Source organism: Gossypium hirsutum, chromosome A10 (assembly GCF_007990345.1).
Source record: "Gossypium hirsutum isolate 1008001.06 chromosome A10, Gossypium_hirsutum_v2.1, whole genome shotgun sequence".
Taxonomy (NCBI): Eukaryota; Viridiplantae; Streptophyta; class Magnoliopsida; order Malvales; family Malvaceae; genus Gossypium; species Gossypium hirsutum.
The window spans coordinates 58,543,448-58,687,626 of record NC_053433.1 but is presented as its reverse complement, the minus strand read 5'-3'; the positions used below and the strand labels follow the sequence as shown (position 1 = coordinate 58,687,626).

The window sequence follows — 144,179 nt, the reverse complement described above, 5'->3', positions numbered from 1 at the left end:
ATTTCATCAAACACAATTCACCTATACATGCCATTATAACCATGACCAAAACATCAAAAATCTACTGATATAGTCACTGGACAGTGTGATAGGTCTTCGACGAGCTTCCAAACTGATCAAGCTTTATATAATCTATAAAACATAGTAAAGAAAAATGACGTAAGCACATACTGCTTAGTAAGTTTGTAAATCATGAACATAGCTTGCCATTTTAATGTATAACATTAAGATTAAGCACGATATAATCTAACCTTAAGCTTGGCACAAGCTTAAGCATCATCAAAAACACAAGTTAGTGATTTAACACATAACGTAGCAATCTCATCACATGGTAAGGTATAGTACATGAACATAGTATTACTTAAATCATACTTTTCATAATCATTAATGTTCATACTTTGATCATCAACAATTTATACCTTTTCATGAGTTCTTAACTTAGCTTTCGGTACACTTATTGTTCTTTCCCTTTTCATGCCCTTTAAACCACTTAGAATAATATCAGATATGCGGAAAGCTCACACAAGGTGTGCTAAACATATGGTCGAAACCATTCCTTTCCTTTTCCATTACATAGATGCTCACTCGAGCCATAAATGGGTCTTCTCACACAAGCTGACGACCAAAATGTAGCTACATGATGCCACTCACACAAGTTGACGAGTATCTACAACAAATGCCAAAACTCAGCCATCAGTAGGACATTCAGGACCAGCACCCGTAATATGGTAACCCTAATGGCATGTCATTTGTATTGTATATATTCCTAAGCTTCAAACAGGGCTCGATAGTCATCATAACGTCATTGGATTTCAGTTGTGACATGATATGATGAATAACATAATAGCATTTAAATCAAATACATTAAAATGCTAATTTAAACATACAAACTTACCTCTATCTGTAACTCCCCAATTTTTGGGTTTTCTGTGTTTCTGTGACTTTTAAAATTTGTATGTGTTCTGGTTGGTGGGCCTTTGAAAGGCCCAAACTTAAGTTAAATCTGTGGTAGTCTTCGGAATTTTAATTTTATGAACAGGTGATGCAATTGGCGTTTGGGCATTTAAGAGTAAAGGGGTAAAAGATGACACAAAAAGCAGTGTGGTGTAGTGGCAAGGTGGCGCCATTTAGGGGACAAGGAAGTGACGTCATAGAGGAAGCAAGAGGTCCAAGGTTCAAGTCTTGGCTCTTGCAATATATTTTGGTTTTTCTTTTCAATAAATTTGGAAGCAAGTAGTTGCACTGTAAAGTTTAATGTGTTGGATTTATGACACAAATGAGTTGATGGCCTAGTGGTGGTGGCGTGAGTTGGCATGTGAGAGGACTTTGGTTCGAATCCCTTGGCACGCAAAGGTTGATTATTTTGCTATGTTGGGACGGCAAGAGTTGGTGTTGGTTTTAAACTCTGGTGATGGAGAGATCCCACATCGGGAAGCTAACATAAGAGTAGATGGAGAGCTGGCTTTAAATAGAGCAAACCATGAGGAAAGTAGGCATACCCTTCTTGGCTGATCCCTTTCTCTTTGTGACGTGCTCGTTTGGGTTGGGCGTCAGCTAAAAGTGTTTGGAGTGCGGATTAACTGTAGTGTGACAGCCCTAAATTGACCCTAGTCGGAAAGTGGTTTCGGGACCACGAAACCAAGTCATAAAAATAATTAACAGTCATGTTTGATGCTTATTATATATGAATATGCATGTGTGAAAAATTCATGCTTAAATTATGTATATATTGTGCGAAATTTATTAAATAGGACTTGTGTGAAAAAATTTAGAAATGTGCTAGGCAAATGTTAAAGTGGCCTATTAATGCTTGTACTTGCATGTCAAATTAGCCAAATTCTAGATGGTGGCCGGCCATGTTATGGACTAAAACATAATATAATTATTTTATGTTAATATTTTATGTTAAAAATAAAAATATGGATAATAAAATAATAGTGGTTAGGGGAGGAGAAACAAAAGATAGCTTATGTTACTCCTCCATTGCCGTAACTAGAAGACGAAGAAGAAGAAAAATTCGGCCAAGGTGGTTCTCTAGATTAAGGTAAGTTCAATGTTACTTTTGGAAGTTTATACATCCTTTGGATGATTAGTCTAAATTCTATCTATCTCATGGTTGGATTTGGGGTTGTTGGAGAGTTAGGATTCGGCTAAGAGGTTTCAAAATTTTAGTTGATGCCTTGATACTATTAGCATGTTAGTTATATGGATGTGTTAAGTTGCTTGTTATGTTAGCATAAAAGTTGGAATTTTTAAGTTATTTTGTTTGGAGGTGCCGAATTTAGATTTAAGAAGAGGATGGGTAATCAGTTATGCTTGGTAGAATGGTGGATGAAAGTTGCCGAATATGGTCTTTGGTTTGGGCATAAGACATAACAGTATGCATAGGTTTCGGCTTTGGTAGTACCTATGTAATTATAATTAGTTCATTTTGATGGTTTGGCATGAGGTGATAAGTAAAAGTTTAAAGGTAGCCTAAGTTAATTGATACTCGCTAATGATTTCGAATTGAAGCTTTGTTAAGTTGTGGAATGAGTGGCCGAGAGAACTATAGACTATTGCCGTATGTATGTTTGGTTAATAGAGTCTCCAAATTGATTATATGTGTGTATGCTATTAGAAATTCAAAGAAATTTCGGCAAAATGTGGTTAAGGGTTAAGTCGTGAGAACTTGGGGGTATTCATATTTGGACCTTAAGATTTTGTACACTATGGCTATGTGAGTTAGGTGTTAAATAACTCAATTACGTGTATGTATGACCAGGTATAATCGGCCACATGAGTAAAATGAGTACTTGATGTTATATTATAATTATTAAGCTACAAAACGTTGTACATGTTCGGCCAAGGTAAATTATTTGAGTAAAGTATATCTTGATGGTACATTTCGGCTAGTATAAAATGTATCAAAGCTATATGTATAATGGTCTAATGTGACTTACCAAATATACAAATTTGAAAATGAAATGATGAGAGACTTAAGTGGGCAATTAATTCAAGTGAATTGGTTCTAAAATGTACATGGATGCCGTATGACTATGTTTGATTTGGGAAGTAAATTGTTTGATTTAGCTCAAGAGCTTAGAGGATCAAAGTCGGATAGGGGAAAGGAAAAAGTGATTGAATAGCCGTTGAAATCGTTCGACAACATCCAAGGTAAGTTCTTAAGTAATTGAGTTTGATTCCTTTGTAAATTTTAAGTTTTAAAATGGGATGAATATGAATTATGTATATACGTTAAGGCCAATGACTTTTCTAAATGACGGCATATATGATATTATGTTTTAAATATGTGAATGAGAACTTTACAGAGTAAATTGTATAAATCTGCCAGGGACAGCAGCAGTAGCGTGTTTTGGAAAAATTACCATAAATTGTGGGAGTTGAGTTAAAGGCTGAATAAATTATGTAATTAAATCTTGATACGTCTAGTTTCGTATACAAGAAATCGTGTAAGTAAAGGGGTTGCCGATAATGAGATTTTCAAAGTTGTGTGAGACAGAGTCAGAATGGCTCCGAAATCCCCTGTTCAGTATTCGGAAAATCATTATAAATCGTTCAAAAATGATTATAAGATAAAATTTTATGCTTAGACTCCTTAATGAGTCTAGTTTCAAAAAAAATAAACGAAAACATATTTTGAATTCTGTACAATGAGAAATTAAATTCTTAGTGAAGAGTAGTCAGAGTAGTCAAGCAGTAAAATAGGGGAAACTTTTAGAAAAATCTGGTATTGATTGGCCAAACCAAAAATTCTGAAAATATTTTGGATAGAGGATATACGAGTCTATTTTCATGGAAAATTAACGGCACATAATTTGGAATTTCGTAACCCCAGTTACAAAAAATTTAACGACTGTTGCTCAGGAAAACAGCTTGTAGAGAATTTGTGGTTATGTTGTAAACATGGATAAAACTTGTTTTAGTTGCTCATAAGCTATTGATTAAACCCATACGTGAATTCTAAATTGTGATATTATAAAATTATATATGAGTGTTAGATGGATCTTTGATATTAAAATTTGTGAAATTGTAAGTTTATAAGTATTCGAATATGAAATGATAGTATGGCTTGAAATTGAATTATTCATTGGAAAATGATAGATGTAGATTCAGCCAAGACAAAGTGAAAGTATATGTGGTATGTGAAGTATATTTGGATAATTGTGATGTGAATACATGAAAATTTATATTTTGATTTAGGATTTAATGTGATGAATGTGAACATGTACATATGTGATAAGGCCGAATGGCCAATGTGATGAATGTGAACATGCATATATGTGATAAGGCCAAATGGCCAATGTGATGAATGTGAACATGCAAATGTGTGATAAGGCCGAATGGCCAATGTGATGAATGTGAACATGCACATATGTGATAAGGCTGAATGGCCAATGTGATAAATGTGAACATGCATATATGTGATAAGGCAGAATGGCCAATGTGATGAACGTGGAAGTGTATATATGTGGGAAAGCTGAATGGTTAATGCGAAATGTGTATGAGATGGATATGTGGTAAAGCCAAATGGCTAATGTGAGATATGTATGAGATGTGTATATATATATTGTGGCCAAATGACAAACGGCGGAAGGTGTGTTTTATTAGATATTTGATGAGGTAAATGAATTACAAATATGATAGTCGATGTGAATGTTGTAACATGTGAATAAATATGTATGAAACTCTATGATGTAAACCCGGGATTAAAGACCAGATGACCATATGTGGTGACTATGTCTGGGTTAAGACCCGCTGACTTCGTGTAGAGATTTCATCTGAGCTAAAGGTCTCGCCGATAATCCGAGTAGAGTTTAAAGCTATAAGACTTCGCAATAAGAATTGCTTATAAATATATTCAATGCGAAAGGTTAAACAGGTATGTACTCCAAGTTTATATGTGAGCTTGATTTAAACTAAATCATAAGGCAGTTATGTAATACATACGTGAGCAATCTATGAGACTATTCTTATGATTATGTGACATCGGATCAGTGTGAGAGGTTATGTGAAATTATACAATATATCTATGTCACATGAGCTCACTTTTATGTGAAAGTTTATCTGCCTATTGTATATGATGAGATGTGCATATTCGGTAAAGGGATAGTATGCCCGAAGGAAGAGTGAAATAAAAATATGAACAACTATGTTATAATTTGATTATTATCTGTTGACACTGCTTAAAACTTACTAAGCATTGTAATGCTTACTCCGTTTACTTTGTTTCCTCTATTTTATAGATCTCATTTGGAAGCTACAGGCTCGGGGATCGTCAGCAACTAGTCACACTATCACTATCCACTCTTTGTTACAGTTATGTTTTGAATTATTTTATGGCAAGTATAGAATAGACTAGTGGCGGAAGAATATTTTGGTTAATGTATATAAGCCATGCGAAAATGGCATCTTTTGAATGTTTACTTAGAGAAGTTTAAATTTTATCCCTGGCTGTGCTTAGTACTTATTTAAATGAATGATCTTTATTTCAAGAAAAAGTTCAAAATTTTACGGTTCTGACATGAGTTACAAGTCCGGTAATGCCCCTTACCTATTCTGGCGACGGTTACGGGATAGGGGTGTTACATGTAGTCTCCTAACAAGTGTGTATTTCTCATTACTCTAGTAGTAGGACGACTATTTCAGGCCGCAATGGGCTGAAATGGGCCATGTGGTCCCAATGGGTCCGTAGGCCCAAGGGGATAAGTTGTAGAATTACTAAAATACCCCTGTAGGGTAGGACTACTGATTTACCCCTAGAGAGTAAAATGACTATTTTGCCCCTCGTGCGTAAAAGACTAACTTGTGTGATGATTGGGTTAGTTGATGTGGATTTATGTTAGTTATCATTAATTCGTAAGTCTAATGTGTAATCGATTGTAGGATTATTGCGTGGGAGATATTGTCATCAATCATCATCAAGCAAGTGTGTAAACGACACCCTCCCTTAGGCTGAATTGGTAAAAGCTGAAATACTGAAATGTTGGTATTTTGTGAACTCGCGAGCGTGCGAGTGCTCGTGAGATAGTTGTTAATGAATATGGTGCATTTGGATGATTAGAGTGCAGAGTGTGCATTTTCGTGCACAACAGTATTTTTGGGCTTAATGGGCCTAAAGCGGGCCAATGGGCCAATGGCCCCACTTTGGTAAAAAGACGAGGTAAGTACTTCTGATTACTTGGAAAATGTTAGAATGAGCATGAAACCTTAGCAATAGGTAATAATTACTGAAATACCCTTATGCATGCAAAATTACGATTTTACCCTTAGGGTTATTTTTTCTGAAAAGCATGATGTTCTGTTTCTGTATATGTATGCCATGACATATTATTTCTATTGCATGGGACACGGGTTTATATTGATGGAGGAAGCGTTCTGGCAGCCTCGCTGCAATCTAGTGGCCTCGCCACATATATCTTTTCTGGTGACTTCGTCACAATATCTGGCAGCCTCGCTGTAATCTGGTGGCTTCGCCTCATATATATATACCTATTCTGGTGGCCTAGCCACAATATCTGTATCTAGTGACTTCGTCACAATATCTGGCAACCTCGCTGCAATTTCTGTGGTGTGTAGCGGTTGGGTGGGTCGAGTAGTCTCCCCACATGGTGCAAGGCTGGTACGGGGGTGTTGTGGATGGCTCTGGGTTGGGATTTCTGCATTCATGATATATTTGTTCTGTGTCTGCTATGGGCCTATAGGTTTCATTCTGATTTCTGTACTGGGCCAAGGCCCAGATAAGTCTCACTCTGAGGTTTGATCTGTTTTGGGCTATAGTTAGGTTATGTTACACACTGAGTTTACCAAACTCACCCTTTATTTTCATCTCTGCAGGAAATCCCCAACCATAGTGGGCTTGGAGCTGTGAGGGATTCACAGTGGCCACATCATCTGCAAAGTTGGTTTTTCTAAGTTTATTTATTTTTATTATTTTTATATTCTGATTTAATTTTGGGTTTTAAGTTGTAATAAGGCCGCTATTTAAATTTTTTTTCGCTATGGTTTTATATTCTGATTATATTTATACTATGACGAAACTGCTACTGCTAGGCTAAACGGGTTTTCAAAATTAATGAACGTTTTCAAGACTCAACAAGCACAACAAATGGATAGCCTAAGGATTGATAAACCGGCTTTTCATTCAACCGTTGTTTTTACAAAGACCATCCCAATCACTTAAACCAGCGAATGCATACTAAGTCGTAAGTCCATGTGACACGTCAGATCGGGCCATAACGTCTGGGTCGGGTTTAGGGTGTTTCATTTAGTGGTATCAGAGCCAAGTTGCAACAACTCGGCTGTGGAACGGGTCTAAAAATGGGAGTTTATAAAGAAACACTGAATAAAGGTTTTCGAAAATCATTTTTTTTGGAACTTGATTATAAATTGTTTTCGAGAATGTTTCCAATATTTTCTCTTTACAAATAGATGATTTTAAAGATTAAAATCGATTTTCTAAAATTAGGTTTTTTAGAAGGTGGCACACCGAATCTCCGGCCCAAGTCTGTAAGTTTTCTGAGCCTTTGTGATTGTTTCTGAAATATCTGTTATATGCTTGTACAAAACCTTATCATGGTACTTTAGTTAGGGTAACACTGGAACTATAGAAACTCTGATAAGTAGACTGAGACTGTAGCTAGGCTACCGTAAAAGGAAACAAACTCAAACTTTTAATTATTGTTATTCATAAGACATCTATAATAAACACTGAAATATTAAACTGTTTCATAAAATTCTTAATCAGATAATACGAAATGAGTACACGAGCAGCTCGTGGAAGAGGCCGTGGACATGGCCGAGGTAATGCTCAGGCTAAATCTTCATCTTCAGGACATGTGCCGGCAGTAGATGCACCGGTACCACCGGCAACGGAGGTAGAGTCTCATGATCGAGGTGCCCGGGGTGATGTTCTATCTCAGGCAATGCTCCGAGTTTTGGAAAGGGTTGCTGGGGCAAGTACGGGAAACGAAATTCGGGGGTCTATTTCTAAACGGCTCTGGGCCAATGGAGTAGAGAATGTGGCTGAGTATTGGTTAGAAGCCACATAGTGGATTATGGATAATCTGGACTGCTCTGTGGAGTAAAAGCTGAAGGGAGCCATATCGTTACTCAGGGATGAGGCTTATCAGTGGTGGCTCACGGTGAGAGATGGAACTCCTACTGACAATGGGACTTGGGAGCTGTTTAAGGCAGCTTTCAAAGGAAAGTATGCTGGGGCTAGTTACGTGGACACTCGCCGGAAAGAATTTCTGAACCTGGTCCAAGGGAGTAAGTCAGTGGCTGAGTATGAGTCTGAGTTTCTGAGACTGAGTCGGTATGCTTCTGGGATCGTCGCTACAGAGTATGAGCATAGCGTACGCTTCGAGGATGGTCTGAGAGATGAACTTAGGGTGCTGATTGCTCCACAGAGGGAGCGTAACTTCATTGCTTTAGTGGAGAAAGCTAAGATAGCTGAGGAAGTGAAGCATACAGAAAGACAGAATCGTTAGAAAAATCAAAACCATTTTAGGAGAGATTCAGGACTTTCAGGTGGTATGAACAGGAATGTTAAGAGAGCAAGGTTAATGGAGCCAGTTCGAGCAGTACCGATGAATGCTGTTAGATCGCAAGGTTGTAGGAATTGTGGGAAGATGCATATGGGCGAGTGTCAAAAATGTTCTGGTGCTTGTTTTCGATGCGGATCTATAGAGCATAGGGTTAAGGATTGTCCCCAAGAACCAGATCAGGTTCAAGTTTTAGAGTAGAGGGTCGCTCAACCAGTGAGGGGTGGACCACAGTTTCTGAGAGGATGTGGGCAAGGCAGAGGTGGTAATGGAAATGGTCGAGGAAGAGGAGCGCCTGGTAGGGGTGCTAGATTTGCTGAGGCTCGTTAATCGGCGTTGGTGTATGCTGCTCGTCGTCGAGAGGAGGGTGATGCACCTGACGTTATAATTGGTACGTTTCTGATTTCCAGTATGCCATACACTGCGTTGATAGATGTCGATCTACCCATTCATATGTTGCATGTGCTATATCTGGGTCACTGGGTGTGCGCTCTGAGGAGACCGTGAGTGGGGTATCTGTACTAAGTCCTTTGGGTCACTCGGTTAGGGTAGATAAACTGTATAGAGATGTGCCTGTGGAAACTCAAGGAAAAGTTTTCTCTAGAGATCTGATGGAGCTACCTTTCGGAGAATTCGATCTCATTTTGGGAATGGATTGGCTTGTTAAGCATAGGGCTACTCTAGATTGTGCTACTAAGCGAATAATGTTAAAGACCACAAAAGATGAGGAGGTTTTGGTGATAAACGAGCGTAGGGATTATCTTTTTAATGTGGTGTCGACATTGAAAGCCGGGAAGTGGATTTTAAAGGGATGTGAGGCTTATCTGGCATTTGTAAGCCAATCGAAAATTGAGGATCTGACAGTGGATAAAGTTAGAACTGTCAAGGATTTTCAAGATGTTTTTTTAGAAGAGCTTTGGGGTTTGCCCCCGAATCGAGAGGTTGAGTTTGGAATCGATTTGTTTCTTGGAACTGCACCGGTGTCCATTGTACCTTGTAGGTTGGCACCGAAGGAGTTGGTGGAGCTGAAAGCCCAAATTCAAGAGTTATTGGATAGAGTTGCTTAAGGATTATGACTGTGGGATTGAGTATCACCCAGGAAAAGCTAATGTGGTGACTGATGCCCTAAGTCGTAGAACTGTATCTGATATGAGAGCCATGTTTGCTCGTTTGAGTCTGTATGATGACGGTAGTTTGTTAGCAGAACTGCAAGTTAGGCCGACTTGGGTGGATGAGATTAAGGAAAAACAGTCGAGGGATGAGTCCTTGGTTTCTCGATTCCGGCAGGTTAAGAATGGGGATACTTCTGAGTTCAAACTGAACAGTGAAGGAGTTCTGTGTTACCGAGGTAGATTTTGTATTCCGAAGGACTCTGACTTGAGGTAAGCAATTCTGAAAGAAGCTCATGGAGGTCTGTGTGCTATGCATCTTGGAGGGAGTAAAATGTATCGCGACTTAAATTAGTTGTATTGGTGGCCTGGATTGAAGCGAGAGGTAACGAAAGTTGTGGGAAAATGTCTGACTTGTCAGCAAGTGAAAGCTGAACATCAATTACCTTCCGGACTTTTGCAGCCAGTGAAAGTACCACTTTGGAAGTGGGAGAGGGTAACCATGGATTTTGTGAGTGGGTTACCCTTGACACCGTCGAAGAAGGACTCAATTTGGGTAATTGTGGATAGGTTGACTAAATCTGCTCATTTCATACCTGTCCACACTAATTATTCACTTCAGAAGTTAGCCAAATTGTATGTGGCGGAAATAGTGCGACTTCACGGAGTGCCAGTGTCGATTATTTCTGATCAAGATCGTAGATTCACATCTCGATTTTGGAAAAAGTTGCTTGAGGCATTGGGTACGCGGTTGAACTTTAGTACAGCCTTTCATCCTCAAACTGATGGTCAGTCGAAAAGGGTTATTCAGATTCTAGAAGACATGTTAAGGGGAGGCGTTATCGACTTTCGAGGCAATTGGGAGGATTACTTACCATTGGCAGAGTTTTCATACAACAACAGTTATCAGGAAAGTATTTGAATGGCCCTTATGAGGCACTGTATGGGCGAAGATGTCGTACACCTAGTTGTTGGACCAAGTTGGGTGAACGACAGGTTTTTGGACCTGAGTTGGTGGCATATACTGAGGAGAAGGTCAATTTGATTAGAGACCGGTTGAAGGAAGCATCTGATAAACAAAAGTCATATGCAGATTTGAAGCGTAAGGAAATTGAGTACTCTATGGGTGATATGGTCTTCTTGAAGGTTTCACCTTGGAAGAAAATATTAAGGTTTGGGAGGAAAGGCAAGTTAAGTCCGCGGTTCATTGGGCCTTATCGGATTCTTAAGCGAGTGGGTCCAGTAGCTTATTAGTTGGAGCTACCTCCAGAGTTGAATAGGATTCATGATGTTTTTACGTCTCCATGTTAAGGCGGTATCGTTCTGACCCTACTCATGTTGTGTCGGTTGCAGAGATCGAGGTCCAAACAGACTTGACTTTTGAGGAAGAGCCTGTGCAGATTTTGGATCGAGATGTTAATATTTTGAGGAGGAAATCAGTTCCGCTAGTAAAGGTGCTGTGGCATAATCATGGCAGAGAGGAAGCTACTTGGGACCCAGAAGTGGCGATGCGTCAACAATATCCTCATCTGTTTGATTTAGGTAAAATTTCGAGGACGAAATTTCCTTAAGGAGGGTAGAGTTGTAACGCCCCAATTTTTGGGTTTTCTGCGTTTTTGTGATTTTTAAAATTTGTATGTGTTCTGGTTGGTTAAAATATATATTTTAGTAGGTTAGTGGGCCTTTGGAAAGCCCAAACTTAAGTTAAATCCGTGGTAGTCTTCAGAATTTTAATTTTATGAACAGGTGATGCAATTGGCATTTGGGCTTTTAAGAGAAAAGGGGTAAAAGATGACACAAAAAGCAGTGTGGTGTAGTGGCAAGGTGGCGCCACTTAGGGGACAAGGAAGTGACGTCATAGAGGAAGCAAGGGGTCTAAGGTTCAAGTCTTGGCTCTTGCAATATATTTTGGTTTTTCTTTTCAATAAATCTAGAAGCAAGTAGGTGCGCTTTAAAGTTTAATGTGCTGGATTTATGACACAAATGAGTTGATGGCCTAGTGGTGGTGGCGTGAGTTGGCATGTGAGAGGACTTTGGTTCGAATCCCTTGGCACGCAAAGGTTGATTATTTTGCTATGTTGGGACGGCAAGAGTTGGTGTTGGTTTTAAATTCTGGTGATGGAGGGATCCCACATCGAGAAGCTAACATAAGAGTAAATGGAGAGCTGGCTTTAAATAGAGCAAACCATGAGGAGAGTAGGCATACCCTTCTTGGCTGATCCCTTTCGCTTTGTGACATGCTCGTTTGGGTTGGGCGTCAGCTAAGAGTGTTTGGAGCGCGGATTAACTGTAGTCTCCTAACAGGTGTGTATTTCTCATTACTCTAGCAGTAGGACGGCTATTTTGGGTCGCGATTGGCTAAAATGGGCCATGTGGTCCCAATGGGTCCGTAGGCCCAAGTGGATAAGTTGTAGAATTACTAAAATACCCATGTAGGGTAGGACTACCGATTTACCCCTGGAGGGTAAAATGACTATTTTGCCCCTCGTGCGTAAAAGACTAACTTGTGTGATGATTGGGTTAGTTGATGTGGATTTATGTTAGTTATCATTAATTCGTAAGTCTAATTTGTTAGTGATCGATTGTAGGATTATCACGTGGGAGATATCGTTATCAATCATCATCAAGCAGGTGGGTAAACGACACCCTCCCTTAGACTGAATCGGTAAAAGCTGAAATACCGAAACGTTGGTATTTTGTGAACTCGCGAGCGTGTGAGCGCTCGTGAGACAGTTGTTAATGAATATGGTGCATTTGGATGATTAGAGTGCAGAGTGTGCATTTTCGTGCACAACAGTATTTTTGGGCTTAATGGGCCGAAAGTGGGCCAATGGGCCAACGGCCCCACTTTGGTAAAAAGATGAGGTAAGTACTTCTGATTACTTGGTAAATGTTAGAATGAGCATGAAACCTTAGTAATAGGTAATAATTACTGAAATACCCTTATGCATGCAAAATTATGATTTTACCCCTAGGGTTATTTTTTCTGAAAAGCATGATGTTCTATTTTTGTATACGTATGCCATGACATATTATTTCTGTTGCATGGGACATGGGTTTATATTGATGGAGGAAGCATTCTAGCAGCCTCGCTGCAATCTGGTGGCCTCGCCACATATATCTATTCTGGTGACTTCGTCACAATATCTGGCAGCCTCGCTGCAATCTGGCGGCTTCGCCACATATATATATACCTGTTCTGGTGGCCTAGCCACAATATCTGTAGCTGGTGACTTCCTCACAATATCTGGCAGCCTCGCAGCAATTTCTGTGGTGTATAGCAGTTGGGTGGGTCGAGTAGTCTCCCCACATGGCGTAAGGCTGGTACGGGGGTGTTATGGATGGCTCTGGGTTAGGATTTCTGCATTCATGATATATTTGTTCTGTGTCTGCTATGGGCCTATGGGTTTCATTCTGATTTTTGTACTGGGACAAGGCCCAGATAAGTCTGACTCTGAGGTTTGATCTATTTTGGGCTATGGTTAGGTTATGTTACACACTGAGTTTACCAAACTCACCCTTTATTTTCATCTATGCAGGAAATCCCCAACCATAGTGGGCTTGGAGCTGTGAGGGATTCAGAGTGGCCACATCATCTGCAAAGTTGGGTTTTCTAAGTTAGTTTATTTTTATTATTTTTATATTTTGATTTAATTTTGGGTTTTAAGTTGTTATAAGGCCGCTATTTAAATTTCTTTTTTCCGCTATGGTTTTATATTCTGATTATATTTATACTATGACGAAACTGCTACTGTTAGGCTACGCGGGTTTTCAAAATTAATGAACGTTTTCAAGACTCAACAAGCACAACAAATGGATAGCCTAAGGATTGATAAACCGGCTTTTCATTCAACCGTTGTTTTTACAAAGACCACCCCAATCACTTAAACCAGCGAATGCATACTAAGTTGTAAGTCCATGTGACACGTCAGATCGGGCCATAACGTCTGGGCCGGGTTTGGGGTGTTTCATTTTCGCAAAAATGACGAAATAGAATCAACTAATCTGATACTTTATCTTTCCCTTGATCTAGATCCGTACGAGGCTTAACTTCATCTAAACAAGAACATTCAATCCATTTGATATTTATTCTATTCAATTCAGTCCAAAATACATAATTTTGTAAAATTACACTTTTACACCTAATATTTTAACTTCTTTACAATTTAGTCTTTTAGCCCGTAAATTGAAATTAATGCAATTTAATCCACATATTATGCTAGCTGAATTCACTATAAACCGATGGCAACTCATACAACTCATTATTTCACAATTTTACCATGTATTTTTACACATTTTACAAATATGTCCTTAATTAAAATTTTCAAGAAAAATCATTTTAGAAAAGTTTTTTATTTATCAACAAAGATTCATTTTCTTCCATCAAACATCATTAATCACATACACATATTCATGGAAAAACCCTAACCTTTTAATAATTTTGCAAATTAGTCTCTGGGTTTACTAGATGAAGCTACAACCTCAAAAACATAGAAACCATTAAAAAAACAAGATGAAAAATACTCACCATGCACCAACTTTAGCTTAGCCGAACCTAACAATCTTCCATGGAGTTTTCTAAGCTTCAATTTCGGTCGTTGAAGGCATTTTACAAGATGATATTTTATTATTATTACTTAACTTTTTATCATTTTACTTAAATGACCTTATGAATTAACCTATAAAACACTTAATAATATGTTCATAAAAGTCCACTCATAGTAACAATGGTCGAATTACCACATAAATCCCTTAATCATTTAATTACAATGCCATTTGGTACCTTTAACTTATAGAACTCTAGTTTTGCACATTTTACGATTTAGTCCTTTTTACTAAATTAAACATGCAAACGATAAAATTTCTTAACGAAATTTTTATACGACACTACTAACATACCATAGAAATTAAAATAAATATTTTCACGTCAGATTTCTGGTCCCAAAACCATGTTCCAAATTCACTAAAAGCGGGTTGTTACATGTCCCCTGTAGGTTTTAATGCATGCAAGTCAGGCTGTTACACGGCCTAGCAACGACCTGACTCACAGGCGTGTGTGGCTATTTTGAGAGTTACACGGCTTGGAACACAGGCGTGTGGTTTGGCCGTGTGACCCAACTCAGAGAGTTAGACAGGTGAAGACACGGGCTGGGACACGGCCGTGTGTCCCTATTTTGACTGTTACAGGGCCTGAGACACGGGCGTGTGTCTCAGCCGAGTGAGGCATATGGCCTGGCAAAATGGCCATATGATCCCTGCAGTCAAAATTTTCTAACTTTTTCTTAAACTTTCCAAATGTTTCCAATTTAGTCCCAAATTGTTTCAAATGTATTTCTAAGGCCTCAAGGGCTTGATTTAGGGATGATATGCATGTGAATGAATGGTTTATGTCATGTTTATATTGAAGTATGAAATGTATATTGTAATGTTCCACTTGTATGATAATGCTCTGTAACCCTAATCCGGTGACGGATACGGGTTAAGGGTGTTACACTTCCTCCCCTTTGCCATTTCCCTTTCATTCTCCTTTCTCCTTTCTCCCTCTATTCGACCATCGTTCCACATGCCCCCGTCACAGCCACATTCTCACCGACCGCACTTCCATTGACCACCATCATCGTTGCCCTTAGCACCGTTTTGGCCCTCCCTATTTATTATTTATATATTATTTATTTCTCTAATTATGATTTTTGGTTCATTATTATTTTTTATTAGTACTATTTTTATTACTGTTACTGTTACTATTCTTATTCATACTAGTATTAGTATTATTAGCTGTACTACTGTTATTATTATTACTATTTATCTTATATTCTTATTATGTTTATTATTAGTGTAAAGCTCTTAGTATTAACTCTTTTAGTTCATTTAATTTTTTTTATGCTTTATTAGTGTTAGTTTTAGTTCCAATTTAGACTAGATTTTAGTTCTATTAGTTAAGTGCTTCAGTGTTCGTCCTAAGATGATTTATTTTGATTCGTTCACTGATTAATTTACCTATTCGATTAGCTTAGCTTATTTGTAATTCTAATTATTCTGGTTTGATATTTGATCTTTATCTTTTATTTTAGGTACATAATGACAAACATGAGAGGTGATAAACCGTAATTTATACATATTTTTATCCCATGCTTAGCACATTTATGGATGGTTTCTCCTTAGAATTAGTGAATTCGATGCTCCTAATCCTTTAATTTCATGTTTTATACTTAGGTGAGCATGGGAGAGTAAAAAGAGCGAGAAACGAACCGAAAACGAAAAAAATGGACCCACGTGAAAAATCAACACAGCCTGGACTTTCTTACACAGGCGTGTCCCTGCCAAGCCCAAGCATAACCCTATTCAGAAAAGTCCAATTTTGGGGGCTCTTAGGCATTCGAAAGCCTATTTAAACACTTGAGGAGGCACTTAGAAGGGGGGTGCAGAGTAGGAAGCAAGGAATTGCTCGAGGAAAGCTGATTGATCCATCTCAGAAGCCAGATTCATCATCAATACTGAAGATCTCCCTTCAAGTTCCTTCGGGATTTTTTGATTTTCTTATGTTTTGTTATCTTTATGCTTTTGAGATGTTTTCTTCCAAAAGTATGAACTAAACCCCCTAAATACCTTAGAGGAATGAAACCTAAGACGGATCTTGTTACTACTATCTGAATTGTATGATAAATATTTGACTTATTCTTAATTATGTGTTCTTAATTCTTGTTTTGATATTCCAGGATATTGATTCAAGTTAAACTCTTATTTAGAGGAGGAATAGACCTTGTCTAAGAGTAAATTTGACATAATTAAGTGGAGTTGATTGCAGGCCTAGAGATAAGGTGAGAAGATTTTGCCACATTAGGGTGGAACCTAATAAGGCAATCCATAGATCGAGTTAATGCAATTCTAGGGTGTTAATTAGAAAGAGATTTCAATTATTCAACCTAGGGTTAGACATTATTAGTCTCGAGAGAGATAATAATATAACTTAGGCATTTTTACTGTTCAAGTCAAATGAATAAATCGTTCAATTCAGAGTCGAATAACAAGTGAAATCTAGGTGGATTTTTCCTTAGGTATTGTCTTAATCAATCAAATTTTCCCAAAAGTATTTTCCAAAATTTTCTTTCTGTGCATTCTTAGTTAATAATTAGTTTAGGTAACTAAACCTCTTAATTTTTAGGCTAGATAATAATAAGAAAGTAAATACTAGTACTCGTAGTTCCTTTGGGTTCGACAATCTGGTCTTGTTGAACTATACTACTATTCGATAGGTAGACTTGCCTTAATCGTGATAATAAGTTAGTCTCAAGAACGATCCTTCCATAAATCTTTAATACCTGTCACGAATATCACGTATCAAGTTTTTGGCACCGTTGCCGGGGAACTAGGATATTAGGAACACTCAATTTTTATTTCTTTAGCCTTTTTACTTTTATTGTAATTTAAACTTTTATTTTCTTTTCTAATTCTTCATTTATTTTCTTCTAACAGGTTTTTCTAGTTATGACCAAAAGAAACCCGTCAGGACCATTACTGTTTGATAGTGAGCTCAATCGCACAGTTCGCATAAATTGAAGAGAAATAAGGCAAAGCTTACGATACACAGAGGAAGAGCAAGAGGACGATACTTCAATCACAACCGAGGAGATGGCTGAAAACTAAGAATATCCGCTACCTCCTGCGATTGCTGTTAATCCGAATCTTGCTCCGCGCACTATGTATGATTATGCTAAACCTTCTTTAACAGGAACTGAATCGAGCATAGATAGACTTGATGTAGCTGCAAATATTTTTGAACTGAAACCTAACACAATTCAAATGATACAGCAATTTGTTCAGTTTGATGGTTTGCAAGACGAAGATCCCAATGCTCACTTGGCAAATTTCTTAGAATTTTGTGACACTTTTAAAATAAATGGCATTTCTGATGACGCCATTCACCTTTGGTTATTCCATTTTTCATTGAGAAACAAAGCTAAAAAGTGGTTGAATTCGTTACCACGGGGGTCAATCACTACTTGGGAACAAATGACCGAAAAGTTTTTATTAAAATATTTTTCGCCGGCTAAAACGGCTAAATTACGTAATGATATCTCGTCTTTTGTGTAGATGGATTTAGAAACACTCTACGATGCATGGGAGAGATACAATGACCTCTTGAGAAGATGCCCTAACCATGGGTTACCACTCTGGTTACAGGTTCAAACCTTTCATAATGGCCAGAATCCTTCGACTCGGCAGATGGTTGACGCAACTGCTGGCAGAACCATCTATAATAAGACATCTAAATATGCCTATGAATTTATAGATGAGATGCCACTGAATAACTATCAGTGGCAAGTCATGAGGACAAAGCCAATGAAAACAGCCAGCATTTATAACGTCGATTCAGTCACCATGCTCTCTAATCAGGTAGAACTCTTAAATAAGAAAATTGATGGTTTCCTTAGTTCTTCACAAGTTCACTCAGTAATGCAGTGCGAAGCGAGTGGAGGTGGATCAAGCAGTTCAGAATACCCACCTTATGGCCACAACATAGAGAACCAGTAGTTAAATTACATGGGTAACAATCCTCGATCTCAACACAATCCTTATAGCAATACTGACAATGCAGGTTGGAGGAACAACCCAAATTTTTCATGGGGAGGCCAAGGGAATCAGAGACCACCACCTCCAGGCTCCCAACAACCACCCTACCAGCAAGAGGAAAAGTCAAACCTTGAGGAGATGCTAAAAAAATTCATCTCAGTGTCAGAAACTCGTTTTCAGAATACCGAGACAGCACTCAAAAATCAACAAGCATCAATCCAGGGGCTCAAAACTCAGATTAGACAGCTTGCCAAGCTGATTTCTGAACGACCACAAGGTAGTCTGCCAAGCAACACTGAATCTAACCAAAGGGAGCAACTCAACGCGCCTACCATTCAAGATGAGGAAGGGTTAGTTGAAAAACCAAGGCCAGAAATGGTCGTAAGCGAAGGTAAGAATGAGGTAGGTCAAGATGACCCAAAGCCGATGAGTACAAAATATAAACCTCATGTGCCATACCCTAATGCGATAAGGAAAGACCGATCAAACGAACAATTTGGTAAATTCCTTAAACTTTTAAAGAAACTACATATTAACTTACTGTTTATTGAAGCCCTTTCGCAGATGCCAAACACAGTCAAGTTTTTAAAGGACCTTTTGAAAAATAAACGAAAGTTGGATGAGGCGTCGCATGTGGAGTTGAATGTAATTTGCACAGTAATATTACAGAATAAGCTACCCAACAAATTGAAGGATCAAGGGAGTTTTACGATTCCTTGTTTACTTGGTAGTTTAGATGTTCATCATGCATTGGCTGACTTAGGGGCAAACATTAATGTTATGCCTTATAAAATGTTTTTACAACTAGGTCTTGGGAAACCCAAACAAACTAGGATGAGCATTCAATTGGCTGATAAAACCATTATATTTCATAAGGGTATCATTGAAGATGTTCTTATTAAGATCGATAAATTTATATACCCAGTAGACTTTGTTGTTCTAGACATGGAAGAGGATAGTAACGCACCTTTAATTTTAGGACGACCATTTTTAGCGACTGCTAGAACTATTATTGATGTTGGTACAGGTGAACTCACACTTCGTGTGGAAGATGAAACAATCACTCTTCAAGCTTGTAATTCGAGTAACACATCAAAAATTAAAGGTGGTTGTATAAATCATTCTACTAGTACTGATCACGTGGTGAAACCTTCTGTGTAGGAAATAGTTACGAAGAACGTATATGAGCTACGTTCAAACAACAACAACGGACCTATCTATGAAGAATAGAGGCTACAAATCGAGGAACTAGATGAATGGTGGACACAGAAACTAAGAACACCCGATAAGCCGAAACCAAGCCAGGATGAGTTCAATACCTCACCAAATCAACTAAATGTTAGAGACAAAGTACTACTAGATGTAGCAAATCCTCGCATTACCACTTCTGAACCTAATGAAGAAATTCCTCTTACGGTACTCAGTATTTTCCCATATGGTATAGTCGAGGTAAATCATCTTAAATTCAACACATTTAAGGTAAACAATACTCGTCTTAAACCTTATGTTGATAAAGTTTATAGCAAGGACGAGGAGTGTAAACTCCTCGCTTTACCTTGACCATGCAAAAGTGAGGTAAGTCGAGCTTAGACTATAAATAAGCGCTTCTTGGGAGGCAACCCAAGCATTAATAGTGTTAATTTCTTTAAAATTTTAGTTTTTAACATCTAACATACTAACCGAATGATGGAATGCAGACTTTCTAAAGACCACACGGCCATGAACACGAGCGTGATTAGGCTGTGCGAAAACAAGGTAAGATTTTTTCCCCAACACGGGATACGATAAGTTGCCACGGCCGTGCAACATGGCCGTGGGCGAAACTGCCAAAACAACACAGTCGTACGACACGCCCGTGGTTAAAGATCGTGGTTGAAACTGAGAATGTAACATGGGCATGAAACATGCCCGTGCCATCCACCCGTGGTCGACACTGTCACAATAACACGGGCGTGTGCTTGCATACACAGGAGTGGGAGAAGCGATCGAAGATTGACATAGCCGTGCAACATGGCCGTGTACACCAATGCTCCCAATTCGAAACCCACGAAATGCACGGGCTGAAATGAAGGCACATGGGCGTGCCATACGGCCGTGTGCCCCAATTTCTCTATAAACACCTATTATCTATTTTAGTTTTATCTTTATTTTTTATATTACTTTTTATTTCCTATTAATACTATTTTATCTTAAGTTTGTACAACCTTTTTTTTCGACTATTTCACTACGAGTAAACATGCTTCATTATATTCCTAAAAAGTTCCTGATTTTATCACAGTTATAAAGAGCTCCAAAGCTCACTATTACTCAGGAACTTGAAACTCCACTAGGAAAGGTTCTCCACGACATCCATGCCCTGCTCGACCACGACCATAGCCAACTTAAGATATAATATTCTTTTGGCGCAGCATTTGTGGAACCCAACCTCTACCACCACCGGAGTATCCTCCTCCACCCTCATCACTGCTTTCGCTGTTTATTCTCCATGACTCCAATTCAAGGAGTCCATGCATCATTCAGGAAGTTTCACTTCTCTTCCTATCTTATGATTATATATCTATCTTTGTCAATATATCTCTCTTTGTACATTGAGGGCAATGTACATCTTAAGTGTGGAGGGGCTCTTTCATATCATCATTAGAAATCCCTGAATTTTGTCTTATTCTCACGTGAATCACTCATATCACTATTAGAATGAATTTTGATTAATTTATGATTTTTATTGATATGTCTTGAATTAAAACATAGGTATTTATGCATTGATTGTTTAAACTTTAGGACATTAGGGAATCAAGCATGATAATTTGATTTTTGAATAATTAAAAACTTTTAGGTTCTTTCCCTAAGCTTAGGTATTATCTTGAGTTGAAATTGACAAGTTTGAACATCAAAAAGCCATAATTTTTGTGAGATCTTGAGCCTTTAGAGCATATTTTATTCCTTTTATGCTCACTTTCATTATGAGTGCGTCAGTTTTGATTTGTTATTCTAGAACTTACTTGATTATGCATGTCAAGACCACACCATTTGATTTAATATGTCAAGATGATAAAGGCACTTAGGTTTAACCGACTCACTCCAAAAAAGCCTACCTTCATAATTAACCCTTAGTGAACCCCTTTGAGCCTAACAAGCCATTAATTGATTCACCCTCAATATTAACCCATAACCCATTATTGTTGAAATCCCCTAACTTGATCCCTATTTTTGTCGAGATTTGGTTTGAACTAATTGCTTAGTATGTTTTGCTCTTCTATGTATTTGACTTGTTCTTAAAAAATAAAATAAAAAAATGAATGTACTTCAATACATATTAGTTGTAATGCGTCGTTTTTGAGCTTGAATGTTAATTCCATATTCTGAAAAGAAGCTCACTTGTATTCAATTGATGATTAGTTATTTTTCTAGCTAAGTGATTTTTCAATTCAATCTTGATTCTAACCTTTTCTTTCAGCTTATGACCACACCCTCTAACCAAAGCCATGTTACAACCCTCTAAAAGACCTTTTTGATTGATGTATCAGCTCAATATATAGTGGTGGAGATTTGATTTTCAAGCAAGCCTATGGTAATAACTTTTCATATTGACTAATGAGTGCTTTTATTGATGTCCTCAAACACCTTGAGTGATTTGAGTGAATCTTTAGTGAGGATGTTAAACTCTGTGATATTTTGATCAAAGGTAATCACTTAGATGAGGGGAGACACCTATGTTTTCGTGATAAAATGCTCAACTTGGAATGTTTGAAACTCTTATGTACTTTTAGTTGAATTTTCAATGTATGAGTACTTATGAATTATTTTGAGATATTATTGATAGAAAGTATAAATTGAGAAGAATTTATTTTGATTATGATTTGAGGATTTTTGCTTGAGGACAAGCAAATGCTTAACTGTGGGGGTATTTGATAAATTGTAATTTATACATATTTTTATCCCATGCTTAGCACATTTATGGATGGTTTCTTCTTAGAATTGGTGAATTCGATGCTCCTAATCCTTTAATTTCATGTTTTATACTTAGGTGAGCATAGGAGGGTAAAAAGAGCGAGAAACGGGCCGAAAAAGAAAAAAATGGACCCACGTGGGAAATCAACACGGCCTGGACTTTCTCACACGGGCAGGATTGAAGCATGACTTAGACGGGTATACTACATGCCCGTGCCTGTTCAACAGCCTTGGCCACAGGCTGGAGTAGTCGTACACCGACGTGTCACAGGGCGCGTCCTTGTCGAGTCCATGTAACACCCTGAATTTGGGCCTAGAAGTTTTGGGCCTTGAGCATGGGAGCGGTTGAAGGCAGCTTATAATATTTTGTTGTGCGTGTAAATTTCGTTAATGAAGGCTTGTTTTAGTGGTTAAGTGTGCTAAAAAGTGTTGGAAAAGTCCTGGGTTCAAATCTGGACTCTAGCAAAAATTTTGGTTTAAGGTGAATCAAACCCTGGGTGTAGTAGGTAGGCCTTAAGAATATTGTTGGGGAAATTGTGCCACAGAAAGCCTTGTGGTCTAGTGGCAAAGCAGCGCCACATAAGAGGCAGGAATGTGGCGTCATAGAGTTGGCAAGGAGGTCCAGGGTTTGAAACTCATGGCAATCAAAGAGCATTTATTTTGCTATGTTGGGACGACAATAGTTGGTGTTGGTTTTAAACTCTGGCAATGGAGGGATCCCACATCGGGAAGCTAACATAAGAGTGGATGCGAAGCTGGCTTTAAATAGAGAGAACCATGAGGAGAGTAAAGTACCTTTATTGGCTGATCCCTTTCGCTTTATGGCGTGCTCGTTTGGGTTGGGCGTCGGCTAAGAGTACTCAGAGCGCGGATTAACTCCAGTCTCCTATCAGGTGTGTATTTCTCACTACTCTAGCTGTAGGATGGCTACTTCAGGTCACGATGGGTCGAAAGGGGCCATGTGGGCCCAATGGGCCTACAGGCCCAATTGGATAAGTTGTTTGATTGTGTAGTAAATATTGGACTAGGCTAGGTGAATCTCATATCTATGGCTAGATTTGGGCTAAAAGGGCCACACGAGCGTGTGGGCCCATTTGGGCCGAGAATGGGCTTTAGGCCCATTCGTATTGTTGTCCCTGTTTAGAATACTTTAGTTTACCAATTTACCAAAATACCCTCGATTAGCAAAATTACCAAAATACCCTCGATTAGAAAAAGTACCAAAATACCTTCGATTAGCAAAATTACCAAAATACCTCTGGTTTGTAAAATTATCAAAATACCCCTAATTTTTAAAATTTTCGAAATACCCCTATAAGGTAGAATTACCGAAATACCCCTGTAGGGTAGAATTACTAAAATACCCTTGTAAGGTAGAATTACTGAAATACCCCTATAGGGTAGAATTACTGAAATACCCTTGTAAGGTAGAATTACCGAAATACCCCTATAGGGTAGAATTACCAAAATACCCTTGTAAGGTAGAATTATCGAAATACCCCTGTAGGGTAGAATTACTGAAATACCCCTGTAGGGTAGAATTACCGAAATACCCTTGTAGGGTAGAAATACTGAAATACCCCTGTAGGGTAGAATTACCGAGATACCCTCATGGGGTAAAATTACCATTTTACCCCCGTGCGTAAATGACTAACTTGTGTGATGATTGGGTTAGTTGATGTGGATTTATGTTAGTTATCTTTAATTCGTAAGTCTAATGTGTTAGTGATCGATTGTAGGATTATCGCGTGGGAGATATCGTCATCAATCGTCATCAACCAGGTGTGTAAATGACACCCTCCCTCAGACTGAATCGGTAAAAGCCGAAATATCGAAAGGTTGGTATTTTGTGAACTCACGAGCGTGCGAGTGCTTGTGAGACAGTTGTTAATGAATATGGTGCATTTGGATGATTAGAGTGCAGAGTGTGCATTTTCATGCACAACAGTGTTTTTGGGCTTAATGGGCCGAAAACGGGCTAATGGGCCAACGGGCCCACTTTGGTAAAAAGACAAGGTAAGTACTTATGATTACTTGGTAAATGTTAGAATGAGCATGAAACCTTAGCAATAGGTAATAATTACTGAAATACCCTTATGAATGCAAAATTACGATTTTACCTCTAGGGTTATATTTTTCTGAAAAGCATGATGTTTTGTTTCTGTATACGTATGCCATGACATATTATTTCTGTTGCATGGGACATGGGTTTATATTGATGGAGGAAGCGTTGTGGCAGCCTCACTGCAATCTGGTAGCCTCGCCACATATATCTGTTCTGGTGACTTCGTCACAATATCTGGCAGCCTCGCTGCAATCTGGTGGCTTTGCCACATATATATATCTGTTCTGGTGGCCTAGCCACAATATCTGTATCTGGTGACTTCGTCACAATATCTGGCAGCCTCGCTGCAATTTCTGTGGTGTGTAGCAATTGGGTGGGTCGAGTAGTCTCCCCACATGGTGTAAGGCTGGTACGAGGGTGTTATGGATGGCTCTGGGTTGGGATTTCTGCAGTTATGATATATTTGTTCTGTATCTGCTATGGTCCTATGGGTTTCATTCTGATTTCTGTACTGGGCCAAGGCCCAGATAAGTCTGATTCTGAGGTTTGATCTGTTTTGGGCTATGGTTGGGTTATGTTACACACTGAGTTTTCGTAAACTAACCCCATTTATTAACCTTTCAGGTAATTTCCAGCCTTAGACGGATCGGAGCTGCGAGGGGCTTGGAGGAAGCCACACACACTATTTATGTTACAGTTTTGATTATTACTTTTAAATGTTTTTATGTGGGTTGTAGTAAAGCTGTTGTAATTTTCTAGATTTCAAATTTGGAATTTTATTTGTTGTTCTTATAAATTGCTAGTATTAGAACACGGTTTTCCAAAGCAACTACTGTTGTTCAAAACATCACGTATCCGTAATTGTTTTTAAATTAAGCTTCCGCAACTACCAAGATTTTTACAAAGTTGTGAAGAATGTTATCAGCTGAGGTTTTCTAACAAGGTTTAAAAAGGGTATAAGTTTTTAATTATTAAGAAGGGTTTTTAATGAAAACATGGTTTTCAAAAAGCACTTCAATGTGACACGCCAGATTCGAGCCAAACTTCTAGGCTGAGTTTGGGGTGTTACAGCCCAAGTATAACCCTATTCGGAAAAAGCCAATTTTGGGGGCTCTTAGGCATTCGAAAGCTTATTTAAACACCTGAGGAGGCACTTAGAAGGGGGACGCAGAGTAGGAAACAAGGAATTACTCAAGGAAAGCCGATTGATCCATCTCAGAAGCCAGATTCATCATCAAGGTTGAAGATCTCCCTTCAAGTTCCTTCTGGAGTTTTGGGTTTTCTTATGTTTTCTTATCTTTATGCTTTTGAGATGTTTTCTTCCATAAGTATGAACTAAACCCCCTAAATACCTAAGAGGAATGAAACCTAAGACAGATCTTGTTATTATTATCTGAATTGTATGATAAATATTTGACTTGTTCTTAATTATGTGTTCGTAATTCTTGTTTTGATATTCTAGGATATTGATTCAAGTTAAGCTCTTATTCAGAGGAGGAATAAACCCTATCTAAGAGTGAGTTTGTCATAATTAAGAGGAGTTGATTGCACTCCTAGAGATAAGGTGATAAGATTTTGCCGGATTAGGGTGAAACCTAATAAGGGAATCCATAGAACAAGTTAATGTAATTTTAGGGTGTTAATTAGAAAGAGATTTCAATTATTCAACCTAGAGTTAGACGTTATTAGTCTCGAGAGAGATAATAATATAACTTAGGCATTTCTACAGATTAATTCAAATGAATAAATCGTCCGATTCAGAGTCAAATAACAATAGGTGGATTTTCCCTTAGGTATTATCTTAATCAATCGAATTTTCACAAAAGTATTTTCCCAAATTTTCTTTCTGTTCATTATTAGTTAATAATTAGTTTAGGTAACCAAACCTTATAATTTTTAGGCTAGATAATAATAAGGAAGTAAATACTAGTACTCGTAGTTCATTTAGGTTCGACAATCCGATCTTGTTGAACTATACTACTATTCGATAGGTACACTTGCCATAATCGTGATAATAAGTGAGTCTCAAGAATGATCCTTTCATAAATCTTGAAAACCTGTCACGAATATCACGTATCAAGAGGCAAACCTATGGTCGATGTACCTGCTTCAAAAAAGCGGAACACATAGGGTGCGACCTTGTCTTCAAGCCCCACTCTAGTCGCAAGGCACCCGTGTCTCCAGTTATTCTCAGGTCCACATGAGGAACAATATCAACTCCTAAATGAGTGACCCTTGGGTTTGGGTTGTTGCATCGACTGAGAGGCACAACAAGCACATAGTTGACAGAGTTCAGACCCTAATCAACACAATTTCATGGGATTGGGTTTTCTCCCTTGAGGGGCCTACTTATTTAGAACTCACACAGGAGTTTTGTTTGACATTCTTCCTATAGCATGCTATGTCATGGTGGGATGGGCCGCATACTGTATCTTTCAGACTTGGGGGTATGACGCATAATTTGAGCATCTCGGGCTTTAGACCTTGGACTTTATTCCGAGGAGTTCATGAGTACCCTTGATTTGTCCACATTATCCCAACACATCCATTTTTCTACTCCACTTTGTTGGTAAAAGATCAGCATGATAGTGCCACAGTACAAACCCAGTCAGTCAAAGGCGACTTGTCTACCTTCGGCACATCGCTACATTCATACCATTTTGGCGCACACACTAATTGGTCAAAGGAAGAGTATAGGGGTGATTGGAACATATGATGCTTACTTCCTTTGGAGTATGGTGAGGTGACACCCCATCGATGTTGCGTATTTTGTGGCCCTCTTTATCACCACCTGTCCGACCAAAGTAGGAAAGGTCCTATCTATTTGGGCTCTTACGTAACTCGACTAGCAAGACATTTTGGACTGCTTGATACTTCAAACCAGACATCCTCATTCACACTGTCTGGAGAGATGGTCCCACAAAGATTATCCATTGTGATTCATATGAGGATAATTGAACACTTACATGGAGCAAGCCCTTGATACACACGATCTCATTCGGATCCTCAGGATAAGCATGAGGACCTAGCTTGCTCCCCTCCTTCTTTGAGTCAGGATAAGCCTTTCCTCTTCCGAGTCATCCTATTGTTGCGTATTTAGCTCCACTCAACAATATTTTTGAGCGATTTGACTTCTTTAGCAGTGACACTTTGATTAGATTGACCTTTTCGAGCGACGACAGTTAGAGTGGATCGATCACATTGAGGTGTATCGGTAGCAGATATGCCATCATTTACATATCTCTCCTCCCGGTCATGTGGCTCGTGATCCCCACACCTCACATTATGCCAATCACTGGCTTAATTTAGTTTATTGTTTGTTTTTTTTACCGTATTTTTTATTTTTATTGTTAGTTGTTTTTATTTTATTTGTGAGACTTCTTTGTTTTATTATATTTTTATTTTGCACTTTAGTTTTATTATTTTTTTATTATTTTTTTCTAGTTTGTTATCTCTTTATCTTATTTTTTTTTATTTTCATATTAGTTTGCCCAGGAAAATGTACTTCATTTAGAATTGCCTAGAATTCTAATTTTCCTTATTCTGAAAAAATTAATCCAAATTCAGGGTAGTTTCAATTCTCTCCCACCCTTATGATATTTTCTGTTTATATCTATTTGTACATTGAGGACAATGTACATCTTAAGTGTGGAGAGCTTTTTTATACGCTTATACTATAAAATGCCTAAATTGTTTGTTTTTAAGTAATTTTCTCACAGCTTCCATTGAAGTAATTTATGCTAATTTGGACCTTTTATTGATTCTGTTTTGGGATTTATTTGTGGATGTTTTTGTATTGTTTCATATATACTTTAAGACACGAAAGAGTCAAGCATGATAAGTTTTTTTTTTAGAAATTATTATTTTAGGTTGTCTCCCTGAGTTGAAGTATTATCTTGAAATTTTAAAATTTCAAGTTTAACATCAAAACCATAACTTTTTTGTAAGCTTTTGAGCCTATAGAGCATATATATTTTTGTGCTCATTTTATTTTTGGTTGTGAGTATGTCGACTTGATTTGTTATTCTAAAACTTGCTTCAGTTATACATGTCAAGACCACATTATTGATTTGATATACTAAGATGATAAAGGCACTTAGGATTTAACCCATTAACCTTTAATCAACTTACCTGTTGTATTATCCCTTAGTAAACCCCACTAGTCGTAACACATTTTTTTCTTTCTCTATAACTCGTCAATGTTAACCCTTAACTAATATATTTGTTGTAAAATTATTCCTTTTTATTGACTCCTTTTTCGTCGAGATTTGATTTGGTTAGTTGCCTGACTATGTTTCATCATTTGTATTGTTGAATTTCTTTTGCAAAAAAAAAAGACAGTGATAAAAATATATAAAAAATAAAATTGAAAAAAAAATTAATTGAGCTTGAATCATTCGTTTCATATTATATTGAAAAGCTCGTTTTCATTTTTTATTTCTTGTTGATGTAAATTCCTTTTATTCAACAACTGAGTTTTTCTAGTTTGGTAACTTATCAACTCGAGTCTCGATTATAACCAACTTTTCTGACATTTTCCATACCCTTAACCTAAGCCCCATTACAACTTTGTAAAGCACTCTTGATTGGTGTGTCATCTTATTCTATAGTGGTGGAGATTTGATTTTCAAGGAAGCCTATGGTAATGACATTTTTTGTTTGATTATTAAGTGCACATTACTTGAACCTTAAAAACTTTGAGTGCTTTGAGTAAATCTCTAGTAAGGATGTTATTTCTTAGTGAGTTTGAATTTCAGGTAATAATTGAGATATGAGAGATGCCTAATATATTTTTTAGGTTTAAAATTCTCTGCTTGGATTACTTTTGGTTTTTAGTGTCGTTTAGTACAAATTTCAAATTGAGAAATTATCCTAAGACATGATCGGTGGAAATAACAAATTGAGAAAAGTTAACTAGAATATGGGTTGAGGATTTTTCTTGAGGACAAGCAAATGCTTAAGTGTGGGGATATTTGATAGGTGTTAAAAGTAACATGTTTTAGCCTCATTCTTAATGCGTTTTTTGGTTATTATTCCATGTAAATGGTGAATTTTATGCTCCTAATCCTTTAATATCATGTTTTTATACTTAGGAGTGCATTTGGGAACAAAAGGAGCAAAAAATGTGTGAAAACTAGAAAATTGGAGTGAGGTATAGGGGCCACATGGGATAACCTATAACACCCCTAACCTATATTCGTCGCCGGAGAGGGGTTACGAGGTATTACCAAACGAAACACAACTTTCAAACATTCATGGATACAACTAGGATTTAATCGTTCTAACTTACCATATTTGAACATATTCTAAACCAAACCAAATATTTTGAAGTTACACATAAATTAATTAACATTCAAATGACCGGATATAAACATATGAATTAAAACATCTCATAATTCATTACATAAGACTGAACACACATGGCACCTTATTACAAATTTATCTAAACCAACTTACTTATAATAATAGAATCTAAGTTACTATTCATATGGTCATTTTTCTAAACTTTAGTCAAACATATATAACATGCTAACCACGTATGTCTTATTTAATGTCAACTTCCAATACACTCAAACACTATACTAGCATGAAACATATCTATGAACCAATCCGAATAATCAAACATATTATTTTACTAATCACAACATCACATCATTTATCTATGTATAGGTACAATACATAATAGCTATTCATCCAATAATTTTTAGCAAACCAACACCAAGTTTTAACATGCTATTATCACTTATCAAGTAAATTAACAAAAGTCATATTCAATACTAATTTAATATTTACATATTGGGCTAAATATATTTATATAAATCCCTACAGCCAAAGCAATCTCATTTTATCATCAAATAAATAACACTTCAATTATTTAACATCCATCGAAAGTTAATTCGCCTAGTTTGCCAAATCTAAACATAGTCATTTTAGAAACTATTCATTATGCTTAACATTTCATTTATAAACAATGAACAAAGGTAATAATCTTATATCTTTATCTATTTTATTCCACAACTGAATATCCACACTTCAACTCATATTCATTTACATATACATCCATCAACTAAATCATTACTCTAGCCTATTCATATAGCCAAGCACACCATGCACATATACCATGAATGTACCAACCCAAACCCAGCCTAGACATTATGGCCGAATTTGGTGTGTCACAACGAAGTATTTTTCAAAAATTGATCTTTTCGGTAAAAATCCGTTACTGAATCTAAATCCTTTTATTATTTAACAAAAGTTCTCATCAAAACATTTACCAATTTGTTTGCCTTTGGTATATTACTTCAATTTGAACAGTGGAAGCATTTTGAAAACTTTGTTGTGAAAGCTCGTGTTCGTCTAAAAAATCGTGACTATTTTGAAAACTTGTGTCTTCCTAGACTGGCAGTTTAATATGAGAAATCAACATCCCAATTAAAACTTAAAACCCACAACCGGCCTTATTAAATAAATTAAAACCCAAAATGAAATCTAATAGAAAATAAAAGAAACAGAAGTAGTAGTGTGGCCATCTCCGAGTCCCTAGCAGCACCGATCCACCTAAGGATTACCTGAATAGTTAAAACAAATGGGTGAGTTTACGAAAAACTCAGTGTGTAATCCCAATAATAAACAAACAGTGAATAACATAGTCTGGGCCCAAGACTTATTCAATATCAGTACAGTCTAGGCGTAAGCCCTATTCAGTATCAGTATAGTCTGGGCCCTAGCCCTATACAGTAGCAGTGTAGGCCTAAGCCCAATGCAGTTACAATACAGTATAGTGTAATGCAATTATGCATCCCACCCAAATCCATCCAGCACACCACCCGTACCAACCAACACACCATGTGAGGATATAAATCGACCCACTCAGCCATCACACCAATATCGCAGCAAAGCTACTAGTAATAATAATGCAGCATAACTGCCAGAAACAGTAAATGTGGCAAAGCCACTAGTATCTGTAATTGTGGCATAGCCACCAGTAACAGTGATTGTGACATAGTCACCAGTACAGTACTTCCTCCATATCAAGATCCCAACCCTATGTAGTATGTCATGTCATAAATATTACGTGTATACAAAGTCATACTCAGTACAATCATATACATAAAACATAAGCACATCAGTCATACGGAACATAAGGGCATAATCTTCATTTTACAATACAGGGTATTATGATCATTTTACCCTATAGGAGTACTACGGTCATTTTACCCTATACGGGTATTACAGTTATTTTACAAACTGGGGTCTTAACGACCCAATAGAAGGTCCACCGTCACCTCGAGCGACTTAAGTAACCTAAACAGACCTAACAGTGTAAATGGGCCTAAGGACCTTACTCGGCCCAAGTGGGCCCATACACTCGTGTGGCCCATTTAGCCCAAATTTAGATACGGCTATGTGCACACCATAGTCTGGTTCAATAATAGTCACTTACCATAGATTTTATCTATGTGGGCCCATGAGCCCATTGGGCCCAAAATGCCCATTTCGACCCAACGAGGCCCAAAACAACCTAAGTCATGTACGCGACATGACAAGTCCAACTGCTTCCTGCTTTATAGCGAAATTTACCCAATCGAGCCCACGGGCCCATTGGGCCCATACTGCCCATTTAACCTAGAACTATTCACGGCGGTACGAACGACGTAGCCTAGTCCAAAACTTACCACATAACATACATTTTATCCGTGTGAGCCCACAAACCTATTGGGCCCACACGGCCTAGTTCCATCCAATGTGGCCCAGAACGGCCTATGCCATGCACATGACATGACAAGCCCAACTATATTCCACCTAGTAACTGATTTGACACAAGTGAGCCCATGGGCCCGTTGGGCATATTTGGCCCATTTTGTGGCCCAAGTGGCCCACTATGGCCTAAGCCCACGAATTCGTTCATGGTGGCGTTCATCGTCGTACACCCACGTTTCGAGAGCTCGGTTCACCACATGCGCGATCGCATGCTTGTGTGGTATCATACGCCATATTTCTGGCTTTTCGACATTTTGCCGACCTACAGTCATAGCAGAGTAAACAACACACATTTTTCGCTTTTCAGTCGATTATCAAAACAAGGCATACGGTTACACACCTGCTTACGAAAACGTGTGAAGGATCCACGAGTACTCCAACCTACATTCATCCCAAACATTCAATCAATCATTCACTTATTATAGTTCACAGGCTCTAAATCCCCAAATCAATAATACTATCTACTTCAATTGAGCAAACCACGGCCTGTTCTACTAAATCGTAGTAGACTAAAATCGATCCCACTTTACTTGTCGATAATCTACGATATTAAAAGATCTTACTAGGTGAGATTGCCTAGGATCACGATATAAATCTCACAGAGATATAAAGGCATTTGACCTATGCTCAAATAAAAAGAAAGGTAATGCGCTTACCTTAATAGAATGATGGAGGAAAGGGGTTTGACAGCTTGAGTACTTCTGCACTTCACCACTCCTCAGGAATACCTAAAACCCCACGATCATGTCTTGTCAAGAACTCTTGTAGAACTGGAATAGAGAGGGAGAGATTGGACAAGGAATGTTTGGCCAACTTAGAACAAGAAGAAATCAAAATATCGAGAGGAAAGGAGAACAGAAAATGGAGAAAAAGATGGGGAGAAAAGAGACTAAAATCGATCAAGAAAATAAAAGGAAAGAAAGGTGAAAGAAGGAGAGCAGTCGACAGAGGTTAAGAGAGCTATTTGGAAATACACATGACTTTACCCAAATGGTCAACTCGACAATGCCAGAAACCAAAATAGAAACCAAAATAAGAGACTACTTTCGACACTTCAGTTCATAACAAAGTTAGAAGAAAAGGAAGGATTCCCTTAAAACAAAAGTGACCAAAACTAAATAAAAGAGAGTGGAAAAACTAGCTTAGCCGAATTTGCACACCCCTAATGCCCATTTCAGCCCATTTCCCTCAACTTATCAAACTCCTAACTTTTCTGCACGAAACCCTCCCCAATCTTCTCCTTGAATCTCTCCCCTTATCACTCCACAAATCACTGTAACCACTCTTTCGTGACCGTTTCCACTTAGAGTCTCAAACCAACTCGAATACTAGCCGTCCATGTAGCAAAATAAATATCCATCATAATACTATGGCGACACTCGAACCCCTGACCACATGCTCACTCCTAATGCCTCCTTACCATTGGACCACATGCTTATTTGTGTCACTTTTTAACCTTAATTAGTTTAAAGGCTTACTACCTAGCATTCAGGGTATTATTCACTTAAAACCAAAAATATTGCTAAAGCCTAGGTTTGAACCCAGAACTTCTCCAACACTTCTCAAGACCCTTAACCCTTGAAGTAAGCCTTCATTTATGTCACTTTTTGTACAGAAAATATTCACATGCCGACTTCCAAATGCTCCCCAAGCCCAAGGCCCATTTCTTTCAGGCCCAAAATTTGGGGCGTTACAATTTTACCCCCTGAAAGAAATTTCGTTCTCAAAATTTCCAACCATTAGAATAGTCGTACATACTAGCCTACCATACTACGTTCTAGCTGTGCACTCTGATCCTAATAACGCTAACACACTTTACCTTGAACTTGGAACCTCTTACACACACCCAACACCTACCCATTGGAGCATATAGACATCACACGTATACAATTTCTATGTCCAAATCATCACACTTAAACAAAACATACCTGAGTTAAAAGTGATTTGGCAATCCCAAGCCCGATGCTCTTTAGACCCACATCTAAGACATGCTCTTGACTTCCTCCAACATTCGCTTGGATAACGCTTTCTGCAATGCTCACAAGATGAAAAGTTCAGATGTGTTTTAACATTCTTCACAAACGAGGCTCTAACCCCAGAGAACAGCGATCCCTCTTCTTCTTGTTGTCCACACACCTAACCCAGAGTGTTTCACCAATCTCCTTAACTTCCTCCAGCATTTCCCTTACTACTTGGGTTAGCGCCTCAGTACCAAGCTCTGGGTTATCGTTAACAGAAAGTTGGCGGACTTATCCTGACTTCCGTCTCCTAAACCATCTCATATTCCGGTGAAGTTGGTGCCTCCCTAGTAGGCATGTGGCCTAGTGATGAAGACCCAGCCCCAGCACTTCCACAACCTCTACCGCGGCCACATGTACCCCTTCCGTGAGTAGCTCTAGTGCTCATTTCGATAACGAATTATCTTCTTAAAAGTCTTACGTATCAGTTTGTAATTTTAGTAATTGCTAACTAATGTGTTATGAACAACAGTAATTAGGGTTTGTTTTTGTAAAACAAGATCTTACTACAGTTTTTCGTCTTCTATAGTCTCAGTCTACTCTAACTAAAGAATTTCTGTATAGTCCTACTACCTATAGTAGTCCCTTAGTAATACCTTTTAGTTCAAGCAATCTACAGTAAAAGACGAACTTACAAATTCAGCGCTGGAGACTCGGCGTGCCACATTGGTAAACCTTCAGAAATTATTTCAAGAACAATTTTTCAAAAATTTCTAATATCTTCAAAACCCATTCCATAGCCGAGTTTTATAACTTGACTCTGATACCACTAAATGTAACACCCGAAACCCGGCCTAGACTTTATGGCCGAATCTAGCATGTCACATCGAAGTGCTTTTCAAAAATTGATCTTTTCGGTAAAAATATGTTACTGAATCTAAATCCTTTTATTATTATTTAACAAATGTTCTCGTCAAAACATTTACCAATTTGTTTTCCCTTGGTATATTACTTCAATTTAAACCGCAGAAGCATTTTGAAAACTTTTTTGTTGAAAGCTTGTGTTCTTTTAAAAAACCATGACTATTTTGAAAACTCGTGTTTCAATAGACTGGCAATTTAATATAAGAAATCAAGATCCCAATTAAAACTTAAAATCCACAACCGGCCTTATTACATAAATTAAAACATAAAATGAAATCTAATAGCAAATAAAAGAAACAGAAGCAGTAGTGTGGCCATCTCCGAGTCCCTCGCAGCACCGATCTGCCTAAGGATTACCTGAACAGTTAAAACAAATGGGTGAGTTTACGAAAAACTCAGTGTGTAATCCCAATAACAAACAAACAGTGAATAACACAATCTGGGCCCAAGCCCTATACAGTATCAGTACAGTCTGGGCTTAAGCCCTATTCAGTATCAGTACAATCTGGGCCCTAGCCCTATACAGTAGCAGTGTAGGCTTAAGCCCAATGTAGTTACAATACAGTATAGTGTAATGCAATTATGCATCCCACCCAAATCCAACCAGCACACCACCTGTACCAACCAACACACCATGTGGGGATATAAATCGACCCACCCAGCTAGCATACCAATATCGCAGCAAAACTGCCAGTAATAATAATGCAGCATAGCTGCCAAAAATAGTAAATGTGGCAAAGCCACTAGTATCTGTAATTGTGGCATAGCCACCAATAATAGTGATTGTGACATAGTCACCAATACAATACTTCCTCTATATCAAGATCCCAATCCCATGTAGTATGTCATGTCATAAATATTACGTGTATACAAAGTCATACTCAGTACAATCATATATGTAAAACATAAGCACATCAGTCATACGGAACATAACGACATAATTGTCATTTTACAATACAGGGGTATTACGATCATTTTACCTTGAAGAAAGGGGTAATACGGTCGTTTTACCCTACAGGGGTATTACAGTCATTTTACCCTATAGGGGTATTACGGTCATTTTATCCTACAGGGGTAATACGGTCATTTTACAAATTAGGGTTTTAACGGCCCAATAGAAGGTCCACCATCACCTCAAGCGACTTAAGTAACCTAAACAGACTTAGCAGTGCAAATGGGCCTAAGGCCTTTTCTCAGCCCAAGTGAGCCCACACACTTGTGTGGCCCATTTAACCCAAATTTAGATACGGCTATGTGCACACCATAGCCCGGTTCACTAATAGTCACTTACCACAAATTTTATCAGTGTGAGCCAACGAGCCCATTGGGCTCACATGGGCTGAAATGGGCCATGTAGGCCCAATGGGTCCTTAGACCCAAGTGGATAAGTTGTGAATTACTAAAATACCCCTATAGGGTAGGACTACTGATTTACCCCTGGAGGGTAAAATGACTATTTTGCCCCTTGTACGTAAATGACTAACTTGTGTGAGGATTGGGTTAGTTGACATGGATTTATGTTAGTTATCGTTAATTCGTAAGTCTAATGTGTTAGTGATTGACTGTAGGATTATCGCGTGGAAGATATTGTCATCAATCGTCATCAACCAGGTGTGTAAACGACACCCTCCCCTAGACTGAATCGGTAAAACCTGAAATACCGAAACATTGGTATTTTGTGAACTCGCGAGCATGCGAGCGCTCGTGAGATAGTTGTTAATGAATATGGTGCATTTGGATGATTAGAGTGCAGAGTGTGCATTTTCGTGCACAACGGTATTTTTGGGCTTAATAGGCCGAAAACTGGCCAATGAGCCAACGGGCCCACTTTGGTAAAAAGACGAGGTAAGTACTTCTGATTACTTGGTAAACGTTAGAATGAGCATCAAACCTTAGCAATAGGTAATAATTATTGAAATACCCTTATGCATGCAAAATTATGATTTTACCCCTAGGGTTATTTTTCTGGAAAGCATGATGTTCTATTTCTATATACGTATGCAATGACATATTATTTCTGTTGCATGGGACATGGGTTTATATTGATGGAGGAAGTGTTCTGGTAGCCTCGCTGCAATCTGGTGGCCTCGCCACATATATCTATTCTGGTGACTTTGTCACAAAATCTGGCAGCCTCACTACAATCTGGTGGCTTTTCCACATATATATATATCTGTTCTGGTGGCCTAGCCACAATATCTGTATCTGGTGACTTCGTCACAATATCTGGTAGCCTTGCTGCAATTTCTGTGGTGTGTAGCGGTTGGGTGGGTCGAGTAGTCTCCCCACATGGTGTAAGGCTAGTACGGGGGTGTTATGGATGGCTTTGGGTTGGGATTTCTACATTCATGATATATTTGTTTTGTATTTGCTATGGGCCTATGGGTTTCATTCTGATTTCTACACTGGGCCATGGCCCAGATAAGTCTGACTCTGAGGTTTGATCTATTTTGGGCTATGGTTGGGTTATGTTACACACTGAGTTTACCGAACTCACCCTTTAGTTTCATCTCTGCAGGAAATCCCCAACCATAGTGGGCTTGGAGCCATGAGGGATTCGGAGTGGCCACATCATCTGTAAAGGTGGTTTTTCTAAGTTAATTTATTTTTATTATTTTTATATTTTGATTTAATTTTGGGTTTTAAGTTGTAATAAGGCCGCTATTTAAATTTCTTTTTCCGCTATGGTTTTATTTTCTGATTATATTTATACTATGTCGAAACTGCTAGTGTTAGGCTACGCGGGTTTTCAAAAATTAATAAACGTTTCCAAGACTCAACAAGCACAACAAATGGATAGCCTAAAGATTGATAAACTAGCTTTTCATTCAATCGTTGTTTTTACAAAGACCACCCTAATCACTTAAACCAACGAATGCATACTAAGTCGTAAGTCTATGTGACACGTCAGTTCTGGCAATAACATCTGGGCTGGGTTTGGGTGTTACATTTAGTGGTATCAGAGCCAAGTTGCAACAACTCGGCTGTGGAACGAGTCTAAAAATGGGAGTTTGTAAAGAAACACTGAATAAAGGTTTTCAAAAATTATTTTTTTTTTTGTTTTTTTTGGAACTTGATTATAAATTATTTTCGAGAATGTTTCCAATATTTTCTCTTTATAAATAGATGATTTTAAAGATTAAAATAAGTTTTCTAAAATTAGGTTTTTTTAGAAGGTGGCACACCGAATCTTTGGCCCAAGTCTGCAAGTTTTCTGAGCCTTTCTGATTGTTTTTGAAATATCTGTTATATGCTTGTACAAAACCTTATCATGGTACTTTAGTTAGGGTAACACTGGAACTATAGAAACTCTGATAAGTAGACTGAGACTATAGCTAGGCTACCGCAAAAGGAAACAAACTCAAACTCTGAATTACTGTTATTCATATGACATCTATAATAAACACTGAAATATTAAACTGATTCATAAAATTCTTAATCAGATAATACGAAATGAGTACACGAGCAGCTCGTGGAAGAGGCCGTGGACGTGACCGAGGTAATACTCAGGCTGAATCTTCGTCTTCAGGACATGTACCGGCAGCAGATGCACCGATACCACCGGCAACAGAGGTAGAGTCTCATGATCGAGGTACCGAGGACGATGCTCTATCCCAGGCAATGCTCTGAGTTTTGGAAAGGGTTGTTGGGGCAAGTACGAGAAACGAAATTCGGGGGTCTATTTCTGAGCGGCTTCGGGCCAATGGAGCAGAGATATTTAGGGGTTTATCTGGTGTAGCTCCGAATGTGACTGAGTATTGGTTAGAAGCCACAGAGCGGATTATGGATGATCTGGACTGCTCTGTGGAGCAGAAGCTGAAGGGATCCATATCGTTACTCAGGGATGAGGCTTATTAGTGGTGGCTCACAGTGAGAGATGGAACTCCTGCTGACAGTGTAACTTGGGAGCTGTTTAAGACAGCCTTCAAAGGAAAGTATGTTGGGGCTAGTTACGTGGACGCTCGCCGGAAAGAATTTTTGAACCTGGTCCAAGGGAGTAAGTTAGTTGCTGAGTATGAGTCTGAGTTTCTGAGACTGAGCCGGTATGCTTCTGGGATTGTCACTACAGAGTATGATCGTAGCGTACGTTTCGAGGATGGTTTGAGGGATGAACTTAGGGTGCTGATTGCTCCGCAGAGGGAGCGTAACTTCACTGCTTTAGTGGAGAAAGCTAAGATAGCTGAGGAAGTGAAGCATACAGAAAGACAGAATCGTGAGAAGATCGGAACCATTTTAGGAGAGATTCAGGACTTTCAGTTGGTATGAACAGGAATGTTAAGAGAGCAAGGGTAATGGAGCTAGTTCAAGCAGTACCGATGAATGCTGTTAGACCGCAGGGTTGTAGGAATTGTGGGAAGATGTATATGGGTGAGTGTCAGAAACATTCTGGTGCTTGTTTCTGATACGGATCTATGGAGCATAGGGTTAAGGATTGTCCCCAGGAACCAGATCATGTTCAAGTTTTAGAGTAGAGGGTCGCTCAACCAGTGAGGGGTGGACTACAGTTTTCGAGAGGACGTGGGCAAGGCGGAGGTGGTAATGGAAACAGTCGAGGAAGAGGAGCGCCTGGCAGGGGTGCTAAATTTGTTGAGGCTCTTCAGCCGGCATTAGTGTATGCAGCTGGTCACCGAGAGGAGGGTGATGCACCTGACGTCATAATTGGTACGTTTCTGATTTCCAGTATGCCATACACTGCGTTGATAGATGCTGGATCTACCCATTCTTATGTTGCATGTGCTATATCTGGGTCACTGGGTGTGCGGTCTAAGGAGACCGTGAGTGGGGTATGTAACACCCCGAACCCGAAACCGACACCGGAGTCGAACACGAGGTGTTAACTGACTTTAACCCCTTACAAAATTTATTTTCCAGACACTGCCCAATCTGTGTACTAGTTGTTTTAAAAATCATATCTTGAGTTTCGTAACTCAAAAATCAGTTTCGTAATTTTTCCCCAAAACTAGACTCATGTGCCAATCTATGTATTTTTTTTCTAGAATTTTTGGTTGGGCCAATTAGTACAGTTTATTAGTCAAAGTCTCCCAAGTTGCAGGGATCGACTACACTGACCTGTGCCCATTACTACTTGGATATCTCCCTACACGCGGCTTCAATACTGATACCGTTTCTTTCTATGAAAACTAGACTCAGAGAGGAATCTGTACATATATGGTACGACCCCTAATTATCTCTGGTTAATTTGTAATGAATTTCCAAAGTCGGAGCAGGGAATCCAGAAACCGTTCTGGCCCTGTCCCACTATAATCTGATTATCTCATAATATACTGCCCATATGATATTTTCGTTACTTCCTCATGAAAGCAGACTCATCTAGCTTCGATTACATAATTTATTCATCAATTAATTCCACTCCTACTATTTTTAGTGATTTTTCAATCTCATGACACTGCTGCTGCCAGCATCTGCTACGAAAGTAACTAGGTCCATCTCATGCCTACCCTTGATCCAACTCAATCGAACATTCGTGCCATTTTCGTATGGCTTAAAGTTTACATGCCAAAATTCAAACACAACGTAATAGCTTATACATGCCAAAATGTTCTTCTAAGCCAACTAAGAAGAAAGTACCAAAACTTGCTATCCGATGTGATGACTTCGACGACGGCCTGACCCCGCAAAAATAGATGAGTCCAAGCAACCTATAATGGGTGACAAGGAAACACCGAGTGAGTTTATAACTCAGTAAGTCAAAAGCAATGCACTACCATCCATCAATAACATTATCACAAGAGGAAACAAAATGGAACGAGACAATTTACCCCATCCATACCGAACCATACCATAGTTCCTCCAACCTATCGATTCAATTTCATATCAATTCATGCATTCACAATCCATATACTCATCAATAGGACATTGAAGCATTTTCATAAATCAATTTATTTTAGTTACAATCAAACGACTAAACGGCCTTTCACCCATCCTACGATAAATTTTATGTATGTGACTTCAAGTATAGTTGTCACATAGGTTCAACTTACCGAGCTCAACACCAAGTATAAGCATAGCACCTATTAGCCATGTACTCAAGACACTTACCCGATCCGCTGTCCGCGATCGACTCAATAGTGTCGCACACATAGTGTCCATAATGATTCACGAATGTATATTGAGCCCGCACATTCAGTGCTATATAATCAACTCGCACACTTAGTGCTACGTAATCCAATCGCACACTTAGTGCTACATAGTCAAACTCGCACACTTAGTGCCGCATGGTCAATTCGCACACTTAGTGCATCATATTCATTTCGCACACTTAGTGCAACATAGTCGAATCGCACACTTAGTGCTGTACAATTTAATCCCACGCACTTAGCGCCAATCTCATGGTCATAAATGGTTATCCCGCACGTTTAGTGCCGAGATCAACAACTCAGTACATCTTACCTCTTTTCTTTCATTCAACAATTTCATCATCACATACGTACATGCATATATATATATACGTATATTTATTCATTCCATTCAGCATCAATACATACACATTATGACCATTTGAAATAATACCAACTACATGCTTAATGACTTACCTCGTGTTGGGTAAGACGGTTCCAACTCGGCTACTCGATAACCTTTTCTTTGCCTTTGCTCGATTCACCTTCTTTAGCTCCTTGAGCTAAATCAATAATTTAACTAGTTTAACCACCTTGCTAAATATTTACAATCCAATTTCACATGTATATGTATGTTAGTATATTCGGCTAATAACCTCATGCAACTACCAAAGCCGAATCAACTAAATATACTTATGAATATATATATATATCATCATCGAAATCACCTAAGCTTAGACATCAATTTTTAATTCCAAGCAAGTTGCCGAATGCAACCTTACTAAATTTTCATGGATTCAATATACCATTACCATGAAATCAACAACTAAAAATTCATAGACAATTTAGGAAAATCACATTACAAATCTCAAATTCAAACAAAGACCATGGCCGAAATGCACATATAACCACATAACAAAAATATTGAACCTTTGGTTGCCTAACTAGCTTAACATCCATCAAATTTTAAATCAAGAAACTCACCTCATCTATAATCAACCCTCAATACCCTAAAGCATCAAAAATGACATCAAAGAAATACAACCATCCATGGCCGAATGTCATCTTCTTAACTTTACAAAAAAAAATATTTGCCATGAGCTAGCTTCTATACTTGATGGCCACTCCAAATCTACAAAGATTTTCAATGATAGAGCATTAACATACCTTAATCCACTTAAAGGACCACCTTGGCCGAATCTTGCTTCCTCTTCTTCCTCTAGTTAGAACAATTGCAAAAGAAAGAAAACATGAACACTCCTTCTTCCCTCCTTATTAAGCATTCAAACTCCCTCATTTTCATGCCACAACATCAAACACTCCTCCTAGGCACAAGCAATGGCCGAATTCTTTCCAAGTTTTTTTCTCCCCTTCTTTTTCTTGGTTTTTCGGCTAGGAGATGGCAAGTATGACACCCATTTTTTTTGTTCCCTTTTCTATTATTATCCCCATCATTTGTTCACCAAAAGAAAACATATTAAATTAGAATGAGTGGAGCATCATCACTCCTTGGCCGGCCACCATGAATTTTATGGGCAATTTGACATGCAAAGCCATGCTTCCTCACCCTATTATTAATTAATCCTTATAATTCATCTATCATCTTTTCTAACTTCGTCAACTAGGTTCTTTTTGAATTAATTCACAATCCTAATGCTAATATTAAGCATTTAATTTCTCATATATTCACTGTCACACAACAATTTATGCAATTAAAACACGAAAATAATTTTTTGGCTCGGTAATGTGGTCTCGAAACCACATTCCGACCGGGCCTAATTTGGGTTGTCACAACTCTCCCCCACATAAGAAATTTTCGTCCCCGAAAATCTTACCGGTAAATAAATTTGGATATCAATCCTTCATAGAGTCCTCAAGTTCCCAAGTGGCTTCTTCAATTCCGTGTTTATGCCACAGTACTTTCACTAATGAGATTTTCCTGTTTCGTAGTTCTTTTACTTCATGTGCTAAAATACGAACTGGTTCTTCTTCGTAACTTAAATTAGATTGAATCTCGATCTCCGATGGAGGAATTACGTGCGATGGATCGGACCTATATCGTCGAAGCAGATTCAAGTCTCGTTGAGTCATCAAATAGTTGAGACTTTTGTGATCCGAAAACACATGGCACTTCTCACCAAACAAATAATGTCGCCATATTTTCAATGCAAACACAATGGCGGCTAGTTCGAGATCATGGGTCGGATAATTTCTCTCGTGTGGCTTCAATTGTCTCGACGCATAGGCCACAACTCGACCTTCTTGCATCAATACGCAACCCAACCCAAGTAGGGATGCGTCACTATAAATGACAAACTCTTTACCCAATTCGGGTTGCACCAAAATTGGAGCTTCAGTCAGATGAGTTTTCAGTTGATCGAAGCTTTTCTGACATTGCTCCGTCCATTCGAACTTAACATTCTTCTGAAGTAGCTTCGTCATTGGTGTGGCTATCATCGAGAAACCTTTGACAAATCGTCGGTAATAACCGGCGAGCCCTAGAAAGCTCTGGACTTCGGTAACATTTCTCGGAGGCTTCCAGTTAAGTATGGCTGAAATTTTGCTCGGGTCAACCCGAATACCCGATGCGGATACCACATGACCCAAGAAGCTAACCTCTCTTAACCAGAACTCACACTTACTGAACTTAGCATATAACTGCTTATCCCGCAAAATTTGCAACACTAGCCTCAGATGCTCAGCATGTTCGGTCTCATCTCTTGAATAGACCAAGATGTCATCAATAAACACAACTACGAACCGATCCAAATACGGCCTGAAGATCCGATTCATCAAATCCATAAACACCGCAGGGGCATTAGTGAGCCCAAACGGCATCACTAAGAACTCGTAGTGACCGTACCTCGTTCTGAAAGCAGTTTTGGGTACGTCCGAATCTCGAATCCGCAACTGATAATAACCCGATCTCAAATCTATCTTTGAAAACACCGATGCTCCCTTTAATTGATCGAACAGATCATCAATACGCGGTAACGGATACTTATTCTTTATCGTCACTTTATTCAATTGACGATAATCAATGCACAACCTCATGGTTCCGTCCTTCTTTTTCACGAACAATACTGGTGCACCCCAAGGTGAGAAACTCGGTCGAGCGAAACCTCTATCCGTCAATTCTTGCAACTGAGCTTTCAACTCTTTTAACTCGGTTACTGCCATACGATACGGAGCAATCGAAATTGGCGTAGTTCCAGGTACAAGCTCAATACCAAACTCTACTTCCCGAACAGGTGGCAAACCCGGTAACTCTTTAGGAAAAACATCCGGGTATTCACAAACTACCGGCACCGATTCGGGTTTCTTTTCTAACTCCTTGTCATCAATTACATACGCGAGGTATGCTTCGCACCCTTTCCTTACATATTTCTGGGCCAACATTGCTGATATTACAGCTGGCAACCCCCTTAAGTCCGCAGACTCAACTCGGATTATTTCGTTATTTGCGCACCTCAAATCGATAGTCTTGCTTTTGCAATTCACAACCGCATCATGCGCGGTTAACCAATCCAAACCAAGAATAACATCAAACTCGTCGAACGGCAAAAGCATCAAATCGGCCGAAAAACAGGATTCTTGGATTATTAGAGGGCATCTCTTACACACTTTATCAACAAGTACGCATTGACCCAAAGGGTTTGACACTCGAATTACTAGCTCAGTAGACTCAACAGGTAGAGTCTTACTGGATGCTAAGGTTTCGCATACATATGAATGAGTAGAGCCAGGGTCAATCAATGCAATCACATTAGTATCAAAGAGAGTGAAGGTACCAGTGATGACGTCGGGGGAGGATGCCTCCTCTCGTGCGCGAATGGCATATGCTCTAGCAGGAGTACGGTTCTCGGCGCGATCGGCCGTATCAGAGGCCCCCCTCTGACTACCACCCCTGCCTCCTAAAAATCTCGGTGGTCTACCTCTAGATGTCACATAGGTTCAACTTACCGAGCTCAACACCAAGTATAAGCATAGCACCTATTAGCCATGTACTCAAGACACTTACCCGATCCGCTGTCCGCGATCGACTCAATAGTGTCGCACACATAGTGTCCATAATGATTCACGAATGTATATTGAGCCCGTACACTCAGTGCTATATAATCAACTCGCACACTTAGTGCTACGTAATCCAATCGCACACTTAGTGCTACATAGTCAAACTCGCACACTTAGTGCCGCATGGTCAATTCGCACACTTAGTGCATCATATTCATTTCGCACACTTAGTGCAACATAGTCGAATCGCACACTTAGTGCTGTACAATTTAATCCCGCGCACTTAGCGCCAATCTCATGGTCATAAATGGTTATCCCGCACGTTTAGTGCCGAGATCAACAACTCAGTACATCTTACCTCTTTTCTTTCATTCAACAATTTCATCATCACATACGTACATGCATATATATATATATACGTATATTTATTCATTCCATTCAGCATCAATACATACACATTATGACCATTTGAAATAATACCAACTACATGCTTAATGACTTACCTCGGGTTGGGTAAGACGGTTCCAACTCGGCTACTCGATAACCTTTTCTTTGCCTTTGCTCGATTCACCTCCTTTAGCTCCTTGAGCTAAATCAATAATTTAACTAGTTTAACCACCTTGCTAAATATTTACAATCCAATTTCACATGTATATGTATGTTAGTATATTCGGGTAATAACCTCATGCAACTACCAAAGCCGAATCAACTAAATATACTTATGAATATATATATATATCATCATCGAAATCACCTAAGCTTAGACATCAATTTTTAATTCCAAGCAAGTTGCCGAATGCAACCTTACTAAATTTTCATGGATTCAATATACCATTACCATGAAATCAACAACCAAAAATTCATAGACAATTTAGGAAAATCACATTACAAATCTCAAATTCAAACAAAGACCATGGCCGAAATGCACATATAACCACATAACAAAAATATTGAACCTTTGGTTGCCTAACTAGCTTAACATCCATCAAATTTTAAATCAAGAAACTCACCTCATCTATAATCAACCCTCAATACCCTAAAGCATCAAAAACGACATCAAAGAAATACAACCATCCATGGCCGAATGTCATCTTCTTAACTTTACAAAAAAAAACATTTGCCATGAGCTAGCTTCTATACTTGATGGCCACTCCAAATCTACAAAGATTTTCAATGATAGAGCATTAACATACCTTAATCCACTTAAAGGACCACCTTGGCCGTATCTTGCTTCCTCTTCTTCCTCTAGTTAGAACAATTGCAAAAGAAAGAAAACATGAACACTCCTTCTTCCCTCCTTATTAAGCATTCAAACTCCCTCATTTTCATGCCACAACATCAAACACTCCTCCTAGGCACAAGCAATGGCCGAATTCTTTCCAAGTTTTTTTTTCTCCCCTTCTTTTTCTTGGTTTTTCGGCTAGGAGATGGCAAGTATGACACCCATTTTTTTTGTTCCCTTTTCTATTATTATCCCCATCATTTGTTCACCAAAAGAAAACATATTAAATTAGAATGAGTGGAGCATCATCACTCCTTGGCCGGCCACCATGAATTTTATGGGCAATTTGACATGCAAAGCCATGCTTCCTCACCCTATTATTAATTAATCCTTATAATTCATCTATCATCTTTTCTAACTTCGTCAACTAGGTCCTTTTTGAATTAATTCACAATCCTAATGCTAATATTAAGCATTTAATTTCTCATATATTCACTGTCACACAACAATTTATGCAATTAAAACACGAAAATAATTTTTTGGCTCGGTAATGTGGTCTTGAAACCACATTCCGACCGGGGCCTAATTTGGGTTGTCACAGGGGTATCTGTACTAAGTCCTTTGGGTCACTCGGTTAGGGTAGATAAACTGTATAGAGACGTGCCTATAGAAATTCAAGGAAAATTTTTCTCTGGAGATCCGATGGAGCAACCTTTCGGAGAATTCTATCTCGTTTTGGGAATGGATTGGCTTGTTAAGCATAGGGCTACTCTGGATTGTGCTGCTAAGCGAATAATGTTAAATACCATAAAGGATAAGGAGGTTTTGGTGATAGGCGAGCGTAGGGATTATCTGTCTAATGTGGTGTCGGCATTGAGAACCGAGAAATGGATTCGAAAGGAATGTGAGGCTTATTTGGCATTTGTAAGCCAATCAGAAACTGAGGATCTGATGGTGGATAAAGTGAGAACCGTCAAGGATTTTCAAGATGTTTTTCCAGAGGAGCTTCTGGGTTTGCCCCTGAACCGAGAGGTTGAGTTTGGAATCGACTTGTTGCCTGGAACGGCACCGGTGTCCATTGCACCTTATAGGATGGCACCAAAGGAGTTGGTGGAGTTGAAAGCCCAGATTTAAGAGTTATTGGATAGAGGCTTCATTAGACCAAATGTGTCTCCGTGGGGAGCACCAGTGTTGTTCGTAAAGAATAAAGATGTGTCAATGCGAATGTGCATCGATTATCGACAGTTGAACAAACTGACGTTTAAGAACAAGTACCCACTGCCGAGAATCGATGATTTATTCGACCAACTTAGAGGAGCTTCAGTATTTTCCAGGATTGACCTTCGATCTGGGTATCATCAGTTGAGGGTTAAGGACGTGGATATTCACAAGACGGCATTCAGAACTCGATATGGTCACTATGTAACACCCCGAACCCGAAACCGACACCGGAGTCGAACTCGAGGTGTTAACTGGCTTTAACCCCTTACAAAATTTATTTTCCAGACACTGCCCAATCTGTGTACTAGTCGGATTAAAAATCATATCTTGAGTTTCGTAACTCGAAAATCAGTTTCTTAATTTTTCCCAGAAACTAGTCTCATGTGCCCATCTATGTATTTTTTTCTAGAATTTTTGGTCGGGCCAATTAGTACAGTTTATTAGTCAAAGTCTCCCAAGTTGCAGGGGTCGACTACACTGACCTTTCCCATTACGATTTGGATATCTCCCTGCACGGGACTTCAATACTGATGCCGTTTGTTTCTATGAAAACTAGACTCAGAGAGGAATCTGTACATATATGGTACGACCCCTAATTATCTCTGGTTAATTTATAATGAATTTCCAAAGTCGGAGCAGGGAATCCAGAAACCGTTCTGGCCCTGTCCCACAAAAATCTGATTATCTCTTAATATACTGCCCATATGATCTTTTCGTTACTACCTCATGAAAGCAGACTCATCGAGCTTCGATTACATAATTTATTCATCAATTAATTCCACTCCTACTATTTTTAGTGATTTTTCAATCTCATGACACTGCTGCTGCCAGCATCTGTTACGAAAGTAACTAGGTCCATTTCATGCCTACCCTTGATCCAACTCAATCGAACATTCGTGCCATTTTCGCATGGCTTAAAGTTTACATGCCATAATTCAAACACAACATACTAGCTTATACATGCCAAAATGATCTTCTAAGCACACTAAGAAGAGAATACCAAAACTTGCTATCCGGTGTGATGACTTCGATGACGGCCCGACCCCGCAAAAATTGGTGAGTCCAAGCAACCTATAATGGGTGACAAGGAAACACCGGGTGAGTTTATAACTCAGTAAGTCATAAGCAATGCTCTACTATACATCAATAACATTATCACAAGAGGAACAAAATGGAATGAGACAATTTACTCCATCCATACCGAACCATGCCATGGTTCCTCCAACCTATCGATTCAATTTCATATCAATTCATGCATTCACAATTCATATACTCATCAATAGGACATTGAAGCATTTTCATAAATCAATTTATTTTCGTTACAATCAAACAACAAAACGGCCTTTCACCCATCCTACGATAAATTTTTATGTACGTGACTTCAAGTATAGTTGTCACATAGGTTCAACTTACCGAGCTCAACACCAAGTATAAGCATAGCACATATTAGCCATGTACTCAAGACACTTACCCGACCCGCTGTCCGCGATCGACTCAATAGTGTCGCACACATGGTGTCCATAATAATTCACGAATGTATATTGAGCCCGCACACTCAGTGCTATATAATCAACTCGCACACTTAGTGCCACGTAATCAAATCGCACACTTAGTGCTACATAGTCAAACTCGCACACTTAGTGCCGCATGATCATTTCGCACACTTAGTGCATCGTATTCATTTCGCACACTTAGTGCATCGTATTCATTTCGCACACTTAGTGCAACATAGTCATATCGCACACTTAGTGCTGTACAGTTTAATCCCGCGCACTTAGCGCCAATCTCATGGTCATAAATGGTCATCCCGCACGTTTAGTGCCGAGATCAACAACTCGGTACATCTTACCTCTTTTCTTTCATTCAACAATTTCATCATCACATACGTACATGCATATATATATATGTATATTTATTCATTCCATTCAGCATCAATACATACACATTATGACCATTTGAAATAATACCAACTACATGCTTAGTGACTTACCTCGTGTTGGGTAAGACGGTTCCAACTCGGCTACTCGATAACCTTTTCTTTGCCTTTGCTCGATTCACCTCCTTTAGCTCCTTGAGCTAAATCAATAATTTAACTAGTTTAACCATCTTGCTAACCATTCATACTTCAATTACACATGCATATGTATGTTTGTATATTCGGCAATGACAATGGTAATTTAGCAACCCTTAGTTTAACTCATAATTGTTCATAACACATTTAAAGCATCCACTCCATTCCATCATTTTAAAGCACACACATTACTCAATATTATCCAAATTCACATTCGGCATTTTCACAAACACACATGCCGATTTCATTCACTCATTTCTAATGTTAATTAAGAAATGTCGAATGTCACCAACTAAATGGCATACACACTCACCCACATGTATAAAAATCATCCACACCACCTATAGCTCATTCGGCCTTCACCCTTGCTAGTTTTTCCCATTCTTTTGTCGGTTATATATACATAGTCCTAAGGTAGTATCATGAATGGGCTTACATATATTTGTGTATATATATATATGGCCGAATATGCAAAGCTTAACTCAACATCACCCATGTTCCTAAGTGATGGCCGAATATGTATTTCTATATCTATTCATCAACTATATTATTACCTTCAATTTATCTAGTCACACAATTTCATCTCATGAATACTTGACCCAAGTCTCTCAAAAATGAAACAACATCTAAAATGAACATCCCATTTTACCCCATATGGCCGATTACTACATTAGTTACCAAGCTAACAAATTCAACAATTTCAACCTCATTACAACTTCTACCTATCCAATATAACATGAACACAATCCTCCACCCCTAAATTAGATTCGGCAATCACTTAACCCATTTTAACCTCAACCTTCAAGTTAAAAGCAATTAACCACTCACCATATCCTACATTACTATCCATTTTAATGACATTGCACATCTACTAAGAGTTTCAAGCTTCTTGGCCGAACTTCAACCTCAAAATCCTAAGTCCAATCTATAGGATGAGTAGAATTTAAACTAACCATCTCAAACATGCATAGATTTTCAAGAATCCTTCAATACATACCTCATTCTAGTTGCATGCATGGCCAAACCTCTTAGAAACTTTTCCCCTTGGCACCGAATATTCAAGAGCTTCTTAATCAACTTGAAGATGACCAAATGCCTTAGCTTCACTTTCTTCTTTTCTTTCCTTCTCAAGTCACGGCAATGGGGGGGAGAACATGGATGAGACAACTTTGTTCTCATCACCCCTCCCTTTTCATTTCTTTATTACTAACCCTTTATTATATTTTTTTCTCCCATAACACACTAACACAACATGTTTCCAACATGTTTCACCCCATAACATTTTGTCCACTCTCATGCTCATGGCCGGCCACTACTAATTGGGGGGGGAAATTGACATGCAAGTCCCCCCTTTTTCTTACATGCACTAATAGATCCTTATGCTTTGACCTATCATATTTCAAAATTTTCTCACATAAGTCCTATTTACAAAAATTCACCTACAATTAATCAAAATTCAAATATGAAATTTTCACACATGCATATATACATATAATAAGCATCAAATATGACAGCTAATTATTTTTATGACTCGGTTTAGCGGTCCCGAAACCACTTCCTGACTAGGGTAAATTTTGGGCTGTTACAACTCTCCCCCACTTAAGAAATTTTCGTCCCCGAAAATCTTACCGGTAAATAGGTTTGGGTATCGTTCTTTCATCGAGCTCTCAGTTTCCCAAGTAGCTTCCTCAATCCCATGTTTGAGCCATAACACCTTCACTAACGGAACCCTTTTGTTTCGCAACTCCTTTACCTCATGAGCTAGGATACGTATCGGTTCTTCTTCATAACTCATATCGGCTTGAATTTCAACCTCTGATGGGCTAATTATATGCGACGGATCAGATCGATAGCGTCGAAGCATCGAAACATGAAAGACATCGTGAATCTTTTCAAGCTCAGGGGGCAAAATCAATCTATACGCAACTGGCCCCACTCGTTCGGAGATTTCGTACGGCCCAATGAATCTCGGGCTCAACTTGCCCTTACGGCCAAACCTAAGTACCTTTTTCCAAGGCGAAACTTTAAGGAACACTTTATCTCCCACCTGATATTCAATGTCCTTCCGTTTCAGATCCGCATACGATTTCTGACGATCTGTGGCTGCCTTCAGACTTTCACGGATTACCTTTACCTTCTGTTCGGCATCTCTAATCAAATCAACTCCGAAAATTTTACTTTCACCGAGCTCGGTCCAAAACAATGGTGTACGGCATTTACGACCGTACAAAGCCTCGTAAGGTGCCATCTTAATACTTGATTGAAAACTATTGTTGTAAGCGAATTCAATCAAGGGTACATACCGTTCCCATGAACTACTGAACTCGAGGATGCAACATCTCAACATATCCTTAAGTATCTGAATTATCCGCTCGGTTTGACCATCGGTTTGGGGGTGAAAAGCGGTGCTAAAATGCAGCTTGGTACCCAAAGCTTCTTGCAATTTCTTCCAAAATCGCGAAGTGAATCTCGGATCTCTATCCGACACGATAGAAATAGGTACTCCATGTAATCTCACAATCTGAGTAACATACAATTCGGCTAGTTTATCCAATGAAAAATCCGTACGTACGGGGATAAAGTGAGCCGACTTAGTCAGCCTATCAACGACAACCCAAATCGCATCCTTCTTACTTACGGACAATGGCAGTCCGGACACAAAGTCCATTGTGACTCGGTCCCATTTCCACTCGGGTATCATGATCGGCTGAAGTAATCCTGAAGGCACTTGATGTTCCGCTTTCACTTGTTGACATATTAAACATCTCGAAACAAAGTCGGAGATGTCTCGCTTCATACCATGCCACCAAAACCGACGTTTCAAGTCGTTGTACATTTTCGTGCTCCCCGGGTGAATTGACATTCGGCTACAATGGGCTTCGTTCAGTATCATCGGAATGAGTTCGAATTCCTTGGAATGCACAAACGACTTCTAAACCTCAAACAACCATCATCATCAATCTGAAACTCCGATTCCTTGTTCGGAACACACTCAGCTCGCTTTGCAACCAATTCATCATCAACTTTCTGAGCTTCACGAATTTGATGAGTCAATAATGGTTTGGCTTTTAATTCAGCTGCTAACACATTGTCATGTAGAACAGACAAGTGTACATTCATCGCTCGCAAAGCAAACAGTGATTTCCGGCTTAAGGCGTCCGCAACCACATTAGCCTTTCCCGGGTGGTAATCAATGACAAGCTCGTAATCCTTCAACAACTCAAGCCAACGTCTTTGTCGCAGATTCAAGTCTCGTTGAGTCATCAAATATTTGAGACTTTTGTGATCCGAAAACACATGGCACTTCTCGCCAAACAAATAATGTCGCCATATTTTTAGTGCAAACACAATGGCGGCTAGTTCGAGATCATGGGTCGGATAATTTCTCTCGTGTGGCTTCAATTGTCTTGACGCATAGGCCACAACTCGACCTTCTTGCATCAATACGCAACCCAACCCAAGTAGGGATGCGTCACTATAAACGACAAACTCTTTACCCGATTCGGGTTGCACCAAAATTGGAGCTTCAGTCAGATGAGTTTTTAGTTGATCGAAGCTTTTCTGACATTTCTCCGTCCATTCGAACTTAACATCCTTCTGAAGTAGCTTCGTCATTGGTGTGGCTATCATCGAGAAACCTTTGACAAATAGTCGGTAATAACCGGCGAGCCCTAGAAAGCTCCGGACTTCGGTAACATTTCTCGGAGGCTTCCAGTTAAGTATGGCTGAAATTTTGCTCGGGTCAACTCGAATACCCGATGCGGATACCACATGACCCAAGAAGCTAACCTCTCTTAACCAGAACTCACACTTACTGAACTTAGCATATAACTGCTTATCCCGCAAAATTTGCAACACTTGCCTCAGATGCTCAGCATGTTCGGTCTCATCTCTTGAATAGACCAAGATGTCATCAATAAACACAACTACGAACCGATCCAAATACGGCCTGAAGATCCGATTCATCAAATCCATAAACACCGCAGGGGCATTAGTGAGCCCAAACGGCATCACTAAGAACTCGTAGTGACCGTACCTCGTTCTGAAAGCAGTTTTGGGTACGTCCGAATCTCGAATCCGCAACTGATAATAACCCGATCTCAAATCTATCTTTGAAAACACCGATGCTCCCTTTAATTGATCGAACAGATCATCAATACGCGGTAACGGATACTTATTCTTTATCGTCACTTTATTCAGTTGACGATAATCAATGCACAACCTCATGGTTCCGTCCTTCTTTTTCACGAACAATACTGGTGCACCCCAAGGTGAGAAACTCGGTCGAGCGAAACCTCTATCCGTCAATTCTTGCAACTGAGCTTTCAACTCTTTCAACTCGGTTAGTGCCATACGATATGGAGCGATCGAAATAGGTGTAGTTCCAGGTACAAGCTCAATACCAAACTCTACCTCCCGAACAGGTGGCAAACCCGGTAACTCTTCAGGAAAAACATCCGGGTATTCACAGACCACCGGCACCGATTCGGGTTTCTTTTCTAACTCCTTGTCATCAAGTACATACGCGAGGTATGCTTCGCACCCTTTCCTTACATATTTCTGGGCCGACATTGCTGATATTACAGCTGGCAACCCCCTTAAGTCCGCAGACTCAACTCGGATTATTTCGTTATTTGCGCACCTCAAGTCGATAGTCTTGCTTTTGCAATTTACAACCGCATCATGCGCGGTTAACCAATCCAAACCAAGAATAACATCAAACTCGTCGAACGGCAAAAGCATCAAATCAGCCGGAAAACAGGATTCTCGGATTATTAGAGGGCATCTCTTACACACTTTATCAACAAGTACGCATTGGCCCAAAGGGTTTGATACTCGAATTACGAGCTCAGTAGACTCAACAGGTAGAGTCTTACTGGTTGCTAAGGTTCGCATACATATGAATGAGTAGAACCAGGGTCAATCAATGCAATCACATTAGTATCAAAGAGAGTGAAGGTACCAGTGATGACGTCGGGGGAGGATGCCTCCTCTCGTGCGCGAATGGCATATGCTCTAGCAGGAGCACGGTTCTCGGCGCGATCGGCCGTATCAGAAGCCCCCCTCTGACTACCACCCCTGCCTCCAAAAATTCTCGGTGGTCTACCTCTAGATGTCACTCCACTAGGTCTTACACCTTGAATCTTATTCTTCTCATCCAGCTCCGTGCAATCTCTAATGAGATGGTCCTTCGAACCGCACCCGTAACAGGCCCTGCTAGTAGACTTGCCCCAACATTCACCTAGGTGTCGTCTTCCACATTGGGGACATTCAGGTTTCTCGTGACGATTATTGCCCACACTAGCTACCGAAGTAGCTCGGGAGCCCATCGATGGTCTTGCCCTGATGGAAATTCCCGCAGTCGCCCTCGACTTATTAATGTCCTCCTTGAACTTCTTTACAGCTGAGAACGGAGCTTTACCCGTCGATCTTTTACGATAATCCCTAGCTTCAAGTTCAGCCTTCCTCTTCTCCTTTCCAAGTTCCTCCGCCTTGCAGGCTCGTTCGACTAGTGTTACGAATTCCTTTATTTCCAAAATACCCATTAGTAGCTTTAAATCTTCATTCAATCCTTCCTCGAATCTTTTGCACATAGCAACCTCATCAGCTACACACTCCCGGGCATACCTACTAAGTCTTACGAATTCATGTTCGTATTCAGATACAGTCATACGGCCTTGCTTGAGTTCCAAGAACTCCTTACGCTTCTGGTCAATGAACCGTTGGCTAATAAATTTCTTCCGGAATTCCGTTTGAAAGAAGTCCCAAGTTACTCGCTCGTTCGGGACTATGGAAATCAAGGTCCTCCACCAATAGTAGGCTGAGTCTCGCAACAAAGATACAGCACATTTTAGACATTCATCGAACACCCGAATGGTGTTATCAAGCCAGAACTCGGCCCTTTCGGCATCATCAGTTACTATGGCCTTGAACTCCTCGGCCCCACGCTTCCTAATCAAGTCTACAGGTGGCTTACTCAGCCTTACAGGATCAGCGACTGATGGCATTACAGGCACTTGGGGTGGATTATTCAAATTCGGGAATTGTTGGACAGCCGGGTTGGTTCGGGCATATTGCGCGACCCACTCATTCATCATGGTAAAGAAGGCTTGTTTAGCCCCCTCACCTTGATTATTCGCAGATGACTGAGGTTCAACAGGCGGCGTCCCTTGTGCAGGAGCAGCCGCTACGCTCTCAACGTCATCCGCTAGGGTTCTTTCCTCACCGGGATCCATTTACTAATCAAGACAAAAACATTTCAACCGTCAGAAGTCATCACCCTTTTAAACATTAACATTATGGCATGTATAGCTAGACTCATACGTGCTATGGTAGTCCTAGAACCGACTAAACCATAGCTCTGATACCAATAAAATGTAACACCCCGAACCCGAAACCGACACCGGAGTCGAACCCGAGGTGTTAACTGGCTTTAACCCCTTACAAAATTTATTTTCCAGACACTGCCCAATCTGTGTACTAGTCGGCTTAAAAATCATATCTTGAGTTTCGTAACTCAAAAATCAGTTTCGTAATTTTTCCCAGAAACTAGACTCATGTGCCCATCTATGTATTTTTTTCTAGAATTTTTGGTCGGGCCAATTAGTACAGTTTATTAGTCAAAGTCTCCCAAGTTGCAGGGGTCGACTACACTGACCTTTGCCCATTACGATTTGGATATCTTCCTGCACGGGACTTCAATACTGATGCCGTTTGTTTCTATGAAAACTAGACTCAGAGAGGAATCTGTACATATATGGTACGACCCCTAATTATCTCTGGTTAATTTATAATGAATTTCCAAAGTCGGAGCAGGGAATCCAGAAACCGTTCTGGCCCTGTCCCACAAAAATCTGATTATCTCTTAATATACTGCCCATATGATCTTTTCGTTACTACCTCATGAAAGCAGACTCATCGAGCTTCGATTACATAATTTATTCATCAATTAATTCCACTCCTACTATTTTTAGTGATTTTTCAATCTCATGACACTGCTGCTGCCAGCATCTGTTACGAAAGTAACTAGGTCCATTTCATGCCTACCCTTGATCCAACTCAATCGAACATTCGTGCCATTTTCGCATGGCTTAAAGTTTACATGCCATAATTCAAACACAACATACTAGCTTATACATGCCAAAATGATCTTCTAAGCACACTAAGAAGAGAATACCAAAACTTGCTATCCGGTGTGATGACTTCGATGACGGCCCGACCCCGCAAAAATTGGTGAGTCCAAGCAACCTATAATGGGTGACAAGGAAACACCGGGTGAGTTTATAACTCAGTAAGTCATAAGCAATGCTCTACTATACATCAATAACATTATCACAAGAGGAACAAAATGGAATGAGACAATTTACTCCATCCATACCGAACCATGCCATAGTTCCTCCAACCTATCGATTCAATTTCATATCAATTCATGCATTCACAATTCATATACTCATCAATAGGACATTGAAGCATTTTCATAAATCAATTTATTTTCGTTACAATCAAACAACAAAACGGCCTTTCACCCATCCTACGATAAATTTTTATGTACGTGACTTCAAGTATAGTTGTCACATAGGTTCAACTTACCGAGCTCAACACCAAGTATAAGCATAGCACATATTAGCCATGTACTCAAGACACTTACCCGACCCGCTGTCCGCGATCGACTCAATAGTGTCGCACACATGGTGTCCATAATAATTCACGAATGTATATTGAGCCCGCACACTCAGTGCTATATAATCAACTCGCACACTTAGTGCCACGTAATCAAATCGCACACTTAGTGCTACATAGTCAAACTCGCACACTTAGTGCCGCATGATCATTTCGCACACTTAGTGCATCGTATTCATTTCGCACACTTAGTGCATCGTATTCATTTCGCACACTTAGTGCAACATAGTCATATCGCACACTTAGTGCTGTACAGTTTAATCCCGCGCACTTAGCGCCAATCTCATGGTCATAAATGGTCATCCCGCACGTTTAGTGCCGAGATCAACAACTCGGTACATCTTACCTCTTTTCTTTCATTCAACAATTTCATCATCACATACGTACATGCATATATATATATGTATATTTATTCATTCCATTCAGCATCAATACATACACATTATGACCATTTGAAATAATACCAACTACATGCTTAGTGACTTACCTCGTGTTGGGTAAGACGGTTCCAACTCGGCTACTCGATAACCTTTTCTTTGCCTTTGCTCGATTCACCTCCTTTAGCTCCTTGAGCTAAATCAATAATTTAACTAGTTTAACCATCTTGCTAACCATTCATACTTCAATTACACATGCATATGTATGTTTGTATATTCGGCAATGACAATGGTAATTTAGCAACCCTTAGTTTAACTCATAATTGTTCATAACACATTTAAAGCATCCACTCCATTCCATCATTTTAAAGCACACACATTACTCAATATTATCCAAATTCACATTCGGCATTTTCACAAACACACATGCCGATTTCATTCACTCATTTCTAATGTTAATTAAGAAATGTCGAATGTCACCAACTAAATGGCATACACACTCACCCACATGTATAAAAATCATCCACACCACCTATAGCTCATTCGGCCTTCACCCTTGCTAGTTTTTCCCATTCTTTTGTCGGTTATATATACATAGTCCTAAGGTAGTATCATGAATGGGCTTACATATATTTGTGTATATATATATATGGCCGAATATGCAAAGCTTAACTCAACATCACCTATGTTCCTAAGTGATGGCCGAATATGTATTTCTATATCTATTCATCAACTATATTATTACCTTCAATTTATCTAGTCACACAATTTCATCTCATGAATACTTGACCCAAGTCTCTCAAAAATGAAACAACATCTAAAATGAACATCCCATTTTACCCCATATGGCCGATTACTACATTAGTTACCAAGCTAACAAATTCAACAATTTCAACCTCATTACAACTTCTACCTATCCAATATAACATGAACACAATCCTCCACCCCTAAATTAGATTCGGCAATCACTTAACCCATTTTAACCTCAACCTTCAAGTTAAAAGCAATTAACCACTCACCATATCCTACATTACTATCCATTTTAATGACATTGCACATCTACTAAGAGTTTCAAGCTTCTTGGCCGAACTTCAACCTCAAAATCCTAAGTCCAATCTATAGGATGAGTAGAATTTAAACTAACCATCTCAAACATGCATAGATTTTCAAGAATCCTTCAATACATACCTCATTCTAGTTGCATGCATGGCCAAACCTCTTAGAAACTTTTCCCCTTGGCACCGAATATTCAAGAGCTTCTTAATCAACTTGAAGATGACCAAATGCCTTAGCTTCACTTTCTTCTTTTCTTTCCTTCTCAAGTCACGGCAATGGGGGGGGAGAACATGGATGAGACAACTTTGTTCTCATCACCCCTCCCTTTTCATTTCTTTATTACTAACCCTTTATTATATTTTTTTCTCCCATAACACACTAACACAACATGTTTCCAACATGTTTCACCCCATAACATTTTGTCCACTCTCATGCTCATGGCCGGCCACTACTAATTGGGGGGGGAAATTGACATGCAAGTCCCCCCTTTTTCTTACATGCACTAATAGATCCTTATGCTTTGACCTATCATATTTCAAAATTTTCTCACATAAGTCCTATTTACAAAAATTCACCTACAATTAATCAAAATTCAAATATGAAATTTTCACACATGCATATATACATATAATAAGCATCAAATATGACAGCTAATTATTTTTATGACTCGGTTTAGCGGTCCCGAAACCACTTCCCGACTAGGGTAAATTTTGGGCTGTTACACACTATGAGTTCTTGGTTATGCCATTTGGGTTGACGAACGCACCTGCGACATTTATGGATCTGATGAATCGAGTGTTCCAGCCATACTTGGATCGATGCGTGGTCATCTTTAACGATGATATTCTAGTTTATTCTGAAACTGAGGAGAAGCATGATGAGCATCTTTGTATTGTGCTGCAAGTGCTGAGGGAGAAGGAGCTTTATGTGAAATTTAATAAGTGTGAGTTCTGGTTGAGAGAGGTAACTTTCTTTGGGCATGTTGTCTCTACTGAAGGGATCAAGGTGGACCCTCGAAAGATTGAAGCGATTTTGGAATGGAAGCCACCGAGGTTAGTGTTAGAAATTCAAAGTTTTCTGGGTTTAGCTGGGTACTATAGAAGGTTTGTGGAAGGATTTTCTGTGATGGCAGCGCCTTTGACAAAGCTTATAAGGAAGGGGGTACCGTTTGTTTGGACTGAGAAACAATAGGAATCTTTTGAGAAAATGAAGAAAGTTCTGACCGAGGCACCTATACTGATTCAGCCAGAGTGTGAAAAAGATTTCACTGTATGCAGTGATGCATCACATGTAGGGTTGGGCTGTGTGCTGATGCAAGAGGGTAAAGTGGTTGCTTATGCATTGCGACAGCTTAAACCACATAAAGTTAACTATCTTACTCATGACCTGGAGTTGGCAGCGATAATCTTTGTGCTTAAGATTTGGAGACATTACCTGTACGGAGAAAGGTGTATTATATACACAGATCATAAGAGTATTAAGTACTTGCTGACTCAGAAGGAGCTGAACCTTAGGTAGCGGAGATGGATAGAGTTGCTTAAGGATTATGACTACGCGATTGAGTATCACCCAGGCAAAGCTAATGTGGTGGCTGATGCCCTAAGTCATAGAACTGTATCTGATCTGAGAGCCATGTTTGCTCGTTTGAGTCTGTATGACGACGATAGTCTATTAGCAGAACTGCAAGTTAGGCCGACCTGGGTGGATGAGGTTAAGGAAAAACAGTCGAAGGATGATTCCTTGGTTTCTCGATTCCGGCAGCTTAAGAATGGGGATACTTCTGAGTTCGGATTGGACAGTGAGGGAGTTCTGTGTTACCGAGGTAGATTTTGTATTCCGAAGGACTATGACTCGAGGCAAGAAATTCTGAAAGAAGCTCATGGAGGTCTGTGTGCTATGCATCCTGGAGGGAGTAAAATGTATCGCGACTTAAAGGAGTTGTATTGGTGGCCTGGATTGAAGTGAGAGGTAACAGAAGTTGTGGGAAAATGTCTGACTTGTCAACAAGTGAAAGTTGAACATCAATTACCTTCCAGACTTTTGCAGCCAGTGAAAGTACCACTTTGGAAGTGGGAGAGGGTAACCATGGATTTTGTGAGTGGGTTACCGTTGACACCGTCGAAGAAGGACTTGATTTGGGTAATTGTGGCTAGGTTGACCAAATCTGCTCATTTCATACCTGTCCGCACTGATTATTCACTTCAGAAGTTAGCCAAATTGTATGTGACGGAAATAGTGCAACTTCACGGACTGCCAGTGTCGATTATTTCTGATCGAGATCTTAGATTCACATCTCGATTTTGGTAAAAGTTGCATGAGGCGTTGGGTACGCGGTTGAACTTTAGTACAGCCTTTCATCCTCAGACTGATGGCTGTGGAAGTGAAGCATACAGAAAGACAGAATCGTCAGAAAGATCAGAACCATTTTAGGAGAGATTCAGGACTTTCAGGTGGTATGAACAGGAATGTTAAGAGAGCAAGGGTAATAGAGCCAGTTCGAGCAGTACCGATGAATATTGTTAGATCGCAAGGTTGTAGGAACCGTGGGAAGATGCATATGGGCGAGTGTCGAAAATGTTCTGGTGCTTATTTTCGATGCGGATCTATGGAGCATAGGGTTAAGGATTATCCTCAAGAACCAAATCAGGTTCAAGTTTTAGAGCAGAGGGTCGCTCAACCAGTGAGGGGTGGACCACAGTTTCTGAGAGGACGTGGGCAAGGCAGAGGTGGTAATTTGCTTATTTGCCTATTTGGCCCATTTTGTGGCCCACTACGACCTAAGCCCACAAATTTGCTTATAGTGGCCTTCCTCGCCATATGCCCACGGTCCGAGAGCTCGGTTCACCACACGCACAATCGTACGCTTGTGTGGCATCATACGCTATATTTCTGGCTTTCCAGTATTTTTTCGATCTACAGTCATAGCAAAGTAAACAACACACACATTTTTGGCTTTTTAGCTAATTATTAAAACAAGGCATACAGTTACACACCTACTTACGAAAACTTACGAAGGATCCGCGAGTACTCCAACCTACATTGATCCAAAACATTCAATCAATCATTCACTTCTTATAGTTCACAGGCTCTTAATCCCCAAATCAATAATACTATCTACCTCAATTGAACAAACCATAGCCTGTTCTACTAAATCGTAGTAGACTACAACCGATCCCACTTTACTTGCCGATAATCTGCGATATCAAAAGATCTTACTAGGTGAGATTGCCTAGGATCATGACATAAATCTCATAGAGATATAGGGGCATTTGGCCTATGCTCAAATAATAAGAAAGATAATGCTCTTACCTTAATAGAATAATGGAAGGATGGGGTTTGACGACTTGAGTACTTCTGCAGTTCACCACTCCTCAGGAATACCTAAAACCCCACGATCACATCTTGTCGAGAACTCTTGCAGAACTGGAATACAGAGGGAGAGATGGGACAAGGAATGTTCGGCCAACTCAGAATAAGAAGAAATCAAAATATTGAGAAGAAAGAAGAATAGAAAATGGAGAAAAAGATGGGGAGCAAAGAGACTAAAATCGGTCAAGAAAATGAAAGGTAAGGAAGGTGAAAGAAGGAGAGCAGTCGACAGAGGTTAAGAGAGGTATTCGGTAATAGACATGAATTTACCCAAATGGTCAACTCGACAATGCCAATAACCAAAATGGAAACCAAAATAACAGACTACTTTCAACACCTCAGTTCATAACAAAATCGGTAGAAAATGAAGGATTCCCCCAAAACAAAAGTGACCAAAACTGAACAAAAGAGAGTGGAAAAACTAGCTTAGTGATTTTTCACACCCTTAATGCCCATTTCGGCCCATTTCCCTCAATTCATCAAACTTCTAACTTTTCTCCGCAAAACCCTTCCCAATCTTCTTCTTGAATCTCTCCCCTTATCACTCCACAAATTACTCCAACCACTCCTCCGTGACCATTTTCACTTAGAGTCCCAAACCAACTCCAATACTAGCCGTCCATGTAGCAAAATAAATATCCATCATAATACTATGGCGACACTCAAACCCCTAACCACATGCACACTCCTAATGCCTCCTTAACACTTGACCACATGCTTCTTTGTGTCACCTTTTAACCTTAATTAAAAGGCTTTGTGACAGCCCAAAATTGACCCTAGTCGGGAAGTGGTTTCGGGACCACAAAACCGAGTTATGAAAATAATTAATTGTTATATTCTACGTTTATTATGTGTGTACATGCATATGTGGAAGTTTCATTCCCTAATTTTGCCAATTGCATGAGGAATTATTAAATAGGGATCAACATGAGACATGGTAAAATTTTTAACTTTGATGGATAGATGGAGCATTCGGCTATGGCTATTAAAGAAGGAAATTTGATTACTTCCTTTAAGTTTTGATGAAGAATGTGTTGAGGAAAGAAATTGATCTTGCTAAAAATATAAATTCTAAATGCTCATATATGTAATACCCAAATAAAAATGCTTGATGTCTTGAACAAATATTGTTTCGATGGGTGGAATGAGTAATGTCATGTATAGGTTTCGGCTATGGATTTTCATGTTTAATATTTTTATGTTGGTGTTCAAATTGAAAATGGATGTTAGTTGTGCTATAACACTTGCTTAATGATGAAAGGATCATGAGCTTAGGGCTTGAGAGGCATTCGGCTTTGGAGTAAAAATAATAGAAATGGTGTTTAGTCAATGCAAGTGTCCATACTTGTAGAATGTATTGAGTGTTGTAATCGGCCTTAACATAGACATGTGTGTGTTCGGCCACATAAATGAGCACCTAAGTTGATGTGTATGTTCGGCCAAAGGTAAGCATGTTGATGGCTTTATCTTGACTTAGAAGGTTTGGCTAAAGGGAAAATTAGCTAATATGTCGAATTCGATTCGTGAATTCGTACATATGTGACTCTAATGTCTAATGTGTATATGGACTAAGTACCTTGAGGTTCTCTTTTGATGTTCGAGTGAATTGTATTGAATCATTTGATGTGATTAAAAATGCATATGACCATTGTGTATTTGAGCTAAAAGGTGGCCATATGACCCATCAAACTCCTTGTCATATTCGGCCATAAGCTAGCAAAATGAGACTTTAATGAGTTAAATTTGTTTGATTTAGCACAAGGAGTTAAAGGAGGTGAATCGAGCAAAGGCAAAGAAAAGATCACTGAGTAGTCGAGTTGGAACCGTCTTACCCAACACAAGGTAAGTCATTAAGCATGTAGTTGGCGTTATTTCAAATGGTCGTAATGTTTATGTATTGATGCTGAATGGAATGAATAAATATACATATATATATGCATGTACGGATGTGATAATGAAATTGTTGAATGGAAAGAAAAGAGGTAAGATGTACTGAGTTGTTGATCTCGGCACTAAATGTGCGGGTATAACCATTTACGACCATGAGATTGGCGCTAAGTGCGCGGGATTAAATTGTACAGCACTAAGTGTGCGATTTGGCTATGTTGCACTAACTGTGCGAAATGAATATGATGCACTAAGTGTGCGAATTGACCATGCGGCACTAAGTGTGCGAGTTTGACTATGTAGCACTAAGTGTGCGATTTGATTATGTAGCACTAAGTGTGCGAGTTGATTATATAGCACTGAGTGTGCGGACTCAATATACATTCGTGAATCATTATGGACACTATGTGTACGACACTATTGAGTCGATCGCGGACAGCGGATCGGGTAAGTGTCTGGAGTACATGGCTAATAGGTGCTATGCTTATACTTGGTGTTGAGCTTGGTAAGTTTGAACCTATGTGACAAATATACTTGAAGTCACGTACATAAAATTTATTGTAGGATGGGTGAAAGGCCGTTTAGTCGTTTTATTGTAACGTAGATAAATTGATTTATGAAAATGCTTCAATGTCCTATTGATGAGTATATGGAATGTGAATGCATGAATTGATATGAAATTGAATCGATAGGTTGGAGGAACTATGGTATGGTTCGGTATGGATGGAGTAAATTGTCTCGTTCCATTTTGTTTCCTCTTGTGATAATGTTATTGATGGATGGTAGTGCATTGCTTATGACTTACTGAGTTATAAACTCACTCGGTGTTTCCTTGTCACCCATTATAGGTTGCTTGGACTCATCTATTTTTGCGGGGTCAGGCCGTCATCGAAGTCATCACACCGGATAGCAAGTTTTGGTACTTTCTTCTTAGTTGGCTTAGAAGAACATTTTGGCATGTATAAGCTATTACATTGTGTTTGAACTTTGGCATGTAAACTTTAAGCCATGCGAAAATGGCACGAATGTTCGATTGAGTTGGATCAAGGGTAGGCATGAAATGGACCTAGTTACTTTCGTAACAGATGCTGGCAGCAGCAGTGTCATGAGATTGAAAAATCACTAAAAATAGTAGGAGTGAAATTAATTGATGAATAAATTATGTAATCGAAGCACGATGAGTCTGTTTTCATGAGGAAGTAACGAAAAGATCATATGGGCAGTATATTAAGAGATAATCAGATTTTTGTGGGACAGGGCCAGAACGGTTTCTGGATTCCCTGCTCTGACTTTGGAAATTCATTATAAATTAACCAGAGATAATTATGGGTCGTACCATATATGTACAGATTCCTCTCTGAGTCTAGTTTTCATAGAAACAAACGGCATCAGTATTGAAGCCCCGTGCAGGGAGATATCCAAGTCGTAATGGGCAAAGGTCAGTGTAGTCGACCCCTGCAACTTGGGAGAATTTGACTAATAAACTGCACTAATTGGCCCGACCAAAAATTCTAGAAAAAAATACATAGATGGGCACATGAGTCTAGTTTCTGGGAAAATTTACGAAACTGATTTTCGAGTTACGAAACTCAAGATATGATTTTTAAAACGACTAGTACACAGATTGGGCAGTGTTTGGAAAATAAATTTTATAAGGGGTTAAAGTCAGTTAACACCTCGTGTTCGACTCCGGTGTCGGTTTCGGGTTCGGCGTGTTACATTTGATTGGTATCAGAGCTATGGTTTAGTCGGTTCTAGGACTACCATAGCGCGTATGAGTCTAGCTATACATGCCGAATGTTAATGGTTAAATGTGTGATGACTTCTGGCGGTTGAAATGTTTTTGTTTTGATTAGTAAATGGATCCCGGTGTAGAGAGAACCTTGGCGGATGACATTGAAAGTGTAGCGGCTGCTCCTGCACAAGGGACGCCGCCTGTTGAACCTCAGTCATCTGCGAATAATCAAGGTGAGGGGGCTAAACAAGCCTTCTTTACCATGATGAATGAGTGGGTCGCGCAATATGCCCGAACCAACCCGGCTATCCAACAATTCCCAAATTTGAATAATCCACCCCAAGAGCCTGTAATGCCATCAGTCGCTGATCCTGTGAGGCTGAGTAAGCCACCTGTAGACTTGATTAGGAAGCATGGGACCGAGGAGTTCAAGGCCATAGTAACTGATGATGCCGAAAGGGCCGAGTTCTGGCTTGATAACACCATTCGGGTGTTCGATGAATTGTCATGCACACCTGACGAATGTCTAAAATGTGCTGTATCTTTGTTGCAAGACTCAGCCTACTATTGGTGGAGGACCTTGATTTCCATAGTCCCGAACGAGCGAGTAACTTGGGACTTCTTTCAAACGGAATTCCGAAAGAAATTTATTAGCCAACGGTTCATTGATCAGAAGCTAAGGAGTTCTTGGAACTCAAGCAAGGCCGTATGACTGTATCTGAATACGAACATGAATTCGTAAGACTCAGTAGGTATGCCCGGGAGTGTGTAGCTGATGAGGTTGCTATGTGCAAAAGATTCGAGGAAGGATTGAATGAAGATTTAAAGCTACTAATGGGTATTTTGGAAATAAAAGAATTCGTAACACTAGTCGAACGAGCCTGCAAGGCGGAAGAACTTGGAAAGGAGAAGAGGAAGGCTGAATTTGAAGCTAGAGATTATCGTAAAAGATCGACGGGTAAAGCTCCGTTCTCAGCTGTAAAGAAGTTCAGGGAGGACATTAATAAGTCGAGGGCGACTGCGGGAATTTCCATCAGGGCAAGACCATCGATGGGCTCCCGAGCTACTTCGGTAGCTAGTGTGGGCAATAATCGTCACGAGAAACCTGAATGTCCCCAATGTGGAAGACGACACTTAGGTGAATGTTGGGGCAAGTCTACTAGCAGGGCCTATTACGGATGCGGTTCGAAGGACCACTTCATTAGAGATTGCACGGAGTTGGATGAGAAGAATAAGATTCAAGGTGCAAGACCTAGTGGAGTGACATCTAGAGGTAGACCACCGAGAATATTAGGAGGCAGGGGTGGTAGTCAGAGGGGGGCCTCTGATACGGCCGATCGAGCCGAGAACCGTACTCCTGCTAGAGCATATGCCATTCACGCACGAGAGGAGGCATCCTCCCCCGACGTCATCACTGGTACCTTCACTCTCTTTGATACTAATGTGATTGCATTGATTGACCCTGGTTCTACTCATTCATATGTATGCGAAACCTTAGCAACCAGTAAGACTCTACCTGTTGAGTCTACTGAGCTCGTAATTCGAGTATCAAACCCTTTGGGTCAATGCGTACTTGTTGATAAAGTGTGTAAGAGATGCCCTTTAATAATCCGAGAATCCTGTTTTCCGGCAGATTTGATGCTTTTGCCGTTCGACGAGTTTGATGTTATTCTTGGTTTGGATTGGTTAACCGCGCATGATGCGGTTGTGAATTGCAAAAGCAAGACTATCGATTTGAGGTGCGCAAATAACAAAATAATCCGAGTTGAGTCTGCGGACTTAAGGGGGTTGCCAGCTGTAATATCAGCAATGTTGGCCCAGAAATATGTAAGGAAAGGGTGTGAAGCATACCTCGCGTATGTACTTGATGACAAGGAGTTAGAAAAGAAACCCGAATCGGTGCCGGTGGTCTGTGAATACCCGGATGTTTTTCCTGAAGAGTTACCGGGTTTGCCACCTATTCGGGAGGTAGAGTTTGGCATTGAGCTTGTACCTGGAACTACGCCAATTTCGATCACTCCGTATCGTATGGCACTAACCGAGTTAAAAAAGTTGAAAGCTCAGTTGCAAGAATTGACGGATAGAGGTTTCGCTCGACCGAGTTTCTCACCTTGGGGTGCACCAGTATTGTTCGTGAAAAAGAAGGACGGAACCATGAGGTTGTGCATTGACTATCGTCAACTGAATAAAGTGACGATAAAGAATAAGTATCCGTTACCGCGTATTGATGATCTGTTCGATCAATTAAAGGGAGCATCGGTGTTTTCAAAGATAGATTTGAGATCGGGTTATTATCAGTTGCGGATTCGAGATTCGGACGTACCCAAAACTGCTTTCAGAACGAGGTACGGTCACTACGAGTTCTTAGTGATGCCGTTTGGGCTCACTAATGCCCCTGCGGTGTTTATGGATTTGATGAATCGGATCTTTAGGCCGTATTTGGATCGGTTCGTAGTTGTGTTTATTGATGACATCTTGGTCTATTCAAGAGATGAGACCGAACATGCTGAGCATCTGAGGCTAGTGTTGCAAATTTTGCGGGATAAGCAGTTATATGCTAAGTTCAGTAAGTGTGAGTTCTGGTTAAGAGAGGTTAGCTTCTTGGGTCATGTGGTATCCGCATCGGGTATTCGAGTTGACCCGAGCAAAATTTCAGCCATACTTAACTGGAAGCCTCCGAGAAATGTTACCGAAGTCCGGAGCTTTCTAGGACTCGCCGGTTATTACCGACGATTTGTCAAAGGTTTCTCGATGATAGCCACACCAATGACGAAGTTACTTCAAAAGGATGTTAAGTTCGAATGGACGGAGAAATGTCAGAAAAGCTTCGATCAACTGAAAACTCATTTGACTGAAGCTCCAATTTTGGTGCAACCCGAATCGGGTAAAGAGTTTGCCATTTATAGTGACGCATCCCTACTTGGGTTGGGTTGCGTATTGATGCAAGAAGGTCGAGTTGTGGCCTATGCGTCGAGACAATTGAAGCCACACGAGAGAAATTATCCGACCCATGATCTCGAACTAGCCGCCATTGTGTTTGCATTGAAAATATGGCGACATTATTTGTTTGGTGAGAAGTGCCATGTGTTTTCGGATCACAAAAGTCTCAAATATTTGATGACTCAACGAGACTTGAATCTGCGACAAAGACATTGGCTTGAGTTGTTGAAAGATTTCGAGCTTGTCATTGATTACCACCCGGGAAAGGCTAATGTGGTTGCGGACGCCTTAAGCCGGAAATCACTGTTTGCTTTGCGAGCGATGAATGTACACTTGTCTGTTCTACCTGACAATGTGTTAGTAGCTGAATTAAAAGCCAAACCATTATTGACTCATCAAATTCGTGAAGCTCAGAAAGTCGATGATGAATTGGTTGCAAAACGAGCTGAGTGTGTTCCGAACAAGGAATCGGAGTTTCAGATTGATGATGATGGTTGTTTGAGGTTTAGAAGTCGTTTGTGTGTTCCAAGGAATTCAGAACTCATTCCGATGATTCTGAATGAAGCCCATTGTAGCCGAATGTCAGTCCACCCGGGGAGCACGAAAATGTACAACGACTTGAAACGTCGGTATTGGTGGCATGGTATGAAACGAGACATCTCCGACTTTGTTTCGAGATGTTTAATATGTCAACAAGTGAAAGCGGAACATCAAGTGCCTTCAGGGTTACTTCAGCCGATCATGATACCCGAGTGGAAATGGGACCGAGTCACAATGGACTTTGTGTCCGGACTGCCATTGTCCGTAAGTAAGAAGGATGCGATTTGGGTTGTTGTTGATAGGCTGACTAAGTCGGCCCACTTTATCCCCGTGCGTACGGATCTTTCATTGGATAAACTAGCCGAACTGTATGTCTCTCAGATTGTGAGATTACATGGAGTACCTATTTCTATCGTGTCGGATAGAGATCTGAGATTCACCTCACGATTTTGGAAGAAATTGCAAGAAGCTTTGGGTACCAAGCTGCATTTTAGCACCGCTTTTCACCCCCAAACCGATGGTCAATCCGAGCGGATAATTCAGATACTCGAGGATATGCTGAGATGCTGCATCCTTGAGTTTAGTGGTTCATGGGAACGGTATGTACCTTTGATCGAATTCGCTTACAACAATAGTTTTCAATCAAGTATTAAGATGGCACCTTACGAGGCTTTGTACGGTCGTAAATGCCGTACACCATTGTTTTGGACCGAGCTCGGTGAAAGTAAAATTTTCGGAGTTGATTTGATTAAAGATACCGAACAGAAAGTAAAGGTAATCCGTGAAAGTCTGAAAGCAGCCACAGATCGTCAGAAATCGTATGCGGATTTGAAACGAAAAGACATTGAATATCATGTGGGAGATAAAGTGTTTCTTAAAGTTTCGCCTTGGAAAAAGGTACTTAGGTTTGGCCGTAAGGGCAAGTTGAGCCCGAGATTCATTGGGCCGTACGAAATCTCCGAACGAGTGGGGCCGGTTGCATATAGATTGATTTTGCCCCCTGAACTTGAAAAGATTCACGACGTCTTTCATGTTTCGATGCTTCGGCGCTATAGATCTGATCCTTCGCACATAATTAGTCCGTCGGAGGTTGAAATTCAGGCTGATATGAGTTATGAAGAAGAGCCGATGCGTATCCTAGCTCGTGAAGTGAAGGAGTTGCGAAACAAAAGAGTTCCCCTAGTAAAAGTGTTATGGCTCAAACACGGGATCGAGGAAGCTACTTGGGAAACCGAGAGCTCGATGAAAGAACGATACCCAAACCTATTTACCGGCAAGATTTTCGGGGACGAAAATTTCTTAAGTGGGGGAGAGTTGTGACAGCCCAAAATTGACCCTAGTCGGGAAGTGGTTTCGAGACCACAAAACCGAGTTATGAAAATAATTAATTGTTATATTCTACGTTTATTATGTGTGTACATGCATATGTGGAAGTTTCATTCCCTAATTTTGCCAATTGCATGAGGAATTATTAAATAGGGATCAACATGAGACATGGTAAAATATGATAGGCTAATTTTAAAGGGCTTATTAGTGCATGTCAACACAAAGGTGGACTTGCATGCCAAATTGCCCAATTTCCTTATAGTGGCCGGCCAAGGTGGGTTGATGATGGGCAATATATTTGTGAAATTGATATTGGGTTGTGGGATTTAATGAATAAAAGAAAAGAATAAAAAGAAAGCAAATGAAAAAAAAAAAGGCTTCATCCTTGTCTTCTTGGCCGAATTGAAGGAAGGAATAGGGGCAAAGAACTTTCGGCCATTTGAATGCTTAATAAGGTTAGTATATTGTGTTAAATTTGTGAAATTTTAGCTTGTTTTAGGTTAATTATCATGGTTCTTACTTAGACCATGCAAAATTTTTAACTTTGATGGATGGATGGAGCATTCGGCTATGGCTATTAAAGAAGGAAATTTGATTACTTCCTTTAAGTTTTGATGAAGAATGTGTTGAGGAAAGAAATTGATCTTGCTAAAAATATAAATTCTAAATGCTCATATATGTAATACCCAAATAAAAATGCTTGATGTCTTGAACAAATATTGTTTCGATGGGTGGAATGAGTAATGTCATGTATAGGTTTCGGCTATGGATTTTCATGTTTAATATTTTTATGTTGGTGTTCAAATTGAAAATGGATGTTAGTTGTGCTATAACACTTGCTTAATGATGAAAGGATCATGAGCTTAGGGCTTGAGAGGCATTCGGCTTTGGAGTAAAAATAATAGAAATGGTGTTTAGTCAATGCAAGTGTCCATACTTGTAGAATGTATTGAGTGTTGTAATCGGCCTTAACATAGACATGTGTGTGTTCGGCCACATAAATGAGCACCTAAGTTGATGTGTATGTTCGGCCAAAGGTAAGCATGTTGATGGCTTTATCTTGACTTAGAAGGTTCGGCTAAAGGGAAAATTAGCTAATATGTCGAATTCGATTCGTGAATTCGTACATATGTGACTCTAATGTCTAATGTGTATATGGACTAAGTACCTTGAGGTTCTCTTTTGATGTTCGAGTGAATTGTATTGAATCATTTGATGTGATTAAAAATGCATATGACCATTGTGTATTTGAGCTAAAAGGTGGCCATATGACCCATCAAACTCCTTGTCATATTCGGCCATAAGCTAGCAAAATGAGACTTTAATGAGTTAAATTTGTTTGATTTAGCTCAAGGAGTTAAAGGAGGTGAATCGAGCAAAGGCAAAGAAAAGATCACTGAGTAGTCGAGTTGGAACCGTCTTACCCAACACAAGGTAAGTCATTAAGCATGTAGTTGGCGTTATTTCAAATGGTCGTAATGTTTATGTATTGATGCTGAATGGAATGAATAAATATACATATATATATGCATGTACGGATGTGATAATGAAATTGTTGAATGGAAAGAAAAGAGGTAAGATGTACTGAGTTGTTGATCTCGGCACTAAACGTGCGGGTATAACCATTTACGACCATGAGATTGGCGCTAAGTGCGTGGGATTAAATTGTACAGCACTAAGTGTGCGATTTGGCTATGTTGCACTAAGTGTGCGAAATGAATATGATGCACTAAGTGTGCGAATTGACCGTGCGGCACTAAGTGTGCGAGTTTGACTATGTAGCACTAAGTGTGCGATTTGATTATGTAGCACTAAGTGTGCGAGTTGATTGTATAGCACTGAGTGTGCGGACTCAATATACATTCGTGAATCATTATGGACACTATGTGTGCGACACTATTGAGTCGATCGCGGACAGCGGATCGGGTAAGTGTCTGGAGTACATGGCTAATAGGTGCTATGCTTATACTTGGTGTTGAGCTCGGTAAGTTTGAACCTATGTGACAAATATACTTGAAGTCACGTACATAAAATTTATTGTAGGATGGGTGAAAGGCCGTTTAGTCGTTTGATTGTAACGGAGATAAATTGATTTATGAAAATGCTTCAATGTCCTATTGATGAGTATATGGAATGTGAATGCATGAATTGATATGAAATTGAATCGATAGGTTGGAGGAACTATGGTATGGTTCGGTATGGATGGAGTAAATTGTCTCGTTCCATTTTGTTTCCTCTTGTGATAATGTTATTGATGGATGGTAGTGCATTGCTTATGACTTACTGAGTTATAAACTCACTCGGTGTTTCCTTGTCACCCATTATAGGTTGCTTGGACTCATCTATTTTTGCGGGGTCAGGCCGTCATCGAAGTCTTCACACCGGATAGCAAGTTTTGGTACTTTCTTCTTAGTTGGCTTAGAAGAACATTTTGGCATGTATAAGCTATTACGTTGTGTTTGAACTTTGGCATGTAAACTTTAAGCCATGCGAAAATGGCACGAATGTTCGATTGAGTTGGATCAAGGGTAGGCATGAAATGGACCTAGTTACTTTCGTAACAGATGCTGGCAGCGGCAGTGTCATGAGATTGAAAAATCACTAAAAATAGTAGGAGTGGAATTAATTGATGAATAAATTATGTAATCGAAGCACGATGAGTCTGTTTTCATGAGGAAGTAACGAAAAGATCATATGGGCAGTATATTAAGAGATAATCAGATTTTTGTGGGACAGGGCCAGAACGGTTTCTGGATTCCCTGCTCCGACTTTGGAAATTCATTATAAATTAACCAGAGATAATTAGGGGTCATACCATATATGTACAGATTCCTCTCTGAGTCTAGTTTTCATAGAAACAAACGGCATCAGTATTGAAGCCCCGTGCAGGGAGATATCCAAGTCGTAATGGGCAAAGGTCAGTGTAGTCGACCCCTGCAACTTGGGAGACTTTGACTAATAAACTGTACTAATTGGCCTGACCAAAAATTCTAGAAAAAAATAAATAGATGGGCACATGAGTCTAGTTTCTGGGAAAAATTACGAAACTGATTTTCGAGTTATAAAACTCAAGATATGATTTTTAAAACGACTAGTACACAGATTGGGCAGTGTTTGGAAAATAAATTTTATAAGGCGTTAAAGTCAGTTAACACCTCGTGTTCGACTCCGGTGTCGGTTTCGGGTTCGGGGTGTTACAGGCTTACTACCTAACATTCAGGGTTTTATTCACTTAAAACCAAAAATTTTGCTAAAGCCCAGGTTTGAACCCAAGACTTCTCCAACACTTCTCAAGACCCTTAACCCCTGAAGCAAGCCTTCATTTATGTCACTTCTTGCACAGCAATTATTCACATGCCGACTTCTAAACGCTCCCCAAGCCCAGGGCCCATTTTTTCTAAGCCCAAAATTCGGGGCGTTATAATGAACATAATTTCCAAAATAAGCTAAATATATGACTGATTATACATCATAACTGACATCATTATCAAGCCATTTCCAAAGCATATAACACCTATCATAAATACCCTTCATTCATAATATGTAGCATTAACTTAAACTATATTCAAACATAACCAAATTCAAGCATAGAAGTTAAGCCATTTTCATATGGCTTAAATTATACAAAAACCAATATTCAACATTACAAAGATATAATCCAGCCTATACATGCCATAGTTTCAAAAATCTAGCTTACAAAATACCAAAGACAGTCGATAGTGTGATGGACTTTGTTGACGATCCCCGAGCTCGTAACTAATGTCCAAAATCTATAAAACAGAGGCAAACGTAAACACACACATTAAGCTATCATAGCTTAGAAAGTCATAAGCAAATAAACAATTCAATGACATAATCAATTCATTTAAACTAAACCAAATTATACTACATAATCATATTAAACCTTAAACTTATGATTTCACGTATATCTTATACTTTCACATATAAACTTATTTATGGCCAAATACATACATATATATATTAACAAAATATCTTTTGACTTCAAAGAAAAATATCATTATGTGACCAAGTACATTTATACCCATATACATTTACTCATGAATCAAAATATAATATCATATGCATATACATAGTCGAATATACTTCACAAGGCACATATATTCACAATAGTAATTTATGTAATTTACATCACATACATAATGGTTCAAATAGGTAATCAACTAACTCATACCTGATCGTTTTAGCTTATTTTACACCTTCGAACACAACTTATCATTGCCCATTGAACCATTCGAAATTGAATAGGATACTCGGATAATCACATATATCAAAAAATGGCAACATCCCAGACGTGGTCTTACATGTCATCTCATATCGATGCCACTATCCCAGACAGGATCTTACACGAATCAAATACGATGCCGATGTCCCATACATGGTCTTACACGTAACCACATATATTGATGCCAACGTCTCAGATGTGGTCATACACAAAAACTGTAACACCTCTAACTCATATCCGTCACCGGACTAAGGTTATGAGGCATTACCAATTAAAAGCACAAATCCAAACATTAATAAAGTTTCACCCAAGTCAAACTCAATTATAAATAAAATGTAGGTAACTTACATTTTAGAACATATACTGTTTTGGACATTGTAAACACAGGTCATATCAAATTTCAACTTAATACTTACTGCGTATAATGCAAATATATATAGTATTAATTATTAACATGGTTAAACATATTATTAGATCACTTATGAAATTATGCATAAATCACCAAGTATCACATGCATATTCTTATAATTTAATAAGTCATAATACACATAAAAAAATTGCTTACATATGCAACTAGGGTTAAGGTAAATTTTGAATTTGCATGCTCTGCATTTAAATATAAATTTTAAACATCCATACGGCACTAACCATATATTACCATATACTTCTTTTAAAAATATTAATCATAAAAGACTATACATATTTATTCTAGGTCTTTAAATCATGCACATTTGAGCTTAGTAAATTTAATCATTTTCTGAAAACACACACACCACCCAAAAGTACACTAATTACCTATTCCAATCAATATGTCTAATATCACATACTCAATAACCGATTAATTGTTAACATTTGGTCAACTTAAGCTTTGGTTTACTATTTGACATTTAAAACTCAACTTTAATAGCATATCCATGATAGCCAAGTTTAAGCATGCAACCATGATCTAATAAGTTTGACTGAAAATACTTATCAACTAAAGGGGATTGTTTCTATCATTGCAAAAACGTGACCCACACATAATCATACTCAAAACGTAAATCTTTCATATCATATACAAAACAAATCGAGTCACATTATCATATGCATAAATATTTATAATGCATTATCATAAAATTTCCAAACCAACTCATATTACAATTTATACTTCTCAAGAATAAAGCTTTAACTACAAATAGACATATAATCAAAATACGAATCTTACCTGCCATGTAATAACCGTATTAAAACAATTTATGTTATGTTCGGTCTTAGCCAAGTCTATGATGCCGAATCACATATATTACATTGACCAAAAACACCCACCACAATTACATATATTTTACTCTATGTATACCTTAGCCGAATCAACCATATATTCAACCAAAATCATTAATCAATACTAAAATATAAAACACCTATCATGAACATCATTCATTCATAGCACTTAAAATATTACTAAAATGAATTGAAGCCACAACCAAGCATAATTGAATTTAAACATGGGAATTAAGCCATTTTCGCATGGCCTTTATACATGCACTTTCCAAAATAACTAACTCCAAAGATAGCCTACACATGCCATAATTCAAGTTTAGCTTATAAGGTACCAAAATAGTAGATAGTGTGATGATCTTGCTGACGATCCCCGAGCTTGTAACTTGATCCAAAACCTATAAAATAAAAACACACATAAACACAGAGTAAGCATTTTATAGGTTAGTAGTCATAAGCAAATGTACAACCCAATGATATTATCAACTTAACTAAATCAAGCCAAATTATATTATCATAACACAATTAGATCCAAACATATAAAGTTCATATTATATATATGTATGTATTCATTCATAAATGCTAGCTTGGTCGAATGCTATTATAATCCAAATAATTAATTATCATTCAAGCTTCAAGCCAAAATGTCAACATATATATATATGTCGAATATACATACACTTATATACCTGAGCTCAAATCATAAGATAACATCATGTATATATACATATCTATATGGCCAAATATACATGGTCTTGTATACAACTATTCAAAAACCAATTCCATAACATTCATATCATTCATTCAAAAGACCAAACACATATATCATGATCACATAAATCCTTTATTTGCATCACACATGATTTACAACAAATAACCAAATTACTTACCTTATTTTAGTTAGGTAACCAACTATTCCATACCTGGTCGTTTCCACTCATTTTACACTTTCGATCACAACTTATCGATGTCCGATGAACCATTTAGAATTGGGTAGGACACATAGATAACTACTCATATATCGTACAATGCCAACGTCCCAGACGTGGTCTTACATGTAATCACATATCGATGCCACTGTCCCAGATGTTGTCTTACTCAAACACATATATCAGAATCCTATGTCATGACATATGTATCCTAACTATTCCTAAGGTTCATACGGGGCTTTCGGACGTCATAACTCGGTCAAAACGAATTCAGAAACATAGTAACCAAGCTTATTCACATTCGGATATAGCATGTATAAAATCATATATTTCATTTCAGCACATATATATTACATTTAATTAAAATTAAGTACGTCTAATTGCTTATAAACTAGCCTCGGATTATATAAATGGAATGAGACAACTAGTCGACAACTTTCGTTTTCCCCTAATCCACAACCGATTTCTTTGATTCCTGATCTAAACATATTCAAATTAAACTTATTCAAACATATTTTCATTCAATTTAGTCCAAAAACACATAAATGGGAAAATACCCATTTTACCCCTGACATTTACATTTTTTACAATTTAGTCCCTATTGCATAAAACAAAAAATATGCAAAATTTCCCTATACCCAAGTTAGGTCGAATCTTACCCATATCCATACAAGTCCTTACATTTCATTTATTTCACATTTTAGTCCCTTAAATTATTATTTCACATCTTACTCCAATACAAAACATGTTAATCTAAAACCTATCTTTTATATTTCATCATCAAACAGTAGAAATCACAAGCTCTCAACAATGGCATAACTCAAAATATTCACCAAAATAAAAAATTCAAGCATGGGTCTTGACGATAACTTAGCAACGATCTCAAAAACGTAAAAATTATCAACAACCAAGCTAAACACATACCTTGATTAAGCTTGAAAGTAACCGAACCCTAGATTCTTTTTCTTTTATTTGGTTTCGATAAGAACACAAATATAAACACTTATATTAGCTTTATTTTATGTTTTCTGATATATATTATAACTTATTATAACTTAAAGTTTAATTTACATATATAACCTTAATGAAATAATATAAAAACCATATAATATATGCCTAATACCATCTAACTAATATGTCAATGGGCTATTTACAACTTAAAGGCTTCCATTAATAAAGCCAATAGCAATTCAGCCCCTTATACATTAAACTACCAAATTTTTAATTTATGCGATTAAGTCCTTTTATTTAATCGGGCACCTAAACGACAAAATTAAATCATGAAAAATTCATAGATAAAAATTCACACAAAATAAACACAGAAAATAATTTTTTAATATTTTCTGACTAGGATTCCTGGTCTCGAAACCACCGTTTCGATTAGGGTCTAAATTGAGCTGTTACAAAAACACATATATCCATGCCAATGTACCAAACGTGGTCTTACATGAAAACACATATTGAAATCCTACGGTTTGTATGGAGCTTTCAGACATCATAACTCAGTCGAATCAAACTCATAAACTTAATTCCCATGCATATACACATCCAGTCATGATATATAAATACTCATAAAATTCAATTCAACATTTTAAGTTTACACTTGTTCAAAATTAATAGCATTTTCTTGCTTATAAACTTACCTCAGATGATGAACACTAAAACGGGATGGCTAGTCAACAACTTTAGCTTTCCCTCGATCCAAATCTGATTTCTTTGGTTCTTGATCTAAACATATTCAAATTAAACTCATTCAAACAAATTTTTATTCAATTTAATCCAAAAACACATAAATGGGCAAATTACCATTTTACCCTTGACATTTTACACTTTTTACAATTTAGTCCTATTGCACAAAACACAAAATATGCAAAATTTCAATATATCATGTAACAGCCTGATTTTGGGTCTAGTCAGAACAATAGTTTTGGGACCACAAATCCTACGTAGAAAAATGTGTTTTTATTACATTTTTATGGCCTACATTTTTATGGAATTATTTTTTAAAAATTTTGTTCAAAAATTTTGACGTTTGGGCACTCAATTTAGTCAAAAGGACTAAATTGTAAAAAGTGCAAAAGTTGAGTTCTACTTGTTAGAGGTGTCCAACTGTTATGAAATTTTAAATTGGAGGTCCTTATATGGTAATTAGACCACTGGTTAAGTTGGTGGACAAAAATGGACATGGTTAGGCATGTTTCCAAAGTTTTTCATTAAGGGCATTTTGGTTATTTAGTTATTAAAATGAATTAAAAACAAAATTAAAAGCCAATTTTTGTCCATCTTTAACCCCTTGGCCGAATTTCACATGAGGAAGACATAGCTAGGGTTTTTCAAACTTCCAACCTCGATTGTAAGTCCGTTTTAGCTCGATTTTTAATGTTTTTTTATAATTTTTTGAGATCCTCGTAGCTCGATTTACCTATTTCTACCAATATTTTGAGCTAGGGTTTATATTTAAAATTTTACCCATGGATGACATGCATGTATTTTGATGTTTTATGGAAGAATATGAATGTTTGGAGTGTGATAAACAACTTTTACTAAGTGATTTTTGTTGAAATTGCATAAAAGGACTAGTTAGTAAAAAAGTGTAAAATGTGTGTAAGTGTGTGATTTAATGCAAATTGTGGACTGCTGTAGTTATGAAAATGGTTCGGCTAAGCCTAAAATACAAGCAAATTGAATAAAAATTATTTCTCGAACCTAGGGGCAAAATCGTAATGTTGTGAAACTTTAGGAGCAAAATTGTAAATTTTGCCATAAGATGTTTTTGGGTTAATTTGAATAATGTGAGCATTTTAATAAGTCAAATGTGTTATTATAGACCAAGAAAGACAAGGAATCGACCTTGATCGGGGAAAGGAAAAGATTGTGGACTAAATTGCAAAATTTCTATATTTTGCACCGAGGTAAGTTTGTATGTAAATAATATTTCGATTCCTTTTATGTTAATATATTTTTTTACTATATGAGACGTGGCTGCCTATAGAATGATCAATTGATGTAAACTACGAATTAGAATTGACTAAGAACGAGTTAGTAAAATGTTGTAAAGTGAAGAATTTCCCGATTGAACCTTCGGAATAGAAGAGATACGAATGATCCATTGTGAGAACACATGTGTAGTACTATGTGTAGGCTACTATGTGTTTAAGACAGTTTTAGGTCACGTGTGTAATACTAAGTGCAGGCTACTACATGTACCATATTGTTAGGTTGCATGTGTAGTACTAAGTGCAGGCTCGTATGCGTACCTGATAGTTCGATCACTTGTGTAGTACTAAGTGCAAGCTACTAGTGTATCAGATGGTTAGGTCACGTGTGTAGTACTAAGTGCAGGCTACTACGTGTACCGGATTGATAGGTCGCATGTGTAGTACTAAATGCAGGCTACTATGCGTACCCGTTAACTTCAATCACGTGTGTAGTACTAAGTGCAGGCTACTACGTGTATCAGATGAATAAGTCATGTGTGTAGTACTAAGTGGTAGGCTACTATGTGTAGCAAATTGATAGGTCACATGTGTAGTACTAAGTGCAGGCTACTATGCATACCAGAGAGCTTTGGTTACAAGGGTGGTATATGCACAGGCCACCGAGTATCTATTATTATTCCGATGAGTTCAACGGGAAATTTACTAAGTGGAAATACATATGTACATGACTATGTGATGAATAGGTGCAGGTATATCAAGGTGAAAAGTTGTGAGCAATGTGCTCGATAGTTGAGTGAATCATTTGGTAAGATAGAAAGGAGTAAGTGAAATTATGTAAAAATGAAATTTTGTAATAAAATAGTTTTGGACAGCAGCAGTTGTGTGACTCTGAAAAATCACCAAAATTGGTATGAATTGAATTAGAGGTTGAATAAGATATGAAATTAAATTCTAACGAGTTAAATATCTCATAAAAGAAACAGTGAGGCAAAAGAATTTCATATTCTATGATAATTGGATTTTTGTGAGATAGGGTCAGAATGATTTTGAGATCCCCTATTCTGATTTGGTAAAATCATTAAAAATTTTTAAAAAATAATTATGGGTCATAATTTGCATGATTAAAATCCTTAATGAGTCTATTTCCAAAAGGAATTTACGGGGACAACATCCAATATCTGTACCATGAGATAAATAATTTTTAGTGAAGAAAGATCAGAACTGTTGGACAGTGAAACAGGGGTATCTTTAATGAATAAACTGTACTAATTGGCTAAACCAAAAATTTTGAAAAGTTAATGGTAAGAATATATATGAGTTTAGTTTCTGGAAAAATTAGCGATTCTTAATTTGAAGTCCGTACCATGAGATAAATATTTTTTAGTGAAGAGAGGTCGGAACTGTTGGATAGTGAAACAAGGGTAAATTTAATGAATAAATTGTACTAATTGGATAAACCAAAAATTCTGAAAATTTTATGGTAAGAATATATGTGGGTCTAGTTTCTAGGAAAATTAACAGATCTTAATTTGGAGTTTTTTAGATCTATGTATAAATAATTTAGTGACTATGACTCAAGAAAATAGCTTAACCTAAAAATGAGTAATTGTACAATTATGATTGTTTTACCTTGAGAATCATGTTGACAAATTGTTTATTATTTACGTACTTACTTACTAAGCTTTATGCTTACTCTCTTTCCTTTCCTTTGCCTTATAGTGTCACCAAGCCAGCTCGGGGTTCGGAGATCGTTGGAGATCCATTCACACTATCAACACTCTTTTGGTATTTTGAAAATAATATTTTGGACTATGGCATGTATAGAGGACTTAGTTATTTTGTTTTATGTCATAATTAATTTAGCCTAAAATGTTAGTGTAACACCCCTAACCCATATCTATTACCAGATTACGATTATGAGGCATTACTGTATAAAACACAGTTCAACACACTCATTCCTCTCCTTTCAGACACCAAGAATTAATAAACATTTAAAACTTATCGATTTCAAATATCCACAATTCAATTATTATAAATTCAAATACATGGGTCATAATTCCAATTCAGAATTAATCAAACCTTACTGAACATATATCGCAAATAAGCACATTTCAAAAATTCCAACTAATTCAGTACGAACATATATCAATGATTATGTTCCATAATTACTAAATTCGAACCAAACTTGTATATATCAAAGACATGTTCACATATTTAATACTTCCAATATTCAGTTCCTTATATCCATCATATTAATGCCATTTTCATAATTAAAATCATATTCCATTATAAATTCAAATATATGCCAAATTCTATCTCATTAATCGTATATCAAACATATCATTTGATAACTTCTGCACAAGTTCATAATAAAACCAATTGAATCATATTACATGAATTATTATGCAATCACATATGAAACTTAAATACATTATAACATGGCCAAACATACTAATGATGCATATATATACAAGTGCGCAATTCATCCTAAAAATAAAAGCCATACTTAGCACTTGAACACAAATAACACTCCAGCGTGTATCTAATTCATATCTATATTAATACACCTAAACTTCATATTTTTATCCTATTAACTAACCCAAAACAAACTTAATCATTACCATCATTAACCATTTGAACCCATACCAATACAATCAACCAAAACAATCATAAAACATATTCATTACTTACCACTTAGTAGCCGAACCTGTTGAGTTAAGATACCACATCCTCCACTCTAATTATACCACATTTCATATTTCCAAAATGAGCTAACTATTACAACGACTACCAAAACCAAACTCATTAAACATTTTAATTAAGAACATGTAAAACAAAACTTAAGCATAATAAGCAAGTCGTTTTCGCATGCCTTTAAATACATACTCATTCAAAATAATTAACTCCAAGACTAGCCTATACATGCCACATAACCGAGTCTCAAAATATTATTTACTGAAATGATAACAGGATAGTGTGATGTCGTCTCCATCGACTTCCAACCCGAGCAAATCTCCAAAAATCTATAAGCATAAGAAAAAGAAAACACAGAGTAAGCTTTTAAGCTTAGTAAGCTCGTATCTTAATAAACTTAACATAACAAATACTTTTATTACAATGCCGTAAACATAATATGCTATCTCACACAACCTTTCTAAATTTCATAACATGTTCTCATATCCAATTATCATTATTCAATATTATACTTACTCACTTAATGAACTTTAAGTTTCACAAACTTATTCAATTAAATTTTCATACATCAACCCTTTCACACTTTCATATAGCCAAATGAACACATTATGAGAAATAACACATTTAATTATATATCTTTCTCATATGAATCTTGTATGATCATTTATAATCAAATTCACTTTTCATTCATATAACATCTGACAAATTTCACATATGCAACCTTACAAATCACATCTTATTCATTCATTTATATTTCATTGGCACATAATCATACTTCATTTCCAGATACATCACAATACATTCTTTGCACATATACTTACCTTATTTCCAAATAGGTAATCAATTATCACGTACCTGATCATTTTAACTCGTTTAACATATTCAACTACCATATCAGCAATAAATCTTTTTGGCATAAACTTATAATAATTCACCAGCATAAAGCCAGCTAGGCCTAAGACTGTATCTCACACTGGCACTAGGCCTACCAGACTTAAAGTCTGATTTTATACACCGGCAATAAGCCTGCTAGGCATAAGCCTTATTTAATTCACCAGCACAAGGCTTGCTAGGCTCAAAGCCCAAATATCACCATTATAAAGCCGTCTCACAAACAATTCATATAATATAGCATGTAATACGGATTTCATTCATATAACACATACTATTATGAATGGTCAATTCATTACTAATTCCACATTCTCAAAACACCTAACCATCTTTTAATTATGATCACCTTTGTACTCAACACATAATTCATACGCTAAATCAAATCATTAATTCACAATCAAAATATTCACGTAACAATCACATGCCAAACATCACAACTCATATACTCATATAATTATAACATTTGTCAATAACAGAATATCATGCATTCTGATTTATACCTTTATGAGTTTCAGCTCATCACCAACACATTTTCACTCAAGCGTTTGAGTATAGCATTCTGTACTATGGGAATTAGCTTAGTTAGAAAGCATGTCTGTCTCAACAAAATAATTTTCGTTAGAGTCGGCAGATATCACACTATCATAGGTTAAATGTGGCATGTATAGCTAGACTCACATACATTATGGTAGTCCTAGAACCGACTAAACCATAGCTCTGATACCAATCAAATGTAACACCCCTAACTCGTATCCATTATCAGATTAGGGTTATGAGGCATTACTGTATAAAACACAGTTCAACACACTCATTCCTCACCTTTCATACACCAAGAATTAATAAACATTTAAAACTTATCAATTTCAAATATCCACAATTCAGTTATTATAAATTCGAATACATGGGTCATAATTCCAATTCAGAAATAATGAAACCTTACTGAACATATATCGCAATTAAGCACATTTCAAAAATTCCAACTAATTCAGTATGAACATATATCAAAACCCAACTAATTATGTTCCATAATTACTAAAGTCAAACCAAACTTGTATATATCAAAGACATGTTCACATATTTAATACTTCCAATATTCAATTCCTTATACCCATCATATTAATGCCATTTTCATAATTCAAATATATGCCAGTTTCTATCTCATTATAAATTCAAATATATGCCAGTTTCTATCTCATTAATCGTATATCAAATATATCATTTGATAACTTCTGCACAAGTTCATAATAAAACCAATTGAATCATATTACATGAATTATTATGCAATCACATATGAAACTTAAATACATTATAACATGGCCGAACATACTAATGATGCATATATATACAAGTGCGCAATTCATCCTAAAAATAAAAGCCATACTTAGCACTTGAACACAAATAACACTCCAGCATGTATCTAATTCATATCTATATTAATATACCTAAACTTCATATTTTTATCCTATTAACTAACCCAAAACATACTTAATCATTACCATCATTAAGCAGTTAAACCCATACCAATACAATCAACCAAAACAATCATAAAACATATTCATTACTTACCACTTACTAGCCGAACCTGTTAAATTAATATACCATCATCCACCACTCTAATTATACCACATTTCATATTTCCAAAATGACCTAACTATTAAAACGACTACCAAAACCAAACTCATTAAACATTTTAATTAAGAACATGTAAAACAAAACTTAAGCATAATAAGCAAGTCATTTTCGTATGCCTTTAAATACATACTCATTCAATATAATTAACTCCAAGACTAACCTATACATGCCACATAACCGAGTCTCAAAATATTATTTATTGAAATGATAACAGGATAGTGTGATGTCGTCTCCATCGACTTCCAACCCATGCAAATCTCCAAAAATCTATAAACATAAGAAAAAGAAAACACAGAGTAAGCTTTTAAGCTTAGTAAGCTTGTATCATAATTGTAACACCCCAAACCCGGCCTAGACGTTATGACCGGATCCGGTGCGCCACATCGATACGTTCAAAACGTTCCGTATTACTTAGGTTGGAAAACTTAGTTGGTGTTGCAAAAGATACTTTTAAAAGTAGGTTAAAGTGATTAGAAGCTGTGCACCAGATAGGAAACCAGGAAAAGAGGAGGTGAGTCTGTCGGACTACTTAAGTACCAAGCTCCCTTCGAATCCAATCCTAGACATGCACACCACCATTGCCACACCTTAACGACTCGTATTATTTTGAGAAAACTATCTGGTTATGTCTATCTTAAGAAAATGATTAAGTTTGAAAACGTTTGCTTAGCGGAAGTCTTATTTATAATCGTGTTATTTTGAAATCCCTTAATGTTTTTGAAAACGCGTCCTAAAGCTAACCCATTTTCCTTAGTTATCATAGTTTTTTCATTAGAATAAAATAAAATAATAAAAGTAAAACAAAACCATAAAAATAAGTAAGCGGCCTTATTACACTTAAAACCCAAAACCATAAATGAAATTAAAAGGACGTCCAGTTCACCAGAAAGAAACCAGGTTCGTAGAAACATGTGGCCAGTCCGAATCCCTCGCAGCTCCAAGCCCACTATGGTTGATGATTACCTGCGAGGATGAAAATAAGGGGTGAGTTTTGGGAAACTCAGTGTGTAATTCAACCCAACCAAAGCCTAAATCAGTTCTAACCACAGAGACAGAATAAGTTGGCCTTAGCCCAGAACAGATTTCAGAATAAAGCCCATAGGCCCAGAATAGATCAGAACAGATATATCATGCTTATGCAAAAACCCAACCATATCCAACCACATACACCCCATACCATCCTTTCGCCATGTGGGGAGACTACTCGACCCACCCAACCGCTACACGCCACAGAAATATGCAGCATGGCTGCCAGATACAGAAAATGTGACAGAGTCACCAAATACAGATATTTTGTGGCAGTGCCACCAGAACAGATATATGCGGCAGGGCCACCAGAACAAATAATTTATGGCATAGCCACCAGGACGCTTCCTCCATAATATAACCCATGTCCCCATGCAATAGATATACATTCATGGCATACATCTTACAAATTTAATTCATCATGCTTTTCAGACAAAATTAAACCTAGGGGTATAAAGGTCATTTTGCATACATAGGGGTATAATGGTAATTTTGCATACATAGGGGTATTCTAGTACATCTAACTATTTCTAAAGTTTTCATGCATATCGTAGCCATTACGTTTAGCCAGAAACACTTACCGAGTGTTCTTACCGAATTGGGCCCGTTGGCCCATTAACCCAGTTTTGGCCCATTAAGCCCAAAATATATCAAAATGCACGAAATAGAGCGTACTGCAGTTTTATCACTTTTGATTACCAGTAATAATTACCCATACGTCTTACGAGCATTCACACACTTGCAAGTGCCCAAAATACCGGCTTTTCGGTATTTTGACTTTTCGGCTTTTGCCGATCTAGCCTATGAGAGGGTGTCAGTTACACACCTGTTTTTGGGATTTCCTTGACGAGATCCACACGAACTGCCTACAATTGAATCACTTAATATTACTCCAAATATCAAAATAAGATTGAGTATATAGTCCCCTACCACTTTCAGCCAAACATGCCTAAAACCCTTATTGCTCTTACCTTACTGCCGAAAGATGGTTAACTCCAAAGATCCGATCGTTCCACCTGTCCAAGCCCTTGATCAACCGCCTCTAAATCACGCTATTATCAAAACAAAATAGTTATTACGACCCCTCAGGGTTACAAGTCCAAATCGACAACCTCCCTAACTTTTAGGGATTTCGGCTTTTCCTAAAATATGTAAGAAGGCTAAGTTTTGGAGAAGACTTACCACCGATTCCTTAGTGAATGATTCCAATGAGTTCCCCACTCGATCCCGATGTAGATCTAAGCCCTCAGATGATAACAAAAGTCGATCTTCCAGTGACTTCAGTATTCGGCCAAGTCCCTTTTAATGTGGGGTTTTCGGCTTTTTGCAACTTGTGTTTAGAAAGGTAAAACGAGAGGGTTTTGCTATGGTCTTGTCGTCAAAACTTGAGGTTTTAGAGGGCTGGTGAATCGGACACAAATGATGAAGAGAAGAGATGTGGTTTTGGTTATAAGAAATCGGCACAAAAAGAATCAAGCTTTCGGGATTTCGACTTTTTATGGCCAAAGGCTAGGAAGGTTTTGAAACGGTTGAAGGGAAAAAAGGAGATGAACAAGATGGTAGGAAGGTTTGGCAATGGAGGAAAGAAGAAGGAAGATAGATGGAGAGAAAAAGAAAAGAAAAGAAAGGAAAAGAAGGAAGAATGGTCAGAAAAGAAAAAAACGGCACAACACTTCCAAATGCCGAATTTATACTTAGCTTTTGACCTAGCCGAAATTTTCCCCCCTAAAGAAACCCTTGGCCGGCCAACTCTTGCTCAAGAGTCCACTATTCGGCCAACACCATCCTCCTTGATCAGCTCCTAAATCCTCTCCCTTATCCCCTCCTTACTCAATCTCCTGAGCACTTCAAACTCCTCCTGACAGACTTTTACTTCAGTTCCATTACTTACCTTTTTCTGTTCATAAAAATTAATCCCTTGATTTGCTGTTATTGTGGCTTGAACCTGGGTCATCCCAATCATCCACACGCCACTTATAGCATTCCAAGTGGCGTCACTTAACCACTTTACCACATGCTTCCTTATGATCTATTTTACACAATTAATTCCTCAAAGCCTAATTTACCAGAACCCTTTTTTCTTATGGAATTAAAATTAATTAAAACTATCGGGTTTTATCCTAAGCTTGGGCCTTCTAGAGGCCCACTATCACAATTAACCCTACACTTAACAAGCAAAACACAAAATTTTTTTTAATTTTACAAATTTTTTTCAGAATTCCCAAAAATTTGGGGCGTTCCAACTCTACCCTCCTTAAAGAAATTTCGTCCTCGAAATTTACCTGATCCGAACAGATGAGGGTATTGTTGTTGCATTGCCTCCTCTGGCTCCCAAGTAGCTTCTTCTCTGCCATGGTTACGCCAAAGCACTTTCACTAATGGTACAGATTTCCTCCTCAAAACCTTAACGTCTCGATCCAATATTTGTACAGGCTCTTCCTCAAAGGTCAAATCAGCTCGTACCTCAATTTCTGCAACCGGCACGACATGAGTAGGGTCAGAACGATAGCGCCTTAACATGGAGACGTGAAAAACATCGTGAATCCTATCTAACTCTGAAGGCAATTCCAACTGATAAGCCACTGGGCCCACTCGCTTCAAAATCTGATAAGGCTCAATGAACCGCGGACTCAACTTTCCCTTCTTACCAAACCTTAGTATCTTCTTCCAAGGTGAAACCTTCAAGAAGACCATATCGCCCACTGAGTATTCAATCAACTTACGCTTCAGATCTGCATACGACTTTTGCCTATCAGACGCTTCCTTTAACCGATCTCTAATTAACCTGACCTTATCCTCAGTATCTGCCACCAACTCAGGTCCAAGAACTTGTCACTCCCCCAGTTCAGTCCAACAACTAGTTGTTCGACACCTTCACCCATACAGTGCTTCATAAGGTGCCATTCGAATACTCGACTGATAACTATTGTTGTATGCAAACTCTGCCAAAGGAAAGTAATCCTCCCAACTACCTCAGAAATCAATAACACATCCCCTCAACATGTCTTTCAGAATTTGAATAACTCTTTCCGATTGACCATCAGTTTGGGGATGGAAAGCCGTACAAAAGTTCAATCGCGTTCCCAACGCCTCATGCAACTTTTTCCAAAACCGAGATGTGAATCTAGGATCCCGATCAGAGATAATCGAAACCAGAACTCCATGCAGTCGCACAATCTCCGCCACATACAACTTGGCTAACTTCTGAAGAGAAAAGTCTGTGCGAACAGGTATAAAATGAGCCGACTTGGTCAACCTATCCACAACCACCCATATCGAGTCTTTCTTCGACGGAGTCAAGGGTAGTCCACTCACAAAGTCCATGGTTACCCTCTCCCACTTCTAAAGTGGTATTTTTACTAGCTGCAATAATCCAGAAGGTAACTGATGCTCAGCTTTCACTTGCTGGCATGTCAGACATTTCCCCACAAATTTCGTTACCTCTAGCTTAAGTCCAGGCCACCAATACAGTTCTCGCAAGTCATGGTACAACTTATTCCCTCCTAGATGCATGGCACAAAGTCCCCCACGAGCTTCCTTCAAAATTGACTGTCTCAAGTCGGAGTCCTTCGGAACACAAATTCTACCTCGAAAACACAGAACCCCATCATCATTTAACCCAAACTCAGAAGTTTCCCCTTCCTTAACTTGTTGAAAACGAGGGACCAAAGACTCATCTTTCAACTGCTTTTCCTTAATCTGATCCACCCAGGTTGGCCTTACTTGCAATTCAGCCAACAGACTTCCATCATCATACAGACTTAGACGAGCAAACATTGCTCTCAGATAAGATACAGCTCTATGACTTAGAGCATCAACTACCACATTAGCCTTGCCTGGGTGATATTCGATTGAACAATCATAATCCTTAAGCAACTCGATCCATCTCCTTTGCCTAAGGTTCAGTTCCTTCTGAGTCAGCAAATACTTGAGACTCTTATGATCTGTGTATATAATACACCTTTCTCCATACAAGTAATGTCTCCAGATTTTAAGTGCAAAGATCACTGCTGCTAACTCCAAATCATGAGTGGGATAGTTCCCTTTGTGAGGCTTAAATTGTCAAGACGCATAAGCAACCATCCTACCCTCTTGCATCAACACACAACCCAAACCTACGTGTGATGCATCACTGTAAACAGTAAAATCTTTCCCAGACTCTGGTTGAATTATCACAGGTGCTTCAGTTAGAACTTTCTTCAACCTCTCAAAAGCTTCTTGCTGCTTCTCTGTCCATACAAACGGTACTCCTTTCCTTATGAGTTTTGTGAGAGGTGCTGCCATCACAGAAAAACCTTCCACAAACCTTCTGTAGTATCCTGCCAACCCTAGGAAACTTCGAATTTCTGAAACCGACCTCGGTGGCTTCCATTCCAAAATTGCTTCAATCTTTCGAGGATCTACTTTAATCCCCTCTGCAGAGACCACATGCCCCAAAAAGGTTACCTCCCTCAACCAGAACTCACACTTGCTGAACTTCGCATAAAGTTCCTTCCCCCTTAACACTTGCAACACAGTGCGGAGATGCTCATCATGTTTTGCTTCGGTCTCAGAATATACCAGAATATCGTCAATAAAGACGACCACGAACCGATCCAGAAATGGTTGGAACACACGATTCATCAGATCCATAAACGCTGCAGGAGCGTTTGTTAGTCAAAATGGCATAACCAGAAACTCATAATGACCATAACGAGTCCTGAATGCTGTCTTATGAATATCTGCCTCCTTGACCCTTAACTGATGATATCCAGATCGAAGATCGATCTTGGAAAATACAGAAGCTCCTTTAAGCTGGTCGAACAGATCGTCAATCCTTGGCAGAGGGTACTTATTCTTAATCGTCAGTTTATTCAACTGGCGATAATCAATGCACATGCGCATTGTCCCATCCTTTTTCTTCACGAATAGCACCGGTACTCTCCATGGAGACACACTTGGCCTAATAAATCCCCTATCCAACAATTCTTGAATTTGCGCCTTTAACTCCACTAACTCCTTCAGTGCCATCCTATATGGTGCAATGGACACTGGTGCTGTCCCAGGCAACAGGTCGATTCCAAATTCAACTTCTCGGTTTGGAGGCAATCCCGGAAGCTCCTCCAGAAAGACATCTTGGAACTCTTTTACAGTTCTAACCTTATCCACTGTCAGCCCCTCCACATCTGTTTGACTTACAAATGCCAAATAGGCCTCACAACCTTTCTGAATCCACTTTTCAGCCCTCAATGCCGATATCACATTAGACAAATAGTCCCTTGGTTCACCTATCACCATAACCTCATCCCCTTAGCAGCACAATCCAGAGTCGCCTTATGCTTAACAAGCCAGTCCATTCCCAGAATGAGATCAAACTCTCCAAATGGCAACTCCATTAGATCGCCAGGAAAGATCCTACCTTAAGTTTCTAAGGGTACATCCTTATACAGCTTGTCTACCCTAACCGAGTGACCCAAGGGACTTAGCAAAGATACCCCACTCACTATCTTCTCAGAATGCACTCCCAAAGACCCAGATATGGCACACGCAACATAAGAATGAGTAGATCCAATATCCACCAAGGCAGTATACGGCATATTAGAAACTAAAAACGTACCAGTTATGACATTAGGTGCGTCACCCTCCTCTCGACGACGAGCTGCATACACCAATGCTGGCTGTCGAGCCTCAGCATTTCTGGCTCCCCTGCCAGGCGCCCCCCGACCTTGACCATTTCCATTTCCACCCCTACCTTGTCCACGTCCTCTCGGTGGTTGTGGTCCACCTCTCATGGGTTGAACAACCCTCTGTACAGCAACCTGAGCCTGATCAGCTCTCTGTGGACAGTCCTTAACTCTATGCTCCATAGATCCGCATCGGAAACAAGCACCAGAACGTTTCCTACACTCACCCAGGTGTACCTTACCACAGTCTCCACAGATTGGCGGTCTAACCACATTCATCGGAACGGCTCGAACTGGTTCCTCCACTCTCGCCCTTTTGACATTCTTGTTTGCTCCACCCGAAGGTCCAAAATCCCTCCGGAAACAGTTCTGATCTTTCTCACGGTTCTGCCTCTCAGTACGCTTTACCTCCTCAGCAATCTTAGCTTTTTCCACCAGAACCGCGAAGTCACGCTCCCTCTGCAAAGCAATCAGCACCTTAAGGTCATCTCTGAGTCTATCCTCAAAGCGAACGCTACGCTCATACTCCGTAGCAACTATTCCCATAGCATACGTACTCAGCCTCAGAAATTCAGCCTCGTACTCAGCAACAGTTTTGCCTCCTTGGACCATATTCAGGAATTCTTTCCTACGGGCATCCACATAACTTGCCCCGACGTACTTTCCTTTAAAGGCCGTCTTAAACAACTCCCAAGTGACCCTATCAGCTGGGGTTCCATCCCTCACGGTGAGCCACCACTGATAAGCCTCATCTCGCAGCAACGATATGGCCCCCTTCAGCTTCTACTCCACAGAACAGTCCAAGTCATCCATAATTCGTTCCGTGGCCTCCAACCAATATTCTGCCACATTCGGGGCTACACCAGATACACCCCTAAAGATCTCCACTCCGTTAGCCCGGAGTCGTTTAGAAATCAATCCTCGAATTCTGTTGCCCGAACTTGCCCCGGCAACCCTTTCCAGAACTCGAAGCATAGCCTGCGACAGGGCATCATCCCCGACACCATGATCATGTGATTCTACTTCCGTTGCTGATGGTACCGGTGCTTCTGCCGCTGGCATATGTCCCGAAGATGAAGATCCCACTCGGGCTCTTCCTCGGCCTCGACCTCGAGCTGCTCGCGTACTCATATCGTATTATCTGATTATGAATTTTATGCATTAATATCATTCTAATGTTTATTACAGATGTTTTATGATTCAGACAGTAATTCAGAAATGGGTTTTCGTAGAATCGACGTCTAGCTACAGTTTCAGTCTTTTAGCAAGCTTTTCTAGGGTTTCAGTAGCATCCTATCTAGAGTATTCTAGTAACGTTTCAGTACAGACAGATAATTCAGAATATATTCAGAAAAATTCAGAATACTTACAGGCTTGGGCCGGAGATTCGGAATGCCACCTTCAGAAGTCCAGATTTTTTTAAAAACTAATTTTTTTTTGAAAATCTTCATTTTTGTAAACCCATTCCACAGCCGAGTTGTTGCAGCCTAGGCTCTGATACCACTAAATGTAACACCCCAAACCCGGCCTAGACGTTATGACCGGATCCGGTGCGCCACATCGATACATTCAAAATGTTCCGTATTACTTAGGTTGGAAAACTTAGTTGATGTTGCAAAAGATACTTTTAAAAGTAGGTTAAAGTGATTAGAAGCTGTGCACCAGGTAGGAAACCAGGAAAAGAGGAGGTGAGTCCGTCAGACAGCTTAAGTACCAAGCTCCCTTCAGATCCAATCCTAGACATGCACACCACCATTGCCACACCTTAACGACTCGTATTATTTTGAGAAAACCGTCTGGTTATGTCTATCTTAAGAAAATGATTAAGTTTGAAAACGTTTGCTTAGCGGAAGTCTTATTTGTAATCGTGTTATTTTGAAATCCCTTAATGTTTTTGAAAACGCGTCCTAAAGCTAACCCATTTTCCTTAGTTATCATAGTTTTTTCATCAGAATAAAATAAAATAATAAAAGTAAAACAAAACCATAAAAATAAGTAAGCGGCATTATTACACTTAAAACCCAAAACCATAAATGAAATTAAAAGGACGTCCAGTTCACCAGAAAGAAACCAGGTTCGTAGAAACATGTGGCCAGTCCGAATCCCTCGTAGCTCCAAGCCCACTATGGCTGATGATTACCTGCGAGGATGAAAATAAGGGGTGAGTTTTGGGAAACTCAGTGTGTAATTCAACCCAACCAAAGCCTAAATCAGTTCAAAGCACAGAGACAGAATAAGTTGGCCTTAGCCCAGAACAGATTTCAGAATAAAGCCCATAGGCCCAGAACAGATCAGAACAGATATATCATGCTTATGCAGAAACCCAACCATATCCAACCACATACACCCCATACCATCCTTTCGCCATGTGGGGAGACTACTCGACCCACCCAACCGCTACACGCCACAGAAATATGCAGCATGGCTGCCAGATACAGAAAATGTGACAGAGTCACCAGATATAGATATTTTGTGGCAGTGCCACCAGAACAGATATATGCGGCAGGGCCACCAGAACAGATAATTTATGGCATAGCCACCAGGACGCTTCCTCCATAATATAACCCATGTCCCCATGCAACAGATATACATTCATGGCATACATCATACAGATTTAATTCATCATGCTTTTCAGACAAAATTAACCCTAGGGGTATAAAGGTCATTTTGCATACATAGGGGTATAATGGTAATTTTGCATACATAGGGGTATTCTAGTACATCTAACTATTTCTAAAGTTTTCATGCATATCGTAGCCATTATGTTTAGCCAGAAACACTTACCGAGTGTTCTTACCGAATTGGGCCCGTTGGCCCATTAACCTAGTTTTGGCCGATTAAGCCCAAAATATGTCAAAACGCACGAAATAGAGCGTACTGCAGTTTTATCGCTTTTGATTACCAGTAATAATTACCCATACGTATTACGAGCATTCGCACACTCGCAAGTGCCCAAAATACCGGCTTTTCGGCATTTCGGCTTTTCGGCTTTTGCCGATCTAGCCTATGAGAGGGTGTCAGTTACACACCTGTTTTTGGGATTTCCTCGACGAGATCCACACGAACTGCCTACAATTGAATCACTTAATATTACTCCAAATATCGAAATAAGATTGAGTATATAGTCCCCTACCACTTTCGGCCAAAGATGCCTAAAACCCTTATTGCTCTTACCTTACTGCCGAAAGATGGTTAACTCCAAAGATCCGATCGTTCCACCTGTCCAAGCCCTTGATCAACCGCCTCTAAATCACGCTATTACCAAAACAAAATAGTTATTATGACCCCTCAGGGTTACAAGCCCAAATCGACAACCTCCCTAACTTTTAGGAATTTCGACTTTTCCTAAAATATGTAAGAAGACTAAGTTTTGGAGAAGACTTACCACCGATTCCTTAGTGAATGATTCCAATGAGTTCCCCACTCGATCCTGATGTAGATCTAAGCCCTCAGATGATAACAAAAGTCGATCTTCCAGTGACTTCAGTATTCGGCCAAGTCCCTTTTAATGTGGGGTTCTCGACTTTTTGCAACTTGTGTTTAGAAAGGTAAAATGAGAGGGTTTTGCTATGGTCTTGTCGTCAAAACTTGAGGTTTTAGAGGGCTGGTGAATTGGCCACAAATGATGAAGAGAAGAGATGTGGTTTTGGTTATAAGAAATCGGCACAAAAAGAATCAAGCTTTCGGGATTTCAGCTTTTTATGGCCAAAGGCTATGAAGGTTTTGAAACGGTTGAAGGGAAAAATGGAGATGAACAAGATGGTAGGAAGGTTCGGCAATGGAGGAAAGAAGAAGGAAGATAGATGGAGAGAAAAAGAAAAGAAAAGAAAGGAAAAGAAGGAAGAATGGTCAGAAAAGAAAAAAACGGCACAACACTTCCAAATGCCGAATTTATACCTAGCTTTTGACCTAGCCGAAATTTTCCCCCCTAAAGAAACTCTTGGCCGGCCAACTCTTGCTCCTCAAGAGTCCACTATTCGGCCAACACCATCCTCCTTGATCAGCTCCTAAATCCTCTCCCTTATCCCCTCCTTACTCAATCTCCTGAGCAATTCAAACTCCTCCTGACAGACTTTTACTTCAGTTCCATTACTTACCTTTTCTGTTCATAAAAATTAATCCCTTGATTTCCTGTTATTGTGGCTTGAACCTGGGTCATCCCAATCATCCACATGCCACTTATAGCATTCCAAGTGGCGTCACTTAACCACTTTACCACATGCTTCCTTGTGATCTATTTTATACAATTAATTCCTCAAAGCCTAATTTACCAGAACCCCTTTCTCTAATGGAATTAAAATTAATTAAAACTATCGGGTTTTATCCTAAGCTTGGGCCTTCTAGAGGCCCACTATCACAATTAACCCTACACTTAACAAGCAGAACACAGAATTTTTTTTAATTTTACAATTTTTTTCAGAATTCCCAAAAATTTGGGGCGTTACATTAATAAACTTAACATAACAAATACTTTTATTACAATGCCGTAAACATAATATGCTATCTCACACAACCTTTCTAAATTTCATAACATGTTCTCATATCAAATTATCATTATTCAATATTATACTTGCTCACTTAATGAACTTTAAGTTTCACAAACTTATTCAATTAAATTTTCATACATCAACCCTTTCACACTTTCATATAGCCAGATGAACACATTATGAGAAATAACACATTTAATTATATATCTTTCTCATATGAATCTTGTATGATCATTTATAATCAAATTCACTTTTCATTCATATAACATCTGACAAATTTCACATATGCAACCTTACAAATCACATCTTATTCATTCATTTATGTTTCATTGGCACATAATCATATTTCATTTCCAAATACATCACAATACATTCTTTGCACATATACTTACCTTATTTTCAAATAGGTAATCAATTATCACGTACCTGATCATTTTAACTCGTTTAACATATGCAACTACCATATCAACAATAAATCTTTTTGGCATAAACTTATAATAATTCACCAGCATAAAGCCAGCTAGGCCTAAGAATGTATCTCACACTGGCACTAGGCCTACTAGACTCAAAGTCTGATTTTATACACCGGCAATAAGCCTGCTAGGCATAAACCTTATTTAATTCACCAGCACAAGGCTTGCTAGGCTCAAAGCCCAAATATCACCATTATAAAGTCGTCTCATAAACAATTCATATAGTATAGCATGTAATACGGATTTCATGCATATAACACATACTATTATGAATGGTCAATTCATTACTAATTCCACATTCTCAAAACACCTAACCATCTTTTAATTATGATCACTTTTGTACTCAACACATAATTCATACGCTAAATCAAATCATTAATTCACAATCAAAATATCCACGTAACAATCACATGCCAAACATCACAACTCAATATACTCATATAATTATAACATTTGTCAATAGTAGAATATCATGCATTCTGATTTATACCTTTATGAGTTTCAGCTTATCACCAACACATTTTCACTCAAGCATTTGAGTATAGCATTCTGTACTATCGGAATTAGCTTAGTTGGAAAGCATGTCTGTCTCAACAAAATAATTTTCGTTAGAGTCGGGAGATATCACACTATCATAGGTTAAATGTGGCATGTATAGCTAGACTCACATACATTATGGTAGTCCTAGAACCGACTAAACCATAGCTCTGATACCAATCAAATGTAACACCCCTAACTCGTATCCATTATCAGATTAGGGTTATGAGGCATTACTGTATAAAACACAGTTCAACACACTCATTCCTCACCTTTCATACACCAAGAATTAATAAACATTTAAAACTTATCAATTTCAAATATCCACAATTCAATTATTATAAATTCGAATACATGGGTCATAATTCCAATTCAGAAATAATGAAACCTTACTGAACATATATCACAATTAAGCACATTTCAAAAATTCCAACTAATTCAGTATGAACATATATCAAAACCCAACTGATTATGTTCCATAATTACTAAAGTCGAACCAAACTTGTATATATCAAAGACATGTTCACATATTTAATACTTCCAATATTCAGTTCCTTATATCCATCATATTAGTGCCATTTTCATAATTAAAATCATATTCCATTATAAATTCAAATATATGCCAATTTCTATCTCATTAATCGTATATCAAACATATCATTTGATAACTTCTGCACAAGTTCATAATAAAACCAATTGAATCATATTACATGAATTATTATGCAATCACATATGAAACTTAAATACATTATAACATGGCCGAGCATACTAATGATGCATATATATACAAGTGCGCAATTCATCCTAAAAATAAAAGCCATACTTAGCACTTGAATACAAATAACACTCCAGCGTGTATCTAATTCATATCTATATTAATATACCTAAACTTCATATTTTTATCCTATTAACTAACCCAAAACATACTTAATCATTACCATCATTAACCATTTAAACCCATACCAATACAATCAAACAAAACAATCATAAAACATATTCATTACTTACCACTTACTAGCCGAACCGGTTAAGTTAATATACCATCATCCACCACTCTAATTATACCACATTTCATATTTCCAAAATGAGCTAACTATTAAAACGACTACCAAAACCAAACTCATTAAACATTTTAATTAAAAACATGTAAAACAAAACTTAAGCATAATAAGCAAGTCGTTTTCGCATGCCTTTAAATACATACTCATTCAAAATAATTAACTCCAAGACTAGCCTATACATGCCACATAACCGAGTCTCAAAATATTATTTACTGAAATGATAACAGGATAGTTTGATGTCATCTCCATCGACTTCCAACCCGAGCAAATCTCCAAAAATCTATAAACATAAGAAAAAGAAAACACAGAGTAAGCTTTTAAGCTTAGTAAGCTCGTATCTTAATAAACTTAACATAACAAATACTTTTATTACAATGTCGTAAACATAATATGCTATCTCACACAACCTTTCTAAATTTCATACCATGTTCTCATATCAAATTATCATTATTGAATATTATACTTACTCACTTAACGAACTTTAAGTTTCACAAACTTATTCAATTAAATTTTCATACATCAACCCTTTCACACTTTCATATAGCCAAATGAACACATTATGGGAAACAACACATTTAATTATATATCTTTCGTATATGAATCTTGTATGATCATTTATAATCAAATTCACTTTTCATTCATATAGCATCTGACAAATTTCACATATGCAACCTTACAAATCACATCATATTCATTCATTTATGTTTCACTGGCACATAATCATATTTCATTTCCAGATACATCACAATACATTCTTTGCACATATACTTACCTTATTTTCAGATAGGTAATCAATTATCACGTACTTGATCGGTTTAGCTTGTTTAACGTATTCAACTACCATATCAGCAATAAATATTTTAGGCATAAACTTATAATAATTCACTGGCATAATGCCTGCTAGGCCTAAGTTGGCATCTCACACCGGCACAAGGCTTGCTAGACACAAAGTCTGATTTTATACACCGGCAATAAGCCTGCTAGGCATAAGCCCTGTTTAATTCACCAGCACAAGGCTTGCTAGTCTCAAAGCCCGAATATCACCATTATAAAGTCGTCTCATAAACAATTCATATAATATAGCACGTATACCTATTCACTTTGCTCGATTTAATCATTCAATCACAATTTATAATTGCCCTTTGAATCATTCGATATTTCGCACACTAAGTGTCATTCTCAATATCTCGCACGCTAAATGTCATTCTCAATATTCCGTACACTGAGTGCCATATTTGATTGCCCCGCACACTAAGTGCTACATTTAGTCGATATGTCGTCAGACATTAAAATATTCATGTATATACAATTTATACGATATTAAAGCATTAGAAGCATAAATTTAATAATGCTTATTGCATAAGAACTTACCTGGCTAAATTGTAGAGATACCAAAGTTCAGGGGCATTTTGGTAATTTTCCCATTTTCCTCGATTTTCCACCCGATCTTGATCTATATTAATGATTTCATTCAATATATTAATTTAGACAGTAAAACACTTCATTTCATACAATTTGGTATTTTTTTCATTTTTACAAAATTGCCCCTAAAGTTTTACTTTATTTCATTTTAGTCCCTAAGCTCAAAATATGCAAATTAACCATTTTTAACCATAATTAAGCTTAGCCGAATGTTCATGGTATCAAAATAGTCCAAAATTCACTATATGGCGAAATTACAATTTTGCCCCTAATATTTCAACTTCTTTACAATTTAGTCCCTATATCATAAAAATGCAAATTCATGAAATTGAGTAAAATTCTACTATAGCCGAATATCACTAGTGTCTCTAGCAGCCCACATATTTCATTTATTTCACATTTTAACCACAGTTTTCACATTTATCAATTTAGCCCTTAATTGCCAATTTCACAAAAATTCACTTAACAAAAAGTGTTTAACTATCAACAAGGACTCATATTCTTCCATTAAACTTCAAAGCCCTATTATACTCATCAATGGAAAATATCAAACTATTCAATGGTTTTGCAAAATAACCCCCTCATTAGATAGATTAAGCAACAACGATCCCCAAAATATAAAAATAATTAAAAACGAGACTAGAAATGCTACCATGCATTAGCCGAAAGTTGGAAGCTTCTCCCATGGCTTCTCAAGCCTTCATATTTGGTTGGTAAAAAGAGAATGAAAAAGGTAACACATTGATTCTTTTATTTTATTCATTTTATTATTATTTTTAACCAATTTACAATATTAACCTTTATACACTTTATTTATTACACCAAATGCCAAGCCATCATATCCCACTATCTCTTTAATAGGCTAATTACCAAAGAAGGACTTCCACTTTAAAGTTCTATAGCTTTTTAATACCTTTAGCTTATAGAACACAACTTTTGCACTTTACGCGATTTAGTCCTTTTTGCATAATTAACTATCGAAACAATAAAATTTTTTAACGAAACTTTAGTACCATCTTATTTCCACTACGTAAATATTTATAAAACTATTTATGACTTGTTTTATAGAAACAAGGTCCCGATACCTCATTTTCTAAACCCACTTGACCTTATGGTCATGCTACTTGAACTTAATAAATTGCTTATAAAACAAAAATCACAATATCAAAAACATTTTTAAAATCACAATTAACTCGTAAATATTAAATATGATATTTACAAACCTACTCGTCAGATTTGGTGACCCCGAAACTACTAATCCGATTAACCCTAAAAATAGGTTGTTACAACTCTCCCCCCTTAGGGATTTTTGTCCCCGAAAATCTTACCAGAGAATAAATTAGTGATTTACTTTCACCAGCCTCATCAATTCCTCACCTAGCCTCAGATTTCTCAACTTTTCAATCTCATGAGCTAAGATTATGATTTGCTCTTTGCTATACATCATAACAACCTGAGTTTCTACTTCTGTAAGAGATACTCTAGATAAAGGATCTTATTTGTATCATTACATCATATATATAAGAAACACATTACAAGTCTTCTCAAGTTCTGATAATTATCTCATTCAATCCGATGAATTGCGAACTCAACTTCTCTTTATAGCTAAATCGAGAAATTCTATTCCTACTATAATACTTTTACAAATACTCAATTTTCTAATTGAAAATTCGATGCTTTTATGCATCAAGCCCACATATACTTTTTGCAAATCTGAAACTGCTTTTAGACGGTCATGAATTACTTTCATTTCCCCTCAGTCTTTCCAATCACATCAACCCCGGAATTCTTTTTATAAAAATTCAATTCAATACAACGAAGTTTAGTAATTGCAACCATACCACACTCATACAATGCTATCTTAACATTCATCTCAAAACTATTATTATTATAGCAAACTTAACCAATAATAAATGTCTTTCTCGGTTGCTTTCAAGTTCTAGAACACAGTGTTACAAAGTAATTCCATGCCCCAAGATCACAGTAGTTTATTTCAGTAACACGATATAATCCTCGTGTCTCCATTTGAACAATAAAAACTGGCACTCTTTTAGTACTCCCCGTATGGACAGATAATTACCACTGTGCTAGATGTCACAATTGTTGCAAAATCTCTAGATTTCTCAATACACGAACTCTATCTCGACACAACGAACGATTGTCAGTTCCAATCTGAAATTCTAAATCAGAAATCAATTTACGTTGTACCCTTTTTAACTTGTAATTCACTGACACACCTCTTAGCCTCACAAATTTTCTAATTAAACATCAATTTAGTTTTTAGCTCAGCCAATAACTACTCATCATTTGATAAGATTAATCACATGATTACGGTTGTAAAACACATAAAGATTCTCGCTCAGAACCCCAAAGACTATAATCGTTTGTCCAGATTGATAATCAATCACTGACTCATAATCTTTCACCAGTTCAAACCATCTTTAATTCTTGTGTCGAATAACTCTTTACCTGATGCAGGCTAAACCAGAATTAACGCTTCAATTAACAATGTCTTTAACTGTTTACCACTTTATTAATAAATATCACATCATTCAGTCTTCCCAATCGCGATCTACAAGAACATTTCTCAATAAAACCATTCTGATGGATATAATTTTGTATCATATATTCTAGAATATGAATCCTGCATTCAGAATATTCATCTATTTATCTGTGAACATTCAAAGTTTATTTCCACCCTGTGGATAGATTTAGATATAAGTAACTCGATTAATCCTTCAAGTAATTAATCCAATCAAACTAGACAACTGAATCGATCTCGACTCTTAAGTAATAACTTTTCAATTATTAATCAATGAAGCTTTGAACCATACTGAAGCCACAACCATCATATAAATTAAAATCATAGTGCCATAATAAGGACGACATCTCAACCGTATGATATATAATGTCCCAATTATCAATAATGCATTTTGAACATAAGAGAAATTGAAATATAATTACAGTCATTCAATAGAGAATTTTCACAGATAACCACATAGAATCATAAGAAAGCGTAGATACTGTAATCTCAAACATATCACTATACTGATCTTTTTAAGAAAGCACCCATATCAGATGACAGATATCTTAGTGATGTCTCAGAGGAAATCCAGAAGTAAAGCATCACTCATATGCATCGGAATCAACAGTAACAAAAACAATATAATCTTCATGTGTACTAAGCAGATCAACAACCAGTAGGAACAGAATACCAGCATCACAAAGATTTAATCCTCGATCTTTTCTTTCAATAAAATGAAATAGAATACCAGAGAAAGATATAATAATGTCGATTGCAACCCGAACAACCCAACAATGCTTTCATATATCAATATATATAGTTAATGTTCTCATATAATAAGAATTGCATCTGAAAATATACAACTTCACATACCTCTAAGGATAGTTGAACACATAGAGTACCCAGAAGAGTTTTCGTAAACCATTCGACTATAATCACTGTGCTCAAATATCTTTATAATTCAAATATGATTCTACTATCTATCTCTGACATCACTAATTTCTCATTATCCCAACACTAACAGAGGCCAATTCGGAAGAACTTCCAGTTAATATATTCTTTATATATCATACCTGAATATTTGGTTTCATCTAATTCAGCTTTTTTTTAACAGTGACTTTGCATATTACAAATGATCTTCAATACGATCCAATATCTTTTCTGTTACTTTCTTCACTTGCGGACTCATTCTCTTATCTGATCACAGTACTAATCCTTCAATCACGAAACTTTGTCATTCCACACTTGATTTAAGCCATATACTACAGATTTCATTACAATACTTTACCGATAAGGGGGTAAGGATCATAAAGCCTCAAATTTATCTCTCATATATACATGCACATCACACATACTATTATGAATGGTCAATTCATTACTAATTCCACATTCTCAAAACACCTAACTATCTTTTACTTATGATCACTTTTGTACTCAACACATAATTCATACGCTAAATCAAATCATTAATTCACAATCAAAATATTCACGTAACAATCACATACCAAACATCACAACTCATATACTCATATAATTATAACATTTATCAATAGTAGAATATCATGCATTCTGATTTATACCTTTATGAGTTTCAACTCATCACCAACACATTTTCACTCAAGCGTTTGAGTATAGCATTCTGTGCTATCGGAATTAGCTCAGTTGGAAAGCATATCTGTCTCATCAAAATAATTTTCATCAAATTACACTATCACAGGTTAAATGTGGCATGTATAGCTAGACTCACATATGCTATGGTAGTCCTAGAACAGACTAAACCATAGCTCTGATACCAATAAAATGTAACACCCCTAACTCGTATCCGTTACCAGATTAGGGTTATGAGGCATTACTGTATAAAACACAGTTCAGCACACTCATTCCTCACCTTTCTTACACCAAGAATTAATTAACATTTAAAACTTATCAATTTCAAATATCCACAATTCAATTATTATAAATTTAAATAAATGGGTCATAATTCTAATGCAGAATTAATCGAACCTTACTGAACATATATCGCAAATAAGCACATTTCAAAAATTCCAACTAATTTAGTACGAACATATATAAAAACCCAACTGATTATGTTCCATAATTACTAAATTCGAACCAAACTTGTATATATCAAAGGCATGTTCACATATTTAATCCTTCCAATATTCAGTTCCTTATATCCATCATATTAATGCCATTTTCATAATTAAAATCATATTTCATTATATATCATTACACTTCATACTTCGAATATATGCTAGTTTCTATCTCATTAATCGTATACCAAACATATCATTTGATAACTTCTGTACAAGTTCATAATAAAACCAATTGAATCGTATTACATGAATTATTATGCAATCACATATGAAACTTAAATACATTATAACATGGCCGAACATACTAATGATGCATATATATACAAGTGCGCAATTCATCCTAAAAATAAAGGCCATACTTAGCACTTGAACACAAATAACACTCCAGTATGCATCTAATTCATATCTATATTAATATACCTAAACTTCATATTTTTATCCTATTAACTAACCCAAAACATACTTATCATTACCATCATTAACCATTTGAACCCATACCAATACAATCAACCAAAACAATCATAAAACATAATCATTCCTTACAACTTAGTAACCAAACCTGTTAAGTTAATATACCATCATCCACCACTCTAATTATACCACATTTCATATTTCCAAAATGAGCTAACTATTAAAACGACTACCAAAACCAAACTCATTAAACATTTTAATTAAGAACATGTAAAACCAAATTTAAGCATAATAAGCAAGTCATTTTTGCATGCCTTTAAATACATACTCATTCAAAATAATTAACTCCAAGACTAGTGATACGTGATTTTATGTGATAAGTTTTATAAATTTATAATTAATCTTTCTTGAAACTAACTATTATCACGATGAAGGCAAGAGTACCTATCGAATAGTTGTATAGTTTTAGGAAGATCGGATTGTCGAACCCAAAGGAACTAAAAGTACTTGTAATGATTGTCTTTTTATTATCTAGCCTAAGAATAATGGGGTTTGTTTCAACTAACTAATTAACTAAACTAAGAAATAACAGAAAATAGAATTGGGGAATTACTTTTGGAAAAATCGATTTATTGAGACAATACCTAAGGAAAAATCCACGTAGACTTCACTTGTTATTTGACTCTGAATCAGACGATTTATTCATTTGACTTGATCTGTAGAAATCCCTAAGTTATATTATTATCTCTCTCAAGACTAACAACGTCTAACCCTAGGTTGAATAATTGAAATCTCTTTCTAATTAACTCCCTAGGGTTGCATTAACTCCATCTATGGATCCCCTTATTAGGTTTCACCCTAATCCGGCAAAATCTTGTCACCCTATCTCTAGGCGTGCAACCAGCTCCATTTAATTATGACAAATGTACTCTTAGACAGGGTCTATTCCTCCTCTGAATAAGCGCTTAACTTGAATCAATATCCTGGAATATCAAAACAAGAATTAAGAACACATAATTAAGAACGAGTCAAATATTTATCACACAATTTAGAAAATAATAACAAGATTCGTCTTAAGTTTCATTCCCCTTAGGTATTTAGGGGTTTTAGTTCATAACTAAAAAGAAAAACATCTCTGAAGAATAATGAAGACAAAACATAAAGAAAACCCAAAACTCCTGAAGGGAAATTGAGGGGAGATATTCAGTCTTGATGATGAATCCGACTTCTAAGATGGATCAATCGGCTTTCTTCGAGTAGTTCCTTCCTTCCTCCCTGTGGGACCCTTTTTCATCCTATTCTAGGGTGTATTTATAGGTTTTAGAATGCCTAAGAACCCTCATAATTGACCTTTTCCAAATTGGAATCAACTTGGGCTTGGCAGGGACATGCCAGTGTGACACGCCCGTGTACGATTACTTCAGGCCGTGGTCAAGCCTGTTAAATAGGCGCGGCCGTGTGGTCTACCCGTGTGAGTCGTGCTTTGATTCTGCCAAATTGACATGGCCGTGTGGTCTGCCTGAGTGAGGAGGTCCAGGCCGTGTTGATTTCGTACGTTGGCCCATTTTCTTCGTTTTTGGCTCGTTTCTCGTTCCTTTCACTCTCCTATGCTCACCTAACTATGAAACATGAAATTAAGGCATTAGGAGCATCAAATTCACCAATTTGAATGAAAAATCATCCATAAAATATGCTAAGCACGGGATAGAAATATGTATAAATTACTATTTATCAAATATCCCCACACTTAAGCATTTGCTTGTCCTCAAGCAAAATCCTCAACTCATAATCAGAATAAATTCTTCTCAACTTATAATATCTATCGATAATATCTCAAAATAATCCATAGGTAACCATACATTGAAAATTCAACTGAAAGAACATAAAAGTTTCAAACTATCCAAGTTGAGTATTTTATCACGAAAATATAGGTGTCTCCACTCGTCTAAGTAATTACCTTTAATTCAAAATGTCACAGAGTTTCACATTCTCACTAAAGATTCACTCAAATCGCTCAAGGTATTTAAGGACAATAAATGAAACACTCAATAGTCAATAATGAAAAGTCATTACCATAGGCTTGCATGAAAATCAAATCTCCACCATTATAAATTGAGATGAAACATCAATCAAAAGGTCTTTAGAGGGTTGTAACGTGGCTTTGGTTAGAGGGTGTGGTCACAAACTGAAAGAAAAGGTTAGAATCAAAATTGAATTGAAAAATTGCCTAACTAGAAAAATGACTAGTCATCAATTGCGTACAACAGAGCTTTTTTCTCAAAATATGGAATTTAACTTCTTTAGCTCAGAAGATCACTACTACTAATATGTATACATGTATTTTTTTTTCAAGAACAAGTCAAATTAAAAAAATAGAATAAAACATAGCTAAGCAATCATTCCAACTCAAATCTCAACAAAAAAAGGTATCGAATTAATTTAGGGGATTACAACAATAATGAGTTATGGGTTAATATCAAGGGTAAATCAATGAATGGGTTGTTAAGATCAAGGGGGTTCACTAAGGGTTAATTGTGAAGGTAGGATTTTATGGAGTGAGTGGGTTAAACCTAAGTGCCTTTATCATTTTGACATATCAAATCAAATGGTGTGGTCTTGACATGTATAATCAAGCAAGTTCTAGAATAACAATTCAATACTGACGCACTCATAATGAAAGTGAGCATGAAAGAAATAATATATGCTCTAAAGGCTCAAGATCTCACAAAAATTATGGCTTTTTGATGTTTTAAACTTGTGAATTCCAATTCAAGATAATACCTAAACTTGGGGAAACAACTTAAAATTTTAAATTCTTAAAAATCAACTTATCATGCTTAATTCTCTAATATCTTAAAGTTTAAACAATCAATGCATAAATGCCTATTTTTTAATTCAAGATATATCAATAAAAGTCATAAATCAATCAAAATTTATCCTAAACATGATATGAGAGCTTTTCAAGAGAACAAGGCAATCATTTAGGGATTTTTCTGATATAAAAATGAATACCCCCCACACTTAAGATGTACATTTCCCTCAATGTGCAAAGATAGATATATAGAAAAGAATATAAAAATAAGATAGGAAGAGAAGTGAAACTTCCTAGTGATGAATGAATTTCCTTGAACTGGAGTTTTGGAGAATAATCGGCATGAGAGTGGAGAAGGATACTCCGAAAGTGGTAGAGATTCATTAGTCCATAAGTCCTGCGCCAAAAGAATATTATATCTGAAGTTGGTTATGGTCGTGGTCGAGTAGGACATCGCAGTCATGGAGAACCTTTCCCAGTGGAGTTTTGAGTCCCTAAGTAATAGTGAGCTTTGGAGCTCTTTATAAATGTGATAAAATCAGAAACTCTTTTAGAAAATATATAAGGAAGAATAATTACTCGATAGGAAATAGCTGAAATTCAATTGCTAAATAAAAATTAAAAAACCTAATAAAAATAAGCTTAAAGAAAAATAAATGTAGTCCTAAAGTAGAATAAATGTAAAAACATAAAATAATAAACAAAAGTTTTTAAACGTCTTCATCGCTAGATGGTTCGTGAAGTGGGGGTGGCGATGAGATGTGGAAGTGCTGACAGATCTGCTGTAGAGTAGCATCAATGTTGTCAAATCATTGAAAACGCTGCTGCTCGAATCAAGTGAGGCGCTAAAAAATGTCAGCATATGAATTCGCCGCATGAACTGGACGAGAGGGGGGTGGCGGCTGAGACGGTGGGTCCTCGTGCTGTGGGGGGACATCATCAGTAATTTCCTCAAGGGCCTCCTCCTTGGTAGATTGGGTGAGACGATATTGAGGAGGGTAGGTTCCTCGGTGGTTTTCGATCATCCTCATGCTTAGCATGCTTGAGATGCCTTGGGAAGGCATCTGGCCAATAAGGGTCAAGGATGATTCTTGGGTCACGGTGTTGAGGAGCCCGAAGTGTCAAGCCAATCGAGTAACATAGGGGCCAATGGAGATGACCCCCTTCCTATGCCGCTCCGTCTGGTGCTGACTGGCGAGGGCAATGAAATAAGCAAGGTCTAGGACGTGTCCGTGCGACATACACCATAGAAAGTAGGCATCGTGAGTGTTGACGACACCAGTGTTCTCTCGCCTTCCTGTTATCGTGTGAGACAAAATGGTGTGTAGGTACCTCAGAGATGGAGGGAGAGTCGATGCCTTAGAGTGACTAGGATTGTAGGTGGCCAAACCTGGTACTAGTGCGTCCCTGCACCATGAAGGAGAACGATGGATGTGGCGGTTGAGAGCATGTAAGTCATTCTCTGTAACACCCCTTACCCATGCCCGAGGCCGGGATAAGGTACGAGGCGTTACCGGACAAACATACAAACATTAAACTAAAATACGGGCCATAAAATTTCATTCATATTTCAAAACGTTCATTCACTTACACATAGTCCCTTATTTGAGTCTACGAAGCCCAAAACATACTTTAGAAAGGGTTCAGGACTAAACTGAGAACTTATGAAAATCTTGGAAATTTCATGCTTTAAGGCTCCACACGCCCGTGTCCCAAAGTCGTATTCTATACACAGTTGAGACACATGGTCGTGTCTCTGCCTATGTGGAATATACCTAAGCTATTTTCCAAGCTTTGATCAGGCTTAATCTCTTACACACTTATACAAAATCAAAAGCATATAACATGGTATTCATTTAATGATTAAATATTCTCAATTAAACCACAAACATAGCATTTCTATGTCATCATACATGTGTCTGTCATACTCATTTTACCTTGTCTATTATAGTACCACTTATACATTTATACCAAGATTATCATCTTACAAAATATCTTCAGCTTAATCATCAAGCATTCATATTTAAAACTAGATCATATCTTTATAAAATACCACAATTCAAATGTGCAAAATAACATGGTTGCCTGAAACATTTCAATTCAACTCCATACCCAACAAGCATTACATTGAGACTAGTCATATATATATATACATGTCATGATACATATCATTCTCTTTTTGTTTTCTTATAAACACATATCATTTATTTCATTATATCAATATTTCATATACCATAGTTACCATGTATTCCACATATATTTATTTTCCTCCTCCTCTCCATTCCACATCCTTAATGTATATAGCATTCTTGTAAGTACGATTTCATGATTTACTAATAAATGCTCACATCAAACTATCCACATGAGTCATAGTCACTTACTTATTTATAATTCAAGCTACAAAGCTCCAAATTAAGATCCGTAAATTTCCCCTAAAACTAGACTCAGATATCTTTTGCACCATAAAATTTTCATAATTTTTTGTTTAGCCAATTAGTACAGTTTATTCATTAAAATTTCCCCTATTTCACTTTCTGACAGTTCTGACCTCTCTTCACTAAAAATTAATTATCTCATAGTACAGAACTCGGATAATGTTCTTGTTGATTTATCTTGAAAATAGACTCATTAGGGATTTTAAAAATATAAGTTTAAGCCTCTAATTATTTTTATCCAAATTTTTGTGATTTTCCAAATTCGGAATAGGGGATCACGTAATCATTCTTATCCAGTCTAACAAAACATAAATATCTCAAAATATAGAACTTATTTTCTTTCTATGTTTCTTTTATATGAAAATAGACTCATTAAGATTTAATTTTATATCTCATTCAGTCTCTGATTCAATTTCTACTATTTTTGGTGATTTTTCAAAATCACGTCACTGCTACTATCCTAAACAGTTTTATTGGTAATTCACTCTTCCACACTTTCTTTGTATTAACCTCATTTTAACATACATATCACAAATCATTTTCACCACATTTCATACATCACAAGTATAGGCCCATGATCACAAGTTCACCATAAAATCATCCTCATGTATAACTTACTTGTTTATAACCTTACCACATCCTGGTCACTTAATGAACACATCATTCACATAACCAAGTTCCTGCACTTATTCGTCACAAAACTCACAAAGCAATACATAGAGAGTCTCCCGTTGAATACTTCGGATCAATCCTCGATACTTGGTGGTTTCAGCACATAGCTCCACCCATCATATAGTTCAGCTCTCTTGTACACATGGTGAACACTCAGAACCACCCATGTGACCTAGCCAATTTATCTCGTAGCTCTCTTGTCTACATGGTGTCCTTCACCTGCAACCACGCATGCGACCTATCTATATATATCCCGTAGCTCTCTTGTCTACATGGTGTACACATAGTATCACCCATGCGACCTAGCTACATCATAATGTCTTGTAGCTCTCTTGTACACATGATGTGCACTCAGCACCATACATGTGACCTAGTTACGTTCCATCTATATTATTCAATCTTTCCGAATGTTCAATCGGGATTTCTCTCTCTTTTCCAACAATTTCACCAATCAAGTAATTATCCACAAACATATTTCAATGCACTTCATGTACCATAGACATATTTTTAAATCAATTCATAAACTTGGCACCATAATCATTTAATTTAACATAATTCAATTAATTCACTAAATTTAGCTTTCAAATATAAATTACAGCATTATTGCTGTATTATTATCATACCAACTCACATACTTTTAACACCTCAAAAATTATAATAAATATATCAATTTTACATTGAAACATGCATAAATTAATGGTTATTATACATATGAACTTACCTCTATACTAAAACGGCCATTTTACCAACTTTCCCAATTTTCGATTTTTCTTTCATTCTAGGTTCAAATCTCGTTTTCTGGGATCTAAAACATCATATTTTACTTATTTAATTAATTTAATATCCAAAACAGTCCTTAACTCAAACTTTGACAAAATTACAATTTTGCCCCTAAACTTTTGCATATTTACACTTTTGCCCCTAGGCTCGGGAATTAAACTTCATCCCTTATTCTTATGTTTTATGACATGCTGATCACTTTTCCCTTCTATGGAAACATCAAATTCTCACTCTAACATATACTTATGACTATTAGGTATTTTTACCAATTAAGCCCTTTTTCTCGTTTTCACTCAAAACCGAGTAGCATAAGTTGTCTAACATAATTTAAAACCTCATATTCTATCATAAAACAGCAAAATATATATATTTCACCTATGTGTATTTTTCCAAATATGAACCCTAGCTTAAATTATTGCTAGAATAAGCTTAATCAAATTACCGGAATTCCAAAAACGTAAAGAACTTGAAAAACGGGGTTAGAACGAACTTACTATTGAGCTTGAAAAGCTTGAAAACCCTAGACATGGCTTCCCCCATGATAATTTCAGCCTCCATGAAAAAGATGAGTCAATTTTGGCTTTATTTTCCCTTTTTATTTCTTTTAATTACGAAATGACCAAAATGCCCTTCCTTACTAAACTTTCAAAAATTCCATCCATGTCCAATTTTTGTCCATCACTTAGAAATTGGTAAAATTTCTATTTAAGACCTCTTAATTAATATTTCAAAGCAATTTCATACTAGAAACTTCTAGAATGCAAGTTTTGCAACTTATTCAATTTAGTCCCTAACTTCAAATTGAGCACTTTATGCATAGAATTTCTTCACGAAAGTTTCACACAATCATGCAATCATATCATAGACCTAAAAATAATCATAAAATAATTATTTCTGTCTCAAATTTTGTGGTCTCGAAATCTCTGTTCTAACTAGACCCAATTTTAGGCTATTACATTCTCCTCATTGAACTCCTCTGTATATAAGCCCAGACCAGTATCGAATTCTGGGATGTATAGTTAGTGGACTAATCCACCTAGGTGAAATTGGATCATGCCGGGATCATCTTAGTTCCTCATTACGGTCTGAAGATGAAACATTGAGCATAGTTCCATCGTGAGCTTGAGATATGTTGGCTCGATGATCCCAAAGAAAAGCTCCCAATGGTCGGTGGTTAGGAGGGCCCGAATCGTATCAACCAACTGAACTTGTTCTAGCGGCCCACAATTAAAGGTCGAACCTGGAGTATTTGAAAAAGTTCTTCTTGGGGCCCGATGGGGAATTAGAGGAAAGGGTGGCAAATCTTTGCTGTAGGACCCGAGGAAGATGACACTCCTGTCCTTTTCTTTGAAGTAGGGACGGTGGCCTTTTTACCACGTGAAGATGACATTGTATACCTGAAATATAAAAAGGACTAATAGTAGGTAGACGAATTTGAAAAGGAAAAAGCCATGAATTTGAACTAACAATTTCAGCCAAAACTACTAATACTAACCAAACTCAACCAAAATAATCAATTTGATAGCATAATTTCGTGACACTAGCATGGTAATAGCATGAAAATGAGTGTAGTAATGGCATGGGTATGACAATAGAATGAGGATTTCCTAACAACTCGATTCAATATGAAATGTATGATAAATAACCTATGAATGCAAATTAAAGGATAGAATAATGAGCAAAATGAAAATAGTATGAGAAAAATGAAGATTATTTTGATAATAAGCATTAGAAATAAGTAAAATAGAAGGGAAAAGAGTAAACAAACGCTAAGGAAGAGAGATTGGGCGTCAAAAAATGGAGTGGGAAGCGGCGCACAGGCATGGTAGGGAGGTTGTGTGGACTTGTAGCGGCTAGGGTTAGGGATTTTGAGTGAAGAAGACAATGAATAGTGCAAGGTATTTTAGATTTTGGGACACACGGCCATGGAACATGCCCGTGTTCCCCAATTTTTGCCCGTGTGATTCGTGAATTTTAAATTTGGGCGCATTTGACAATTGGCCCACGCCCGTGTTCCTGGGGCGTATGGGTGCCCACGGCCATGTCGCATGGCCGTGTCTATCTTCGTTCGCTTCTCCCACGCTCATGTATGTAGTCCCACACCCGTGTTAATCTAACTGGTTCGACCACGGTTGCTTGGCACGGGTGTGTCGCATGCCCGTGTTAATTTTGACAGGTTTGGCCACGGTTTCAAGGCACGGGCGTGTCTCACACCCGTGTTGTTTTGGTAGGTTTGCCCACGGCCATGTCGAACGGCTGTGGCAATTTATCGTAGCCCGTGTTGGGGAAATCTTTGCCCTAGTTTCACACGGCCTAAGGCACACCCGTGTGCTTGGCTGTGTCTATGTGGTAAACCTGTATTCAAGAGTTCTATTAGTAAGTTAGGTGTTAAACACTAAAATTTAAAGAAGTTAATACAGTTAGTGCTCGGGTTGCCTCCCGAGAAGCGCTTATTTATAGTCTAAGCTCGACTTACCTCTCCAGTGAATGGTCATGGTGGTTCGAGGAGTTTATACTCCTCATTCCTGCTATCATTCTCATCAAAAGAAGGCTTTAGATGGGTATTGTTTACCTTAAAAGTGACGAACTTTGGATGCCTCAACTGTACCGAATAGGAAAATGCCAACTACTGTAAGGGGGATTTCTTCATTCAGTTTAGTAGTGACAATGTGAGGATCTACGGCATCTAATAAAACTTTATCTCCAACCTTAAGTTGATTTGGAAAGGTATTGAGCTCATCCTGGCGTAGTTTTGGTTTATTGTGTGTTCTCGGTTTATGTGTCTGCCATTCATCTAGCTCCTTGATTTGTAGCCTTCGTTCTTCATATATAGGTCCTTTACAATTGCTTGAAAATGGCTCATGTACTTCCTTCAAACTCATTTTCTACAAAGTAGGTTGCACCATATTGTCAGTTTTAGTAGAATGGTTTAAACAATCACCTTCGTTCTTAGACAGGGTCTATTCCTCCTCCGAATAAGAGCTTAACTTGAATCAATATCCTAAAATATGAAAAAAAAATTAAGAACACATAATTATGAACAAGTCAAATATTTATCATACAATTCAGAAAATAATAACAAGATTCGTCTTAGGTTTCATTCCCCTTAGGAATTTAGGGCTTTTAGTTCATAACTAAAAAGGAAAACACCTCAGAAGAATAATGAATACAAAACATAAAGAAAACTCAAAACTCTTGAAGGGAAAGTGAGGGGAGATCTTCAGTCTTGATGATGAATCCAGCTTCTGAGATGGATCAATTGGCTTTCTTTGAGTAATTCATTCCTTTCTCCCTGTGCATCCCTTTTTCCTCCTCTTCTAGGGTGTATTTATAGGCTTTAGAATGCCCAATAACCATTAAAATTGGCCTTTTCCAAATTGGACTCAACTTGGGCTCGGCAGGGACACGCCCGTGTGCGATTACTTTAGGCCATGGTCAAGCTTGTTAAATAGGCACAACCGTGTGGTCCAACCGTGTGAGTCATGCTTTGATTCTGCCAAATTGACATGGCCGTGTGGTCTGCCTGTGTGAGGAGGTCCAGGCAGTGTTGATTTCGTATGTTGGCCCATTTTCTCCATTTTTGGCCCGTTTCTCGTTCCTTTCACTCTCCTATGCTCACCTAAGTATAAAACATGAAATTAAGGCATTAGGAGAATCGAATTCACCAATTTTAAGGAAAAAGCATCCATAAAATATGCTAAGCACGGGATAGATATATGTATAAATTACGGTTTATCAACTAGCCTATACATGCCACATAACCAAGTCTCAAAATATTATTTACTGAAATGATAATAGGATAGTGTGATGCCGTCTCCATCGACTTCCAACCTGAGCAAATCTCCGAAAATCTATAAACATAAGAAAAAGAAAACTCATAGTAAGCTTTTAAGCTTAGTAAGCTCGTATCTTAAAAAACTTAACATAACAAATACTTTCATTACAATGCCGTTAACATAATATGCTATCTCACACAACCTTTCTAAATTTCATAACATGTTCTCATATCAAATTATCATCATTCAATATTATACTTACTCACTTAACCAACTTTAACTTTCACAAACTTATTCAATTAAATTTTCATACATCAACCCTTTCACACATTCATATAGCCAAATGAACACATTATGGGAAATAACACATTTAATTATATATCTTTCTCATATGAATCTTGTATGATCATTTATAATTAAATTCACTTTTCATTCATATAGCATTTAACAAATTTCACATATGCAACTTTACAAATCACATCTTATTTATTCATTTATGTTTCATTGGCACATAATCATATTTCATTTCCACATACATCACAATACATTCTTTGCACATATACTTACCTTATTTTCAAATAGGTAATCAATTATCACGTACCTGATCTCTTTAGCTCATTTAACGTATTCAACTACCATATCAGCAATAAATCTTTTAGGCATAAACTTATAATAATTCACCGGCATAAAGCCTGCTAGGCCTAAGCTTGTATCTCACATCGGCACAAGGCCTACTAGACTCAAAGTCTAATTTTATACACCGGTAATAAGCCTGCTAGGTATAAGCCCGATTTAATTCACCAACACAAGGCTTGCTAGGCTCAAAGCCCGAATATCACCATTATAAAGTAGTCTCATAAACAATTCATATAATATAGCATGTATACCTATTCACTTTGCTATTTTTAATCATTCAATCACAATTTATAATTGCCCTTTGAATCATTTGATATTTCGCACACTAAGTGTCATTCTCAATATCTTGCACACTAAGTGCCATTCTCAATATTTCGTACACCGAGTGCCATATTTGATTGCCCTTCACACTAAGTGCCACATTTAGTGGATATGTCTTCAGACATTAAAATATTCACGTATATACAATTTATACGATATTAAAGCATTAGAAGCATAAATTTAACAATGCTTATTGCATACGAACTTACCTGGATAAATTGTAGAGTTACTAAAGTTTAGGGGCATTTTGGTAATTTCTCATTTTCCTCGATTTTCCACCCGATCTTAATCTAAATTAATAATTTCATTCACTATATTAATTTAGACAGTAAAAGACTTCATTTCATACAATTTGGTCTTTTTTCATTTTTACAAAATTACCCCTAAAGTTTTACTTTTATTCATTTTAGTCCCTAAGCTCAAAACATGCAAATTAACCATTTTTAACCATAATTAAGCTTAGCCGAATGTTCCTGGTATCAAAATAGTCCATAATTCACTTTATGGAAAAAATATAATTTTGCCCCTAATATTTAAACTTCTTTACAATTTAGTTCCTATATCATAAAAATGCAAATTCATGAAATTGAGTAAAATTCTATTATAGCCGAATATCACTAGTGTCTCTAGCAGCCCACACATTTCATTTATTTCACATTTTAACCATAACATTTTCACATTTATCAATTTAGTCCTTAATTGTCAATTTCACAAAAATTCACTTAACAAAAAGTGTTTAAGTATCAACAAGGACTCACATTCTTCCATTAAATTTCAAAGCCCTATTATACTCATCAATGGAAAATATCAAACTATTCAATGGTTTTGTAAAATAGCCCCCTCATTAGATAGATTAAGCAACAACGATCCCCAAAATATAAAAATAATTAAAAACAGGACTATAAATGCCTACCACGCATTAGCCAAAAGTTGGAAGCTTCTCCCATGGCTTCTCAAGCCTTTAGATTCGGCTGTTAAAAAGAGAATGAAAAAGATGACACCTTGATTCTTTTATTTTATTCATTTTATTATTATTTTTAACCAATTTACAATATTAACTTTTATACACTTTATTTATTACACCAAATGCCAAGCCATCATATCCCACTATCTCTTTAATGGGCTAATTACCAAATAAGGACTTCCACTTTAAAGTTCTATAGCTATTTAATACCTTTAGCTTATAGAACACAACTTTTGCACTTTACGCGATTTAGTCCTTTTTGCTTAACTAACTAGCGAAACGATAAAATTTTTCAACAAAACTTTAATACCATGCCACTACGTAAATATTTATAAAAATATTTCCGACTCGATTTATAGAAACAAGGTCCCGATACCTCATTTTCTAAACCCACTTGACCTTAGGGTCATACCACTTGAATTTAATAGATCGCTTATAAAACAAAAATCACAATATGAAAAACATTTTTAAAATCACAATTAACTCGTAAATATTAAATATAATATTTACAAACCTACTCGTTAGATTTGGTGGCCCCGAAACCACTGTTTCGATTAACTCTAAAAACGAGTTGTTACAGTTAGCCTTCAATATTTGATAGTGCATTTTGTATATGACCATTGATATTAATTAATATCGTTCAAGCTATAAGGTATGAGGATCCATGATTAAGTATGAAATTTGAATTGTTTTAACTTGGATATATATAAAAAAATCTACGTCATGGTTTCATACGATTGCATGTGTTATGTTCCAGTAATGTCTCGTACCCTGTTCTGGCGTAGAACACGGGTAAGGGGCGTTACATATCATGCTTAGGATGAATCTTCCTTGTGTTCATACAAGTCCATATATTTCACTTATTTCACATTTTAATCCCTCAATTTATTATTTTTTCAATTTAGTCCTAGTTACTCAAAATCATCAAAAATTCCAATACAAAACATGTTAATCCAAATCATATCTTTCATATTTCATCAACTAACATCACATAGCTCAAATATTCATCAATGGCATAAATCAAAATATTCATCAAAATAAAAAATTCAAGCATGGGCTCTGTAGATAACATAGCAACGATCTCAAAAATGTAAAAATTAGCAAAAACTGAGCTAGTTACATACCTTAATTGAGCTTAACAATTTTCTGAACCCTTGAACCCTTGTTTCTTTTCTTTTCTTTTATGTTTCGGTAAAAATAGTGTATTATGAAAACCTATTTTTAATTTTTATTTTTTATTATAACTTATATTATTAACCATTTTACATAAATAACCTTTGTAATAAAATATAAGACCATGATAAAATAAGGCCATTATCGTCCATTGCATATTATCATGGGAAAATTGCAACATAAATACCTCCATTTATAATGACAACAACAATTCGTCCCTTTCCTATTTAACCATCAAATTTTTATTTTACGCGATTAAGCCCTTTTTATTAAATCGGCACTCAAACGATAAAATTAAAGCATGAAAATTTCACAGATATAAATTCACACATAATAAACACAGAAAATAATTTTAAAATATTTTTTTGACTCGGATTCATGGTACTGAAACCACCATTCCGAATAAGGTCTAAATCAGGCTGTTACAACTCTCCCCCTTAGGGATTTTCGTCCCCGAAAATCTTACTGGTGAACGCTCTTTCATTGTATCCTCTGGCTCCCACGTTGCTTCCTCAACTCCATGTTTATGCCACAGTACTTTAACTAACAGAATTTTCTTATTTCGCAATTCTTTAACCTCATGAGCCAGAATGCGAATCAGTTCTTCCTCAAATGTCATATCGGACTTAACCTCAATCTTTGACAGACTAATCGCATGTGAAGGATTAGATCGATATCTACGAAGCATCGAAACATGGAATACATTATGGATCTTTTCTAGCTCAGATGGCAACAATAGTCTATAAGCAATCGGCCCGATTCGCTTTATAATCTCATACGGTTCAATAAATCTCGGACTCAATTTGCCTTTACGACCGAATCTATGTATTTTCTTCCACGGTGAAACTTTCAAAAATACTTTGTCTCTGATCTAAAACTCTATGTCTTTTCTTTTCAAGTCCGCATACGACTTCTAACTATCTGACGCTGTTTTCAAGCTTTCACAGATCACTTTTACTTTCTGTTCAGTCTTTCTGATCAAATCGACTCTGTGTATCTTATTTTCACTAAGCTCGGTCAAATACAATGGTGTACGACATTTAAGACTGTACAAAGCCTCGTAAGGTGCCATTTTGATACTCGATTGAAAGCTATTATTGTATGCAAATTCAATCAGAGGTAGATATCGTTCCCATGTACCTTTGAACACGAGAATGCAACTTCTCAACATATGTTTGCAGATGGAAAGTAGTGCTGAAATGTAATTTCATACCTAGTGCATCTTGCAGTTTCTTCCAAAACTGCGATGTAAACCTCGGATCTCTATCCAAAATAATAGAAATAAGCACACGTGTAATCTCACAATCTGAGAAACATATAAATCAGCAAGCTTGTCAAGTGAATAATCTATATGAACCGGAACAAAATGAGCCGATTTAGTCAATCTATCCACAATAACCTAGATTGCATCTTTCTTGCTTGGTGTTAATAGTAAACTAGATACAAAATCCATTGTGACTCTGTCCCATTTCCACTCAGGTATCATGATTGGCTAAAGCAACCCAGAAGGTACCTGATCAGCTTTTACTTACTAACAGAATAAACATTTCGAATCAAAGTCAGAAATGTCTCGTTTCATACCATGCCACCAGTAAAGCTATTTCAGATCATTATACATCTTTGTATTACCCGGGTGAATAGATAACCGACTACTGTGAGCTTCGTTGAAAATCATCTAAATCAACTCTAAATTTCTTGAGACACATATTCGGTTTCTGAACCTCAAACAACCCTAAGCATCAAACCTGAACTCTGAATCAACATTTGAATCACATTGAGCTTGTTTTGCTAACAAATCATCATCAACTTTTTGAGCATCACAAATTTGTTGAACAAATAACGGTCTTGTTTTTAATTCAAATATTATCAAACCATCATCAGACATATCCATATGCACATTCATTGCACGCAAAGCAAACAGTGATTTCCGGCTTAAAGCATCAGCAACAACATTAGCCTGTCCTGGATGATAATCGATCACAAACTCGTAATATTTCAACAACTCTAACCATAGATGCTGTCTCAAGTTTAAATCAAGTATAGCCGAAATTTTAACCGGATCAACTCGAATACCCGATGCTGATACAACATGTCCCAGAAAACTGACTTCGCGTAACCAGAACTCATATTTATTGAACTTCGCATACGTCTATTTATCTCGCAAAGTCTGTAACACAAGTCTCAAATGTTTGGCATGTTCGGATTCATCACGGGAATAGATCAAAATATCATCTACGAACACAACCACAAACTGATCCAAAATTTTCTAAAGATCTGATTCATCAAATCCATGAAAATAGCAGGTGCATTAGTGAGTCCGAAAGGCATAACTAAAAACTCATAGTGTCCGTACCTCGTTCGGAAAGTAGTCTTTGGCACATCGGAGTCTTTAACTTGCAACTGATAGTAGCCTAACCTCAAATCTATCTTTGAAAACACTGTAGCCCTTTTCAGCAGATCGAACAGGTCATCAATTCATGGCAATGGATATTTATTCTTTATAGTCACCTTATTAAGCTGTCTATAATTGATACACATTCTCATAGTTCCGTATTTCTTTTTCACAAATAAAACTGGTGCACCCGAGGGAGAGAAACTCGGTCGCACGAAACCTCTATCTGTCAATTCTTGCAACTGAGCTTTCGATTCTTTTAATTCAGTAGGTGCCATTATGTACGGAGCTATCGATATAGTTGTAACACCCTGAATTTGGGCCTAGAAGTTTTGGGCCTTGAGCATGGGAGCGGTTGAAGGCAGCTTATAATATTCTGTTGTGCATGCAAATTTCGTTAATGAAGGCTTGTTTTGGTGGTTAAGTGTGTTGAGAAGTGTTGGAAAAGTCCTGGGTTTAAACCTGGACTCTAGCAAAAAATTTGGTTTAAGGTGAATCAAACCCTGGGTGTAGTAGGTAGGCCTTAAGAATATTGTTGGAGAAATTGTGACACAAAAAACCTTATGTCTTAGTGGCAAGTGGCGTGTGGAGCATTTGAGGGGAGGCATGGGTTCGAATCCCATAGCAAGCAAAGAGCATTTATTTTGCTAACAGTGGGCGGTAAGAGTTGGTGTTGAATTTAAACTCTGATGTTGGAGGGATCCCACATCGGGAAGCTAACATAAGAGTGGATGGGAAGCTGGCTTTAAATAGAGAGAACCATGATGAGAGTAAAGGTACTTTTCTTGGCTGATCCCTTTCGCTTTATGGCGTGCTCGTTTGGGTTGGGCGTCGGCTAAGAGTGCTCGGAGCGTGGATTAACTCTAGTCTCCAATCAGGTGTGTATTTATCACTACTCTTGTTGTTGGATGGCTACTTCAGGCCGCGATGGGCTGAAAAGGGCCATGTGGGTCCAATGGGCCTATGGGCCTAATTGGATAAGTTGTTTGATTATGTAGTAAATATTGGACTAGGCTAGGTGAATCGCATATCTGTGGCTAGGTTTGGGCTAAAAGGGCCACACGAGCGTGTGAGCCCATTTGGGCCGAGAATAGGCTTTAGGCCCATTCGTATTGTTATCCATGTTTAGAATACTTTAGTTTACCAATTACTAAAATGCCCTCGACTTGTAAAATTACCAAAGTACTCCCGATTTACAGAATTACCGTTTTACCCTCGATTTACAGAATTACCGTTTTACCCTCGATTTTTAAAATTACCGTTTTACCCTCGATTTTTAAAATTACTGTTTTACCCTCGATTTACAGAATTACCGTTTTACCCTCGATTTTTAAAATTACCATTTTACCCTCGATTTATAGAATTACTATTTTACCCTCAGTTTACAGAATTACCGTTTTACCCTCGATTTACAGAATTACCGTTTTACCCTCAGTTTACAGAATTACTATTTTACCCTCAATTTATAGAATTACCGTTTTACCCTCGATTTGTAAAATTACCGTTTTACCTTTGATTTACAGAATTACTAGGTTACCCCCAGTTTACAAAATTATCGTTTTACCCTTGATTGTGAAATTACTAAAATACCCCTATAGGGTAGAATTTCTGAAATACCCCTATAGGGTAGAATTACTGAAATACCCTTATAGGATAGAATTACCAAAATACCCCTGTAGGGTAGAATTATCGAAATACCCTTGTAGGGTAGAAATACCGAAATACCCCTGTAGGGTAGAATTACCGAGATACCCTTGTAGGGTAAAATAACCATTTTGCCCCTAGGGTGTTAAATGACTGTTTTGCCCTTGTGGGCAAGTGACTGACTTGAACTGTGTGTTTGACGGATTTGATTGTGAATATATGTTGGTGATATGAATGACTTGACTGTGATTGTTTGATTCAAATATGGGCATGACATTCTGCATACATGACATGTTGCATGGGTTGGGATTTTGTACGGAGGAAGCGTTCTGGTGGCTATGCCACAAATATCTGTTCTGGTGGCTCTGCCACAATATCTGTATTTGGTGACTCTATCACAATATCTGTTGACCGATCGATGGCTAAGTGCCGATCACGCTACCGAAGGCTATGTGCCGTTGTTGTAGGCTTCGTGCCGATTATAGACCCGTTATTAATGGCTCTGTGCCGACCTAAATATGGCTTTGTGCCATCTTGACTATGGCTTCGTGCCAAACGTATTTACCTGTAGCTATGTGCCTAACATATTTGTTGACGACTCTGTGTCGATCATATTTACCGAAGGCTGTGTGCCAGTTATATTATCGTCACTGATGGCTATGTGCCGAAGTTATTACAGTTATCTATGGCTTTGTGCCACGTATTCTGTTAGGTGGGTTTGCCACATTATCTGATTCTGGTGGCTCTGCCACAATATCTGTATCTGGTGACTCTTTCACGATATCTGTTCTGGCAGCCATGCTGCAAATTCTGTGGTGTGTAGCGGATGGGTGGGTCGAGTTGTCTCCCCACATGGTGTAAGGTTGGTACGGGGGTGTATACGGCTGTATTGGGTTGGGATTGCATTCACATTCTGATTCTGATTCTGTCACATAATTCTGATTCTGATTCTGATTCTGATTCTGTTACTAATTCTGTCACCTAATTCTGATTCTGATTCTGATTCTGTTACTAATATTGATTCTGATTCTGTTACTGATTCTGATTCTGATTCTCATTTTGGTTCCAATTCTGATAATGTTTCTTATTCTGTAATGGGCTAAGGTCCATCTGGTACTGTCTGTTGTAATGGGCTAAGACCCGATTGGTACTGAAATTGTAAGTAAGGCTGGGGCCAGACTTTTAATTCTTTTAGATGACTGACTGTTCCTTTTTATAGTAGGGGATTTCACACTGAGTTTTCGTAAACTCACCCCGTTTATTAACCTTTCAGGTAATTTCCAGCCTTAGATGGATCGGGGTTGCTAGGGGCTCAGAGGAAGCCACACACACACTGTTTATGTTACAGTTTTGATTATTACCTTTAAATTATTTTATGTGGATTGTAGTAAAGCCGTTGTAATTTTCTGGATTTCAAATTTGGAATTTTATTTATTGTTCTTATAATTGCTAGTATTAGAACACGATTTTCCAAAGCAACTACTGTTATTCAAAACATCACGTAACCGTAATTGTTTTTAAAGTAAGTTTTCGCAACTACTAAGATTTTTACAAAGTTGTTAAGAATGTTATTCAGCTGAGGTTTTCTAACAAGGTTTAAAAAGGGTATAAGTTTTTAATTATTAAGAAGGGTTTTTAATGGAAACATGGTTTTCGAAAAACACTTCAATGTGATGGTTTTCGAAAAACACTTCAATGTGACACGCCAAGTTCGAGCCAAACTTCCAGGCCGGGTTTAGGGTGTTACAATCGGAGTCGTCCTCGGTCTAACTTAATACCAAGCTCTACCTCTCGAATAGGTGGCAAACCCAACAATTATTCAGGAAACACATCTGGATACTCGCACGCAATTGGTACTTATTCGATCTTCCTTTCGGCCACTTTAGTATCAAGCACATATGCAAAGTAAGCTTTACAACCCTTTCTCACATACTTCTGAGCTAACATCAAAGATATTACTGCCGGTAAACCATTCAAATAATTAGATTCAATCCGAATAAACTCACCATTTTGGCATCGTAAATTAATAGTGTTTCTTTTGCAGTTTACAAAAGCATCATGTAAAGTCAACCAATCCATACCCAGAATTATGTCAAACTCATCAAATGGCAACAACATCAAATCAACCGAAAAAAATGAATCTCGAATCATCAAAGGACAATTCTTACACACTTTATCAACCATAACACACCAGCCCAAGGGGTTTGATACTCTAATAACTAACTCAGTAGACTCAATAGGCAGAGTCTTACTGAATACTAAAGTCTCACACACATAAGAATGAGTCAAACCAGTATCAATCAATGCAATTACACTAGTATCATAGAGAGTGAATGTACCAGTAATAACGTTTGGGGATGAAGCCTCCTCGCGTGCACGTGTAGCATAGGCTCTGGCAGGTGCACGAGCCTCAGATCTAACTGCTGTATCTCTAGTCCCTCTCTGACTGCTACTCACATTACCCATATTTCTGGGTGGTCTACCTCGAGCTGCAGTGTTACTCGATCTCGTATTCTATGCTAGATTTTGTTCAGCTAACTCAGGGCGTTCACGAACAAAATGATCTGTTGATCCACATTTAAAACAGGCATGATCATGTAATCTACAACTACCAGGATGTCATTTACCATAATGTTTACACTCGGGTTGATTTGATTTGACATTAGCCACACTAGCTACTAGGGTAGCTCTCGAGCTCACAGGCGGTCTATTCCGATCCCGTCTAGAATAACCAGAAGTAGCATTAGAACTGCTAAAATCATCTCGGAACTCCTTTGAAGCCTACTGAAATGACTTACTCGATGATCTCTTACGTGAATCTCTAACATCAAAATCAGCTTTTCTTTTCTCTTTCCCAAGCTCTTCGGCTTTGCACACTCGCTTAACCAGTACTACGAACTCTTTTATTTCAAGTATGCCAACCAGCAGTTTAATTCATTCAACCCGTCTTCAAATCTTTTACACACTATAGCTTTGGTGAAACACACTTTCGGGCATACCGACTGAGTTTCACGAATTTCCACTCATACTCTGTCACAGTCATCCGACCCCGTTTCAGCTTTAGAAATTCTTTGCATTTTTATCAATAAATCTCTGGCTGATATATTTCTTGCAAAACTTAGTTTGAAAAAAATACCAAGTCACCCATTCTTTCGAAACCATAGATACTAGTGTATTCCACTCGTAGCAAAGATATGGCACATTTTAAGCACTCATCCGGGGTACAAGATAACTCATCAAACACACGGATAGTATTATCAAGCCAAAATTTAGCTTGCTCAGCATCATCATCATTAGTAGCTCTGAATTCTTCAGCCCCATGTTTTCTGATTTTATCAACAGGAGGCTTATGTAATCTCAACGGATCACTCACTTGGGGCATAGCAGGTATCAGAGAAGGATTAATTTGGGGTGGAGGTTGTTGTACAGCCGGATTCGTCTGGATATACTAAGTGAACTAGCCATTCATCATTTGATAAAAGGCTTGCTTAGCCTCTCCCTCTTGATTACTCGAGGTCAGTAAAGAATCCACCGGAGCTGTCCCTTGTGCAAGAGCAGGAGCTATACTCTCGACATCATCAGCTACAGCTCTGTTGGGATCCATTTACCATACGAAAACACATTTTCAAATGTCAGAGGTCATCACACTATCGCAGTATATAATATGGCATGTATAGCTAGACTCACACGTGCTACGTTAGTCTTAAAATTGACTAAACTGTAGCTCTGATACCAATAAAATGTAACACCCCTAACCCGTATCCATCGCCAGAAAGGGGTTACGAGGTATTACCAAATGAAACACAACTTTCAGACATTCATGGATACAACTAGGATTTAATCGTTCTAACTTACCATATTTAAACATATTCTAAACCAAACCAAATATTTTGAAGTTACACATAAATTAATTAACATTCAAATATAATCATTATCAAATGACTGGATATAAACATATGAATTAAAACATCTCATAATTCATTACATAAGACTGAACATACATGCCATCTTATTACAAATTTATCTAAACCAACTTACTTATAATAATAGAACCTAAGTTACTATTCATATGGTCATTTTTCTAAACTTTAGTCAAACATATATAACATGCTAACCACGTATGTCTTATTTAATGTTAACTTCTAATATTCTCAAACATTTTACAAGTATTAAACTTATCCATGAACCAATCCGAATAATCAAGCATATTATTTTACCAATCACAACATCACATCATTTATATATGTATAGGTACAATACATAATAGCTATTCATCCAATAATTTTTAACAAACCAACACCAAGTTTTAACATGCTATTATCATTATCAAGTAAATTAACAAAATTCATATTCAATACTAATTTAATATTTACATATTTGGCTAAATATATTTATATAAATCCCTACAGCTAAAGCAATTCGATTTTAACATCAAATAAATAACACTTCAATGATTTAACATCCACCGAAAGTTAATTTACCTTGTTTGCCAAATCTAAACATAGTTATTTTACAAACTATTCATTATGCTTAACATTTCATTTATAAACAATGGACAAAGGTAATAATCTTATATCTTTATCTATTCCATTCTACAACCGAATATCCACGGTTCAACTCATATTCATTTACATATACATAACATAGCTTATAAAGACATAAATATTATGGCAAAAATACATCCATCAAGTAAATCATTACTCAAGCTGATTCATATAGCCAAGCACACCATGCACATATACCATGAACATTATTTCTAAAATGAGCTAAATACATGATCGATTATATATCATAACTAACATAATTATCAAGCCATTTCCAAAGCATATAACACCTATCATAAATACCATTCATCCATAATACGTAGCATTATAACCAAAATGAACTTAAACCATATTCAAACATAAACAAATTCAAGCATAGAATTTAAGCCATTTTCGCATTGCTTAAATTATACATAAACCAAAATTCAACATTTCAAAGATATAATCCAGCCTATACATGCCATAGGTTCAAAAATTCAGATTATAAAATACCAAAGACAGTCGATAGTGTGATGGACTTTGCTGATAATCCCCGAGCTCGTAACTAATCTCCAAAATCTATAAAACAGAGGCAAATATAAACACACACATTAAGCTATCATAGCTTAGTAAGTCATAAGCAAATAAACAATTCAATGACATAATTAATTCATTTAAACTAAACCAAATTATACTATCATAATCATATTAAACCTCAATCTTATGATTTCACGTATATCATATACTTTCACATATAAACTTATTTATGGTCGAATACATATATATATATTAACAAAATATCTTTCGACTTCAAAGCTAAATATCATTATGTGACCAAGTACATTTATACCCATATACATTTACTTATGAATCAAAATATAATATCATATGCATATATAGAGCGATGGCCGAATATACTTCACAAGGCACATATATTCACATTAGTAACTTATGTAATTTACATCACATATATAATGGTTCAAATAGGTAATCAACTAACTTATACCTGATCGTTTTATCTCATTTTACACCTTCGAATAGAACTTATCATTGCCCGTTGAACCGTTCGAAATTGAATAGGATACTCGGATAATCACATATATCAAACAATGCCAAAGTCCCAAATGTGGTCTTACATGTCATCTCATATCAATGCCACTGTCCCAGACAGGGTCTTACACGAATCAAATACGATACCAATATCCTAGACATGGTCTTACACGTAACCACATATATCGATGCCAACGTCCCAGAAGTGGTCTTACACAAAAACACATATTGAAATCCTACGGTTCGTACGGAGCTTTCGAACGTCATAACTCAGTCGAATCAGACTCATAAACTGAATTCCCAAGCATATACACATTCAGTCATGATATATAAATACTCATAAAATTCAATTCAACATTTTAAGTTTACATTTGTTCAAAATTAACAACATTTTCTTGTTTATAAACTTACCTCGGATGATGAAAACCGAAACGGGACAACTAGTCAACAACTTTAGCTTTCCCCCGATCCAAATTCGATTTATTTGGTTCTTGATCTAAACATATTCAAATTAAACTCATTCAAACATATTTTTATTCAATTTAATCCAAGAACACATAAATGAGCAAATTACTATTTTTCCCCTGACATTTTACACTTTTTACGATTTAGTCCCTATTGTACAAAACACAAAATATGCAAAATTTAAATATATCATGCTTAGGCCGAATCTTCCTTGTGTTCAAACAAGTCCATATATTTCATTTATTTTACATTTTAACCCATCAATTTATTATTTTTGAAATTTAGTCCTTACTCAAAATCATCAAAAATTATAATACAATACATGTTAATCCAAAATATATCTTTCATATTTCATCAACTAACATCACATAACTCAAATATCCATCAATGGCATAACTCAAAATATTCATAAAAATAAAAAATTCAAGCATTGGCTTTGTAGATAACATAGCAATGATCTCAAAAATGTAAAAATTATCAAAAACCAAGCTAGTTACATACCTTAATTAAGCTTAAAAATTTGCCAAACCCTTGAACCCTTGTTTCTTTTCTTTTCTTTTATGTTTTGGCAAAAATAATGTATTATGAACATATTTTTATTTTTTATTTTTTATTATAACGTATATTATTAACCATTTTACATAAATAACCTTTGCAATAAAATATAAAACCATGATATAATAAGGCCACCACCGTCCATTGCATATTATAATGGGAAAATTGTAACATAAATACCTCCATTTATAAAGACAACAACAATTCAGCCCTTTCCTATTTAACCATCAAATTGTCATTTTACGCAATTAAGCCCTTTTTTATTAAATCGGCACTCAAACGACAAAATTAAAGCACGAAAATTTTACAGATATAAATTCACACATAATAAAAATAGAAAAACTGTTAAAGTATTTTTTGACTTAGATTTGTGGTCCCAAAACCATCATTTTGAATAGGGTCAAAATCGGGCTATTACATGACCCCTTCCACATGGCTTGGACTGTAATAGCCTATTTTTGGGATAAATTAGAACAGTAGTTTCTAGACCACAAATCTAAAGTAGAAATGTTTATTTTGTTATTATTTTAGGGTCTATAGTATGATTGAATGGTTGTGTAAAAATTTCGTTACGAAATTTTATCAATTGAGCGTTCAATTTAACTAGAAGGACTAAATTGCAATAGGTGCAAAACTAGAGTTCTCTATGTTAAAAGTGTCTAATTACTATGAATCCTTAAATTAGAGGTATTTAAATGGTAATTAGACCATTATACTCTAGGGTGGACAAAAATGGACATGATTAGGTGAAATTTTGAAGTCTTTCATTAAGGGCATTTTAGTCATTTGGTAAATAAAGACAAAATTTAACAAATAAAAGATGTCATCTTCTTCAAATTAGTCCCCCATGGCCAAATTTCACAAGGAGAAGACATAGATAGGGTTTTGGCCACTTTCAAGCTCGATTGTAAATCCGTGTTTGTCATGTTTTTAACGATTTTTATATTTTTAAGATTGTTGTAACTTGATTTAGCTATTTCAAGGACTAATTTGAAAGAAATGTGAAGTCTAAAATTTTACCCATGTTGAACATGTATGTATTTTAATGTTTGATGGTAGAAAATACATGTTTGTTGTTTGTTAAACAACTTTTTTGAAGTGATTTTCGGTAAAATCGACAAACAGGGACTTATTTGTAAAAGTCTATAAAATGAGTAGAAAATGTGAATAAATGAAAAATGTGGGCTGTCATGAGAATGAAAAAGGTTTGGCTAGGCTTGGGTTGTGAGGAAATTGAAAGAAATTCATTTTACGAGCCTAGGGACTAAATTGTAAAAATGTCAAAAGGTTAGGGGAAAAATGTAAATTTTTCCATAGTGTGTTTTTGGGCTGAATTGAATAATGTGATGACTAGATAAGTTAAATTTGATATTATAGATCAAGAAAAACAAAGTTTGAGTTTAGACTGGGGAAAGAAAAAGGTTGTAGACTAAATCGAACTAATAGTCATTTTTGTAATCGAGGTAAGTTCGTCTGTTAAATAAGCTTTAATATAATTATATTTAAATGCTTTAATATTGCATGAACTATATGATTGATTGTGTGGACGAGTTTAACTTTACGGATGAGTTCGACGACGGTTCGATAAGCAAGAAATCCCATTTGAACCTTAGGAATAGATTAGGATACAAGTGCCATGTCACTAGGGTTACCATGTGTTATGTGATTATGTGATCCGGGTGCTAGTCTCGTATGTCTTACCGATGGCTGAGTATACTGGCATATGTTGTGGTTCCTTAAAGAGTAGCAACGTCTTGACTGGCAACTTGTGTGAGCAGGCCCGTTGATTAACTCGAGAGCGAGCAATTATGCGATATGAGATTGATGTAGCATTGGCTACATATGTGGCACTTAGTGTGCAAGATTCCCAAGTATCCAACATTATTATTTCGAGTGGTTCACGAGTATGTCAAATATGAGAATAAGTGTAAATTTGTTACGAGATGGTACAGGCATGTACTTGGAGCTTATGATTATAAATTCATGAATGACGATTTCAAGGTAAGTTGCGAGGGAAGTGAATTATGATCATGAGATTATGGTAAATTATGTTATCTTATGGTATCTTACTTGCATGATTAATGTATGGTAAGGTTGCTTATTTCTTCATACGAGCTTACTAAGCTATATAGCTTACTCCATTTTATTTTCAAAGTTTTATAGTGTAACACCCCAAACCCAGCCTGGAAGTTTGGCTCGAGTCTGGCATGTCACATTGAAGTGTTTTTCGAAAACCATGTTTCCATTAAAAACTCTTCTTAATAATTAAAAACTTATACCCTTTTTAAACCTTGTTAGAAACCTCAGCTGAATAACATTCTTAACAACTTTGTAAAAATCTTGGCAGTTGCAGAAGCTTGATTTAAAAACAATTGCAGTTACGTGGTGTTTTGAACAACAGTAGTTGCTTTGGAAAACCGTGTTCTAATACTAGCAATTATAAGAACAATAAATAAAATTCCAAATTTGAAATCCAGAAATTGCAACGGCTTTACTACAACCCACATAAAACATTTAAAAGTAATAATCAAAACTATAAAATAAACAGTGTGTGTGGCTTTCTCCGAGCCTCTCATAGCCCTGATCTGTCTAAGGCTGGAAATTACCTGAAAGGTTAATAAACGGGGTGAGTTTACGAAAACTCAGTGTGAAATCCCCTACTACAAAAGGAACAGTCAATCATATAAAAGAATTAAAAGTTTGGCCCCAGCCTTACTTACAGTTTCAATACCAATTGGGCCTTAGCCCATTATAACAGACAGTACCAGATGGGCTTTAACCCATTACAGAATAAGAAACATTATCAGAACTAGAATCAGAATCAGGTGACAGAATCAGAATTAGAATCAGTATCAGGTAACAGAATCAAAATCAGAATTAGTATCAGGTAACAGAATCAATATCAGAATCAATATCAGGTAATAGAATCAAAAATCAGAATGTGAATGCAATCCCAACACAATCCAGCCTATAACCAACCGCTACACTCCACCCGTACCAGCCCTACACTCCATATGGGGAATAGCTCAACCCACCCAGCCCTACACTCCACAGTTGCAGCATTGCTGCTCAGATATCAAATATTGTGACAGAGTCACCAGATACAGATATTGTGGCAGAGCCACCAGAACAGATATTTGTGGCATAGCCACCAGAAATAGATAATGTGGCAAAGCCACTTAACATAATACGTAGCACAAAACCATCGATAACTGCATTTTGTTAGGCACATAGCCATCAACTAGAGTAACATAACCGGCACACAGCCCTAGGTAAATGTGATCAACACAGAGTCGTTAATAACCATATATTGGCACATAGCCTTAGGCAAATACGTTTGGCACACAGCCATAATCAGGTTGGCACAGAGCCATATGTAGGTTGACACAAAGCCATAATCAGAAGGCTTTAAGCCATCGGTAGCTGTATCATGTTAGGCACATAGCCATCAGCGACGGTAATATAGTCGGCACACAGCCTTGGGTAAATATGATCGGCACTCAGCCATTGATCGTTCCACAGTCGTCTTGGGCGACCCGTGCGACCTTATCAAATCAGTACGAATATACGGCTCTTAAGCCTTCGGTGGATCCACAGTCGTCAAGCAACCATGCAATCCTAACAGATCAGATCTTCCTCCGTACAAAATCCCAACCCATGCAACATGTCATGTATGCAGAATGTCATGCCCATATTTGAATCAAACAATCACAGTCAAGTCATTTATATCACCAACATATATTCACAATCAAATCCATCAACCACAGAGTCCAAGTCAGTCACTTGCCCACAAGGGCAAAACAATCATTTAACACCCTAGGGGTAAAATGGTAATTTTACCCCATAAGGGTATCTCGGTAATTCTACCTTACAGGAGTATTTTAGTAATTCTACCTACAGGGTATTTCGGTAATTCTACCCTATAGGGGTATTGCGATAATTCTACCCTATAGGGGTATTTCGATAATTCTACCTTATAGGGGTATTTCGGTAATTCTACCCTAAAGGGGTATTGCGATAATTCTATCCTACAGGGGTATTCCTGTAATTCTACCCTACAGAGGTATTCCGGTAATTCTACCCTACAGGGGTATTTCGGTAATTTTACAAACTAGGGGTATTTTGGTAATTTTACAAACTAGGGGTATTTTGGTAATTCTATCCTACGGGGGTATTTCAGTAATTTCACAATCGAGGGTAAAATGGTAATTTTATAAACTGAGGGTAAAATGGTAATTCTATAAATCGAGGGTAAAATGGTAATTTTGTAAATCAAGGGTGAAACGATAATTCTATAAATCGAGGGTAAAATGGTCATTCTACAAATTGAAGGCATTTCAGTAATTTTGTAAACCAATGGTATTTCAATAATTTTTAGAAAGTCAAGGATATTTCTATAATTTTGTAAATCAAGGGTATTTTGGTAGTTTTACAAATTGAGGGTATTTCGGTAATTTCACAAACCAGTGGTATTTTGATAATTTTACAAACTAGGGGTATTTTGGTAATTTTACAAACTAGGGGCATTTTGGTAATTTTACAAACTAGGGGTATTTTGGTAATTTTATAAACAAATGGTATTTTAGTAATTTTACAAACCAGGGGTATTTTGGTAATTTGGTAAACAAAAGTATTCTAAACAGGGATAACAATACGAATGGGCCTAAAGCCTATTCTCGACCCAAATGGGCCCACACGCTTGTGTGGCCTTTTTAGCGCAAATCTAGCCACAGATATGAGATTCACCTAACCTAGTCCAATATTTACTACACAATCAAACAACTTATCCAATTGAGCCCGTAGGCCCATTGGGCCCACATGGCCCCTTTCGGCCCATCATAGCCCAAAGTAGCCATCCTACAGCTAGAGTAGTGAGAAATACACACCTGATTGGAGACTGGAGTTAATCCACGCTCTGAGCACTCTTAGCCGACACCCTACCCAAACGAGCACGCCATAAAGCGAAAGGGATCAGCCAAGAAAGGTACCTTACTCTCCTCATGGTTCTCTCTACTTAAAGCCAGCTTCGCATCCACTCTTATGTTAGCTTCCCGATGTGGGATCCCTCCATCATCAGAGTTTAAATTCAATACCAACTCTTGCCACCCCCTGTTAGCAAAATAAATGCTCTTTGCTTGCCATGGGATTTGAACCCATGCCTCCCTTTAAATGCTCCACACGCTACTTGCCACTAAGCCACAAGGCTTTTTGTGTCACAATTTCTCCAACAATATTCTTAAGGCCTACCTACTACACCCAGGGTTTGATTCACCTTAAATCAAAATTTTTGCTAGAGTCCAGGTTTGAACCCAGGACTTCTCCAACACTTCTTAGCACACTTAACCACTAAAACAAGCCTTCAACTACGAAATTTTCACACACAATAGAATATTATAAACTGCCTTCAACCGCTCCCATGCTCAACGCCCAAAACTTTTAGGCCCAAATTCAGGGTGTTACATATAGTGTCACCAAGCTAACTCGAGATTGGAGATCGTCGGAAGTCACATCACACTATCAAACTACTCTTTGGGTAATGATGATTGTAAAACATTTTGAGAGTATGACATGTATAGGGACTTGGTCATTTTGTTATATGTGTCATTTGATTTGGCCAAATGTATTGGCTTATATTTGTTTAAGGTGATTTGGTATTTAGCCATGTAATTGGCTTATTTTAGCTATGTAACTGCCTGACTTTGGGTCTAGTTAGAACAGTGGTTTCGAGAACACGAATTTGACATAGAAAGATTTATTTTTATTATATTTTTATGGTCTACCGTATGATTGAATGATTGTGTGAAAATTTCGTTAAGAAATTTTATCGATAAGGTGTCCAATTTGACTAAGAGGACTAAATTGCAATAAGTGCAAAATGTGTGTTCTAGAAGCTAGAGGTGTCTAATTGCAATGAAATTTTAAATTGGAGGTCCTTAAATGGTAATTAGACCATTTTACAATAATGGACTTGGTAGGGTGAAATTTCAAAGTTTGCAATTAAGGGCATTTTGGTTATTTGGGTAATACAGACAAAAATAACTAATAAAAAGATGTCATCCTCTCCAATTTAGTCCCCTTGTGTCGAATATGAAGAGTCACCATAGCTAGAGTTTTGGCCAAAGCTTCCAAGCTCGATTGTAAGTCCGTTCTAGCCCTGTTTTAATGATTTTCATGTTTTTGAGATCCTTGTAACCTAATCTAGCTCTTTCAAGGACTAATTTGAAAAAAATATAAAGTTTAAAATTTTACCCATGTTATATATTTGTGTATTTTGATGTCTAATGGTAGAAAATGCATGTTTTGTGTTAGATAAACAACATTTGCTAAGTGATTTTCAGTAAAAAAATGTCAAAAATGACTTATTTGTAAAAGTTATAAAATGAGTAGTAAAAGTGTGATTAAGTGGAAAATGTGGGTTGATATGAGTATGAAAATGGTTTGGCTAGGCTTGGGTTCTGAAGAAATTGAATACATTTCATTTTACGTGCCTAGAGACTAAATTGTAAAAATGTGAAACATTATGGGCAAAAATGTAATTTTTCCATAATATGATTTTTGGACCAAATTGAATAATGTGAGTATTAAATGAGTTAAAATTGTTTTTATAGATTAAGAAAAATGAGGTTCAAACCTAGATTGGGGGGAAAAACAAAGTGTTTGACGATTAGGGCCAATTCTACTAGGTTCATATGTAAATGCAATGTTATATTTATGTTTTAAATGCTTTATTATTGCATGAATTGTATGATTGACTCTTTGGATGTATTCGATGAAGTTTCAACAAGCAAGAAATCCTGGTTGAACCTTAGAAATAGAATAGGATACAAGTGACATGTCACTAGGAACTCCATGTGTTTATGCGTTTATGTGAACTGGGTGCTAGTCTTGTACATCCTACCAGTGGCTGGATATTTCGGCATATGTTGCAATTACCTGACAGCTTGTGTAAGCAGTATTGTGTAGTTATGTCCTGACTAATAGCTTGTGCGAGCAGGCCTGTGAATAGCTCGGGAGCGAGCCTATATGTGTTATAAGATATGAGGTAACTTTGACTACATATGTGGCACTTATGTGCAAGATTTTTTGAGTATTCGATAATATTCCAAGTGTTCAACGGGAATGTCAAAGATGTGAAAGGATGTGGTTATGTTACGAGTTGGTACAGGTATGTACATAGAACTCATATGTAATAAACTCGATGGGTGATGGACTCTTGGTAAGGTTGTGATTGAGCAAGTTATGACTATGAGATTTTAGTAACATTTATGTTATCTCACTTTATATATGTAACACCCCTAACCCATATCCATCGCCGAAGTAGGATTACAAGGCATTACCAATCAATATACATCAAAAGCATACATAACTCGTACATTTATGCATTTATACTCAAATATTACCATTCAACATAATCATATTGTCCCTTATTAGGGCCTAGGAGACCTTAAACATGCTTTAGAAGTGGTTCGGGACTAAACTGATAACATATGATAATTTTGGAAACTTAGAAATTTTTCAAACATACAAGGGTCACACACCCATGTGAACAGGCTGTGTGCCTCACACTGCTCTAGACACGCCCGTGTCTTATGCTGTGTGGAAACATGGCATACATACTGATTTGGGTCACACGGCCAACCACATGCCCGTGTGTCTAGCCCGTATGCCATTTGAAGTGCCACACACGCCCATGTGCCAAGCCATGTTCTAGGCCATGCCAAAACTGCAGGGTATACTGACTTATGCAACATGGCCAGGTCACAAGCCTATGTGCTAGGTCGTGTACCAATTAGGGGGTATACTGACTTGTACCACACGGCCAGTCACACGCCCGTGTGTGAGACTGTGTGGAGCATACTGACTTTATTTTAATGTCATTACTAGGGTACACATGGTTGCGTAACATGACTGTGTGTCATACACAGCTGAGACACACGCCCATGTCTCTGCCCGTATGGACAAAAATAGGTCATTTGCAAGGCAAATTTGCCACCCATTTTACACATACCTATAAACACTCAAATGGTACCATTTCATCACACAAATAAGTATCCAAAATCATCCAAAAAATGTACAGTTATACTATATCCATTTCAACTAAATTCAATACTCAAATTAATGCCAAATACTTTTTCAACTCAACTTCTAAAATCATACTTCATCAAAAACATTTCTCAAAGATTATTCTCCATGAATCAATCCAACATTTGCAACTATAAAACTATAACCATATTGATACCAAACATGCCAAGATAAGCCATCACGTATGGCTATATAAATACAACCAAAACATATACATTTATGAGCATTTCTAATAGCCAAACACTGTAACAGTCCGGTTTTAACCCTAGTCAGAATAGTGGTTTCGGGACCACATATCCGAGTCAAAAAATATTTTAATATTATTTTCTGCGTCTTTGATAAGTAAATTGATATGTGTTGAAGTCTCGTGCGAAATTTTAACTGTTTGTGTGCTTAATTTGCAAAAAGGATCAAATCGCATAAACTGTAAAAGTTGTGTGCTAGATGTTAAAGTACCTGTTTGAGTTGGCTTTCTAAAGTAAATGTCCTTATGTGATTATTTGACCATTGGAAGTTTGAGTAGACATAAAAGGGAATGTGTTGGTGAATTTATAATGATTTAATAAAGGTTATAATGGTCAAATGTCTAATAAATTAATATATGTTATAACAAAACATGAAAATAGGCATTATATATTTTGTTTGTGCCAAAAATTTAAGAACAAAAAGAAAAGATAAAGAGTTTTAGGATTCGGCTAGTTGGAAGCTTAATTCGGGTATGTTTTTGCTTCGATTTTTGATAATTTTTACGTTTTTATGATCGTTGCTAAGTGTACTATAAAGCCCATGCCTCAATTTCTGATTTTGTTGATGATTTGAAAATGTGCCATGGATGAATTCATGAGTTTTGTGTTGTTAAATGGTGAAATATGAAAGCTTGATGTTAGGTCTACATGTTTTGTCTTTGGATTTTAGATGAATTTGAGCAAATTGGGCTAATTTGTGAAAATGTTATTTTGAGGGACTAAAATGTGAAATAAATGAAATGCATGGACTTGTTTAAGAGCTAGGATAATTTGGATTAGCTTGTATATATGAAAATTATGTGTATTTTGTGATTTGGTGAAATAGGGACTAAAGTATGTGAAAATGTGAGGATTAGTTTGCAAATTGCCCTAAATATGTGTTTATGGATTGAATTGAATTAATTGGTGAATAAAAGGATTAATTTTGAATACTTATAGATCAAGAAAAGAGGAATTTGGATTTAGATCGAGAGAAGTCGAAGATTATAGAATAAACGTTCGAGTCGACACCTTCGAGTACGAGGTAAGTTTGTACGAAATAAATGTTGTTAAAGATATGTTTCATTTCGATGGTAATGTATAAATTGTATAGGTATCTGATTACGTTTTGAGTATAATGATATTCAACTATGATTGGCACTAAGTGTGCGGTTTAATATAGCTTCGGCTACAAATGGCACTAAGTGTGAGAGTTGGCATAGCTTCGGCTATAGAGGGCACTAAGTGTATGATACCGACTTATTTTTGGTTAATTAAGATAGCACTAAGTGTGTAGGATGATGCAAGCAATGGCTAACCTTTAGGCACTAAATGTGCGAATGCCTAAAATAGTGGAAATCTTGGTAAGTGATAAAGTAATCAAACAAGAGGTAAGATTAGAAGGGAATGAATATGAAAATGTTCAGGTAAGAATAATACCTATATGGTAGATGACATTATGTTGGTAAGAACTCATAAATTGAGTTGATATATATTAGATAGTTGAATTGAGAAATTTATAAATACTCATGTGTTGATGTTTTATATTTCTTATTGTTAATGTTTTGGTACGGGCCTACTAAGCTTCTGAAAGCTTACTTTGTATGTGTTTGTATTGTTTTATAGATTTCATAGCTACTACAAGCTCGGGGATAGTCAAGGATTGTCACCACACTATCGAACCTCATTTTGGTACTTTTGAAAATGTATATATATGAAGTATGGCATGTATAGGCTAGTAGTTGAGGAAGTATGTTTTGTGATGTATATATTTTTAGCCATGTGATTTGGCTAGTTTGTGTTTGAATTCAAAGTTGAGAATGGTATGTAGTATGTGATGTTAATATGCTATTATGGTATCTTTTAGCTGGACAAAAGAAATGGTAAATATTGGTAAGTTTTGGTAAGTTTAGTTTGGGTTTGGATGATGAATAGAAGGAAATGTTTTGGTATAAATATACCTTGTGTTTAGCATGAATTGGTAATATTAGTGAGTAGAGAAATGGTTGATGTTGTTATGTTATAAATGATGAATGCCATAGCATAAAGATTGGCTGAATTGGATGGTACATATATGATTGTTTCCTTGCTTGTAGGAATGACCAAAATGGGGTGGCAAATTGGCTTAAATCAAGCCTGCATTGTGCCACATGGTCAGGGAAAGCGGGTGTGCCTTGTGGCCGTGTATGCAAAGTAGTAATATCTTAAGGCCACACGGTTAAGACACATGGGCGCGTCATATGGCCATGGGCTTAAGTCAGTAGCTAGCTAAGTATCACACGGCCATAGCACACGGGCGTGTCTGTTGGCCGTGGGGAAAAGTCAGTATGCATGCCCTGTTTTGCCATGGCTTTGACACACGGGTGTGTTTAGGCCGTGCGAGGCACACGACCTGTTGACACAGGCGTGTGACCTTTTAAAACAAATGGAAAATCTCTTATAAGTTTAGAAAATTTCGTATGTTATTAATTTGATCCTGAACGCATGTTTTAGCTTTGTATATTTGATTTTATATGAGTATTGAATGTGAATGAATGATTTTATTATTAGTAGATGATATTTAATGTATAATGGTTCAGATTTGAGTTATAAGTTCGGTAATGCCTCTTAACCTATTCCAACGATGGTTATGGGTGAGGGGTGTTACAAATACACATCAATATTAACATCATTTACAAGCCAATTTTCGTGGCTAAAATCACAACCAAAATACCACAACTAACCTATACATGTCATATACCATAAACTTAACTCAAAAGTACCAACTTAGATGTTTGATAGTGCGATGATATTCCCGACTACTCCCGGATCTGAGCTAGCCTTGATTCTCTATAAAACATAGGAAAATAACACAAAGTAAGCTTCATAGCTTATTGAGTTCGTATTAATGTAATGAACAACTTCACTATTCATTCCCAATTCAAACAATATAAATACAAGATAACACAATTACATTAAATCTCAGGTCATTTTATCATTCATTCACTAGCTTACCAAGAATTCATCCATTTCATGGATTCAATGTTTATAAACTTTACTCACATACCTGTACCAACTCGTACCAATCTCATTCTGATCCACATCTTTCATTTTTCCATTGTACCATTCAGAATAGAAGTCAGATATTCAAGGATCTCAATCGATAAGTACCTATACCATGGCCCGTAGCCAAATCAAGGTAACTTATTCCCGGAGTACCTATACCATGGCCCAAAGCCAAATCAAGGCAATTTGCCTCCAAAGTGCCTATAACATGGCTCGAAGCCAAACCAAGGCATAACTCGCAGCCGAAGTGCGAATATCATGGCTTGAAGCCAACTTAATACCCTATGACATGTCATTAATATCCTAGACTATTCCTAAGGTTCAACCGGGAATTTCCAATACCAAATCATAGTCGAATCATTTCGAATTACTGTCGAATCGTTGTCGAATCATGATCGAACAAGTCAGTAGTCTAGTAATTACAATTTATCCATAATCAAAGCATTTAAATACAATTATAATAGAGCTCGTTACATACAAACTTACCTCGTGTTCGGAATTGACGGATCGGGTCGACTATTCGACGACCTTACTTTTCCCCCGATCCAAATCCGAATTCTTTCTTTCTTGATCTATATGAATTCAAAATTAACTTATTTATTCATCTACTCATTCAATTTAGTCCAAAATTACTCATTAGGGCATTTTTACACATTAGCCCCAAAATTCACAAAATTCAACAAACCCCAAGCTTGGCCAAATTACATATAGGTCCTTAACAACCCAAAACTTTTATTTATTTCACATTTCAACCACTCAATTTTCATATTTCAGAATTTAATCCCTACTATGCATTTTCATCAAAAATCACTTAATAAAACATGTAAAATTATCATCAAGCTTTTATAATCTATCATCAAACATCAAAGAACTCATAGATTCAACAATGGCAACTCTCAAAATCTTTAATAATTTCGAAATTAAAGGTACGGGCTAGCTAGATTGAACTGCAACGATTACAGAAAAATAGAAATCATAAAAAATCGAGCTAAAACCGTACCTTAATCAAGCTAAGAGTTGGCCGAATATCTCAAGCCCTAAAATGGCTTTCTTCTTCCTTTTCTTTTGTTTGAAAAGATGATAATATGAAGAAATTTACCTTTTTTTTATTTAATATATGTTTATTAACATTTTTACTAAATTAACCTCAGCTAATATACTTTAAAAACACTTAAACCATGTCCATTAATATCCATTAACACTACTAATGGTCTAATATCATCATAACGACTATTAATTTATTAAATCATAGCAATTAAGCACTTTAACAAATAGTATGCAATTTTTGCATTTTACGTAATTAAGTCCTTTTTCTCAAATTGAGCAATTAAACAATATAATTAGCTCATGAAATTTTCACACATACATGCTATCATGCTGTAAACACATAAAATAATATAAAATATTTTTTTGACATCAAATTTATGGTTCCAAAACCACTGTTCTGATTTAACTAAGATTTGGCTGTTACAATATAAATTGAGTGATTAAGGTGATGTTAAGATGCATATTATTTGCATATGAACTTACTAAGCTATATAGCTTTCTCCCTTTTCTTTCCCTTGTCTTATAGTGACACCAAGCTAGCTTGGGTTCAGAGATCATCGAAGATCCATTCACACTATCAACAATTATTTTGGTACTAATGTATTCAACATTTTGAGTTATGGCATATATAGAGGACTTGGTCTTATTGTTATGTGTCATAATTGATTTGGCCAAATGTGTTGGCTTATATTGGTTAGAAGTTCATTTTGTATAAGGCCATTGGAAATGGGCTAATTTTGGCTATAAGTATATTTATATAATGATGCCTTTCATGAATAATGCGTTGATGTCTTGGTTGTGGATGTTGGTTGTATGTATATGCTTCGATTGGTGCTATGTTATGTTGTGTAGGTGTGTGCATTAAAGGGTGGCAAAATGGCTTCGCAAATAGCCTTATTTTTATCCACACGGGTAGACATACGGGTGTGTGTCTAGGCTGTCTTCGATACACGGCTTGCCCTACGGGCATGTGTTTAGGCCGTGTGTCAGCTGCACCTAAATTTTGAGAAATAGAATGCTCAGAATTGAGCACACGGGCAGAGACACTGGCGCGTGTCTCAGCTGTGTGGACGGCACGGCCTCGAACACGGGCGTATACCTAGCCGTGTGAAATCTACACCTATTTTATGATAAATTAATGTTCCACATAGCCTAGCACACGGGCGTGTGACTTGGCCGTGTGATCTCAATTTGTTTATGAGTTACAAGTCAGTGAGTTACACGAGGTTGGGGCACGGGCGTGTGTGACCACACGACCTGCACACACGGGCATGTCGCATATCCACACCGGCGTGTGACCCCTATTTAGGGTAAAACTTTTCTAAGTTTTGTAAAAATTTCTTGAGTGTTTGGTTTAGTCCTGTACCACTTCCAAAACATGTTTCGGGCCTCGTAGACTCGTATCAGGGACTTTATGATTAAATGCAAATGGTTTTAATTTGGACACAAATTGTAACACCCCGAACCCGAGACCGTCACCGGAGTCGAACACGAGGTGTTAGCAGACTTTAACCACATATAAACAAATTTCCCAGACACTGCCAATCTGCGTACTAGTCGCTTTAAAAATCATATCTTGAGTTCAGAAACTAGGAATCCAGTTCCGTAAATTTTCCCTGAAACTACACTCATATATCCATCTGCATATTGTTTTCTAGAATTTTTGGTTGGGCCAATTAGTACAGTTTATTAGTCAAAGTCTCCCATGTTACAGGGATCGACTACACTGACCTTTGCGCATTACGACTTGGATATCTCCCTGTACAGGGCTTCAATACTGATGTCGTTTATTTCTATAGAAACTAGACTCAAAGAGGAATCTATAAATATATGGCATGACTCCTAATTATCTCTGGTTAATTTATAATGAATTTCCAAAATCGAAACAGGGAATCCAGAAACTGTTCTGGCCCTGTCTTACGAGAACCTGAATATCTCTTAACATGCTGTCCATATGATCGTTTCGTTACTTTTCTATGAAAATAGATTCATCAAGGTTCGTTTACATAATTTATTCACTATTTAATTCCCTTCCTACTATTTTTAGTGATTTTCCAAATCTACATCACTGCTGCTGTCAGCATCTGCCTTTAAGGTAGACTTTACCTATTTCTTAGTTTCCATGATTCAACTAGCCCTTTTAGCATAAATAGCACAAATTATGATAGTGATTAACCATTCCCATGGCCAATCCTTGTTAAGCATATCCACACCTCTCAATAACCATATCCATACCAAATGATTATAACATTATACTCAAACATATATAAGCCATTTTCGCATGGCTATCCAAAATTATACAAGTCCAAAGGGTCCATGACCCCAACAAAAAGGGTAGTCCTATACACGCCATTTCGAAGTTCAACCAAAATTGTACCAAAAGGGGGGGCTTTGATAGTGTGGGCGAGTTCGACTTCAAAATCCCGAGTCCGATAGCTGGAGAACCAAAATCTATAAACAGAGAATCAAGGAGACGGAGTAAGCAATTTATGCTTAGTAAGTTTTGAGCAAGGGATTCCAGCACAACAAAAGTATAGCATTCATGTAGCTAAACGGATAATTTCATATGCACAATTTTTCAATATCATACTTACTTCACATTACCAACCCTTTTATTCATACACAAAGATCAACTTAGCCAAAGGCCGGTAGCTCATTTATCAACTGAGCGAATACTTATTTGTAAGGGCTCAACTAATTCAAAGCACATACGAAACATACCTCAATGTTGGGATGTTTCAAGCGTATTAACTGAAATTTTTACAGCAAGATCATTCATTCCCAAATCACATACCTTCGGAATTTAACCGGATATAGCTACTCGTTCAAATGCCTTCGGGACATAGCCCGGTTATAATAACTCGCACAAATGCCTTCGGGACTTAACCCGGATTTAGTAACTCG

At 37.3% G+C, this 144,179-nt stretch overlaps 1 non-coding gene across 1 annotated transcript; it reads right to left on the bottom strand.

Annotated features, from left to right (window-relative positions):
- Positions 1-17,713: 17,713 nt before the first annotated feature.
- On the bottom strand, positions 17,714-17,820 carry LOC121208786 (small nucleolar RNA R71). Its single transcript, XR_005903910.1, has one exon. It is a non-coding gene; the product is annotated as a small nucleolar RNA R71 (small nucleolar RNA).
- Between the last annotated feature and the right edge of the window lie 126,359 nt (positions 17,821-144,179).